General features: G+C 41.0%; 1 protein-coding gene and 1 pseudogene across 2 annotated transcripts; both read right to left on the minus strand.

Moving 5' to 3' along the window:
* Window positions 1-6,097: 6,097 nt before the first annotated feature.
* On the minus strand, window positions 6,098-6,640 carry LOC308500791 (large ribosomal subunit protein uL22-like; annotated as a pseudogene). The gene has a single exon. The product of its transcript is annotated as a large ribosomal subunit protein uL22-like (transcript).
* Window positions 6,641-40,801: 34,161 nt separating this feature from the next.
* On the minus strand, window positions 40,802-86,129 carry NEDD9 (neural precursor cell expressed, developmentally down-regulated 9). The gene is made up of 7 exons (XM_081055449.1): window positions 85,943-86,129; window positions 67,284-67,727; window positions 49,439-49,540; window positions 48,830-48,931; window positions 46,705-47,946; window positions 45,196-45,285; window positions 40,802-43,096 (listed from the first exon to the last, which is right to left on the minus strand). Exons 1-7 carry the CDS (start codon window positions 85,952-85,954, stop codon window positions 42,587-42,589), a joined length of 2,502 nt encoding a protein of 833 aa, XP_080911575.1. The 5' UTR covers window positions 85,955-86,129; the 3' UTR covers window positions 40,802-42,586.
* Window positions 86,130-144,179: the final 58,050 nt, after the last annotated feature.

Consider the following 144,179-nt stretch of genomic DNA (forward strand, 5'->3'; position numbering starts at 1 on the left):
TAGTATTTACCACCAGGACGACTGAGCGAGGAAACCGAACAACCCCAGAAAAAAGATTGAAGAATTCATTTGAAAACCAGTATGAGGTAGGAAACCATTCATTTCAGTCACCAGGGGGTGGGGTCAAGCTTTTTTTCTCTTCCTCCCTCAAATTAAAAAAAAAAGTCACTGAATTTCTTGAGGTGGCATTCATTAATAAACTTATATAGGTTTCAAGTGTACAGTTCTAAAATACATCAGCTGTACATTGCATTGTGTGTTCCACACCCGAAGTCAACTCTCTTTTCATCACCATGTGTTTGATTCCCGTTACCCTTTTCTACCTTCCCCTACCCCCATTTCCCTCAGGTAACCAGTAAACTGTTGATTGTGTCTATGAGTTTTGGTTTGTCTTGTTTGTTCATTTATTGCTGTCAGTTTTATATCCCACATATGACTGTAGTCATGTTTCTTGACGCTTCCATCTGACTTGTTTCGCCTAGCACAATTTTCTCAAGGTCCATCCAGGTTGTCAAAAATGGCAATATTTCAATTTTTCTTCTAGCTGAGTAGTATTCCGTTGTATCTACGTACCATATTTCCTGTATCCAAACATTAATGAAGGATACTTTGGTTATTTCCATGTCGTGGCCACTGTAAATAATGCTGCAATGAACATATGGGTACATATATCCTTATGAATCAATATTTTTAAATTTTTTGGGTAGATACCCAAAGCAGGGATTGCTGGGTCATATGTTAATTTTATTATGATTTTTTAAAGGAACCTCCATGCTGTTTTCCATAGTGGCTGTACCAATTTACATTTCCACCAGCAGTGTGTGAGGGTCCTTTTTTCTCCACAACATCTCCAACACTTACTTGTCTTTTTGATAATAGCCATTGGAGTAGGTATGACATTGTCCTGCTAGGCGACCTGCGGGGTCTCAGCTCCCGCTCCCCACATAAGAACTTAGGATATGGTGAGGCCAAAAAGGAACACCCATGGAGCCATAGATAGGGGAGTCACACCACTATATTCTCACTGGCGGCTGGGTTGGAGACACAGGAAGCAGGAGCCACACTATCCCCAACCTGCCGTCCACTTCTTTCTGCCAACTAACCTCACTTGCTAGGTGGAATCCGCTCTTGCTAACTCAGCCACCATCTTCTTGCTAGTCCCCATTTTCCTGCCAGCGTAGCCACAGCAGTTATACTAGTGACCAATGTCTCACTGGCTACATCTGACAGCCAACTAGCCACAGCTGATGGCCATCCAATCACAGTTGATGGCCATTTAATACCTGAGCTACCACCTTTCTATGTGAGGGCAAGAACCTGGAAACTGCACTCCTGGCTCTGTCCCACAGACATAGTATCTTATTGTGGTTTTGATTTGCATTTCCCTTATAGCTAGTGAAGTTGAACATCTTTTCATGTACCTGTTGACAGTGTCTGTAAAGGTCTGCCCAGTTTTTAATTGGATTGGTTCATTCATTCATTCATTCATTCATTCATGGAGGGCTTTGTTCACAGTGGCCTTTGTAGGGATTGAACCGACAACCTTGGTGCTACCAGCACCACGCTGTAACCAACTGAGCTAACCGGACACCCCAAAGTTTATTTTTTTTTTTGAGTATATGCATTCTTTATGTATTTTGGATGTTAACCCCTTACCAAACAGTTGTTTGAAAATATCTTCTCTCAGTTAGTTGCCTCTTTTATTGTTGATGGTTTCTTTTGCTATCAGAAGCTTTTTAGTTTGATAAGGTCCTATTCATTTATTTTTGCTTTTACTTCCCTTGGCTTTGAGGTCAGATTCATAAAATCTTCTCTAAGACCAAGGTTTATAAGTTTAGTATCTTTGTTTTCTTTTATGTATTATATTGTTTCAGGTCTTATATTTAGGTCGTTTGATCCATTTTGAGTTAATTTTTGTGTATGGTGACAAATAGCAGAGCCCAGAAATAAACCCACTTAGGTATATATATGGGCAACTAATTTTCAACACAGGATCTGAGAACATACAATGGAGAAAAGAAAGCGTCTTTTATAGATGGTGCTGGGAAAATTGGAAAGTCACATGCCCAGGGTCCGGTTTTGCCTTTTTCTCTAGCAGTGCTCAACTGCCAGGAATGTAGGATGGGAAAAGGGTGCTTGTGTCAGGATCAGGCTTTTTAAAGTAGCGGTGTCTAAAGGGCAAGGTCATTAGAGATAGCTGGAGAATGCCTCTGGGATTTGGGCCCCATTGCAAGAGAAGTCAGATTATCAAGGTACTGATAAAGTGGGGGGATGGGAATGGGTAGAGACCAAAGACTAAAGGAGTGTACCATTTGTATATAATGCATAGAAGGAAGTTTGAGGCTGGGACTAGGATTTTAGAGGTGAAGCAGTTCTGAGCAGTGGCACTAAATACAGTCATAGAGACGGGGAATGTGAGAACCGTGAGTCATTCTAGGTGTTGTGTGGACGGTCAGCAGGGCCACTATTCCATGATGGCTGGAGTTGGGATGGAGAAAATGACCATGACCCAGGGACCTGGTCAGGGAATTGGAAGACTGATCTCAAAGTTTGGGGAGTCTGGTGTGGTCCTTAAAATGAGGAAGGGGTTTCCTGAAAATGAAAGAGGAATCTTCTTGGGGAGCTGTGAGAATGTTTTCTCTTCCTCATGCCCTCAGCTCTACAGGCCACAAGGCAGTTTCTCAAGGAAGCTATTCTGAGCCCCCTCCCCCCTTTTCTAGGAAGTTCATTTGTTACATAGGACAGTCTTTTCCTTCAGTAGTGTGATCCCAGACAGCAGTCAAACATTTGTTGCTGGATTTATTTTTTAAATACCTTTATTCCCACTGTGTTGAATTAATAATTCAATGTAAGGTAGAATTTACATCAAAATAACATCCTCACGATAGCAAAGCAAGCTGTGTGTATTCAGTCTTTTAGTCAGAATCTGAGTCTGCCATCGGGACCTAGTTCTTGCCTTATGAGCGTCTGCTGAAAATGGTTACCATTTTCTTTAATCAACAAACATAAAGTGTATGTTAATGAGATACTTTTGTTGCAAGCCCCGAATTCTTTCTGTGTATTCTGTGTCCATTGCTCCATCCCTTCTGAAAAGGTGAAAAGATCCTGTCCCTTCCTGTGAGAAGAGCAGCTCTTGACCACAAGATGGCGACAGATTTCAAGAGTTAGCAGGTGAGTATGGTTTCCATTCCTGTCAGGATCCTTTAAAAGAGTTTGGATGGGTTTGGTAATTATGTAGCGTCCTGTTTCATGTCATAGGTATTTTACCTAACCCTCTTCACCCAAAGCAGCTAGGGTGAGCATATAAGTCGGTGGTGGAACTGGAACACTTTGAGAGTGAAGAGGAGGAGGGCGGATTATTCATCACTGGGCCTGGAAGACATGTAAATTGGGCTGTTCTGGCCACGAGGATGTTTCCCTCCGTGTAAAGCTGAGGTGAGCAGATGACAATATTTGTAGTCCCTGTATTTCCTACTGATGAGGGCTGAGAGAACAAAGAGCAGTCAAAGCATTTGAACTTCACCTCCCGGTATATGATTCCGGAAACTAGACAGTTTCAGAAAATGAATGATGAAAGGATGATTGCGCCAAAGGTCCACATGTCTACCTGTGGGAGTCAGGAATCCCGACCTGTGGTGAGATGTCACTGAAATAATAAGGCTTCGTGTTGAATGAGGCCTTCAATTTGCAAAATCCTGCTTTCGTATATTGGTTTTCACAAACCCCACAGCTTTGTGAGATGTAAGGAAGGCAAGGAAAATGTTATCCTTACTTTACAGGTAAAGACATTGGTTTAACGAGGTGCGGTACTTGGCTGTGGGCATAAGTGCCAAACCCCAGGCTTCTGCCTCATTCCTTCGAGATGGGAATCACATTTCTTTTTTACTTAAAGCATCCAAATCACCTTCTATCATTCAGCACAAAGGAAAATACATACATGTTGAAATCTAAGCACAAGATGAAGGCCTAACTGATATGAGCATACCCGTCAGGACAAGCTAATTGGGAAAGTCATAGTGTTTCTTTTCTTTTGTCTGCTCCTCACTCCCCTAATAGAGCGGCTGGCCCTGTGTCCTGTAGTGCTGGCTCTCCCTCAGTCCAAGGGGGACTCGACAGGTTTGGGCTCACTGGTTTGTAAACATGAGTTTCCGACAGGGAGAAGGACTTGCGAAAGGTTGGGACGGAAGGGCCATTTAGGGCAAGTGACTTGGGCCTGTGGGGAATGCAGTTGGATTCCCAAGGATTGAAAGCAGATACTTGCACCCTGCTGTCACCTAGCTCTGGCAGGTGGCAGGTCCCTGATCAGGGTGGCTTCAGATCAGGGATCTGAACACTGACTCCAGCTTTGGAAACAGCAGCCAGGTTTTCTGTGACCACATGGGGTGCAGGGAGTGATGTTATAAGTGGGTGTCAGGGTGGCCGAATGATAGGCATCTCACAGGCAGCCCTGATGGACCGAATAGCAAAGGCTTTTGCTAAGTTTTCTGCTTGTGTAGGACCCTTCAGGCACCTAGGGAGGGAGATGTGTTTGCCAATAATGACTACTTCTGAATCTCACCAACCCTGGTGAATAGACTCAGTATCACATGTGAGCCTTGCGCTTAGTGTTGTCAAGTGAATTCACACTCATTAATGACTTCATGTAAAAAGAAGCTCTCCGTGCTCCTCCCAGACCAAAGAAAGAAACACAGAAAGAAAGCCAAAGCCCTGGCCTTTCCTGCCTTCTTCCTGCTGGCCCCACACCTGGGGTCCCGGGGAGCTGAGCTCCTTGCTCTGCTGCTGCAAACCCCCATCACCTGGCCTGGTGATCTTCTGTGATCTTCTGTTCCCCCCCCAGAGGCCACCTCTACCCTGCAGCCTTCTCTGTACTCTGCCCTCCTGTGGCTGGGAGTTTACCTCTAGTGGAGTGCTTCCCATTTACCTGTCCTGCTAAATCAGTGCTCTCTGTCAGCAGGTGAGGTAGTCAGATGCTTGCTAAAGGCAGGTTTTGGGGGCCGTCCCTTTTCTCAGTCCACGGAATCAAAATCTAAGGGAGGTCAGAATAAATAATTGTATCTTTAACATGTTTTCTCTTGGGCTATTTTTTTGTTAACCTCTGTGCTGGGTTGAATAGTGTCTTTCCAAAATTCATGATCCCCTGAGTTGTAAATGAGACCTGATGTGAAAATAGGGTGTTTGCTGATGTAATCACGGTAGAATGAGGTCCCACTGAATCAGGTTGGGTCCTAATCCAGTGACTGGTGTCCTTGTAAGGGGAGGGAAATTCAGACTCAGAGACACAGAGGCAACGCTATGTGCAGGTGGCCACAGAGACTGGAGCAAGGCTTGTACAAGACGAAGAGCGCCAAGGATTGCCGGAACCACGAGAAGCTGGGGGAGAGGCCTGGAACACATTCTCCCTCAGAGTCTCCAAAAGCGCATCAAGCTGCCAACACCTTGATGTTGGGCTTCTGGCCTGCAGAGTTGTGAGAAAATACACTTCTGTTGTTTTAAGCCCCTCAATTTGGGGCACTTTGTGACTGTAGCAATAGGAAACTGCCTTGTGTTGTCTGAAGTTATCTTTATTTCCCCCTTAACTTCCACAGAAGGGTATACATTCTACGCAAATTATTTTAGTGTCAGAGTGCATCTATGTATATTTTTTTAGTGGTCCAGCGGATGATCTCCTTGGGGTGTCCCTACCTCTTGTGTTTTGGGGAAGCTGGTCCTGCCTCTCTCTGTAAAAGTGAAAAAACTGCCTGCTGTGCAGCTGTCCTGTGCTAGCATGTCACCCTGCGTGATGGTCGGTGTCCCCAAGGAGACTCCCCAGAGTCCCTTGCTGTGGCGCAGCAGTGGTAGCTACTGTGGTCTGACTCCTCAGGCAGCTCCGGCAAGGGCTCTAGGGTGGCGTCTCTGATGTTGTGGGGTAGCTGGTGCAAGCTGTGGGGGCAGCAGTGTCCTCAGCAAGCCAGCTCGGCAGCCTGACTGCTGCCTTGGTCCTGCCTGCACTACCCTTGAACTTGGGGCTACCCTTCCTGAGGTCCATGCGCTACTGATACTCTTTTTTAAAAAAACCCTTTTATTAGCATTTATTTGATGCTGACCCCACACCATAACTTTATTTCTTCAGTTTCTTCTGGGAGATCCTTTTCTTCTGCGCTGCCTCCTCTTCTGGTTTAGGACCAACCTGCTCTTTCTCAGTTGGCACCATGTCAACGTGGCAGGGGGAGCCCATGTGTGGGTTCATCCACCCACGAGCTCTGCAAGTTCTGCTCTGCATTGGGAGCTTTGTTCACTGGCTGTTCTCAGTGACCAGAGAGTCTGCATCTAAACTCTCAAGGTCAGTATTACTCTCTGCTTTTTTCAGGGTGTGTAGCAAAAACTCAGCACCCTTTCTCAGCACCCTTTTTGGGCCACTGACCCATCGTCTAGCCCCACTGTTTAGCCTGGGCACACCTCCCACCTCCACCATTGGAATGACAGAATGGCACACATTGCTTCTGTAACGTTTTGTCCTTCAGATACTTGGTTGCTTTTCGGATATGCATACCCTTGATGGATTGGGCAGTTTCAAGATTGTTCTTAAAGTGAACATGTAGATTTGAACCTCTTGATTTAGTGATTTTGTGGGGTTCTCTGGGTCAAGTGTATAGCGAACCATTTTCAGAGGTCACCTCAGTCCGCTTACTGGAAGAGCGAACTACTGATATTCTTTTCATTAAATATTTTTCCTGTTTGAATCAGCACTAGTTTCTGTTGCCAGTAACTAAAACCCTGATTGTCATGGGTGGGCGTTTTTCTTTCCTCCTTTCTTTCTTTCTTTTTTGTTTTAAACAAAGATACTTGTTGAATGAAATCTAAAGACAGACAGTAATGTTCTGTCCTCAATGCCAGGAGCTTAAGAGGCAATAAGTGTTACATCCTATCCAATTTCATCTTATTAGAGTTGAGGATTTTTGTTCCACCTTAATTTCAACTATGTTATTAATTATTCATCATCATCATCATTATACCATGATGCCAAAAAAGGGTATACAAGTGGACTCGTTAGTCAACATTGCTCAAGTGGTAGTTCACCATAATCAGAAATGTTTGGACGCTGATGGTAACCACTGTGAGCACCTCTTATAATTGCAGATGTCAAACATGACTTGTGTTCATCTTTTCCTATCAGTATATATTATTACAATTTTAATAGTTTTCCTTTCTTAAAATGTGTCTACATTGTAAGAAAACTACTCCCTGTGTAGTTTGAGGAGTTTATGCTTTTTACCAACATAATTACTGATTTCTTAGCTCTCCATTGTTTCTTGTTATTCAGTTCTTTCTTGTGGCTTCGATTTCCTTTTCTTCAAAGTCCATCCCTTAGTAGTTCTTTTGGTTAAGAACTTTTGGTATACTTTCAGTCTTTGAACATGTCTTTCTCTTACTTCCCCTCATGAGATGAGCTGGATATAGAATTTTTTAAAAAAATTTTTGGGGAACAATTGTTAATGAAATTACATAATTTCAGGTGTACAATTCTGTATTACATCATCTATAAATCCCATTGTGTGTTCACCACCCAGAGTCAGTTCTCCTTCCATCACCATATATTTGATCCCCCTTACCCTCATCTCCCTCCCCCTACCCCCCTTATCCTCTGGTAACCACTAAACTATTGTCTGTGTCTATGAGTTTTTGTTTCTCATTTGTTTGTCTTGTTTTTGGTTTATATACCACATATCAGTGAAATTCATAGGGTTCTCTGATTTTTCTGTCTGACTTACTTCGCTTAGCATTATACTCACAAGATCCATCCATGTTGTCACAAATGTTCCTATATCATCTTTCCTTGACACCGAATAGTATTCCATTGTGTATATATGCCACAACTTCTTTATCCATTCATCTATCGAAGGACATTTTGGTTGTTTCCATGTCTTGGCCACCGTAAACAAAGCTGCAATGAACATTGGAGCACACGTGTCTTTATGTATAAATGATTTCAAATTCTTTGGGTAGATACCCAGGAGAGGGATTACTGGGTCATATGGTAATTCTATTTGTAATTTTTTGAGGAACCTCCACACTGCCTTCCATAGCGGTTGCACCAGTCTGCATTCCCACCAACAGTGTATGAGGGTTCCTTTTTCTCCACAGCCTCTCCAACACTTGTTACTATTTGTCTTGTTGATGATAGCCATTCTGAGTGGGGTGAGGTGATATCTCATTGTGGTTTTTATTTGCATTTCTCTGATGATTAGTGATTTTGAGCATTTTTTCATATGTCTATTTGCCATTTGTAAGTCCTCTTTGGAGAAATGTCTCTTCAGGTCCTCTGCCCATTTTTCAATTGGGTTGTTTGTTTTTATGTTGTTGAGTTGCATGAGTTCCTTGTATATTTCGGATATTAGACCCTTATCAGAGGAACTGTTTGCAAAAATCTTCTCCCATTCAGTCGGTTGCCTCTTTATTTTGTCGATGGTTTCTTTTGCTGTGCAGAAACTTTTAAGTTTCATATAGTCCCATTTGTTTATTTTAGCTTTTACTTCCATTGCCTTTGGAGTTAAATTCATAAAATGCTCTTTGAACCCAAGGTCCATAAGTTTAGTACCTGTGTTTTCTTCTATGCAGTTTATTGCGTCAGGTCTTATGCTTAAGTCTTTGATCCATTTTGAATTAATTTTGGTACATGGTGACAGATAACAGTCCAGTTTCATTCTTTTGCACGTGGCTATCCAATTCTCCCAGCACCATTTATTGAAGAGGCTGTCTTTCCTCCATTGTATGTTTTTAGCTTCTTTGTCAAAAATTATCTGTCCATATTTATGTGGTTTTATTCTGGGTTCTCAATTCTATTCCATTGGTCTATGTGTCTGTTTTTCTGCCAATACCATGCTGTTTTGATTATTGTAGCCTTGTAGTAAAAGCTAAAGTCAGGCAGTGTGATACCTCCAGCATTGTTCTTTTTTCTTAAGATTGCTTTGGCTATTCGGGGTCTTTTGTGGTTCCAAACAAATCTGATGATTTTTTGTTCTATTTTTTTAAAAATGCCATTGGGATTTTGATGGGGATTGCATTAAATCTGTATATTGCTTTGGGTAATATGGCCATTTTAACTACGCTGATTCTTCCAATTCATGAGCATGGAATGTCTCTCCATTTCTTTGTGTCTTCTTCAATTTCTTTCAAAAATGTCGTATAGTTTTCAGCATATAAATTCTTCACATCCTTGGTTAAGTTTATTCCTAGGTATTTTATTCTTTTTGCTGCAATTGCAAAGGGAATTGTTTTTTGTATTTCTTTTTCTGAGATTTCATTGTTAGTATATAGGAATGCAATGGACTTTTGTACGTTGATTTTGTAGCCAGCAACTTTACTGTATTTGTTGATTGTTTCTAACAGCTTTTTGGTGGAGCCTTTAGGGTTTTCTATATATAGCATCATGTCATCTGCAAAGAGTGATAATTTAACTTCTTCATTCCCAATTTGGATGCCTTTTATTTCTTTCTCTTGCCTGATGGCTCTGGCAAGGACTTTCAACACTATGTTGAAAAGCAGAGGTGATAGAGGACAGCCCTGTCTTGTTCCTGAACGTAGAGCAAACGGCTTCAGTTTTTCACCGTTAATTATAAGATTAGCTGAGGGCTTGTCATATGTGGCCTTTATTATGTTAAGGTATTTTCCTTCTATACCTATTTTATTAAGTGTTTTAATCATAAATGGATGTTGTATCTTGTCAAATGCTTTTTCTGCATCAATTGATAGAATCATATGATTTTTGTCCTTTATTTTGTTTATGTGATGTATCACATTGATGGATTTGCGGATGTTGAACCATCCTTGTGCCCCAGGGATGAACCCCACTTGGTCATGATGAATAATCATTTTAATGCATTGTTGTATTCGATCTGCTAAAATTTTGTTTGGGATTTTTGCATCAGTATTCATCAGAGATATAGGTCTGTAGTTTTCTTTTTTTGTGTTGTCCTTACCAAGTTTTGGTATCAGGGTAGTGTTGGCCTCATAAAATGAGTTAGGGAGTACTGACTCTTCTTCAATTTTTTGGAAGAGTTTGAGCAGGATTGGTATTAGATCCTGTTTGAAGGTTTGGTAGAATTCACTAGTGAAGCCATCTGGTGCCGGACTTTTGCTTTTGGGAAGGTTTTGGATGACTGATTCAATTTCTTTACTGGTGATCGGTCTGTTTAGATTTTCCAGTTCTTCATGGTTCAGCCTTGGAAGGCTATATGCTTCTAAGAACTTGTCCATTTCTTTTAGGTTATTGAATTTGGTGGCATATAGTCCTTCATAGTATTCTTGCATGATCCTTTGTGTTTCTGTGGTGTCCGTGATAACTTCCCCTTTTTCATTTCTGATTTTGTTAGTGTCTTCTCTCTTCTTATCTTAGTGAGTCTAGCCAAGGGTTTGTCGATTTTATTAAGTTTTTCAAAGAACCAGCTCTTTGTCACATTAATTTTTTCTGTTGTCTTTTTGTTCTCTATTTCATTGAGCTCTGCTCTGATTTTTGTTATTTCCTTTCTTCTGCTGACCTTGGGTTTCACTTGTTCTTTTTTTTCTAGTTCTTTAAGGTGTAACATGAGGTTATTTATTGGGGATTTTTCTTGTTTCTTGAGATAGGCATGTAATGATATAAATTTCCCTCTTAAAATTGCTTTCGCTTCTTCCCAAGAATTTTGGTAGGATGTATTTTCATTGTCATTTGTTTCTATGTATCTTTTGATCTCTCCTCTAATTTCTTCTTTGACCCAGTCGTTATTTAAAAGTATGTTGTTTAATCTCCATGTATTAGTGTTTTTTCCTGCTTTCTTTTTGCAGCTGATATCCAATTTCAAAGCCTTGTGATCAGAGAATATGCTTGGTATGATTTCAATCTTCTTAAATTTGCTGAGGCTGATTTTATGTCCCAATATATGGTCTATCCTTGAGAATGTTCCATGTACACTTGAAAAGAATGTATAGTCTGATTTTTTAGGATGAAGTGCTCTATATATGTCAATGATGTCCATTTCATCTAATGTGTCATTTAGGGCTGCTATTTCGTTATTTATTTTCTGTTTGGATGATCTATCCGTAGCTGTCAATGATGTATTTAAGTCCCCTAGTATAATTGAGTTTTGGTCAATTTCTCCCTTTAGTTCTGTTAGTAGTTGCTTGGTATATTTTGGTGCTCCCTGATTGGGGGCATAAATATTGATGACTGTTATGTCTTCTTGTTGTATAGTCCCCTTTACCATTATGAAATGTCCATCTTTGTCTCTTGTTATCTTTTTCACCCTGAAGTCTGTTTCATCTGATATTATTATGGCTACACCTGATTTTTTCTGGGTACCATTTGCTTGGAGTGTCAATTTCCACCCTTTCACTTTGAGTCTATGCTTGTCCTTGTAGCTGAGATGTGTCTCTTGGAGACAGCATATGGTTGGGTTTAGTTTTGTGATCCAATCTGCCACTCTGTGCCTTTTTATTGGTGAGTCCAGTCCATTTACATTTAGGGTGATTATTGATACGTGAGGATTTCCTGTCATTCTATCTTTAGTTTTCTGGTAAGGCTGTGTCTCCATTGTTTCTTTGCCTTTTGTTGTTGTCTATTATTTCTGTGTGGTGGTATTCTATGATGTTTCCCTCTGTTTCTTCTTTTATTACAGTATATATTTCAGTTCTGGATTTCTTTTTGAGTGGTTACCCTTAAGATTATGTAAAAGAAAGTTTGATATTTAGAGTATTCCATTTTTTTCAGCACGCTTACTTTCTCCATTCCCATATTCCAGTTCAGGCCTTTACTCTCCCCGTTTTTATGTTTCGGTTGCCACAAATTGTCCCTGTTGATGGTGGTCGAATAGCCTCCTTTAGTATTTCTTGTAGTGCAGGTCGTGTATTAGAAAATTCTCTCAGCTTCTGTATCTCTGGAAAGGTCTTTATTCCTCCTTCATATCTAAAGGATATCTTTGCTGGATATATTATTCTTGGCTCATGATTTCTCTCTTTCAGTAGTTTGAATATTTGGTTCCACTCCCTCCTGGCTTGTAGAGTTTCTGCTGAAAAATCTGATGATAATCCAATGGGCTTTCCTTTCTAGGTTATCATCTTCTTTTCCCTGGCTGCCTTGAGTATTCTTTCTTTGGTGTTAATTTTAGACAGCCATTTTGATGACGTCTCTTCGATATAGAATTTTAAAGTGTAGTTAGTTTTCCTGAACACTTTGAAATTATTATTCCATTGGCTTCTGGCCTGTATTGTTGTTGATGAGAACTTACGAAAGTTATAAATTATCGTCCCTTTGTAAGTTATCTGTCCTTCCCTGCCCCCAACACACAGACTGGCTACTTTGCTGTCCTACAGTTTCACCACCATGTTTGCAGGGGTAGATTTATTTTATTAATGTTGCTTGAGAGTTGTGGTGCTTCTTATGTCTTCCTTATTTCTGGAAGCTTCTTAGCCATTTTCTTGAAATTTCACTTCTCCTTGATTCTCTCCTTTCCTGGGCCCCGAGTAGACTAACATTAGACCCTTCATATTTTTCAACTCTTGATGTGCCTGTGCTACTTTTTACAAGATTTGTTCATGTTTACCTTTTAGTTCATTAATTCTCTCCCGGTGGGTTTAATCCTTCAGTTGAATTCCATTTAATTTTTCATTTCCTTATCTGTTTCTATGCACACACACAATTACATATTTATATAAATACATAAATATAACTTTGTCAAACATACGTGTGTGAAAGATGTTTTCTTTCCCTTTTATCTTGGCTCTTAATTCCATCTTTCCACTCATATCATTCTTTCCCTGTCCTACGATGTTAACAACACGAGTAATTCTCCCATATTTTTGCCTTGATCATATCTCAAACTAACCCTTTACATATCAATATGTATAACATGCGGTTTAGCCATTATTTGCTTTAGAAAAGTAGGTTCATACACACGGTATATTACTCAAAGACACCTCATAGAATTCCTTCCAAATCAACTGATAAAGTGTTAATTCATTGCTCTTAAGACTTGCTTACTATTCCTTGGTGTGGACATATTCCAATTTATTCAAACATATTCTAACAATGGACTTTCATTTTGCTTGTCCCTACAAGCAATGTTCCAACAAACATTCTCATATAAATGGTTCTGTAGACTCAGTTTTTATTTCTATGGGATGGATCAAGAGTCAGCGAACTTTCCCTTAAAGGGCCTGATAGTTAAATATTTTAGGCTGGGTCGGTCATGTGGTCTTCAGTTATCTCTGCTGTTACCCTCAAGCAGCCATAGAAAAAAATTAAACAAATGAGTGTCGCTATGCTCCAATAAAACGTAACTTACAAATGGGCAGGATTTGGCTTGTAGGCCGTAGTTTGCCATCCTCATGATAGAGTATCAGAAGTGAGATATAATGTCTATTTTTCAGCTGGATTATGAAATACTACAATAATAGTAATAATAGTAATAACAATAATAACAATAAACTATGACATCCGACTTTTCTATGTGTTTGCGGTCCAAAGGAAGGCCTATCTACATTACCTTAGTGTGCTGTGTTGCTGGAAGGGATCCCTAATAATGGGTATTGATTTTGAACATTGGAAACCAAATGTAGCCCCTCTGGGCCCTGCATAAAATGGGCCTACCTCTCCATCATTCCCGGGGTTCTCTACGCCTTCAGGTGCCGTTTGAATACTGCCAATTCCCATTAAATCTCAGATTCATTTCCAAATATATTAGCCAACCGCCTGCCCATGGGAGTCACAATCTTCTGGATTGTTGCTTTTTAAACTGTACCGAAAGTATTTGGTTCAAATTCTTAAGTACTCTTAAACCTATGAGGCATGCTGTTGAGTGAAGTTAATGTGCATGAACGAAATTAGATTGTGAAACTTGGGAATAGAGTCCCATCAAAGTGTATGACCCAGTCAGACAATATGCGTCTCACAGCATATTGTATTTGGTAGGAAGATAAAGGAACAGCAAGCATTTTTGGTTAAATAATAAAACTACCTGTATTTATTTAAAACAAAAACAAGCTTTTAACTAAACAAACTGGGCGAACAGCAGAAACACATGTCACTGAGGAAAAGGCCAGGTGGCTGGGCGGGAGGAAGGCAAAGCTTTGATCTCAGCAGTGTGTCTGTCTATGGGCTCTGCAGCCAAAGGAGAGGGGGCTCTGGGCTTGGCAGACCCGCCAGCTGGGGTGGTGGGGTGACCTGGTGGTGTCAGTGACTCCTGCAGGGCGAGAGTAGAGGTCGCCAGGGTGAAAGAACTTGGGTTTGAGTCTCAGTAGCTCATGACAATACATTCTGGACTCTGAGGCCGCGAGGGAGGGTCCTCAGGCGCCGGGGGGTGCTGATCCACTCCCAGCTCTCCAGCTGAGGCCGTGGCAGTGGCCTGGGCTGGTGGTTTCCTTGCAGCAGGGTGCGCGGCAGACAGGAACAGCCTGCAGAAGGTGGCGAGCAGGCCCGGATTCAGCGACCCCTCGTCGGATGGCCCCTCGTCGGACAACACTCTTGTCAGAGGCCCAGGCCTGGGCACGACGGTAAGGCTCACTCCCTTTCTCCGGATAGGCTTGAAGGCAGATGGCCCGCGCCCCGGGCTCCGCCTCCTCCTCTTGGCGTCGGGGAGCTCCAAGGAGAGCGGCCCGAGGAACTTCCGTTTCCCTTTGTGGCACCCGCTGAGGGCCCTCAGCACGGTCTCCGTGGCACAGGGGTCTGGGCGCTGCGCGGCGGGTGGCCACGTGAACGCTGTCCCCCTGTCCTTGGAAGGGCTGATTCTGACCCTCACGGGGCTCTGGAGGCGTCTGCGCTGGGCGTGTTTCCAACACCACGTCTTCAACTGGCCTTGCAGACTGTTGGGAGAAAGCGCCCCCAGGAAGGCCCGGGCGCGCAGCCTTTGACGCAAGTGCCCCCAGTGGTCGTCGGGCAGCTTGGGCCCGTGGGTGCTGCTGTCGGCCCAGGGGTGCGATGTGCTGGGCGGGGGTCGGGTCCGGGCCGCGCGCCTCGGGTGGACGTGGCTGACTTGGCCTCCGTCGCAGACCGGCGGGCTGCGGGCTTGGCCGAAGGGCCGTGGGTTCTGGCGCGACCTGGCGGGAGGCCGCAGCTTGGCCTTGGCTCTGCTCAGGGAGCTGCCCATGACCGCGGGGCGGCGGGGTCGGGGCCTGGGAGGGGAGATTCGCTTCCACACTTGCCCACTGTTAGCGGATTCCAAGTGCGTGCGCAGGGCGAGGCTGACCTGTACCAGTGGCGCCCACGGAGGGCGCATGGAGGGCGAGCCCGCAGGCCCGCGTCTTATGAGCAGCGGGCCGGTGCCTGGCGCACACTGTGACGTCACCGGTGCCCTGTGCCCTCTGACCCCCGGAGCCTGCAGTTTCCCACAGCTGGTCCCAGGCACCTGGCCCTGGGCAGAGGGGCCTAGGAGCGCCTTGACTTCAAGTTTTAAGGAGAAAGCAGAGTAATACTGTCAGGTTCTGTGAGGTTCTGAGAGGTACCGAAATTTGACAAAACGGCACTCTCCGTGTTACTTTAACAATGAACATAATACACTTGCATTCTCTTTTAGGGAATAACCGAGTATTTACTTTAATTAAATAAAAAGGTAGCCTGTTTCATTGTCCAGAAGAATTGCTAATGTCACATTTTGCAATTTTGCTCTTAAGGAAATGATGAGAGCCATTCAGGATTTTGTTTTTGCACCAACAACGTTGATTTAATGTGAACTCTTCTATAATTTCAACCTTTATACGTTGATCTATAGGTCATCTGCAGTCTATACACGAGTGCCATTTCTTTCTTGTCCTGTCTACTGATAATCCACGTATACAGAGTAGAATGAGGCACATTTCCAGTTTATAGTTGGAAAGCAGGTAATTGCAAAAACAGTGTTCAAAGGCTTATGGTAAGTTGATTATAGCACTTCAGTTTGGAGGTCTGTTATTGGTTTAGCGCCAATATTGGAGTGAGAAAGGGACAGAAATAGTGGCCAATAAAGCAAGTGTTGAATCAAGAGTGGGCAACAAATTTGTCTGGATCTGAGGTGGAAAGCTGAAGGGGGCCACTAAAATGAACCTGATGAGGGAACACCAGAATGGCGCAAATGAAAACGATGGAAAGTGCCGGGACTTGCCAAGGCTGTGCAGCAACCTGAATCCACTCATCCACCACCGGTGGGAGTGTAAATTGGTACAGCCTCTTGGAAAACTGTTTGGTACTAAAGCTGAATGTAAACAACCCCTTAGCCCCAGCAATTCTACTCGTATGTGTATATCAACAGAAATTCATACGTGTGTTCAGCAAAAGACGTGCACTAGCGTGTTCATTGTAGCACTCTAGTAGACCCCAAATGGAAAGTTTTCAGATGCCCATCAACAGAAGAATGCATAAATAAACTGTGAAATGTTCACACAATGAACTCCTGATCATGGGCAATCTCTACAGGCTGCTTCTTAATGATCCAGGTGACAGACTAAAGACTGGCAAGGTAGTCAGGGACTCAGAGTAGGCCCAGTAGTCCAGATAGGATGGGCGTCATGATAGCAGGGTCAGATGACCCAAATTCCACAGGGGCGTCCTTATGCTTAACTGACAGCACAGTACCCACCAAGTTGTATACTCTTTATGATGTTGTGTAGAGGCTTGGTTCTGGGTTTTGCAAGTGCAGGTGTAGAGGCTTGCTGGGCCTCACTGGCATGGACCTCAGAATCTGGAACTTTTCCCACAGCAGTTGGCATGAAGAGGCTTGAAGAATGATCCTCAAACTATTCATTACACCATCTTTCGTTTTAAATCTTGATCAGTTTCCAAAGAACTTGCAGGAACCTAATAATCCGAATGTGTGTCTGTGCAGGAACCACTCCACTGGCTACCTCGATGAGAAGCTCATGCAGACCATCTTGGCTATTCCCCCTTGCACCTGGCTCCCAAGCATTTTCTTTAAGTCAAAAGCTAGAAGTATCTTATGCGTTTGAAACTTCTTTTCTTATTTCTTTATGTTTTTGCTTGTGTATGTGAGGAGAGTGACTCCCCTGAAAAAAACTACTTAGGCACCAGGTAAGAATTAAGGAATAGCTTAGCATTTTCTGAGGAAAGAATAACATTTTCTGTGCCATAAAGGTAAGCCTAGGAGCACTTAGATGATATATAAATTAGGTAAAATATTAAGGTGTGATTATAAAGTTGTGCTACTTTGGGGGGCATGTTATGGAAATATATTTTATTATTTTGATGACTTTCTAGTTATGAAAGTTTAGCTGTTATCTGTTTGTGAAGAAGTATCTATTTCTAAATGATAGTTCAGACATCTGGAAATCTTTTACACATTGAAAAATATAACTTCAAAAAGTCTGCTTTATTTCTTTTTTCTCTTTACTGATTTTTAAATTTATTTTAAACCTGTTGTCATCAAAGAGGAATGCTGCTTTTGGTAACAGAGGGCGAGGGATTCAGACCAACCCTGTTGCTAAAAATAAAGTTCAGGTAAAGCTGGATAAAATATAAAATTCAGTTTTAAAATCATCAAATAATGAGGTAGTGAGAAATTACTAGTCAAGATTTGGGAGAAGACAGAAATCAAGAGAGTAAGCCTAGTATTCGGGGCTACTCTTGTCCTGGGGAACACTTGCAGATCTTGAAAGGGAAACTGAAATATTGAGCTGCCTTTTGAGAAGCCCCTTGAGCCTAGCGAGAAAAAGCTATGATCCAGGGTCTGCCAAGATGGGGAGCCTGGGATACACCCCAACTTTGGTATTAGAACACTGAAGAGCTGCCCCATAAAACAAGGATGGACTAAAACAAAATGAACTCTCCTGTGAACTACAGCCTCTTTTCAAGACATTTGAAAGGCCTAGAAAAATCGAAAATTAGAATAGGATTAATTTGGATTGTTAATAGTGCCTCCATGATGACGGCATAAACAGCAAACATCCTCTCTGGAGCAAGGTGTGTCATCTTAGGCCTCTAATAATTTCTACAAATATTTTTACAAATACAAATGTATAGCATACAATGAAAAATTAGCATGGAAATACATTTTTTAACCTAATAAAGTGTGTGTGTGTGTGTGTGTGTATGTGTGTGTGTGTGTGTGTGTATCAGTCCAAAAGCTAGCTTCTTATTTGATTATCAAATGTCAAACACTTGAGGAGCCATTCTTCTCAAGACAGGAATAAGACAAGGATGCCTGCTACAATTATTTAACATTGCATGGGAATGTTCACTAATGCAATTAAACAAGAGAAAACAGAATCATAAGCATTGGAAAGAAAGGATGAGGCAAACTTCGTTGATAATATAATTGTATTTTTGGGAAAACCCAAAAGAATCAATGGAGAAGTACTACAGACCATAAGATAATAAAGTAGCGGGTCATCAACTTAACATACTAAAATCATTGGCATTCATATATCTAAACTATAAGCCTTTGAAGATATAATGGAATACCATATACAATATACTGTATGCAATAACACACTTAAAATACTTACACATAAACCTAATAAGAAATATGCAAAAATAAAAGAAAAACTATAAAACACTCTTAAAATATATAAAAATATATTTGAACAAATTGGAAAAAAGTACCATGTTCTTGAATAGGAAAATTCAACATTATAAAAATGCAATTTCTCCCAAAATTAGTTATAAATTTAACACAACTACAATAAAATTTTTCTCAAACTTTTCCGAGAACTAGACAACTTGATTGTAAAGTTTATATAGAAGAATAGACAACTGAGACTAGCCAGGAGATATTTAGAAAGAATACTTAATGCATGGTTAATTCTATTAGAATATAGTAAAACATTTAAAATCCTCTAAATTAAAGCACTGAGGTACTGGCTCAGGAAAAGTCTTATAGACTAATGGATCAGAATAGATGTCCAGAAATATACCTAAGGAAAATTTAGCATATGACAAAAGAGGCATTGAAACCTGAGGGGAACATTAAGTGATGTTGGGACAAATGGATAGCTATAAAGAAAAAGAAAGAAAAATAAAAACAGTCGACTTTTTTCTCACAATGTACTCCTGGAAAAATTACAAATGTATTAAAGATCTAAATGAAAACAACAAAAACAGAAAAACATACAACTACTAGAAAAAAACATGGATAAATCTTATTTTTATAACCCAAGAGTGGGAATTTCTAACTGAGGGTAAAAAAAAAAAAATTTAGACTCAATAAAAGAAGAAATTTGACAACATAGCAAAGAACAAAATAAATAAAATCACAAGATAATTACAAATTGGGAAAAATTCTGCAACTTATATCACAAAGTACTAATATACTTAGTGTAATAAGGATTTCCTAAAAATTGACAAGAAAAAAAATCCACAACCTGATTTTAAAAATAAGGAAAGTTATGAACAGAGAGTTCACAGAAAATGTGTGCTAATAGCTTTCATTCACAATGGGAGAAATACATGTTAGAACTCCTAAAATACTTTCTCCCACCTATCAGATTGAAAAACAATCTCCAAAGTGTGACAGTGTAAATGTTGGCAAGGCTATGTGAAAACAGGTACTTTATATGTCACCACTGCCGGTGGGGACACAAAATGGTACAATTTCTATGAAATGAAATTGGCAATATCTAGCAAAATGACAGGTGCTTCACTCTTTGATCCAGCAATCATACTTCTATTAGGATTTTATCTCAAATATTCAACTGCAAATATATGATGACAAATGCAGAAGGCTATTTACTGTGGCCTTATCTTTTTGTAGCAAAGGCTGGGAATACCTCAAATGTTTTTCAGGAGAGAACTAGTTAAATATAGTGTATCTATGAAGTGAACTGCTATGCAGTTGTAAAAAGACACAAAGAGACAGCTCCCATTTCCAGAAATGATGAAGTAGGTAGTAGAAAGCTGCTGCTTCCACTGAGAACAGAAAAAAAAATGGATACAATTAAAGTTGACATGTTCCAAGTTTTCAGAGAGCTACTGAGACAGCCTGGAGTCAAGATACTAGAGAGAAGTGAATCTCACTGAAGTGAGCCCAATATTCTGAAAGCTGCTTTTCTCCTCTTGGAATTTGGTGATCCTTGGCATTGAGAAAGATGCTGAGAAACTCAGGAGAGAGTGGTCACTAAGAGACAGAGCTCTCAGCAATCTCATAGGTCTGAGGATATCAAACTTGGAGTGTGGGGTTTCCAAAGCCAGGATTCAAGAAGCCAAAGTTCCAGAAAAAGGGAGGTGCAGAGAAGAGAGCCTGAGATTTGATGGTTTTCTCTTTGAAGTCATGAAAGTGAAAGGCTAAGAAGTTAAGAAAAGCACCTGGAAAGCAGAGTGGAATTTTTGGCAGTCTTATGTTGTGGAGATAAAATTTGGAAATCAGGAACTAAGTAGGAGGTAACACTTGTCGTAGGCTTTCAGTTGGGACCCTTAAGGGCAGGTGCATTAGGGTAGATGAAGCATTACTACAACTCAGCTTTGAGTCATCTTAGCCCTTTATTGTGTTACCATAAACTGTCCCTACTCTAACTGCCTGCCAGATCATAGAGTGACTCCTCTCTGGAGGAAATTAACTTCATTCAGAAACCCTACACTCTTTTAGACACAGTGATCAGCATTCATCCAAAATTAGTAAGATCCAAGAAAGAAGGCCAAGAGAAAAAATACAATAGAAATGTATTCACCGGTATCTCAGATTATTGCAGTTATCAGACACAGATTTAAAAAGAATGATAATTAATGTGATCAAGAAAATAAATGAAAAATAGGAGAATATTACTAGAAAACTGGAATTTACATTTTTAAAAAAGTAAGTAGAAATTCTAGATCTGAAAAATTTAGTAAACACAATTACAACTTAATAAATGGGGTTTAACAGCGAGTTGGATACAGCTGTAGAGGGAACTGGAGAGCTGGAGATAGGTCAGTAGAAAATACCTTGCCTGAAGCACAAAAAGAAAAAGGATGAAAAATACAGAAAAGAGTGTAAGAAACATGTGACATGGTCTATCATGTGAAACATTCTAACACGTAATTGAAGTTCATGAAGGGTGGTAAGAGGGAATGTGGCAGAAGCAACATTTGAAGATAAATTAACCAAGAATTTTCCAAAAGGGGTAAAAATTTTGAGTCACACAATAAGAAAATTATTAGGAAACCTAAATAGGATAAAGGTAACAAAAATTACATATCGGCACATGGTAATAAAATTGCTAAAAAAACAAAAACAGAGGAAATCGGAAATCGTAAAAGCAAGTAGAGAAAAAAGATACATTACTTTCAAAGAAGAAACTATGAGGCTGAAAGCTAACTTCTTAGCAGAAAACCAAATGATGGAATGACACCTTTAAAAGTCTGAAAGGAAATAACAGCCAGTTTAGAATTCTATACCTGGTGAAAATATCATTCTAAAGCAAAGGCTAAATAAAGATATTTCCAGAAAAACAAAAACTGAGTGTATATAGTACATATGTCACTGGTAGGTTTATATTAGAAGAAATATTAAATGAAGTTTTTAGAGTCTGTATCACAATTTTGGTTGTGGTTGCACAAATTTATACATGCATTAAGATTCATAGAACTATATGAGGTGTGATAAAAAATATGGTGAATGTTTAAATTAAAAAAAATGATTACGGTAAAAGACACACTATCATTAATCCCCCTCAAAATACTTTCCCTCACTTCAAACACACTTATCCCATCATTCATGCCACTTTCGGAAGCTGTTCTGGAAGTCCTTTTTTGTGAGTGTTCTTAGTTGTGCTGTCATGGCTGCCTCGATGTCCTGAATCAATTCAAAAGATTTATCTTTCATGGTCATTTTGACTTTGGGGAAGAGCCAGAAGTCACATGGTGCCAGATCCGGTGAATAAGGTGGATGAGGACACACCGTAATGTTTTTATTTAACAGGAATTGTTGTACCAGAAGTGATGTGTGACATGGAGCCTTTCCGCTGTGTCAACAAATACAGTGAATGCTGTTGCTGAGTGCCATCCAATGGAAAGGCAGGGATCTTCAATACAGGAAGCAATGAGTGGAACTTTAGTCACAGTGTGTGACAAGTTTCAACTTGTCAGTGTAGTCAGTCGGGTGTGAGCTATGGTTGAGAGAAGGTGGATTTTGAAGTGTGCTGTAAATCATCCTTCATCATGACAGAGCTCTGTGTCACACATCACTTCTGGTATACAGCACTTCTGTCAAATAAAAACATTACGGTGTGTCCTCATCCACCTTATTCATCTGCTGGATCTTAAACCATGCGACTTCTGGCTCTTCCCTGAAGTCAATGATTCAGGGCATCGAGGCAACCACTACAGCGCAACTAAAGATACTCATGAAAGAGGACTTCCAGAACTATTTCATAAAGTGGCAGGAACGATGAGGTAAGTGTGCTCGAAGTGAGGGAGAGTATTTTGAGGGGGATTAATGGCAATGTGTCTTTTACTGTAATTTTTTTTTGTTTAAACATTCACTACATTGTTTGATTACACCTTGTACACCAAATATATACAGTGCCAAAAAAATGTACCGTTTCCCCGAAAATAAGACCTAGCCAGACAATCAGCTCTAATGAATCTTTTGGAACAAAAATTAATATAAGATCTGGTCTTATTTTACTGTAATATAAGACATGGTCTTATATCATATCATATCATATCATATCATATCATATCATATCATATCATATCATATCATATCATACTGGGTCTTATATTAATTTTTGCTCCAAAGACGCATTAGAGCTAATTGTCCAGCTAGGTCTTATTTTTGGGGAAACAAGTTGTAAAAGTGGACACTTTGGTCACCATTGCTCAAGCAGTAGTTCATCATAATCAGAAGTGTCTGGATGCTGATGATAAGCACTTTGAGCACCTCTTATAATTGCAGAAGTCAAACGTAACTTGTAGTCATCTTTTGTTATCAGTATATATTGGGTATTACAATTTTAACACAGTTTTCCTTTCTTAAAATGTGTATACATTTTTTTTAGCACTGTGTGTGTGTATTTATATAAAAGAGGCACAAGAAAAATAGTCCCAGATGGAAATTTAGAAATTCAGGAAGAGATGAAGAACAATAGGAAAGATAAATATATGGGTAAATGTTAGTGAATATTGACTGATTACCGTTGGAGATTGCTGGGATATCAATCATTATTCTGGAAATAATCAAACATTTTTCCTTTCAAACTGCTTTTCCTTTCAAACTGCATTTTAGGGTAACAAAATAGTTGAGAGAAAAATATTCATTATGGAAGAATTACCACTAATAGAGACAGAAACAAAAGTCAAATTAGAAATCACCATATTGTTACCCTCATGAAATAATTTCTATAAGGAATTGAAAAAATTGTTCAGATTCACAAGAAAACCATCCTTGAAAAACAAAACAAAAATTAAGAATTCATTATAGCAGTTTAGATACAGCTGAAGAGAGAATTAGCAAACTTAATAGGTTGGAAGAATGAAGCATAGTGAGACAAAAAGATGAGAAGTACCTACCAGAGGGTAGGAGGCAAATATGATCAAATGGAAAGATCTGACATACATTTAATTGGTAACTCAGAAGGCAGGGATAGAGAGAGAAGGGCCATATAAATATTTTAAAAGATAATGGCTGGAAGGTCATATAGCTTAGGGGCTGAGGCTGCCATTTTGGATAAGCATGGGACTATATGTAAGTAAAAGAGTTGGATTTTCTAAGAAGGAATAATGAGTCAAATTTGGGATCATTTCTTGCTTCCAGAAAGACAGAGGCAGAGGCTTAAATACAGTAGCTGGCTATTTTGTGTCCTGGAATGTTTTCAGGTCCTACTTCTAGTCCCTCGTGATGTCCACCTATATTTCCTGATTCTTTGATTTCTGTAATCTTTATAATAAATTCCCCTTCACTTATGCTTTTTTTGTTTGTTTGTTTAAAGTGATTTAAAAAACTAACAATTTCTCTTTATCGCTGTATTACACTGGTTACACAAGTCATCCTTCTCTTGTTTTACCAGGGGTGTCCAAACTTTTTTCAATGTTTTTACCAAGGGCCATATGTGGCAAAATACACAAACAGCAGGGCCACTCACCCGAGGTGAAGTACATATTGCCTCATCTGGTTTATTTAAGTAAACTAAGTATATTTTTGGAATTTTCTGTGGGCCAATTAACAATGGATTGCAGGCCGCAGTTGGCCCGCGGGCCGCCGTCTGGACACCCCTGTTTTAGACCTTTGTGGAAATGACATTATTGTGTCATTAATATATATGCTGTTTGCTTTTGGTTTCATTGTATGGAAGCATCTTTCTATGTCAGTATATAAAGAGCTTTTGTATGTTAATGGATGTGAAATTTTATTGAATATCTTTTTTGGTATTTATAGAGATGGTCATGTGGATTTTTTTACTTTAACTTATTTTTGTGATGATTTACACTAACAGATTCACTGCTATTATACTAGCCTTACCTATCTGGACTAAACCTTACTCATCATTCTTTTAATGCACTGAGGTATATTATTCTTTTAGTTTACATATCTACACATTTAATTTACATTTTATTTAATTTACATATGTAATTTAATATCCTGTTTAGAATCTTAGTCTGTTTTAGACCACTGTTTTTTTTTTCTTGTTTTGATATCAAGATTATGCAATTTTTGTAAGATGAATTAGAAACTCTATCTTTTTTTATATTCTGTAATAGTTTAACTTATGTAAGAATTATTCATATCTTTCTCAGGGCTTCAATAGGACTTAAAATCCATATGAATCTATTATCTTATTTTTGTGGTAGTTCTTTGAAACTTTTCCTATTTTTCTCCCCTAGGGATTATTTTTCATGCAGTTTTTTCTCTCTTCTTGATTTTGCTCTGATGATTTAAAATTTCCAAGAAGTGTCCTATTCACCCAGATTTTTAAACACATTAACGTAGAGTTGTATATAGTAGTCTCTCCTCTATGCTATAATTACGTCTCCTTTCATTTCTAATTTTACAGATTCATGCTTTTCCCCCTTGCACACAGTTGCCAGGGATTTGTCTTTTTTGTTGGACTTTTAAAAACAAAAATCTTGACTTTACTTATCAAGTCTACTTTTTGTTTGTTTTCTAGTTCAATACTTTTTGCCTTTATCATTACTAATTCTTTTTATCTATTCATTTTAGTTTATTTTGGTCTTTTCCTTTATTTTTGAGTAAAAATTAGTTTAGTTCTTCCATCAATAGTTTAGTGGTTACCAGAGTGTGAGGAGGGAAAGGGATGGTAGATGAGGGTAAACAGGATCAAATATATGGAAGAAGAACTGACTCTGGGTGGTGAACACACAACATTATATATATTATAGGCTCTGGCCAAGGAGAGACTTGTATGCCACACCCGGGAGGCCATTGAGGCACCCCTGAAGGGTAGCATAATAACATTGGAATTGGAGGAAGGTCACCCAAATTCAGGATGGAGAATAGGTGGGAAAGAGAAAGGTGCGTGGAGGGATATCTGTTATATCCCTCCATATATATGATGTATTACAGAATTGTACACTTGAAACCTATGTAACTTTACTAACAATTGTCACCCCAATAAATTTTAATGAAAAAAAATAGTTTAGTTCCTTAGTTTCCAATTGCTTTTTTTTGGATATTGTTTTTTATTTAAATATGAATATGAAGGCAGACGCCTTCTCAAGAGAACTGAAAACATTGCTTCCAAATTCCAGCTATGACACTATATTAATTATGTTATCTTATTTAAGGAATCAATATGAGAGAAATTACATGAAAATATGAAGTTAAATCTGCAAGAAAGAAAAGAAGATTGCAGTTAGTCATGTAAATTAAAAAGATATCTTCCTATGAAAATATTAAGCAATGCGAATTACCATGTTTCTCTTCTGTTATTCCTACTTGAGCCTGGGATAATCCAAATTCCCATTTCCTAAAATGGCTAACTCAATAAGAGTATATTCTCTCAAGGAATATCTTTCTTTCAAAAACCTTACTCCACTTAACCAAACATTTTATTATTAATATTATTTGACAGCTCTCATTCCTTTTGGACCAACCAGTTCTCCAAGTTCCACCAACTTTGTTCAGAAATATTTAAAAAATTTTTTTATAGTGGGGAAAAGTGATTCATTTTCATTGAAGAGAGCATGTTCAGAATTTCCAAAATGAAATTTGAGCTTACACAAAGAAAGTTTCAGACAGAAAGGCTAATTTTTCATAAACTACTGAAAACAGGATGCAGAGTGGATGTCTGTCTGTGACCTTCGCATTTGTGGTTCCTGCAAGAGAACTGAGCAACCATTCTTGATTGTTCTGTGACTCAGTCTTCCTGCATGAATACTTACATAAAACAGAGGCACAGAGTGGGGCAATTCTTCACTAGTTTAAATTGTTTATCGTTTCTTTTGTGCCTATAATTTACAATTTAAGCATTCTTCTAAGTGCATTTGTTTATGTTACTCAAGCTTAACCCTTGGGCTTTTGAGAAATTCCTTTGTACTATTACACTATGAAATGTCTACTCAGCATGGAAAAGAAGGCGGTGAGGAGATAAAGACTGTGACCTTATGCTCTGAGAACATGTTCAGGGAACCCAGAATGTACTGTGGGAATTTGGGGAAAGAAATAATTCCTTCAAAAAAAAAAAACTGAATGAAGAGTGTGAAACAGGCGCTCCAGTACTGCACAGGATGAAAGAGCCTGGGCTTTGGACCAGACAGAGATGTGAGGTGATTCCTGAATGATGAAGAAGAATTAGACCAACGAAGAAATATGGTAATTGTGTGCCAGGAGGGAGAAATACCATAAGCAAAGTTAGGTGTATAATGGCTGATGTGTGAAGAGGGCCCTCCTGCATGGCTGAAGCAAGTGTGGGTAGGACTGGAGGCAGGGGGTGAGGCTCTGGCCAAGGAGAGACTTGTATGCCACACCCCGGAGGCCATTGAGGCATCCCTGAAGGGTAGCATAATAACACTGGAATTGGAGGAAGGTCACCCAAATTCAGGATGGGAAAGAGAAGAGTGCATGGAGGGATATCTGTTAGGAGGCCGTTGCAATATTCTAGCTGACAATGAAGGCAACGGACATTAAGGGAATAATTTGAAATGGACAGATTCTGTTATACTAGAGGCAAAATTCTACTACTCTTGGTCACTGGTAGGACATGGGTTTGTAGGAATAGAATGATTTTTGATATCTGGCTTCACCAACAGGGTGGATGGCAATGCCATTCACTGAGACAGACTATATCTACAGAGAGTGGTAATGTGCTGAAAGGTGTGAGAAAAGTGGAGAAGGCCTGAGACGGCCACATGGAAAATGAGTCAGAGAGCTGACCAGAGGCTTGGTAAGCAGTATTTGAGTCTAGCAAACGGTAGGGACCATGAGTGGCACAGTCTGCATGGTTATATGATTTCCCCCGCTGAATTTGTGAGAGAGACAGATACTGACTGAGGCCCAGGTTTGGTCAGACGTTCCTTAGACCAGAGCAGGGTGTACATGGATTCAGAAGTGTCCAGTCCTACCATAGCCAAGAGGTAGTAGTAACTCAACTGTCCATAGCCAGATGAAAGGATGAACAAAAAGTGGTGTATTCATATAATAGAGCATCATTCAGCCTTAAAATGGAAGGACATGCTGTGACACGCTACAACCTGGATGAATCTTGACATTATGCTAAGTGACATAAGCCAGTCAGAAAAGGACAAATACTGAATGATTCCACTCATGCTGTGTTTCCCCGAAAATAAGACCGGGTGTTATATTAATTTTTGCTCCAAATGACGCTGTAGGGCTTATATTCAGGGGATGTCATCCTGAAAAATCATGCGAGGGCGTATTTTTCAGTTAGGTCTTATTTTCAGGGAAACATGGTATGAGATACCTAAAGTGGTTAAATGAATAAAAACGCAGAAAGTAGAATGGTGGTTGCCAGGGTCTGGGAGGAGAGGAAATGGGGAGTTGTTGTTTAATGGTTGTAGAATTTCAGTATGGGAAGGTGAAAAAGTTCTGGAGATCTGTTATACAACAATGTGAATATATGTAACACTGCTGACTGGAATACTTAAAAATAGTAAGATGGTAAATTTTATGTTGTGTTTTTTTAACCATAATTTAGGAAAAAAGATATACTATAAGCAATGAAGATGCTTAGCTTGATTTACAATTAAAAATGGAAAAGACGTTTCCTCTGAGATAGCTAAGTGGGTTGTCCCATGCTTTCCTCTCACATTGTTCACTTTGGCTGCTCCTGGTACCAGCTCAGGCTAGTGTCTGCTCCTCTGACACGTGGTAAATGACCTTGGCCATGATGTAAGGATTCACACTGACCTGCAGTGTATCTGCTTTTTCCTTTTGTGTCCCCGCCATGGACTCAGATACGCAGGGCATCAGGGTCTGCTCTCCAGCCTGTGGTTGGTGAATGGCACAGACACTGACTCCTCTCATTACCCAGAGAACTCCTTAGCAAAGGCCACCTATATGGTTTATGGACACACCACCACATTGTATTAAGGGCTGAGAAAAGCTTAGCAGTGCATTAAGCTCTTTATAACTACGTTTTAAGATGAGCTAACCAGTGCAAGAAGGAAATAAGGAGAGAAACATAAGAAAGGGTGTTAGCCTGACATGCATGTTGTAAGGTCTGGTGCAAATAGAAGTGAACTTTGCCTTTGACTCGGAAAGTACTGGGGATCATAGCTGTGAGAAAACACTCATGGCTCCAAAGTCTACCATGTTCAAAAGACTCAGTCAGTAAATACTTGTTGGCCTACATCTTATTCCAGGCACTATTTAGCTCTGAGAACAAAACATTGGACAAGACAGAAAAGGTCTTTTTTCCCATGGGGTCACGTTTTAGGTGGAAGTAGGCAGAGAAAAAAGGCAAGAAGTGAAAGAGCTAGTGATAAAGGTTCTGAGAGGATTAAGTGAAGTGAATGTGCAGAAGGTGAGATGACATCTGACTGGGGGGTTAAAGCTGCTGAGCTCTAGGTGACAATAAAAAGCCTGATCTTGACCAGCCAGAGGGGAGCCTCGGGGAAGGGGGCCAGCTGCTGCAAAGGAATGACTGGCTTGTTTGAGAACAGAAAAGAGGCTCCTGTGGTTGGAACGTGGGAGGCGAGGGTACGCTGAGGTCAGAGGTCAGCACTGATTATAAAGGGCTTTAAAAGTCAAGGTCCCAGTCAAAGGGCAAAGAGGACTGGAGGGTAGTGAGCAGGCGGGTATTGTGATGTGATTTATGTTTTTCAAAGGCTGTCCTGGCTGCTATGTGGTAATTGCCTTGTAAATGGACCAGTGTGGAAACTGGAGGCCAGTTTCAGGGGCATTGGCTACTGTCTAGGAGAGAGATGACCGTAGCTTGGATTTGGTTGATGGGACTGTGTAAGATCCCTTAAGGAGAAAAGAAGAGGACATGTAACCAAGCCCTGCGGCCCTCCAACAACCAAAACAACTGTTCAGGAAAGCTTAGCTTTTGTAGGTCTGAGACCCACGAGAAATGTCCCAGACCTCACTACATTCTCTTCTCCCCCACTGCCACCTCCTTCTGCCCCTTCTGTGCAGCTTGTGTATTGGGTGCAGACCTGGGGCTTCTTGTGACGCAACAACTAAGGTGTCCTCAGCGTCCTCCGTGGCTGACATAAAACCCAAAAAAGCATCATGGCAGGGAACAGCAGCAGGTTCATTCTGTTGAAGCAGATTGTTCGGCAGATTCTGTTGAAGCAGATTGTTCTGTTGAAGATTAAAAGAAATCCAGCACTAGTGAATGAATACAAACCTCATGTGACTGACAGGGTTTGTCACTGAGGCAGGTCAAATTCCAATTTGATGGGCAAGTAATCAATGAAACAGAGGCACCTGCACAGTTGGAAATGAAGGATGAAAATACAAATGTGCTGCTTGACTCCAGAACTCACAGACAAACAGCATTCTCAGTTAGGAAAGGATAGTTTGAGTACACCACACCCTGGCTTGTACATATTGGTGTCTCCACTCTGTCGTTTCTCCCTCTCCCTTTTCTTTGTTGTACATAAAGTAACTAGCATATGTGACTAGGTTTATTATACTATTATCATTTTTTATTAAACGGTCATTGATAGATTCAAGTGACATCAAAAGGAAATGGAGTAGGAAAAAACTGTTTCTGTAAAACGACCCCTTCATGGTGTACTCATTCAACTTTGCTTTTATACGTCATTAAGTTATTTTGCTCTCACTGTTTGACAAACAATAACAGCAACAACAACATCCTTTGCATACTTTATTTCATTGGAGAATTCCAACGTATTTCATTTATCATTGTAAAACCTAGGACAATTTTATAATTTCATTGTTGTTTGTAGTCATTACCTGGAAGTAATCTGTTTTTAAGTCGGAATAAATTTCTCTAAAGGAAATGAATGCTAAATAGCTTTTCTTTCAAATCCACATCTTGTTATTTAAATGAATGTCTTGTTTAAAATAATTATATAGAAGTCCATCACTGCATCCATAGAACAGCCAGGCTATTTCTTACAGCATATCCATCAGGGCTGGACTGTGGTATCAAGTCAAAGAGTAACAGCAGTTCTCTGAGATAGGAGAGGCCAAGAGAGTGTGTTCTAGATGTACAGCTTGATGGTAGACTGGCTCCATCAGGACAAAGCTCAGCACAGGTAGAGGTATGGATGATGATGTCTCTGGGTAACCCAAAGTGAACATTTACCACCAGCTCCCTGCTGCAGTCACCTTGACCTGCTGCGTCGGTCGCACTGCCACCCACCTGGATGCTACAGGTGGTCACCTGCCTGGAACCTGGGGCACCAATCAGGAGGTTTCCTGAGGAGCCCTGCAGATCTGGGATGGTTGGAGATACTGGTCACTCAGGCCCTCCCAACATGAGGGCTTTCCTGGAAAGTCTTCAAGAGCTTTGCAGAAAAGTCTCTTAGGTGCCCCAACTCTGCTCTCTTCCAGGAGAAATTATAGAAGAGACCAAAAATGGGAAACCTTTACCTTTTCTTCGTCAGGTTTTTGGTGTAAGACATTCTCCTATAAAGTCTGAAAAAAAATTATAGCTGTGAGAAGACTTTCTGATTTTCTAGTTATTTTGCATCCTAAAACAAAGCTGGGCCATCTTGGATATTATCATGTTTACCTCCTTTATTTCTTGGAAACTCAATATGATATTCAAAGATATGTTCAGAAGAGTGATGAGCGCTTATCTTCTCTGTGTTTGTTTTAACTCAATATCTGATTGGTTATATATTTCACTACTTTTATCAAAAGCAAAATTATACGAGTAGATTAAGCTGCCCCACATTTCTAATCCTACTCAATGAACTATACTTGTTTGAGTGGTCACCAATAATTAACATATAGTTCATGCTAAATCTATGAAAATATTGACATATTAATTTAGTCAGTTAATGGATCTCAAAGGGAATTTTTAGGTTTGGGAAAGTTGTTTTGTGTGTTTGTTTTGTTTTTAATTTCAGAATTATAACAATTATTTACCAAACAGTTGTATGGTGCTAACTATATTCCAGAACCTGTTGTAAACTATGAATTTGTACCTTCAAGCCTTGTAACAAGCCTATGATACAGCGACTATTATTATCCCCATTTTACTAATGAGGAAGTCAAAGCTTGCAGAGAGTGAAATAGCTCAGGATAACACGGCTGAGAGGCAGCGATGACATTTAAACCTAGGTTCTATTACTGAGGACAACCTCTTACTTGTATAGGTAAGATTGAATTGTCGTTGTTGTTGTTTTTAAAACTTTTTGTTTGTAAATAATTTCAAATTTACAGGAAAGTTGTAAGAATGAGAATAGCACATTTTAATTTTATTGAAATTCACTTGTTAACATGTACAGAATTTGTTTTCTGAAACACCCATGCCTACCCTGTGGCCCTTTACCCTAGAATACTTCAGTGCATATTTGTTAGAAATAGGAATAGTCTCTCACAGTACCAGAGTCATCAAATTTAGCATTGATTAGATACTTCTATTTAATTTACTGTGTGTATTTCAGTGTTGACAATTGACCCAATAATAATGTCCTTTATTATTTCTTCCAGGATGGTATTCAAGCTAGGGCCAGGTGGTCTACTGAGTAGTTGTCAGCTCTCTTCTGCCTCCTTTAATCTGAAAACATTCCACAGTCTTCCTTTGTCTTGTATAACATTGATGCTTTTATGGAATGTTTTCCCCACCTTTAGAAAATAGAACAAGCATTCTTCGTTTTGTGTTTGTCTGATGTTTCATCATGATTAGGTAAGGAAATTCAATATGATATGGGTGATTCTGTGACCCTGTCTGGGCCTCACTTCTGGAGGCCCACGACATCTGTCTGCCCCACTGGTGGAGTTGATTTTGATCACCCCACTCCACTAAGGGGTTGTCTGATTTCTCCGCCATGTAATTACTATGTTTCCCTTGCAACTAATTAGCAGTCTGTGGGGAGACTGAAAGATGTTTGTCTGCCACTTGGAAGCACCAGTCACAGGGAGATGTGTGTGTGAGGGTGAAAGGAAGTTATTTTTCATCCATGGGAATGTGAGGAGAGTGGGAAATGTGCTCCCTCCATCTACAGCTGAAAAGTCTGCAAATATTTTAGTTACGAGGCTTAGAGATGTCAAAGGACATTTGTTAGGGCTTAGATGTTGCTCTGAGGGAGAGTATTTGGGGCTTGGATATTTCCAGGTACTGTTAAGTTTGCATCTATGAAATTTATAAAGTGGCCAAGAAGCCTGAAAGAACAAAGGAATGGGAGCCTAATTCTTAATGCTCTCTTTGTGGGTCAAATATGTTAAAACTTGTCCGAAACTGGATTTCAGCGAAGGATATTAGTTCCCTGTAGGGAGACTGACAGGAACAGAAATGGAAATCTGGGCTGTTCCACACCTAAGCCTGGGAGAAGCTGCAAGGAGAGATTGATTTGGGGTATGAGAAATAGCCAAGAGAAGAACTTGTGCCACCCCTATGGGCCCAATAGGACTGGCCCAGTCCATCTACCCTGGGAACATTTTGACTCTGCAGAAGGAGAAGCAAAGCCCTCCTTCTTTACACACCCGTGAACATCTGAGCTCTTACATGCTCAAAATATTTCACGTGAACACAGGCTAAAAAAGAGAGCACAGAGAATAATTTAGGTAGAAAAGACAGGATGAAGAGAAAAGTTAGAAGCCAGATAGTCAAGCCACAGGTTACTAAATAGTTACTAGCATTGGGCATCAAAATTGTCTCTGACCTTTTTAGTAGTAAAGGCAAAAAGGAAAAGATGATCAGTTAGTTAAAAAATCTCACTTCCATGACAAAAAGCTTATCAGTTACTCACAAGAAACACAACATTTCTTGATGCTTAAATATGAATATGTCTACCTATAATTTGCTTACTGGTAATGAGGCTTTTCTTCCATTAAGTCTTTTGTCAATTTTCTCTGTTATTGTTATTTTTACTTGTAGGTGCCAGGGTTGAAAGGTTTGTAAATGTTGTAATGTACTAACAATTTGAGTATCAAAATGGGGAAGTAACAAAAGTGTTGAGTTGTGTGGTGAGAGTACGTGGGGTGACATAACATCACAGATATCCAAAACCATGGATTCTTAATCCAGGGACAGAGGGTTTGGTCTAGTTACACCACCTTTGAAAGGGAGTGCACTGGAGCTGCGTCCACAGGGAACTATGAAACATGAAATCCAACCTCAGGAATTTGTAGGCAGAGAAATCAGTCATCCAACGTAACAAAATGGGCACTATAAAGTAAATGATGGAAAGTTACTTATATAAACGGAGAAATACAGCATTAACTTATTGGCACTCTAAATCCTGCACTTTGGAGAAATTTCAGTTTTTATTTATCTTTAAGGATCCTGCAAAGTCCTTTTGTTTTAAAGGGCTCTTCCAGTGTGGGATTGGTGGGTGGGCGGTGGGCGGAGGCGTCATTCATTTGTTGACTGCTCAGTTAGCCAGTTGTGCTACTTGTGTGAGCCAGGCTGAGATGGAAAAGATGAATGCCAAGATGCCCTAGATCTGAAATATACAATAGAATAGGGAAATGTGTAGGCAAAGAAATAATAGTACTGCTCCTTGTTTGTAGAATACCTAATAATTATTTTAAAAGCTTATATTCACAACATTGAGCAAGGTCTGCATTAGCATCTCCATTTCACAGGCAAGTTGGTGGCAGAATCTGTTTTAAAAACCAAATTGTCCTCCTAGGCCTTTTGTTTCCCCACCAGACTACAAGGGAGTGCTGTGTGAGGCTACCCTGAGGGCTCCTAAGTGAACTCTGCTTTAGGTTAGCAAAATGCTGGGCACTAAATGAAAAGCTTTGAAAACACCCTAGGAGGTGTCCAGATCAACACATTATTACCTGGAGTGAATGGGTGCTGGTCATTTGCACTGGCAGAGGACAAAAGACTCTTGGGGCAGGGGGAGGTTGCCCTTCCAATAAGGGCAGCTGCCTGGGAAGTGTAAACACATACAAATTCACTCCCCTTTGCAGCAATAGGACACAATAACTTTTTTCTAGAAAGCTTCCCTCCGTGGGACAGGCTCCTACAAGCACTCTTCTTAATGTTCCTTGCAGATCTTTTGTTCTCTTGCTTGTTGATTTTCCTTCTGCAAACAGGATTGAGGGACCCATTATTCAACTAAAACCTTGTTTTGTCAAATCTTAGGCCCTTTCTAGTGTTGATTGGATGTCTAGACAGGTAGGTGGAAATAATTGCCCAAGGGCAAGGACAATCTTAACTAAGTTATCCATTTACAATTGTACATCCTCCTGAAAATACACGCACACCAGTCCTTTATCTTGGTATTTCAACATTGCGCAAGACTCTGGAGTGTGCTGCTTCTCTTACCAATGTTTAAATGTCTCATTCACAACCATTGTCCTTAGAGACTTCAACTTCTTTACTGAGGATTTAAGTCACAAAGAGCCTAGGCAATTCTGAAAAACCCGTTATGCTCCCTGGGTCATAAAGGAGACTTGTAAACCACCATTATTGGATGTTAACAGCTGGAGGAGGGATAGATGGTGTCTTGTGTCTGATGTTATCCTAACTGCTGGGCAGACCAGAGAAAATTAGGGGAACGTTTCCATTTAATATCATTCTTTGCTGACTCTTGTCTCCCTGGAAAATTGTCCATGAGGAAACAAAAATAAGGTGCCCTTTCTGTTAACTCAGTTTTCTTAATTATAGTTGTTGGGAGATGGCTTAACTCATGTCGTGTGGTGTGGTTTTTTTCCTTCGTTCCCCCTCCTCCCAGCCCCCAAGCTGCAGAGGAATTTGTTTTAGAGACTGGCAATAGTTAAACTCTGAGATAAAAGTCAGCATGTTAAATTTTCTCTGTTGCCCTTTTTGAGATTTCTCCCCTACATATTGCCCTCTATTCATTAAGATCATTTCAAGGTTGTTTTTTTCTTTTCTCTTTGTTTCTTTTTTTTTCCACCACAAAATAAGCATGTGCCTACATGTTCAGGACTTGGGAGGAAGTAAGGTGAGCTTTCTTGGCCATCGTTGCTTGCTCCTGCTTGTTCCTGGCCCAGCCTGATGTTCAGTGCCAGGAAGGACTAAAGCATGGACTTAAGGGCTGGTTCTGTGGAGATTTCCAGAACTTTGGTGCGTCCCAGCTCAAAATGGATCTAAATCTATCCATATGCTCAAGCCAGAAACCCCCAACCCAGCTCTCTCTCCGCCAGGCACCATATCTAATTCCTTAACTGGTCTGTTGATTTCCCCTCCTATATTCCTAGAATCCATCCACTTTTCTCTCTCTCCTCCACCTTCCTGATAATCTCGGTTACCTTTGCCCTTTCTCCCTAACTGAGCTCTCAGGTTCACAGGGACCCTCCTTAGCATCTTCCACACTGCAGAGTGTTATTTTCAGAACAATGTATGTATTCGTATAATTATTGTCCCCTTTTCATGAAGGCTTCCTATGTATTATGTATTCCTCCTCTTAGATGAAGTCCCTGGGTAGGCCACAGAGTCTGTCTCTGCCTATATTTCTCTTCCCATCTATACGTGTGTTTTTTTCTTTCACTTTCTTGGTTCCCTTCTGAAAAGTACTTTTACTTTAAAACTCCTCATATAAGATTGATCATCCCAAAGCATTTCTACAAAAATAAATAAATAAATATCCTAGTCCAAAGGAGTTGATTATTTAGGGAAGTTCATCCAAATTAATCATCTGTTTGCTTTCTTTATTTTTATTTTAGGACATTCAGATGATGAGAAATGGATTGAGGAAACAATAAAGTATGTTCGTGTACTTCTGTATAGACTCAGGAGGAGGGTGGATACTAGAGGTCAAAACAGGTGCTGCCACTTAGCCTGTTGCTTCTAAAGAGCTGTTAAAGGTTAGAGGTATTGACTTTGATAAATGAGGTGAGACCAACGTCACTTCTGAGATGAGTTTCATTACCAGGCCTCATCTTATTGTGGAAGCTGGGAAATAAAGACTATTTGAACATCCTAGACCAGATTTTCATAAATGTTAAGAAAGAAAACAGATATAGGGTCAAAAAAGTTTTGGGAATCAGTGGACAAGACAATTGTCTTTATTGCAAGACTACTTAGAGCCTTTAACATGCTCATGAGTATTACGTCTCTCCAAGAGAGCCAAATACTGTGTGGTGTTTTCCAAAATTACAATACAACGACATGTCTACATATCAATTTGTTTCTCAAAATATCTTGAGAACTTCGAATATCAAAGAACATAAAATACTGCTTTAGAATCTACATCTCATGACATCATTATTTGTTTCAGACTTTTTTCTGTTACTGCGTCGGGTGTCTTTTTCGCTGCCTCTTCTCGCCGTCCTCCTTCTCTGCTCTTTCTTCCCCTTCCCTCCCCTTTTGCTGCCCCCTTTCTCCCTTCCTTGCTCCACTTTCTTTCTTTTATCCTTTCTTAGTACTCATTGTCTTCCTTTCTCTCTTTTGTCTCATCTTGCCCTATAGGCCTGCTTTTTCCCTTTCTCTTATTTGAAAGGATATGGTGTTTTGTCTAATGCTCACTTTCTTTAAGACAGCAAATATTTGGTATGTCCCGTCTGAGTTAAGCAATTCTCTGAAGGTGTGAAGTGCAAAGCCCAGTCCCTGCATGTTATATTCTAGCAAGGCCCTCATCACTCCCTGCTCCCCCTATGCCGTGCTCATTCCTGACTGCCAGCCTTTGTCAGGCTTTCCTCTGCCCTCTGTCCATCTAGATAGCCCTTACTTTGCCATCAATCTCTTGAACCCTGCCCTTTGCATGTGCCTGTTTCTAGCCATGCGAGATCACTTTGATTTCCTCACTCTCTACTCCTGAAGTCTTGGCCTGAAGCTTTCAGTTGGACATTTGTCTATAATCTGCCATAAATTGTTTAAAAGGCATGTGCACTTTTGGTCTCAAACAAAGAACTGCAGAGAGCAGGTCTTCCTTTTTTTCCTATTCTTTTGGTACCCAGCATGTTGCTGAGCAGGCAGAGACACTGGCTCCTCAGACTGGGACAGTGATTGCTTTATTGATGGGCAAGGTGGGTCTGCCTACTCTCACTGGCCAGGCAGGAAATGTCCAACGAATAAATGAATCCATGTTTTTCATGTCATCTGGTGAATGGCAATGTTTCTTTTGTCATAATTCCTCAAAAACTATGAAGAGAGTAGATGTGGTGTATGGGGAAACATCTAAAGCCCAGATGGATTTCTACTGAGTAGGGGAGTAGGAAACCATATTTATCTTCCCTTTGTGTCATGAACTAGGCCAGGATTGATTCTTTAGAAAGCTAAACTTTCTGATTGGAACTTTTCCTATGGACCCTCCATTGTTTCTGTGAATTGACTGATGATAATATAGACTTGAAAAAAAATAAAACTTTAGTTAGTTGGGAAAATGTTTTACATATTTTTAAAATCAAGTTTATTGAGGTATGACTTACATACAATAAAATGCATGCATTTTAAGTGTATATTAAGGTAATTTTGACAAATATATGCATTCACGTAACTACCCTAAGAATTAAGATACAGATACTGTATTGTCCAACATGGTGGCCACTAACCACATGTGGCTATTTAAATTAAAATGAACTCAGATTGACTAAAATTAAAACCAGTTCCTCGGTTGTGCTAGTCACATTTCAAATGCTGAATAGCAACATGTGACTATTATCTACTGTATTGGACAATGCAAATTATGAAACATTTCCATCATATATAGCACTGATATAAAACATAGGTATAACACTGAAATAAAACATATCCATCACACCAAAAAGTTCTTTTGTGCTATTTTCCAGAGAATTCCCAATTCCCATCCCTGACTTTAGGAAATCATTGATTTGATTTCTGTTACTGCAAATTAGATTTGTGTTTTCTAGAGCTTCATATATATGTATTCTTTATTTGCCTGGATTTTTCTCAGCAATGTTTCTAAGGTTGATCCGTTCATGCTGTTACATGTATAATTAGCTCACTCCTTTTCATTGCTGAATAGTATTCTATTATATGAATAGACTACAATTTATTCACTCACATGTTGATACCATTTGGGTTGTTTCGGTTTGAGACTATGATGAATAAAGCGGTTAATTTTTTATGTAGGCATATATTTTTATTTATCTTGAGTAAATACCTGTGACTGGAAATCCTGGGTTATATGGTAAGTATATATTTAACTTTACAAAAAATCGCCAAAGTATTTCCCAAAATGGTTGTACCATTTTACATTCCCACCATCAATGAAGGGAGTTCCAGTTGCTCCATCCTTACAAATTATTACTGATTTGTTTACTTGTTTTATTAATTGCTGAGCAAGGAATGTCTAAATCTCTACTTATAATTACAGATTTTCCATTTCTCCTTTCAATTATATTAGTTTTTGTTTCATGTATTTTAAATTTTGTAATATAGTATGTACATATTTAGGAGAGTTTTTTGTCTTATTTATGAGTTGATCCTTTTATCATGAAATGGCCCTCTTTGCCCCATTCTGAATTGTACTTTGTCTGATAATAATATAGCCACTCCAGCTTTTTATTTTAATTAGAATGTGCATAGTATATCTCTTTCTATCCCTTTGCTTTTAACTTATCTGCGTATTTTTATTTAAAATTAGAGTCTTTTAAATAGCATATAGTTTATTCTTGCTTTAAAAAAAAAATCCAGTTTGAGAGTCTGTAACTTTTAATTGGAGTATTTAGACCATTTCCTGTTTTAAAAAAATCCTAGTTGACAATGAATAAACTGTATGTATGTCAAGTATACAATTTGATAAATTTTGACATGCATATGCTTGTGAGGTCATCACTACAATCAAGATGATGGGCATTTACATCATTCCCAAAAGTTTCCCTGAGCTTTTTTATAATCTGTTCCTTCAACCAGTCCTCTTCCCAGGCAATCACTAATCTGCTTTCTGTCACTGTAGTTTGCATTTTCTAGAATTTTGCATGAATGGTGGACATACGGTGTGCATTCTTTTTGCCTAGCTTCTTTACACACTATAATGATTTTGAAATTCATTCATGTTATTTTTGTTTCAATTTTTTTTGGTTCCTTTTAATTTCTGTGTAGTATTCCATTGTGTGGATATACCACAATGGTTTTATATTCACAAAGATGGACACTTAGGTTGTTTCTAGTTTTCAGCTATTAAAAATAGAGCTGCTATAAACATTCTCATACAAATCTTGGTATGGACATGTACTTTTATTTCTCTTGGGTACATACCTAAGAGAGGAATTGCTAGGTCATACAGTAGGCATCGATTTAATTTTTTAAGGAACTGCCAATCAATTTTCCAAAGTGTTTGTACCATTTTATATTCTCACCAGCAGTGTATGAATGCTCCATTTGTACCCTTTTCTTATCAGCAGTTGGCATGTCTTGTCCTTTTAATTTTAGTGATACTATTTGGTGTGATTATATTTCATTTATTTATTGTTCATTTATGTCTTCTTTTGTGAAGTTTCTGTTTACATTTTTGCTCAGTTAAAAAAAAATAGTTGTCTTCTTATTCTGATACATTCCCTTGAGAGATGTACGTAGTGTAAATATTTTCTCCGTCTGTGACTTTTTGTTTTCTTAATGATCTCCTTAGAAGAGTAAAAGCTTTTAATTTTGGTGAAATCCAATTTGATTTTTTCTCTTGTGATTTGTTTTTGTGTTCTATTTAAGGCATCTTTGTCTACCTAAGATGACAAAGATTTTTCTCCTTTATTTTCTTCCAGAAGCATTAGAGACTTAAGTTTTACATTTAGGTATTTTATCCATTTGAGTTAATTTTTGTATGTAAGGTAAGCATTTTTTTTCCCCATGGAGAGATCTAGTTGTTCCATCATTTTTTTTCAAAAGACTTTTCATTCCACATTGAAGTGACTTGAAACTTTTGTTGAAAATCAGTTAATGTTTATAGATGTGGGCAAGTGATACAAGGTATATTCAATTATTTTATCTATAAATCTCAATAGAACACCTGAGTGAAAGAGTGGGCCAAGCATTAAAAATAATTTATGTGGTTATGAATCTCTTATTTTCACCAAATATAATTGTCTTTTAATTATTTAATTATGTCTATTCCAGAATGAATGGAACGATTCCCTTTAATTCTAAAACCACATAAATGGTAGTATCCATGTTATAGGAGAAATTGTCCTAGCCATTACTTAAATGTACAAGACTTCTGGTGAAGAGAAGGCCTTGTTCCAGATATTTGGGTTGGTAACGTTCACAGATTCTAGAATTTTCTTTAATGCAAATGTAATCTGAAGTGACACAGAATGAAAAAAAAAATTTCTCAATTTTCCTAAAAAATCCAGATCTATAGTATCAATAAAATAACTTTCTATATTAGGAGTGCCAAAATAAGCCTGTGTCTAATTCTGTGGTAAAAAGAACTATAGAAAAGAAAACCCAGTGGCTACGAAAACACAGATCTAAAAAATTTAATGATTTAAAATAGTCTCTACATACAAGATGGCAAAGAGAGTAATACAGACTCAACATTTTGGTCTTGAAAACATGAAAGGTCATCACTTAGCTTAGAACAAGTCTGTCATCTCCTAAGAAATACACATTTACAATGAAATCTACAAGGACACACTTTAAAACTTCTTCAAGTGTTGTTGATTTTCAGCAATCCCCTTCCTCCCCATACATTTATTTGTCATATAACCACTTTTAATCTTCTTCTGGCAGAGCAGGACTTTGAGAACTACAATAGCAGTTGTTTTAAAAAGCACCTTCTATGATAATTTTCACTGATATTTTTTATCATGCTGAGATCGTGCATTCTTTTCTTTAAATCATTTTCTGTTTCAGTGATTTGATTGTTTAAAATAAGCAAGCTGAACTCAGTCAAAGTATGTATTGCAAATAAAAATGTTTTTAAATAGGCTGGAATAAAACCATTAAAGAAGAAATGGACTGAAAGATTATAGATAACGTGCTTCTTAACTTGGTAATATGTGAATACATTTTCTCACCAGGTAGGAAGTGTTTTATTTGCCCCATAATGAATCTGATAGCTTGTGCTGTGCCTGTGCTTTGCCAACACCAGCAGGTGCGAGGGGACAGAACAGATGCTGTAATGAGTGGTGAGATGATGGTCGTCTGTATACACAGGGCTGTCAGCCAGACAGAGTTGTAAAGATTAGATAGGCTCGGTAGAACTGCTTTAAGTGTCAGGTCTGCCTATGCATGTTTTAAGGAAGCTGGTAGCTCTGAAGTTCAGGGGACCATGAAACTGGCCAGTTCCCCTCAGAAAATGGGGATAGTAGCACCTAAGTGAATGCGGAGAGTCAGAAAGGCCTCTACTTACAACTAGCAGGTGGAATCATCTTTCTTTGTGTGGATAATTATAGTCTGATGAATTCCTGCTGCAAATAATACGGTTTTTGCAAGTCTAAAAACATCATTTGGGAAAACTCATGGCCAAATCACTCAAAAATACAGACCACCAAATAGCTCTGGGAAACACATGCTCTCCTTTAATTGTGATGTCCTCTCGGTGTTGAAATAACCCAGTGTTGGCTGGGGACATGGCTTCTAGACACATGTGTCTCTTATCTCTCCAGCACCCAAAATATCAGAGCTTGGATTAGCATATGCTTTCTGAAACATTTTCTCTAAGAGGGCTTTCTCAACAAGAAGTGATATATTTTGCCATAATATGCCCAAGATAGTCAATGTTGGAAGGGGTTTCCGAACAAGGACAAATCATACCATGCCTCATTACTTGGGAGATGAACACTTGCAAATATACAATGCTTCCCAGACTTGGAAATGAAAGTCTCCGAATAAATCGCTAGTATATGTAGAGCAATATTACAGCCAGATGGTATGTATTCTTTAAAAAAAAAAGAAAAGAAAGAAAAGCAGCATTAGGAGGTGCTTGCTTACTAAGGTGCTTCTTAATTCATGTTTTTTAATGGAATGTATCAGACAAACATCAACAAACAAACATGAATATACAAGCACACACACGTGGATAAATTTGCGAATAGTTTATATCTTAGATGCTTACGTGTATATACATAAGAACCACACTGGAAAAAGAATTCCCCCTAGCTCCCTGAATTTCTGAATGTTGTCTAGCCCATAAAATGTTAAAATATTTCATTTTCATATAAAATATCTACAAAAATAGACACCATTTACAAAACCAGATAGTATTTCCAGTTTTTCACGCAGTCCCCCTTTCCTCTTTTTCTTCTCAGAACGTCGCCATCTCCAGCAAAGAGCGCTTGAATAACTGCGCGTTCCTGGACAGGTCTGTCACTTGGTGTACCATTTCTTGTAAGGCGGTAGTGCTGGGGTAATGCAGGGCAGCCATCTTCGTTGCCATAACTATAGTCTTGAGCTGTTCGCAGAGCTGGTTGCTAGAGTTCATCACTTTGTTGCGAATATCCTGGGCAGCAACCTGCCTTGTCAGTGTGTCTCCAATGAACACCAGTTTGTGTGCGCTTAGAATGACAAACTTGCTGTGGGCCACGAAAATCCGCGGGGGCTGGGCTGAGCTGACACAACTGAAGAGAGCGTCAATGGCATTGAGAAGGGAAATGTAATGGGTCTCACACTGGTCATAGTAGAAGCAAAGCAACTGCCTATCCTGAGCACCCACACTGCTGTTTGCGGTCGGGAGGTTCTGTGAGGGCTTCCACTTTGAGATGTCGTTCTCCACCGGCTTTGTAATTTCTTGTTCCAACAACTGGAACTGACTTAGCTGCAAGGAAGAAAGCAGATTTCATTAAGGGTACGGCAGCATGCTGTAATGGAAGTTAACCAGGGCTTGGAGTTAAAAGACAGGAATTTTAATCCCTCCTATGTGTCAGGTGCTTATTAGATGTGAGGACGTTGTCACGTTGCCTTGTTTTCCTAAATTGTGAAATGTAGAGGTTGAGAAAGATGATGCCTAAGGAATCCTCCTGCTGACTTTCTATCATGCTCTCAGGCTGAAAGGCAGCATCCAGCTTAAACCCAGCTCAGATTCCTACACCACCATGAAGGTTAAACGAGTTAATAGTTACAAAGTGCTTAGAATGGCGTTTGGCATGTTGTAGGTTCTATGTAAATGTGTATTAAATGTTGAGTGGTGGCAAGGGAAAACCAAATGTAGGGATCTCTTTGTCAAGTAAATTACTGACCGTTTGCTCCTTCTGGAGGAAAGCCTTGACTCTGCCCCTTTAAGATACTTAGATAAATAACAATCCGTGACTCTTTTCTATTTCTCTTACTCTTTCTGTCCAGATTTATGAGTTATGATCCAGCACTACGGGAAAGATTAATGCACCTAAATATATGTGTACTATAAAAGAACGTCCCTAAGGGAGTCTGAATGCTAACCCTGCATCATAACAGCTCCACAGAGCTGTTGAATGAAAAGGACATCACAGAGTAAGACTCATTGATTGTTAGCTTTCTTCCTTCTCTCCTCACCTTACATTAAATTGTAATAATAACCTTTAAGCTATTCCACCTAGTCTCTGGAGAGACTCTCTTTTGTAGGTAAGGACTATCTGTGACCTAAGTGTAGGGCTCAGTCAATCTTCCATCCCGAGGTAGGGCTGAGTCAGACCAGGGCTAACCTCACCCAGGGTCTTCCCCAAGAAATGCACAGTGAGCTTTATTTTTCTGCAGAGTCTGTTTTCTTCTTAGGAATTACTATGGTTTCAATAAGTTACCGAAAGCTCTGTAGTCTTGCTTGGCCAAATGCTAAAGCAAACAGAAACAGAGACAGGGCGATGGTTCAAGATATGTAGCTTCTGCTTTTGCAAATAAGGTCATAAATATATCATCTCATTATATAGAGGGCTGAGGGATTTTCTCATTTTATAGAGAAGTAACTGCAGTTCAGGGAGGTTAAATGACTTGCCTAAGGCCACACGGTTGGTTAGAAAGTACAGAGTAGAACTCTGGTTTCCGAAGTGTAGTGTGCCATTTCATGTCCCTACATGCCATTTTATTTCATCTTAAGAAAAGGCTTATAAACCCTCAATTCATTTCTCTTTATTTTTATGCCTTGTACTAACAATACCCATCATTATCTGCCCCACTCAAGCCCAACATTTGAATGAACTGCTCTGCCCAAAGCCCTTAGTGAATAGACTAGATATATTTTGAAAACATTCGATCCTGCCCTCCTGCCTTTATGGTGGACCAAGAAAGGCCAAGCCACAGGCTTATGATGTAGGGGAGAGATAGATAAGTAGGTAGCTAGGAATTGTTTAGGAATTTGATGAGCCACAGAAGGGGTTGACTATGAGCTGAAATGAAAAGCCATCTATAGAAAACGCTTTAAGTGGTCATTTATGGGTTCTATAAAGTTATAGCAGACCCAAATGAGTAGATAAGCAGAGGAAACTACCAGGAAATACAGGAGAAGGAAGCAGATTTAGAGAGAAGCAAAGGAGGTACAAGAAGAAGAAAGAATTTACAGTCCTAGTTCTCACTGGACATGGCTATATGTCTTCATTTTCTGTTCTTGAATTTCCCTCCTGTGGTCTTACTATATAACCTGTTTGCTTGGGCTAGCTTGAGTGGCTCTTGCTCCTGGAGATCAACAGCCTAAACCCAAACAGTTTTAATGTGTTAGATGTATAGGCTTAGCCCAGAAAAATTGCTGTTTGGATGTAATCCAGGTACACCAGCTGGATTACTAAAACCACAAACCTCTTTGTTCTTACACTCTATTATATGCCTTGGAGCTTATTTATACCAAAGTGTGCTGGAAGGATCAAAATCATGATCTTTTGAAGTTATACCTTTCTTATTAAGCAGGAAATCTTTTCAATACCAGGTGGCTTTTGTACTGATTGAACTTACCTGATGATGTTCCAGCTGCATCTTGTTCTGTTTGATGATGTTTTCTTTTTCCAACAGCTCTTTCTGTTGCCTCTCAAACTCCTCTTTACCCTATTATTTTTCAACATAAAGAAAACATTACATCACCACTATGATTCACTTATGCTAACAATTTCATTGACAAACGTGTAAATACTCTTTCATTTTCCATTGCCTTTGCAATTTCCTGCATGCCGAATTAGGCCCTGTGAATCCCGGACAGAGATGGCCTGCTTCTTGGCCAGACTCAGAGTCACTGTGTAGGTTAGGCTTGCAAACTAAAACCCCTTTCCACAGTGGGTGCCATACTCTCTGCTCCACTTAACCACTTTCGGAGAGCTATCCATGATCCCCTTCAAACCTCCTTAACCAGTACTGTTTCTCACGGTTCTTTCCTAATGGATTAATATGCAAACCTATACACCTATTAACTCAGGTCTAAATGTGGTCCACATTGCACTTCTAGTTTCTTCGAATCATCTACAACTCTACATCATATTAGTATTTCCCAATATGCAGAGTTGGACACCAGTCAGGTGACTGTTTAATGCCGCCATTGAGTCTCTCTCCCCATTTTTCCTGTGGCTCAGTGCTTCCTTCCCCAGTCTCTTGCTCTCAAGGAAACTGTAGTTAAATAGTTTTCAGGATAATCTGTGGCTCTTAGTCAAATGAAAAGAATGGAAGAATAAGACAGTAAGCTGAATTCTAAAGAATGAATCTTGGTAGAATGTTTTATGCCCCAAAGTGAAAGGGTAAGCTGTCAAGATTCCAGGTCAGCTTGTAGGAGGCCGACTATGACTGCCCATTTCCCAGGGTTAAGTTCTAGGTCAACTGGCAAATGCCCAGTGGCCTTCAAGGTAAGTCCGAGGTGGGTTAAGTTTTCTGCAAGTAATTACACACACGCACGCACGCCCGCACACACACACAGAGTAGAGCTGATGGGACCTGAGAAATTCTCTAGTACAGAGGCTTTCAATTTTTTTTCTCCTACCGTGTTTCCCTGAAAATAAGACCTAACTGGAAAATAAGCCCTAGCATGATTTATCAGGATGACATCCCCTGAACATAAGCCCTAATGCATCTTTTGGAGCAAAGATTAATATAAAACCCAGTCTTACTTTCAGGAAAACCCAGTAACAGTGAAACTCCCTCTTCCCACTTTTTAAATAAAGTATCCTGCTTGCCTGAGGCTTATCAGTGGTATCTAATACAACCCCGTGCTCTATTCATTTGGCAAATGAGGAAATTAAGGCCCAAAGAGGTTATATAAGTCAGTCGCACAATTAGTGTCAGAGAAAGGACTCAAGCCGAGGACTCTGGACGCTGAGGCCAGTGGTCTTTCTCCTGTACATTGCCTCCAATTAGAGAACCACTTGGATTACCATTAATCACGTTCTCTCCTCTGGTAGTCCAGCCTACCAGCTTTACAGATTCTTAGTCCTGGACTCCCTGAATGTGAATGTAGGTGCTTTATGAGTTTGGTTTCTTTACCTGTAGGTGAACATAGTCATAATCGTCCATCCAGCTCCTTTCAGAGCCATCACTGCTGCTACAGTCAGGAGGCTGGTCCTTGCCCAGGCTTGGGGGCAATGGCTTGTTGAGGGCTTGGACCTTGTGGTCCCCAGGATGCATCAGCTGCAGCTGGGATCCAGCGTGTGGGTACTCAGTGGAGTTCATGATGCTCTCGGGCCCATTCTTCACGTGCGAGCTGCTGGGGCCTGGTCTGAAGAGGGTCTCTGCATTGGTGTTGATGGTTGTGGTGAGCTGTTTCGCATCATCGGGCACCGTCTTTGCCACCATCACAAACCGATCCAGATCATCACACTTGTTTTGGGGCTTGTTGATGGCCAGGATATTCAGGGACCAGCTACACTCATTTAAGTCATGGCTGGTTTGGCTCAGAATCTGGTGGGAGTCTTCTACTCTTTGGAGCTCCCGCTTCATTTTGTTGTGGAGGGTGAGTTCTGGGAGGCAGGAAGCATTTGCGACGGCACCCTTTGCAAAATGGAGGTAGTCTCTCAGGAACAGCTCCACCTTCTCCACCGTGGTGTGTATCTCATTGATGTGTCGTTCCATATATCCATAACACCGCCAGTCCGTGGTGACCAGTGCCATTAGGCTGGAGACACCCATTTCCAGGGTCTGTTGGAGCCGATGCAGTCTCTCAATGGCTGTGTCTGGATCCAGTAAGAGTCTTTTGTCCTGAGATGGGGAAGCTGAGAGTGAAGATTCCTTCGAAGTGGTGGAAGATGTGGACATGTTACTCCTGGTGCTGCCTGTACTGGAGAAAGATAATCGGTTGATCCCATCTACCACATCCTGAGAGCCTTTGGTGTCCACTGGGTTGTGCAGAGGGACGTCGTAAACCCCGTCTCTTTCTTCAGGGTTTGCTTTTTCACTGCTTTCTGCTGGTGGTTCCAGAAACTGAACCCCTCGTGGCACATCGTAGGCATCATTCTGACTGCCTACCGCTGGTCCCAGATGTGAGGGTGGGTGTTTTAGGGAAATGCTTTGATGTCTTCGTGTCGCCAGTTCAGCAGTTCCTGAAGCATCACAGTTATATTTCATGTGAAGGTCCTTTCCCACTGGCTTGGTGCTGGTTGGGGGGATGTCATACACGCCATCGGGTCTGATGTCCGGCCTTCCAGCTTGTCTCATTGGAGGGGGGAAATCATACTCTTTTTCTCTGAGCCCTGCTTCATCTCGGCAAGCTGAGGGTGGAATGGCATATACCTGAAAAGTAAGTACAAACCAAAGCTAGTATTTGTTCAGTTGGCTCCCATGAACATACGGAAACAACAGTACATTAAAATAAAGGTCTGGATTTTCTGAAGGCCTGTGTGCTGGTTCCTTTTCTTTCATCCCCCACCCACTAATGGGAGGTATTTCCAAGGCTCTGCTCTGCCCCTACTTCCTTCATCCTTTGACAAGGGCATCCTTCCTCTGGGTTCAAAGCTGCCTGTTGTGTGAACCCTCCTGGCTGAGCTGCTCTCCCTGGGTCCTATCCCCACATTTCTGAGCACCTCCTGGGTATCCTTCCTCCTTAGATCCAGGCTGAGAGGCAGATTATACATTAACAGCAGACTAGATGTCAGAAGACCTAAGGTCTCTCCCTGGATTTACCAGCTGTGTGATGCTGAATGTTCTGAGACACACTTCTGTTATCTGTAAAATAAGGATATGTGCACTTCTTGTGCAGGCCTCCCCTTGAGAATAGCAGAGTAAATCAAATGCATTAATCCATATACATGGACTAAGCTGTAACATCATATATCTATATCTATATCTATCTATCTATCTATCTATCTATCTATCTATCTATCTATCTATCTATCTATCTATATGGTATATTAGTAGCTTGCCAAATTAAATGAATGATTTTGCCTCTTATTGACTTTCCTTATTTTTTTAAGTGGGGGCCCCTAAATAACTCCCTAGAGTGATCTTTAATTATTGCTTTTCCTTCCTCCCTCTCACCTTCCCTCCCATTCCTTTACTCTCTCACAAAGACTAGTTTTTTCCCTTTGGTTTGCCCTTGCTGTTTTATCCCAGTACACACACACACACACACACACACACACACACCTTTTTTGCTGCTCTGTAGGAGCTCACTTACCCCTTTAGTAGGAGGGATATCATATACCCCTTGAGGTTTTATCTCTCCCACTGGAATTGAAAACACAGAGCCTTTCACCGATGACGGAGGGATGTCATATACCTGAAGAGAAACACCTGAGTTAGCCGGAATAGAAATGTCTTATGTTTGTCATTTTTTCATGCTACTAAGCTTTTAATTATGGAGTTATTTACCAGTTTATGTATATACCCTTACTATTTGACAGCATTCTATGTAATATGGGGCTGATGAAATTTTTCATTTTAAGTTTCATATTCTTTGACTTAGATTGACTATAAAAATGATCTTCAGTGAAATATCTATATGTCTGTACTTTAAACTGTAGTTGAAATTATAGACTTCCTGAAAGAAAATGATTAAGTGATGAGTAACAAAAGCTTTGTCAGAGGAAAGCCTAGGATTTCCTGCTAAAGAAAATCCAGAAAACATACTTTAAATAATGTTGGCTAAAATGGCTCCTGGATAGACAACCTAAATCAAGCCTTATAAGAAATACACATAATTTGTAGTTTTCCTTCCCACTGTAGCTCTGAAGGAATGCCATGCTGAAGCACTCCTCTCCCCTGGTGACTGCGTCCTGGTACATACCCCGTGAGTGGTGTGTGAAGGAGGGATATCGTAGACGTCCTTTTGGTATCTGGATGGGTACTCGTACACATAGCCGTGGCCAGTCCTCACTGGGGTTATCACCTGTGGGCAAGAAGACACAGAGGGGTAAGATTCTAAGCCCGAGTCCTGAGTGAATTGCCTAGTCCCCTCATTAGACATGCCTCCCTCATCTCCCCCAGGAAGGAAGGAAGGAAGAAAGGAAGGAAGGAAGGAAGGAAGGAAGGAAGGAAGGAAGGAAGGAAGGAAGGAAGGAAGTGAGGGAGATAGGGAGGGAGGGAGGGAGGGAGGGAGGGAGGGAGGGAGGAGGGAGGGAGGGAGGGAGGGAGGGAGGGAGGGAGAGAGGGAGGGAGGAAGGAAGGAAGGAAGGAAGGAAAAAAGGAAGAAAGGGAGGAAGGAAGGAAGGGAGGAAGGAAGGAAGGAAGGAAGGAAGGAAGGAAGGAAGGAAGGAAGGAAGTGAGGGAGGTAGGGAGGGAGGGAGGAAGGAAGGAAGGAAGGAAGGAAGGAAGGAAGGAAGGAAGGAAAGTAGGAAGGAAGGAAGGAAGGAAAGAAGGAAGGAAAGAAGGACGAACCCCAAAGAAATAAGGAAGGGAGAAGAAGAAGGAGACAAGAGGACACCAGTTCACCAGATCAGGAAACTTTTAAATCCCTCTTGAATCCCAATGAAGAAGAAGATCTTGAAATATCTCTATCCCTTTTCCTCATGGTAACAAAATCATCTCGAAACTAGTCAGATAAAGTCTTAATTTCCAAACTGTATTTGAAGGGAGAATCATTTTTGAATTATGAATGCCCTAGACCATCCCTTGGAACATCAAAAGCACAGCATAACGAAAAAAAAAATTTTTAAGGCTCTGAAACTATTTGTAGAATGAATAATGCAAATAGAGTTCAGCCACTTAAAATTCCTCTCATACTTTCTCCAGGATGCCTCTTCATCTGACATTATTATGATTATAACTAAAATTCCATAGGTCACTAGAGTATTTTATGAAGCTAACGCTCACACAGGGCTGCCCTTAGAAGCCTCCAAGAGCTTTCAATTTAACTTAGGAAACAAATAAAATAACGAGTCTGGGAGCCTCCAGGAACAGAGTTCAAGTCTCTAATCATTTTCCCATTTCTACCAGGGAAGCAAACATTCCAGACAGTACCCACATCCAAGGGATGTCAGAAGTCAAATACACTCATCACAACGCTGGCATCTGGAACCAATGTCAATAAAACAATTCGCACCCGACAGGCTCATGTTTTCCTATCTACATACTTCATGGTGTCCTAAGCATGAGTAGAGAAATTATTTGAACTTAAACTCATTTTGAAATATATTTAATCTGCCAAGGGCTTCTAAATTACTAGGGTCTTGTTTCTGCCTAAGCCCTGCTCACAAATGACTAAGAACGCCCACCTCAGAATTGCCCAGGACATTGTTGAGAACAGATCTTGCAAATTCAGAAAAGTTGGTTGTTCCCTATGAGACTATCATCTTTTATCTTTTCTCTACTGTGAAATCTCTGGTGTCAGGCTGCCTACAACACGATGTGAAAACTGTTCATGTCTTATGTTGAAATGAGTGGAACTTGGCCAAATGCACCAATGTCGTTTTCCCTGAAGGCTCTAAAATGCGCGAGTTCAAGTTGATTTTAAATCCCTGGTGCTTGTGGCTGATTGTTTCTTGCAAAAAAGGTAAAAGAGATTAGTATGCAGTCACCACCCCATCAAATCTCTCCACTGCTTCCAGTTTAAAAAAGGAATCTGGACACTGTCCCAGCTGCCACCTAGACTCGGAGCTCACCCCACGCCCCCAGCGAAAACATCCCAGGTCTGGTGAATCTTCCAGCCCCAGGGCATGGGAGTGAGGGTGGTGCTGGCTTGGAGAAGACGGGGAAATGTCAGCTTGTTTCCCCTCCTGGGATTGGGGGTATTTAAGAAAGACGGTGATTTGGAGCAAACAGGATAGGGGTGTCCAAGGATAGGGAAATAAAAAAATAAATAAAATAAAATAAATAAATAAAAAAAAGGAATCTGTTGCTTTAAGGTTTGTTGGCATGGAGCATACAGAACAATTTTATCGAGTGGCCACTGTATTGTGCATGGCAAACCTTTCTTTTGAAAGCAGGATGTCCTTTGCTTAAGAAAAGCACACTGTGTTCCTAATGCCCTTATATATATATATTTGGTCACTATTATCCAGGAGATAAATGAATTATCTTCTCTTAGTCTATCTCATCAGCTCCTCTAATTATAGCTCTCTACTTTGGCTTTATAATAGAACCTGCTCACAACGCAGCTTTTGTTCATTCTAAAAGTTTCTAAGAGTGGATTTTATCCATGGTTGCCAAGTTAGCAATAATGTTAATGGAAAACCAAGGCTGGTTATGCTGCAGGCCAGCTGAATGGCTTCATCTTTAGTTTAAAAAGGGAGGGGAGCTGGGTGCTGTTGGAAAATAATCCTTGGTAAAATGTAAACATATGGCACGACCTCAGGAAGGCGGGGTCACGGACAAGGCCTTTTCCTTGCCTTTGTGGATCTTCACTGGCAGAGAGCATTAATGCTTCCCGGTATTTAACATCTCACTTCCTGACAAATGTCACAGAACCCAAACGGGCTCTTTCTTTCTCATTTAGAGGATGCCTGTGGTCATCTGGTTTTTAAAAACTTTGTGTTCCAAACCAGTCATTTTCCTTGTTTATGCATTAAAAGAAACAGATGGTGAAAACCACAAGGGGGAAAAGCCAACAAAATACAACCTCCCCCAATTCCAGCATTCCCGATGTTACCATCTAATTCACTTTGGTCCACAAATGGCATTTAAATGGGATCAGCGTTTTGCATCTGGTCAGAGACATTAGGGCATACAACAGTCCACTCTGTGATGCCTGCAGGAACATGGAGCTGGAAACCTACTTTTGGATACTCTCCTCCTCCATCCATTGCTTGGGTCACTTTCATGCCAATTGTGTGTTCTCTCCTCGGAGGAAAGTGCTGACTGTTCTGTACCTTACAAAGTATCCAGTTTTGTGGTTCATCAGGCCTTTTCTTCCGGCTTCACATAGTCACAAAACCCTTTCTACTCTCCCAGAATTACTGAACCTCAGCCTGCAAGGAACACCAAGGTCTAGCTCAGGGGATATAAATTTTGGAAGAATTCTCCTGGGCAATTGCATGGCAAAGCATTGATGGAATTGCTCCATAAAGGGCACTTTAAAACTTATTTTCTCAATGAAATCAAGTCAGGTTTCTCATTTCCTTTTCTCCTTCGTTTGTTTTTCTTTTCTGTACTCCTTTCATTCTGTCTATTTATTTATAGTTACAAAGGCTCAGCCTTAGAAATGACCAAATTGACCTCTTAGTTCATTAGTGTTGCCACAAAGGGGGCCAAATTGTAGGATTCCTGGGGCTCTATGACTGGCTGCTACTGCACATACTTTCCTGATTACCCTGGAAGAGGATCTGCCTTTTCCAAATGTGGGTTTTCTGTCCCAGAGAGGAATCTGACTTTAGCTGCTAGTACCATTCTTGTCAACTAACAGAGGAGTCTGAAGGTAGACCCTTGGAGAAGAGCTATGAAGCAGAGAAGGGCCAACTGTAGGCACTTAGACCAGGAACAGTCCATATAAGAAAGGTACAAGGCTGGGCCTTGGCAGGATAGGATCAAAAGTCCAGAGACTGGGGTGAGGTTAGGTCTCTAATTAATCGGCTTGCATAAAAACAAGCAAACAGACACGGCCTGTCCCGCCCCACACTTTGATGTGTTTGATTTATACCATTTTGAGTCTTAGATCCTGGGTAGCATGAGATGTTTTCAGAAATATTTTAAACACTTCCACATCTTATAATTTTGAGGGCTGTGCGTGCTGAAATTTTAAAGAAGAGTCTGCGTTTGGGGTAGCAGCCAGGGTTAGGGAACCCTGAAAACCAACCAGTGTGGGAGTCAGTTAGCTGGAAGAGAGGCCCTTGGGGTCTGTCGGGCATGCCTCCACATTTGGTTTGGCCAGGCTTGTACCTGGAGCCTGCCACTTAGGTGCCAGCAGGGCTGAGCAGGTAGGGCGAAGGGAGAAGCCAGCCGGGCTTCTGTGTAGGGCAGATAGAACTCACACACTATTGAAAGGAGGCAGCCATTCCTCAGTTCTAGCCAACTGCCATCCAGAAAAAACACACCCTGTGGCGCCAGATCTTTCAGTTTCAGGAGAAACCAGAAATGCGGATTTTCGTGTGATATCTGATTTTTAAAATTGGCTGAAGTATTTCAGCAGCATATTGGCCAAGCTAAACATGTCTCTGGCCCCCAGAGTTCCGGTCTTTGCCTTCATGTGTGGACTTCTGCCCTCTTCCGTCAACACTTTGAAAGCCTCCGAGGGCAGGCCCCGAGAGCTCTTCACAATTCTCTGCCTTGGCAAGACAAAACTACTCTGTTTTTTAATACAGGACCCACCTCACACCTCTGCACCTTCAGTTGTGCTGTGTCATTGTCCAGGGGGCTCTTCTTTTTCTCATCCTCAAATGTTATTCAATTTTCAAGGCTAAGCTGCGTGCCTCTCTCCCATGAAGCCTTTCCCACAGATGCAATATCTCCCTTGTTGGCCCTCCCTGAGCATGTTATCCATACATCTCTAATGGTACTTATCACTTGTAGTTTGACTATTCTAGTGCATCTCATCTCTTAGCATTGTGGAGACAGAGACCATTTCTTCTTCATTTGTATATAATAGCAGGGCCTAGCACATCGCCTTAAATACAGTAGGTCTTCGATAAACGTATTGACTGGATATATTAACAAACTAAAGGAAAACTCAAGGCTTTTCTTAAGCCAGATAATGTGGAACTGGGGAGGATACTAAACAAAGCCTGCTGATATAGGATAAGGTTGGTTTCCAAGTAAGTTAGCTCTAGTTTGAGTGGGATCCATGGGAGAAGGGGCAGAGCTGTCTCTCATCAGCCATGCAGGGTTAAGTGAGGGAGCCAAGAAAGCAGAGTGACTGTTAGATAAAGCTTAGAAATCAGAACCCACAGAAGAATTATCACCAGCACAACTATTTGATGCAAACCACTAATGGAATCCCAAGTAGGGCTGCTAGATGGTTTCCTTTTTCCCAGTCTACAGCCTGCATGTGACACCAACACCTGTGTTCTTCTCAGCCACAAGCTAGAAACATACAGGGGAATTTTGTAAAACGAAATCAAAACAAACTCTGCTTTTTACCTTAACATCAGAAGGAAAATACAGTAGAAAGGAACAGGCTTTCTCTAGTTCTGAGACCAAGTGACAGGCCCCAAGTGACATAGGAAGCTGTGTACCAGAGGCCAAGGCCACAGTGGGTCTTCAGCTCATTGAAAGAATTAGATCTGATGAGGGGAGTGATTGAGAACATCAGCTGGACTCAGGCAGAGCTGAATCTAAATTCTGGCTCTACTGCTTACTACCGTGTTTCCCTGAAAATAAGACCTAGCTGGACAATCAGCTCTAACGCATCTTTTGGATCAAAAATTAATTAATATAAGACCTGGTAGTATATTATATATTATATTATATTATATTATATTATATTATATTATATTATATTATATTATATTATATTAAAGTCTTGTAGTAAAGTAAGACCAGATCTTACATTAATTTTTGCTCCAAAAGACACATTAGCGCTGATTATCTGTCTAGGTCTTATTTTCGAGGAAACACAGTAGCTGTGAGAACATGACCAAGGTATTTGTCCATTCCAAGCCTGTTTCCTCATTAGTAAAATGGCAACAATAATACTTATAGGACATTATGAGTATTAAATGAGATCAAGTACATAAAGCACTCAGCACAGAATAAACCCTTAAGCCTCAGCTATTTTTATTTTATTCATTAAAATACAATGTCCAACACACATTCAAAGACAACCAGGAATGCAGGAGACAACAGAAACAAGACAAACAACAATTTATTCTTGTTTTCTTCCTAATATAATGAGGACGTTGTTTGTGTCTTAGTGGTCACAGATCTCAAGGCTGTTTACTTCAAAATGTTTCATGATTAAATTACGGGAGTAAACAAAATTGGATCTTTCTTAGATTTAAGTCAGATAGAAATTAATCTTCACAAATGCAGAAAGTGTTTCTAGTGAGGTCTATGAGGCAATGGGGATTTCACATCAAAGCAGTTAATGGCAAGAGACTTTGGCCCATGATAACTATCAGTAGATTTACTTAGGTTACTATTTTACTTTGGTCATATCAGTGTTGCCATTGTCACAATTATCACCATAACAGCCCAAGACACTCCAGTGAAAAACCCCAGGAGAAAACACGCTTTATAAGGCTTAGAGATAAAGATATTTATCCAAGAGAAAGATGGCGAGGTCCCAAACCCAGGACACTTTATTGAATTTCTCTTCAGAGGGGCCTTTTCAGTGGAAGGTCACAAGCTGCGTTTGTTAAGAGGATCTAACCAAGAAGTAGGACTCATACTCATCTACAGTGTCCAGAAGCACAATAATTTCTCACAAGACGACTTCTGCTCACATGGTATCACTTATACTGAGGTCTCAGCGAGTCTACTTGGGGGCTGCTTTCCTTGGGCATCCACTTCTCCTCCTTAAAGCAGACCTAGTGGGGGCCTGGCATTGGAGCATCGCAGCAGCAGAGGCCCTGAGGTTAGAAGAACTTCAGCCTCTCAACTACATGTGGCCGGTTTGGTGCAGCACTGAGGGAAGGGGGAAGGGAGCAGGCTGTGCCATTCATGTAGGCAGGCCCTCCTCATCCCCCAAGAGTTCTGCAAAAGCGGACTAATAGGGCCTCAGGCCCTGCCACGGTCTGTTGTGCTTTTTTCTGATGCCAGTCCTACCACCCATCTACTTATCACAACTTCTCATCTCTCTCCTCCAACACTCATCCCTGTTTTGACTCCTTCCCTCCTTCCACGCTAACCAGCAACCCCAAGGAAGAGCAAAGACAGTAAAAGGGAAGCAGAAACATTTTACTATTAGAAACAATTGGGTGTAGTGGATGAGAGACTCGGATGGGATGGGGAGCGTCAGCAGCATTGGTCCTAATCTAGTGTTTACCACTATTATTATTATTATTATTATTATTATTATTATTATTCATAGTTCTACATTTGATGGATGTGTGTACAAAAATGACAAAATCACAAAAACATCATTTTTTAATCATTTTAAGAAAATTTTAAAAAATAGTAAGAAATCCAACTTAGAAGTATAGGGAGGAGTGTTTTGTAACTGTTCTAGTTTCTGTGTCCCACGATTTAATTCTCTGGGTCTAAGTCTCCACAATCCAAAGCAACAATAGGAATGACTTGCAGTACACAATCCTTTGCTTGTGATATCTGGATAATGCCTTGATAATGGACCAATGGCGTTCACACATGAATCTAGCAGAGCATGAATGTGTGTAACCAGCTCCTGATGTTCTGTCCCAAGGTCTAGTGAAGAACTAGGCAACCCAGGTGGTGCTCAGGAAATATAATGAGCAATTGATGAGAAGTTAAAAAGTGCTATTATGCCACAATGATTACAGCACCGATTCATAACCTTGCCATTAACAGTACCTAAGATAGCCTGAATTCAAAGGTAGGCTTCACTGATTGGCAGTCATCTATTTGCATTTTTCTTGGCATATGTGGAAAGTAAAATTAGATCGCTTCCTGTCTATCTTTAACACCCCCCAACCCCCCTGTTTTACTTATAATTTTACTTATAATTTTACACTTTATTTTTATCTCTGGGTTTCATGCATTAACAGAGTCCTTAAATTTCTAAAAAGACCTGTTGAAAAGGACCATTTTACTTAAATGCCCTTAAAAAGCATTAACAGAGCCACCACAGTATTTATCAGGTCTTATAATAACCTCTTTGTCTTCAAGCCCATGAACTGTGTGACCTTTTCCCTTTAAAGAAAACCCTAGGAAAAGAAACATCACTATTATCACTGCCTGCCCATAAGAACTTGGACCCAATTTTCAGATACTGCAAAGTTATAGAAGTTTGTCTGTTTAAAATCCAAGATTACTAGTTGCTTTTCTATGACCAGAGGAAAAGCGACATGTTGCCTACACTGGATTTATTAATTCTCTGTAAATTCTCTCTGCCCAGCTTGGGTGTAGCAGTGAGCTCATTTATTTACTTGCATAGCAACATTATAATGAAAACTGGGTCTGACCCTAAAAAGCCACCCTCACGGCCATGTCCATAGCTAATCCTTTCTAATGCTTCTCTTGTGCTCATCAAGATTTCTCCCTTTCTGCTTTTGGGAAGTGATTTGCTTTCCTTCAAAGACATTTTGATGTCTAATTTTATGCTAGAACTAAGCCTTTTGCTAGTCACATCAAAATCACGGCCCATTTCTTTTTCCAAATGAGGAAAAAGTCACAACCGAAAGCTCAGAAGTGGAATGGGGCTCTTGGGTCACTTTCATTTGACACAGCATTGGGGCGGAGAACCACTCAATGGAAACACTGCCCCGATTGTTAAGGCCGGAGCAAGTCTCCCTGCTGCTTTCAGGAAGCTCTTTGTACAGTGAGTGCTAAAGCAATATTTAGTTATGGAGTGACCAAGCGCCAAAGAGCAGCTATAAGCATTTAATGTGAAAGAACATGATGGGAAATGATGTCTGGGTTCCGAAGTGGTTGAGGTCTTTCTCTCAACAAAGCTGAATAATACAGCCCATGACAGTTGGGTACTGCAAAGCCATTTATTTTTAATGTCCCATGGATCAGAATGTTCTTTGAATGAAAACTATAAAAAGATACAAACATTTTGGTTCTTTTGATGTCCAAATAAATTCAACAGGACACTAAGCAATAAATCTAGACTTTGAAATGGATTTTTGCGAGAAGCCTAGAGATTGCCCTAAAGGGAATGTGATTATGGAAAGGAGGCAGGAGATGAGAATTTCTGGACCCAAATGCCTATGATTATTGCTCCTTCCTTAAACAAGAGACCTCTTACAGCTTAACTGGGAGAAAAGACATGATGGCTGATGGAGCAAAGTGCTCACGTGGCAGTTCTGAACCCAGGGCTATGGCAGGATTGTCGCTTCAAGAGACACCAGACCCACCAAGGGCCTCTGCCAAGCAGTGAAGACTGCACAGAGGAAAATGGGCAGACAATAATGATCCAGGACGAAGTACTTTCTTAGCTCTTGGTAACAAAGGGATAAAAGTTCTCCTTAATACCCACTTCCAGTATGGGACCGGGTCTGCAAACTCTGATTCTCTCTGGCTCAGCATACCCCAACCCTCCCTTCCTGTGTTCCTGCCTGCTCCTTGCTTTCTGTTCACACTGTTCTATCTTCTAAAGGAGACTGTGGTTTCTAGATAAGAAAGTGGACTGGATCCTAAAGGAAGGGTAAGAAAGATTTGCCGAAACTTAAGGATCAACTGAAATTTCTAGCAATAGCTGAGTGTCTTTTATTTAAGAATCTTGAGGCCGGAACATTTCATTAAACTTTTCAAGTGACTCTGGGAAAGAATCAGATAAGGATATCTGGATCATAAAATTTTAGTGAAGACCATTAGAGATAATCCAGCCCTAGCCCTCATTTCACAGTTGAGGGAACTAAAGTTCAGAGAGGTTATTCAGCTCGTTAATGACAGAGAAGTGAACAAGAACCTTGGTTAGCTGGGTCCAGCAGTTCAGCAGCAGCTTTCTCCATGCCCTGTGGCCTGCCCTAGCAAGACACATTAACAATTTACTACTTTTCTAATTTCACAAATAAGTACTCCCAGAGAAAGTGACTTCCTTATTTGAGAAGCAAAATCTAAGATCTGGATATATTATTTTGGCAGTAGGGGGTGCGGGTGGGGGTTACTCCTTTCACTGGCAGGCCCATTCTGGGAGATTTAATTATGTCTGGTTAAATGAAGTTATCCATTTGAAGCAATTGGAAGTCATTTGAAAAGACTGCGTTTCCAATGCAGAGAAAGCCAACACAGCAATGTTCTCAGCCATGTCCCGCGGTCTTCATGACCTGCTCAGGAGTTCTGGGTCAGCCTGCCGTGAAACTGACCCCTGTAGCTGGGTGGTGGGCATTTCCACATTCCTTAACTCAGATTCCCTCGGCTGAGCCTACTCTAAGGATCTGAGGTGGGAGCCCGCTGGACTGACTTTAATTCTTCCTGGCCAACAGGATGCTTTTTTAAAAAAATTATTATTATCATTAGTTTCAGGTATACAAAACAATGTAATAGTTAGACATTTACACCCCTCACAAAGTGATAACCCCCGCCCCCAATCTACTAGCCCTCTGACATCGTATACAGCTGTTACAGTTCCACTGACTCTATTCCTTATGCTATACTCCACATGATAGTTGACATTCAGTATTATTTAGCTTCAGCTTCAGGTGTGCACTGCAGAAGTCAGGATGCTTTTTAGCTCCAAGGATTCTGGTGAGCAGGACTTGCTAATGAAGTGCCTAAATATGCCCACTTATTTTAGGGTTCGGCAACACCAACCATTAGCTGGGATGTAAAAATCATCAGCTTCAGAGTCAGACAGACACAGGCTCAAATATCAATCCTGCCTCTTACTAGAGGTATGTCCTTTAATAAGTTAACTTCTCAGACCTCAGATCCCTCCCCTGTAAAGTGAAGGTTGTAAGGAACAATTTATGAGGCTGTTGAGAGGATTAGATGAGATTATGTATATAACGTCCCTAACACAGAACCAAAGCACATTCAGGTCGCCCGCACTTTAGATGTGAAACAATCTTGAAAAATGAGAGAGTACCTTAATAACATGCTAAAAGCTACCCAGTCAGTGGGTGGTACATCTGGAAATGAGTAACTATTCTGATAAATAACTGGCTTCAGCACACTATGCTTTAAGAAAACCAAATATAAAAATTATTCAAATAAATCAGATGTGATTATGGTATCACTAAAGGATTTTTTGCTTCAAAAATTGATCTACTCTGGAGTCCCTTTAAAGAGAAGACTCCTTGGTACTCTTCAAATGTTACTGGCGTTACAAGTTGTAAGGAAGACACCCTATCCTCGGTGAGTCACACCTGTCCTGCTAAAACAGGAGCAGCACAGATCTCTAGAATTGTGCTTTGACAACTAGGCTTACGGCACAACTGTTTAGAACCCAGGGCATTTCGGATGGTATCTAGCTCTGCATTTTGTACCACGTACTCAAACAGGTCCACATTTAAAGATGTGTTCAACCAACATGAAGTTTGAAATCCAGTAAATACATGTATCCTTTTCTCTCCCTCACAAATTGCGCATTAACCGCTTAGCCACACATCACAGTATGCATAATATCTGACCTATTCACTTTGATTAAGCACAGTCACTTAGAATGAAATCATTGAAAAGGAAGGAAGATTACCTCTGTTCGCTTTGGTGTGGCTTTATAACAAGTTACTAATGCACCCTTAGAAATATGCAGTATCTCTGAGCTTTATAACAAATTGCAGCTGAGTTTGAAGACCTTGGCACGGAGCAAAAGAAAAGGACCTTTGTTCATGTTTAAGGAGGTATTGCAGTTTGCTCATTCCACTGGCGTGGGTGCCTTGACTGGAAAGAGATACTTCTCATTTTCAAAGTGAGCTCATCAAGTCCTGCCCTTGAATTGCTCAAGGGCCTCAAATTTTGTGTAAGGTTTAAAATTTGCCTTGACTCTTGAGGGTAGAGATTTTAGATGAAAGTTCACTTCTCTGCATAGCTCAAATATCCGTGTGTTGAGAAAATAAATTCATTTAAATTAGGGTGATTTTTTTAAATACAGAAATGCACAATTCTGGAACATGGTCACACTTCACTGAAATGACGAAACTAGAGGTACCCTCTGCCCTGTCAAACTGTTTTCTCCCTGCTGTTTTTCAGTGTGTGTGTGTGTGTGTGTGTGTATGTAGGAAGAGAACCAAAAAAATGTAAGGTGAAATCAGAGTTTATCTTCTCTGGGAGATTTCGTTTCCGCTAAATCTATTTTTACTTCTTGGTAGACAGATCATACAGCTAATTTACAGCAGTTAGTTGACTGGTAACTGAGAGTTGCTCTGGGCAACCAGATTTCACAATGCTTCAAATCCCAATAAGGGAAGTCCTCAGTTCTTAACCAATGGCTCTTTGTGTGTGTGTATGTGTGTGTGCATAAAATTCATGATGACTCACTGTCTAAGAAGGTACAAACATTGTAGTTAATCTATTTTTGGTTCTTATATTACCTTTCAGGAATGGGCCTAGAAGACTAGTCTAAAATTTTTGAATCATTTCCTGCCAACATATGCTTGTGCCCCATTTAGGTAGGTAGGAAATGATCTCTAAAGATGATGTAATGGGGTTGAGATAAAGCTTACCATTGGTTGAGTTTTCTGAGTACCATCCCTGAAGCAGCCCTTGCCCCAGCCTACCTAGCAACCACAGACATTCTAATGGCCAACCATTACAGTTCTAATGAGCCCACAAACTCCCCTGAGATTAAGTGAAATGTTCAACATATTTTGGGACCGTCAAGGAGGACACTGCTGGAGTACAGAAAGCAAGCTTCACTAAGGACATGAACATAGAAATTGTATGCATAGGAGTTCACAGGTAGAAGAGAGGACAAAAGGCATTCTGGGTAACTAATAGCACACACAACGGAAGCTCTGGTCGCCAGCACAAAAAGTATAGTCCTCCTTTGTCCGTGACTATAGGAGAGTTAACTTCTTGTCATCTAAACTGGGCAAAACGCATAAAAGTTAGGTTCTCAGGCGAGTTGAACTTTACATCACTCATGCTTCAGATGCAAATTTGTTATGTATAGATAGCTATGATTATAGAAAACAGATGGTGACATTTTCCAAGACCCTTGTGGGAGAAAATGACCGTGTATAATCTGACATATGTCATAACATATTGTAATGAGCTGGATGATGGGATTTGAACAGTGTGCGACAGAGGATGGGTGATAAGATCAAAACCACTTTTCAGTTTATTTAAAGGTCAACTCACATTAAATGCTTCATTTCTTGCTTCTGCCTTGTTCATTTGCTTGTTGGCTGTTATCTGTGTGCTGATGCTTTGCTGTGAGCTTCGTCTATAGCAGTAAAGAGACAGCCATGGCTCCTGCCTGCCCTAATGGAGTTTGTAATTTAGCCCATACTGATCTTCAGAAGGACTCAAGGCAAATCAAATTCCACCAGTTAGAATAAAAGCAACCTGTCCAATGAATAATCAGAGAAACACACATAATTCCCTGTGAAGATCAAGCTCAAAACTGACGAACTCAGGTGGCAGCAGTTTTACTGATCTTTGAAGAAAAGAAGTGAGGCTATCTTAGACATTGGTAGACCTTAGACTTTTGGATGTTTGGGGGCTCCAGTCCAAACTGTACTCCCATATCAAGCAGAAGTTTTGCTTTCAAAAAACTGAGAACACTTAAAAAAAATAATTCAACTTTTCAAATTATTGGACAATGAGTAACTATTTAATTTAGAAGTGCCTGTGAGTTTTTGGCAATCATGGGGCATATTTAGAAATCTTTGCAAACAGAAAAATCTAACCTACAAATTGTTTTATATGTAATGAAATAGTTATGAGCCTTAAATGCAATAATTAATGAGGTTGACACGATATAGTTTCCTACCCATTTGTCTAAGTGTTTATTAATTTCTATTTTGCAGTTTTTGTGTTTCATATTTTGGAGCCACATTTTTTTTATTCAGCACTCAGACTTCCTCATAGGCCCCAGTCATTCTGCTCACAATGCCTAATGGATAAACGCGGAGTGAGACAGACCCATGAAATTACTGTGTTTCCCCAAAAATAAGACAGGGTCTTATATTAATTTTTGCTCCAAAAGACAAATTAAGGCTTATGTTCAGGGGATGTCATCCTGAAAAATCATGCTAGGGCTTGTTTTCTGGTTAGGTCTTATTTCTGGGGAAACATGATAAGTACATATGTCAGTGTCTACTGTCTCCAGATAACTGTGCAATTTCTTTTCCACTTTGACAAATTCTTGTAGAACCAAAGAGAGAGCCACATGCTCAAAGGGAACAACCCATGTGCTATCAGTCAAGTATTTGCATATTTGGTGTATAGTGAGAAACACAAACGGGCTGATGCAGTTCAAAATAATATCTGAAAAAGGAAAGAAAAACAGGGCAAGAGGAACTAATATTTTTAAGCATGGTGCCAAGTCCTTTCTATATATTGTTTCATTTAATTCTTACAACAACCCTATGATTATTCCCATTGTACAGATGAAGCAACAAAGCCTAAAGATGTTTAGTAACTTGCCAGGAATAACAGCAATGAAGAAACAGAACCAGGAGTCGGCCTGACCACAAAGCCCATGCTCTTTTCACAACACTCATGCTGTCTTCTTGTTGCACGAAAGGGTAGGGATTATATAATTATCTCTCCCTAACTGTTGATTTAATGAGTGATGAATGTCTTTTAATGTGGATAGGATGCAGAAGGTGGGTAGGGGCTGGTGTTTCCCAGAGAGCAAAGCTGAAGTGATAGAAGATATAATGCACTGTCTTTATTTTTCCTCAGTGATTCATTAGTAGAAAAAAATTGTGGTGGATAAAATTTCCGAAGCCCACAGTCTGTTAATAACATCAAGGGAATCTTTAACTATGGAAAGTCCCTAGTCACAATCAGATTGGAACATATCCAACCACCTACATGGTTCCCTCACTGTGTTTCTCGGAGTGCGGTCCTAGACCACTTCCCCTAGAACTATCCAAGGAGTTTCCTAAAATGCAGATTCCTAGCCCCCAGGAGTAGATGCTGGGGAAAGGCCTGGGGAGCTGCAATTACACTCACCCTTTTCCCCCTCTCCAGGTGATTTCTATGTTCCCTAAAATTTTAAAACCATATTTTAGTGGTTCAGAACAAGATTCCACTGCCTCTTCTTTTTCTTCTTTAATAACTTTAGAGGACCACAGCTTAAACTACCAAGGATGTCTAGGTCTGGGTTCACTATCTTTTTATAGATGGGAAAGTAAAAGAGAACAATGTGGTACAGGGCTATTTAGCAAGGGCTGTTTAGCTACAATGAGAACCCTCCTACCCCCACCTGAAAACCTCACTGTACCTGGAGTAACTTCTGGGGTCTTGTCTTAAATCATTAGAATAATTCTCACACATTGAGAATATCCTGAGTGAGAAACTTACACTGAGGGACATGTTGACAGAAGTTTTTAAAGCAGCTGCTGTTACCTCCTGAAGGTTAAAATCACCTGTTAGTAACCAAGTCATCTCTACTAGGAAGGAAGGAAAGAAGGAAGGAAGGAAGGAAGGAAGGAAGGAAGGAAGGAAGGAAGGAAGGAAGGAAGGAAGGAAGGAAGGAAAGACAAAAGGAAGGAAGGAAGGAAAGAAAGGAAAGAAGAAAGGAAGACAAAGGGAGACAGAGAGAGAGAGAGAGAGAGAGAGAGAGAGAGAGAGAGAGAGAGAGAAGAGGAAGAAAGGAAGACAGGAAGAGGAAAGGAAGAGGGCAAACTTACTCCCTCACTCCCAAGGGGATGTAAGCTGATGGACCGGTGGATAGGATGGCGGTTGGCAGCCTAGAGAACCAGAGGTTCTAAGATGACTTTCAAGCTGAGGTCAGGGTATCCTGCAGAACACTTGGTGTTTGGCAGGGAAGAACCAGGAACATTCTCTCCTGCCCTTCCCATCCTTGCCATGTTATCACCTCAGACCCCACCACTCAAAGCAGCTCGGCGCTCCAGGCCTTATCTCCTCCTGACCTCTAGTACAGTCCGCGGGGTTTGTTTGCACCCCTTCGATGGGCTGGCAGAGGTTCTTTTCAGAAGTTGGTTTCCTCCTACAGGAATCACCCACCTTTTGCTATACATAAACTGTTCCACTGATTTTAGAATTTAAAACACAATCAGAAGATCCAAGTTCAAGAGCCCAAGGGTAACCCCAGCCCCCTAACATCAATCCAAGGGAAGGAGTGGTCAGTCTCCTCTAACAGGATGGAAAGTCACAGAGTGAATCTGCAGCGCAGTTACAGCAAATAAAATGGGAAGAAGTCTGAAGCTTTAGACTTTTCAGACTTGGAACTATAAAGGTTGAGTATAAAAAGGAAAACATGTCACCTTCCTGCCAAAATAAACTGTGATGAAAGTTTAGACCCCACCATCTTTCAGCCAAGCATTTCCTGTTCTGGCCTCCCCCATCTGCCTTGCACTAGCCCAGATGAAGAGAAAGCTATTTTTATGGTGCAAACAACCAGTACTAAGAATGAGAGAAGTTATTTATTTATAGTTACACCTTTCAACTGTTCTTTTCCCCCTCTCAAGACAGAGGCCTGGTTTGGCTTTCCTTTTGAATCCCAAAATCCCTGGGGAAAGAAAGACTTTGAAAGGTCATGGCGACAATCTATCGTCTGCAGAGATCATTGTCTTGGGCAACAAGTCAGAAAGCTGTTCGCCACTGCTTGAGGAATTCCTCCTAATGTACACACACTCAACTTAGGCAACACATATGCTCTTGAGAAGTGTTTTGTAAAAATACTTTATGTACAAAAGGTGATTTGGTCACATGTGTGGTTTTGTTATTTAAGAAATCTAACAGTAACCTCTCCCCCACCCCGCCCTTTTTTTCCAACAGAAGATTCCATTATCATGCAAATAGTTATTCCCTAATTGACATGGTTTTGTAACTTCATACTTTGTATTAGGTTTTCTTGCAGCGGGCCCCCGGTATATGCAGTGTTCTGAGTGAACAAGCTCTTGCTGGTATTGAACTGCCTCTGTCCTCTTGTAATTCAGGGGGCTTTTCTTATTTAGTTACATTTGTCCATTCTTAATACCAAACCTCACAGGACCATCTGCAGACTCTTGGAATTTTCCAGTAAACGAGAGAGAAAAGCCCTCCCCTGTGACACTACAGCAGCGGCATCGTGGTGTTGGCTATTACCCCTACATGCTCACTGACATTATTCCTCCCTGCACTCGACATTGCAGTGTTTGCTTATGTCCCCCCACTACAGTGTAAGCATCGTGAAGGCTTAGTTCACTCTTTAATTCACTGCTATATCACAGGCATCAAAAATATACTAGATCCTTAAAATCCATTCAATTAAAAAAATTTCTAAAAAAAAAAAAAATTTCTATTTATCCCAAATTGTTACAGCATTTGGAATTATATCGCGTGATGAAAAGGTCCTTCCCGTTTTTTAACAGGATGCCTTCCTCAATATCCTAGCTCCACTATTTTCACCCACTGGCTCAGGCATTATTAAAGGAATTACTTGAAGGATAAGAGGACGGCTCCTTTCTAAATACAAATATCTATGTGTTTTATATGAGTCAAACTGTAAGCTAGCCACTCTGCAGAACAAGTTGGTTGGCAGGGCCCACTCCCACCTTCCTTGTTTCCTCTACTTCTAGTGGGTTCTTTGTGTAGCCAGGCCAATGGGTCATGATTCAGCTTTTGGTGCAAGGAGGGTCCTTGTTGAATCATTGTGCTTGTACAAACTTTGGTGCCTTGAACCACTCAAGGAAGAAATAGAAAAGATTGGAAACTATTTGAGTGAAGAACCTAGGTCTAAAAGCAGATCTTTTAGAAAGATGAAGAGAAATGATCCAATGTGACCTGGAATGGCACAGGAACTTATAAGAGCTGTGTATCAACAGTAATTGGCACATGGTTAGGTGCTCAAGAAAGTTTTACTGACTAACGAATAGAAAAATGATGCAAAAATACTGCCCGAGCTAGGGTATTTAGGTATACTTACTTCTTGGAAGTGTCAAGTTCTTATTTTAGGAACATTTCTATTACTCTGCGTGCACTGGGAAAAAAAATAAGTAGTGTTCTAAGAGTCAACAAGCTCTTGCTGTATTGAACAAAAGTATAGTCAGTCACTCACTCACCTTTTTACTTAAGTGGGGACCATTAGCCCCCCCAATGCCTCTCTGTATGGATGGTACTTGATACACATCTTGTTCCTGGGTACCATGGCCAGTGGGTACTTGGTAAATTCCCTGATTTGGATAGGAAGGTGGCACTTGATAGACGGTGTCTCGAGGAGCACCCTGTGAGTTTGGCACTTGATAGAGCTTCTGTTGGCCAAAGGTCTGGTGCATCAATCCAGAAGTAGGCTGGTCCTGATTGGAGGAGGTCTCCTGCACGGGGCCAATCAGTAGCTTCACCCGGTTGCCTGGGACAATGCCTTGCCGACCATGTAAGGAGCAGAGCCACCATCCTTCCAGTCCTCCTGTGTTCTGCTCTATGACAGTCAGTATGTCTCCCTTGCGAAAGGCCAGTTCTTCAGCACACTCTGGAACATTGTCATACAAGGCTCTTGCCATAAGATTCTAGGAAGGAAAGAACAAAGGGAAATCATGTTAGAATATTAGCGCAGTCTCTTTAACACCTAAAGCCCATGCCCTTACGGAGAGGTATACCTCCTGGAAAGAAGAGAAGAATAAGTCTGAACGATAGCCTGTAAGGAGAAAAACAGATGGTGCAGACAAAAGACAGATACATACATGCTGTGTCTGCCACCAATGACGTCAGACTGCCTCCTTGGAAAAGCTCAGAACACCACAAGCAGTAGACGCTCTGCCAAGGAGCGCTTTAAAGACTCAGATGATGGTTTACTGTACAAAACAGTTTTCTTCCTTTCTTATAGCCAGCCTGAGGAACAGAATACTCCAAGATATTCAGATGTATACAACTGACATTGCTCAAGTTTTTCAAATATTGGAGGGAAAAGAGTCAAAGAACATTCCTACTAATAAACAGTACAAATGGCATTTATATTTGGTGTTAAAATGGAAACAAAAGGACACTTATATATGCCTGGTGGGGCTTAGAAATTCTTATTTTCAGTTGATCACAAGGTCCTTGTATACCAGGAGAATCTCCAAGCAAGCATTTTTTCCCATGATAATTAAACAGAGCAAAGTCGGGGAGTGGTTTATATCTCCAGATTTGCTGGCGAGGAGCTACAAAGAATTTATCACACAGAGGTAGATGCCATCTCTTTCTCCTTTGGTTTTTTATTCATACCTTCCTGAAGGGCCCTCCTCACCCTGCCGCTATTTCCTACTTCTTGAGTCTCGCCATTGACATCAGAAAGGCTGTGCCTTCCCCTTTCAGAGGCCCAAAACACTTTCTCTCTTTGTATGAAGGCCTGTCTGGCACATTCAGTACTAAGCAGACAGCCAAAGTAGGCATTCAGCAGAAAGTGGGCAGGCAGTATGTGCTGACATTCTTGGAAGCCTTTCAAAGGCTCCAAAGATTTCAGTTCTTGGCGTTCGTAGTGTTTTACAGCATGATGGCAGCCATCACCACATGCCGGCTCCTTCCCAGCACACAGACAAGTCAGGGAACATTGGAAATCCACCGCAAGCACTTGGAAAACTAAACGTGATCTCTCCAGTGCATCACTAAAATGTCTGGATGCACTAGAATGATGATCATTTGTGGGACAAAGGACGGCTGATTGGATGGATGTTAGTGGCTTTACAGAACAGTAGCATTGGAGGCTGCAGTTTGGACTTCTGTCCCCTGTTTTCTTCTCTAGAAAAGTGGACTTGTACTTTCGGCCTCATACTTCGCATTCCTTTATAACTGACACACATTAATCATCTCCCCCTGTACTGTGCCCTGTAACCACAGGTCTTACACTGTGTGCTGGTTCTCTGCTATGGAGTGGCTGTGCTATGTGAGGGATCTCCCCTCTGGTCAGTGGTTGGGAAGGGGTCCAGCTTTTACTCTGTGAACTAAATACCTCTTAGTGCACCCACTTAACCTAAGGAAAGGAGATAAAGCCATAGAGGTCAGTACCCAGGAGGCCTGGTGCTGCTCCTTAAGAATAAGGTTGAAATCCTTGTTCTCGAGAGTTTAGAGCTCTGGGAAGTCTATGACGTAGACAGGTGAGCAGTGAGGGAAGCCAAAAGGAAAATGAAGGGTTTGTGTTCTTGGTGAAGGCTTTACTTTGTATTTATATTCTAGGAAGTTTTGGTTTCCTTCTAATAATTAAAAGTTCACATACATAAAGACAAATCGTGTAGCATTCTACTCTGGCTTGAAGAACCAAATAAGGATGGTCATAATCCTAAAATCTCCTCTGTTTCCCTTCTTCCATCTTTTGGGTGCTCTGTAATTTAAAAGAAAAGTCACAGATTATAGGAGACGGGATTCTGGACTTTGTACCAAAATGAGTTGAAGGAAATTAATCCACCAGAGTGTACTGAGATTACGGAGCAGGGAGAGAGCTGACCCCTCTGGCCTTGGTCCCTTTTTCCAGGGCCCATTCAGCAACTGAGAATGGCTGGTAAAGAAGCCTCAACATGAGATCAGAAGTGATAAAGAGTAGGGGCCAGTTCTATGGGAACCGAGAGTTGCTAGCTGTGCAATGACATTGGCTTCAAAGAAAGGAAAGAAGAGAAACAGAAGACAGTAGAAAGGGAAAGGTCTACAGACACAATCAGCATAAATAAGTTGGAGGCTTTCAGAGTTGGGCCACTGCCATGAAATTCATGAAGCGCTGAAGTAGAGTACTGGTAGTAGTGCCTGATCAGAGGCCGAGAGAAACCCCTGCGTGAGACTTGTTCTGGATGTTCTTTGTGTCCCGTCCCAGGGACCTTCCACCACCTGGTAAGCAGCATACTAATGCTTCTCGATGTGCCTCAAGAGCTGCTTCTCTGGGAATACTTCAGAGCCCAGCGTCCTTGCTAATGGAGCCACCAGGGGTGAGTTCTGACTAGCTGTCCATGATTTCCCAGCAGTCCTCCCCACTGCCTACAGAGATCAGGATTTAGAAAGAGAGCGTGGCATGGCTGTTAGTGGCAGGCACCCGGGTGCTAGTGTGATACCTCATACACTGATAGATATTCTCAGCCTTGTGTGAACAGGACTATTATTTAATATGTGTGCAAGCTACAGAGAGCCAGTGTCTATACCCTGACACTCTCCCAAACAGAAGATTCCAGCTCCAGAGACCTTTAGAGACACCTGGACCTAAACTCCCTGTTTTACAGGTCTGAGGTGCGGGGCAGTTTATTATCTGCCCCAGGCCATACTGTTGGTGTCAGAGAGGGGAATAGAACAGTGGTCTCTTGGCTGGATTCTCTTTCCAGAACTCTAAGCCACCTTATCTCTTCTATACAATGTTCTCCTAATGGGGCTCAATTCCTTCAGTGAAGTCCTAAAGATGACCAATTCTTCTTGTCATGTCTATTGAATAAGTAGATTCTTGGGGTTTGATGTCCCAGATGAGCGACTTGGGCAGATTACTTCTCTGCTTTGTGCCTCAACTTCCTCATCTATAAAAACCTCATGGCTTTAAATGAGTTAATTCAAGTCAAGTACTTTGACATTGCCATACATTTCGGAAGTTATTATGACTAGTTACTTAATTTGTTGGATGGCACTTTGGCCTTAGGCTCCCTACCCTCTTTGCCTCCTCTGCTCTCAGTCAAGGGGTTGGTTCTAATCTAACGATGCTATTATACATATCTGATATTTCCCTTGCTCACAATTATATTTAGGAGAACTGTCTCTCAAAGCAATGTTTCTTTAAGTTAATAATGAGTTCTTGGCATTGCAATCTCTTGTCAAGTATCTGCCTACCAACAGTGATAATGAAACTATTGGTTGCATTCAAGAGACCTGAGACAGTGGATGAATCTCATTAGATTCCAGCAGAGTACAATCTGTGAAAAAGTGGGAGAAAACATGGGTAAGCAGCTTGACTTTTGGAAGTATTTGGTGTGTGAGGCAGGAGTTCAGTAAGACGGTAACAGTAAAATTAACTTCATCCGAAACACAAACCATCTTATTCGAAAGTGCACATGCAACTCATAAATAGGCAAATTAAGAGTTCATTCCTCTGGCTAGGAGAAGGTGGAGGAACCCTCCTCCTTCAGTGCAATGGTGTGACTCCTTAAGGCCACAAAGTCAGGAGTTGATTATCTGAATATCTTAGAAAAACCCAGGAGAGGCAGATCTACTCTTTCTCACTTCCACCCCCATATTTATCTCCATGGCAGGAAAGGTCAACACAGAAACAAATCAAGGAGAGATAAGAGAGCTATGTAATTCTATATCCAGTTGGATGGTTAGCCTCCAGAGACTGGCAGTTAGAAAAGCAGCTTGAGCTTGGCAAAGCACCAAAACAGTTGGGCACAGAACGTGAAAGCCAGAAGAACTTAAAACAATTTAATCAGGCTGGGATGGTCAGTTCAATTCTTTCACTTTACAAATGAGAAAACTGAGGCCCAAGAAGTTCATGATTTGGCAAAGTCACAGGACCGCGACAAGAATTCAGGCTTCCTGTCTCCAGCTCCAGAATTAGGACAGGATTTAATAAAGTCAAATACATGTGCTACAAAAGTTGTGGTTCCAATCAGGATTGGAAATTAGCCCTTAGGGTCATAAATCCTATTTGAGGGACACTAATTATAGCAGCCTCTAGCATGGATCCCCACCCCAATCTTTCTTGAAACTCTCTTCTGGCTTCCGAGATACCACTTCCTGCTTCACTCTCTTCTCTTGTTCTCATGACCCCTCACCTTCCTTCTCTTTCACAGGCTAAAAAATAAAACTAAAAAATTGGGGGGCTCATTTCTTAAGTGATCATGTTCCAAAGGGATCTCTACTTTGCACTTTTCTCTATATGCTTGTTCTCTACAGCAAGTCACATCCATGCCTATGGTATCTAAATACAGATAACACTCAGATCCATAGCTCCAGCCTAGATATTTCTTCTGTACTCCAATCCCACATTTCCAGTTGTCTATTGGGTATGTTTATCTTGAAATCCAGTGCAAAAACTCCTTCTCCTGCTTTATCTCTCTTAGTAGTATGCACACAGCTGCCCAAGACAGTAGCCTCAGAGGTTTTCAGACTCTCTTTACAACCTGAAACCCAATCAGTTTTCTGTTTACATCCTTCCTGCCATTCCTAGTTCAGGTACTCAGCAATGTTCTTTGGGGGAATACAGCAATTCCTTCCCAACTGGTTTTCCAGCATTTAACCTCTTCCCATCTTAAAACCCATCTTCCACATAACCAGAATGTTATCTTTCCAAAACCTATCTGATTGCTTCTCTTCCCAGCTTTCTGTAATAGTTTTTCTTACGGTATGATTTCTACTAGCTCATTCATTTTGGGAACTCTTTAAGTTCAGAGAGCTGTCTCTTTCCTTTGGCATTTTCAGAACTTTATTCCAGTGTCTGAAACAAAATACACACTTGTTAAATATTTGCTAACTTGAAATGGATTCTGGATTCTGATTTCCTGGTTCTCTATGGAGAGAGTGAAATTCTTTTCTAGAGAAATCAGCATGATATTTGGTCAAAATTTTCAGATGGACATGGGAAGATAAACCAATGGAACCAGAAAGATAAATGATGTGTGTAAGTCAGGCATGCCTCGTAGCTGGAGAACGTGGGAGACAGCCAGCAGGAAAGCGCCACCCCCCCCACTAAAACAGGATAATGACGTAGGTGGAGAGCCCAAATCTCATGTCCACAACCACTGAACAAACAGGAAGGCCAGGAGGAACTGACCATCCCAGCCTGATTAAATACAATGTTCTCTGTAAGAGCTTTCTCTCCCTTCTCACATCTGGCGGCAGGTGACTGAGCACCATTCATACTTTGCCAGGACTTTGGTTTCTGCTGTTCCTGGTTCCCAAGCTATGCCCGAGGAGTGGGAAGAAAACAGAATACAGAGCCAGAACAGTGGGTACAGAGAGCTCTAAGTCATATGACAACTCCCACATCATCCCCCACCCTTCCCTGCCTTTCCTTTCCCCCACTGCTATCAAAATGTCAAAAGCTTATTACTCCTAATTCCAGGGAAACTATCTGTTATTCCAAATATGGAGAGGTGTGACTTGTAATTTCCATGACCATTCATGCTGTTCTTTGGAGAGAAATGAGACACAATGGCTGGTGTGTCACCACACTAGGACTGATAGCATCATCAATGGCCCAACTTCCTCCTATTATTTTTACTTTATGCTATATTTATCACGTTGGAGCTCCTGCCACAGCCTCAGGGCTGCCACATTCTCGACAACATGGCTTTCACACACACACACACACACACACACACACACACACACACACACAGCACGTACACACACACACACAGACACACAGCGAAACAGATCGTGAGAAACAGACACAGTACAGAAGGAAATGGCCATTGTCAAGGAAATCAGTCCTGAAGGAAGCGGCTGCAGGATGAGCATCATCACTGTCAGTCTGAGGACACAGCGGAAGAGAAAGAAAGGCTTGTATGCTTTTGTGTCTCTGACAAAAATGAGTTTTAGGGGCCGGCCCTGTGGCTCAGGCTGTTGGAGCTCCATGCTCCTAACTCCGAAGGCTGCCGGTTCGATTCCCACATGGGCTAGTGGGCTCTGAACCACAGGTTGCTGGTTCAACTCCTCGAGTCCCACAAGGGATGGTGGGCTGTGCCCCCTGCAACTAGCAACGGCAACTGGACCTGAGCTGCGCCTTCCACAACTAAGACTGAAAGGACAACAACTTGACTTGGCAAAAAAAAAAAAAAAAAGTCCTGGAAGTACACACTGTTCCCCAATAAAAGTCCTGTTCCCCTTCCCCAATAAAATTTTTTAAAAAAATGAGTTTTAGTCTGACCATTTTGGCTACCTCCTACCATCACCTTTAGAAAACAGGGGGATGTGGGATTTCCCAAAAGAAGCACACGGCTGTCATCAGAATACATGGACATCTATAAGTGTCTGGATTCTGCTTCTTGGAATATTTGGTTTATACCTGGGTTCTTTCATTGGATGATGTGGAATATCAAATTTTCTGAGTTAGATCTTGAGATTGTTAAATTGTAGACACAGAATTTTCAAGTTCAGGAATTAGAAGATATGATACATAGCACATCCAAGTTTTTTCTCAACAATATTTGTCGATTGTGATCTGACTCACTTTACATTATGTGATCTGAACTAGTCACAGAAAGGCAGCAGCAGGCCCACTAGTCTCGTAGGCCCCACTAGTCCCGTGTCGTACTGCCAACCATCAGCGAGAAGCGCCCAACACGTGTCACCAAAGATTCCTCTGCCACCTAGACCACATTTCAGCCAACGATTTTCCTTTCTGGAAAGTGCTTCTAAACCCCTACGATAGTTACAAAGCTTATGTGAATATCTCAGACCTTCTGTGAGTGTTCATATCATTTACTCTACCACAATTCCTTAAATTTTCTTACATTTTCCAGCCTTGTGAACTTTAGCCATAGCATTCTCTTTGAGCATTTCTGAGTGGGAGATGCTTTAAGAAACGTCACATTAGACACTTGCCCTCTTAAAGATATTCTTTGACATGCAGCAGCCCCCATAGGCACCATCAGGACACCCTCTATGTGAGCTCCTGAAAGGCTTCCAAGTTTGGGAATCTTAATGTCGCTTCCATATTGACATATCCCTATTCAATGAGGGATCATTCAGAACCCAGCATTCTTTTGGTGGCTCATATGCCAAAATAATACCACTTCCGGAGAATTGGTGAGAAGATCTGATGCTCATTGCAATGTGGGTATTTGGATCTCAGGAAGAACTTCTATCTGACAGATTTGGTACCATGATATAGACAGCATAGCTGTGAGATTTAAAGTCTTTCTTCAAATGCTGTATTCCCTTCCTTTCCTGCACTAGAACTAATGCCAGCTATTGATTTAAGATTGATATAGGACAGAGACCTTCACATCTTGGTGTTTGTTTACCATGAAAGCAACAAAAGCCTGGAGCAAATCCCTTGTTTCATATTTTTAAAAAATTACAAATGAGTTGGTAAGTAGGAGTGCATGTATGAGTGTATGCATGTGACTTCACAGCCCACTTCTATTATTTCTTGGCCAGAAATTGATTGTTGACAGTATTTGAGAAAAAAAAAAAAAAAAAAAAAAAAGGTTTTTCCTCACAAGTCTGATCATCATACATAATACATGTGTCTTTAAGAGCTCAATTTCCCACTCTGCTGTGGTCTTTCAGATTGACCTAAGCAATTCCTAAGGGTCTTAAAGAAGGTAGAAGGACACCTAAATGTCTATGGGTATTGGAACCAGAAGTCTCCCATGGCTTGACCAGAACCAACTAGACTAGACTTTTAGATTAAGAAGAGGTCTTAAAGATCATTCTAACCCAATCTTCTTTTACAGCCCAGAGAGTCTCCTATTAGATTAGCAGCAGAGCCAGAAACAGCATCTGGTTCCCCTCTTAATCTAGGATTTTTTCCCACTGGACCAGGATGTACTTCCTGAGAACCTTCTCCATGTTAGAATTTAGTACTGTTGCTATTAAGCCTTGGAATTTATAAGCATTTCTCCCAGGTTGCCTGGTTTTGAGAGATTTAAGTATAGCATATTGGCAAAGGATCAAAAACATGGGGCAGGCACAAACTGTTTTTAAGGTTCTGTCCTTAGATAAATCTGATAGGCGCCATATAATGATGAAGGCCCGACACCCACTCACCCAAAAGATAGGTTTTATTAACAATAAAACAACCATCTGGATTTCAGCCAACATTGTAGTGTTGGCACCGGCTCACATCTGCCTGTCTAGACAAATCCCTCCAACATCCAGGTACTTGGGGGAAGTGAAATGAGAATTGTGATAAAGGAATAGGGACTCCAGTCCATTATATTACAGTATGGTCCCCCAAATGACAATTTCTCAAAAGTCAAAACACATAAGTTGTAACATCTAATAAAGTATTTGAAAGAAGGGGGAAGATCTTCCTATTTTTACATTCTCATATATCTTATCTTCTAGCACCAAGGCAGGCAGCAGCCCCCGAGGTATGACGTTATACCTAAATACAGTACGATGCAGGACCAATATCTAAATATAATGCCAGTATCAATACGTGTATATCCTGGAAACCTTCGCCTGTCTCCCAGCCAGAACCCAACTGATGTAACTTGGATTCTAGCCCTCTCTGGAACGCTTTTGGATGTCCCCAACCTAGGTTTGGTGCCTGATTGCTATTATCCCACTTAACTTGTGAGGTCCTCAAAGAGTTCTAAAAAGTGGATCCGTATACTTGGCTGAGGGGACGTATGCAATCATATGCTGTCACCATTGCAACTGCAGAGCTGTCTCAAGAAAAAACCTTTAGATGCTGCAGCTTCTCAGCTCGAAGGAGAGGAAAGATGGCAGGAGCAAATGGAATAAAAAATAAAAAAACAAACAAAAAATACCTCAAAATGAAATCATTCAATGGCTAGGTATATAGACAAGCTCCTACACGTACATATTACATACCAGTTTATGAGACTAAAATAGCTTTCTTTAAGGCCCGGCTCTAAATGCCTGTTCCATATTGAGTGTATCAGACTGTCTCTATGGCAACCTTAATTCTCTGCAGTCTGTCTTCCTCTGGCCTGATGGTTTTACATGTGACATGGGGGAGATCCCATGCTTCTTAGTGTTTTGTGGTACGTATTTGCTTGAACAAATTGGTGCTAAGCATAGAAGACGACATTTCCTTTTGGTTAGGACCTGTTACATTAAGCTCAACCTTGGTCATGATAAAATTATGGCAAACAATTATATAGTTGTATTTTTGCGCTTCTATCACATCAAACCAGTAAGGCAATTGTTTTTAGACAGAAGGAAATAGGGGAGATTTAGGCCAGCGATTCTTAACTAGGGGGAATTTTATCCTTCCAGGTGACATTTGGCAATGTTTGGAGACATTTTTGGTCGTGTGAGTGAGAAAGTGTGTGAGTGTGAATTTGTGTGTGTGTGTGTGTGTGTGTGTGTATTTTACTGGTAGCTGGTGGGTAGAGGCCAGGGATACTGCTAAACATCTTGGAATGCACAGGACAGCCCACAACATAGGCCTATCCAGCCCGAAATGTCAATAGTGCTGATATTGAGAAACCCTGAATAGAGGAACGGAAACTAAACTGAATTAACAGAGTCTAGTCTCAGTCCTCATATTAGAAGACTAATGACAATGAAATCACACCACCTTTTGTGACTCTGCTTAGCCATCCGCAAAATAGGGATAATGGACATGTTCTTTATAATAATATTATGAGGAGTCATGAAATTATATATGCGAAATGCTCTGACTTCTTCAGAAGAAAGTGTCTCTATAAAATCACAGCACAGTTATTACTGCACTATTATGAGCTATGAAATTGTGTCCTAAGGACTGTACTCCTCCCCTTCAAAAATAATTCCTCCAGGAAAAGAAAACAAAACAGAAATGATCTCATCATGATTACACCTGCCACACCAAAAAACAGACACAGTTCAGAGAAACTAAATTCTTTCCCTCCAGCAATGAAGTAAGCTGCGTCTGTAATTAAGATCTTAATAAGGGAGGCAGAAGGCTTGAGCAGACATTGCAGGCTACGAGGCAGAGCCACCGCCCGATTTCAAACAAGAACAATTGAAATACAATCCCCCTGCTGCTGAACGCTCTCCTGTGTTCTCTGCACAAGTCCACACTGCAAAATGGGTTTTCCTCCATTACTAAAGATGCCTATTTCTGCAAGAAACAAGAAAAGGATCGCCTTCTTATTTACAAGTAAATGTTATTTATAACTCTATATGAAAAATTTGCTTGCATCCACTTAAAAAAAAAATGCCTCTTAGATAATTTCCCGTCAAGAGGCTGACATAAGGGAAAAGGTATACCGCCTTCCACCACTGAATGATCTCTGGAGCAGCTCATGGGCTAACTATCCAGTGACCATGTGTTCCTTAACTTTTCAAGACAGTCCCAGTTTCAAATATCCCTCCCATTGTCAGACCATATGTCCCATTTTGGGGTTTGTGAACTATAGGTATATTTCCTTAAGTACAGAAATTACATATGTTTTAAACTTAAAAAAAGATAGGCATGTAAGTATGTATGTTGCTAATGAGTGTGCCTTGGGTGAAGTCAGGATTTGGGAGAAAAAAAGTCAGGTACTAATAAGAGTCTTTGATTCTGTCAACGGACATGTTCTCTAAATGACAAGATGATCTTTATGGGGAAATGAGATATATTTCAAAGTCATCTGGGCCTCTGTGAGACTGTCTAGAACTCTAGCTTCACAGTGAATGGGGTTATTCAGAGAAAGAATGCTGTTGGGCTAACTGTATTGCTATTGTTCTCTCCCCGTGCCCCGATCTAAGGGTTGCTCATCACACTTAGGTCTGAGTGAAAAAGATTGGAGAATCAAAAAACAACATGGACGTTCTATCCCAGAGGAGCACTCAAAGGAAAAGAGAACTTCAAAATGTTGCTGTGCCCACACTGTACTGAAGTCCTGCTGGTCCACTAACCCACTTCCTGCTAATCTCTAAGTCATCCTACAATTAGTAACACACACGCACACGTACACACACACACACACACACACACACACACACACCCAAAACCCAAAAAACTCATTGACAGATTACTAACATACACTGTTGTATACTAAAGCCTGGAGTGTCTGGAAGTCCACTTTACTGCCTTCCCAGTGTGCTGGCTTTGCTTATTATGGTTATTGGGGGTTAGGGCTGGAGGCATGGGGTATCCCAGCTCATTCTTTCAGTAAAGCACAGAGAAGACTACACAAGTTAGCCACATCTCCTGGGTGAAGTACTAAATTAAGGGCAATTGACTGACTACCACAAATTAATGAGGTTAAGGCTAATTCATATAAGAGATAGCACAGGGTTTCCACATAAATAAAAAAAAATCAGGAAAAATATTGATGGCACATTATCCTGTCTAAATACAGATTGCTTTAATAAATAGAAAGATCTGGTTCAGATCTTAACCTTATATGACTTTTGGGGCAACTTTCTATGGAGCTTCAAAATAACCCTCTGACCCCCGCCACACACTCACAAAGCGTAAAGGAAGGAATCAAACTTGAATTCCAAAGGAGCTATCAAACATTTTTGTGCAATGCTTGACTTATACATATTCACGGTTGCTCAATATTTATTTCTGGTAAGCATAAACATCAACATTGCACATAAGGAATGTTTTTGGTAATATCTTGTAACTATTACCATGACATACTAGAAATTTCAGGAGGAATTCTCATTTGCAGCATACACATCAAGATTAACAAAGAAATAAGACACCTCCAAATCGATGGACCCGGCCTTTGGATAAGGGCCTTGAACCACCTACTTCAACATTATTTAGCACCATTAATGGTTGGAGATGAGGGTGCGGGGAAAGGGATGTGCTCTTTTTAAAGAAGAACTGGCATTTAGTAGTCCATGGTGGGGCCCAGACATATATTGAAAACATTCCACTGGCAATTTTAATATCTCGCTGCCCACTTCCTACCTTAACTATGCAAAGTCACTGACACACGCTATCACTACTCACATTTTCTGGAGTGCCTATTCTATCTTCCTTAAAGCATAGGCCTCAATTCACCTAAATTACATTGACTACTAAAACTGTGGTCTAAAATAATCACTCTTTCCATGGAGGGTGGTAAAGGTCACCAACAAGGCCATTTATCTTGAAATGAAGATTCCTTAGGAAGACAGTCTTTTGCAGCTAGGCTGTCATGTTCCCGGGGCTGCAGAGTCCTCATTAACCAGTAAGAATTACCGCAGGGAGATGACTGGAATGTTCAAAGTAAATAAGACGGAGTGGGTATTGTGGACGAAGTATAGATGGAGGGGGTATTGTGGACGAAGCATAAACAGGTCTTTTTTGGGGGGAGGGGGGGTCTCCTTTCCATGCTCATAGTCTTTGTAATCATCCATTGCCTAGGAAACCGGCAGCTACTCTCTGGTGTTTTAAGTTGGAAATATAGTATTTCTTCCCAGTGGCCCTGTTTTGTTTATCTTGGCAAGGCGGCTTGATAATTAAGTCTATATGTTACTGCAGAGTAATGCCACGGTCCTAGTGGCTGGCATTTCAAACCAATTTGTCTAGGTTTCTTTCTGACCCTAAAGTGATCTAAAAATAGATAACCAAGACCTCTTACTTTACATCTACGTCACTCTAACGGACTGTGCTAGGATAAGGGATACAGTTTACACTGAACTCTGTACTCCACAACTTACTACCTTTGTATTTCACCTTTGATTTTATAAATTGATGACTTTTTCTTTTCTTTATGAATATATTTGCTTTGGGGAAACAATTCTAGTGAATGTTTCTTCTTAAATGTTTATCTATACAATGCTTGTATATCAATCTATATATCTGTGTATATATTATATATATCTTATAATGTGTCATGTAATAGCTGCTTTTTATATGCCTACTATGTGCTAGAAGCTGATGATTTTCATATCTTATATCCTTACAACTATCTGATAAGACAGGTATTTTATAAATCCTACTTTAATAAATGAAAAAATGAAGTAGCTTGCCCACTGTACTGTTAGAAAGTAACCTAAGTGGGATTTGAAACAAAACCCATGTTCTTTCTACTATGCCAAAAAGCATTAAGACTCTAATGGCTATTTTGTAAATATTTCATGTAACTCAACATTCAACTCAATATTTGTTCAGTACTTACCTTGAGCAAGGTCCTGTAATTTCAGTAATGTCAAATCTGATTAATAGTAGTGAAGGTACCAAGTTATTAATATATTAGCAAGTGGGCACATAGGTGTGCTGGTAATTCCCTATGTGTGGCATTTGCATTTCTACAATACATATCCGGGCCCATGGAATACTGAACACTATTTAACCATCTTAACCTAGTAACTGGGATTTTGACATAATCCTGTCACCAAGTCTTGAGTCCACACTATCCTTTCAACACTAATTGAGCACCTATTGTACAAGGAGAGCTGGAACCAACTGGCACTGACTACTTACTATATTCCAGGAGCCATGGAAAGTTCTTTACATTCCTATGTTATCTTGCTTAGGCCTTAGAACAAGCAGTTATTATCCCTATTTTCAGATAAGAAAATTGAGACTCAGAGAACTTAACTTGCCCAAGGTTATAGAACATTAAATCACAAGAAATAATAATGTCTTTCCCTAAAGTCTACACCATATCTTGTCTCTACTATAAGAATATACAAGACTAAGACCCTGCCACCTCAAGGCAGTAACAGATCTTAGACCATGTGTTTTATTCAATGACTTGCCTATCAATTTGCTTCTACATACAAATACAGCCCATACTTAATTTCTTTATTTCTTGTATTCAATGGTGCTTGCTTAAAACTGGAAAGCCCCAGTGGGCAACCTATGTAAGTTACAGGTATTATATAGATAGTGACTTGATTGACAGGAGTTAATAAGTAGTGCTAAAAGAGTATGGCAGAGCTGAAAAAGCCTATTGTAGGGATTATAGGACAGTCAAGGTACAAAGGTTTGGGCTTTTGATTGCTTCATGAAGTGGATGGTTGAGGAGACTTGACCTGTGGTAAGTGACAGACTAACCAGGTCACGTAGGCGCAAAGAGACAGGGGCAAATGAATGGGGAGCAGCATGAGACCAAGATTTCTCACAGCAGAGTCAAAAGAGAGGAGAGAGTTGGAGGTACAGGGTGTGCTTTGAGGGTGTTATGTCTGTGTGCATGGGGGAGGTAAGCCCTACAGAAGTCTGGAATTAGAGAAGCATCGGAGTGCTTGAATGAAAAACAGTGAGAGACAATGAGGTCATAAGGGCACAAAAAAAGAGGGGGAATTTGCAAAGGGGCTTGAAAAGAAGAAAGGAAGTTGGTTTTAGAAGTCTTGAGAGGGTGCAGACAGGAAGCCAGTGCTGAATTCTGAGAAGAGGACTGAAGTATATTACGGCAAGGAAAGGATGCCAAGCCAGCCTTGGTATGTTCCACACTGTGCAACATGCTAAATTTGGTGTGACCAGAACACCTTCAGCTCTACAAAGACTTTCATCTCTGTGTAGGTTAAGTCACTTAGCTCTAAAAATGGTTTCGATCAATTAATAAATGATATATAAACAAATCATTAAGATTTTTTTCAAAGCATCTTTTGGTGCTTGTAAATTTATAGATCTCACATAAGATTTATAAGGGGGAGCAGGAGTTCTAATTTGGATTGAGTACAACAAATCATCTAGAAGAGAATAAGGAATTTAAAACCAAAATGTCAAAGCAAGGAAAGAACTGGGAATCATTTCGGTCGTAAAAGACCATAAATCAAAGACCCTCAAGGATTTTTTTTTTCAAGCTAGTTTGAGAAAATAAAAATATTTTCAAAGTCTCCTCAAAAGCTTTTAATAGTAAACACTTTCTTGTGTCTCCCACCTATCTCACCCATATTCAACCAGAACACAAAAATCTGAATTTCAGAATGTAGTTTTCTGATTTGTATGATAAGTGCCATCTGTAATTTTTCTTCAGTCCAAGCATTTAAGAACGAATTTGTTGAACGGTAGATGAGACAAATAATTTAGAATTTTAATGGAGGCACATAGGGTTCAAAAATTTGGCAAAGCCACAGAAGCTGCTCAGCCATTAGAGATGAGACAGGCAGCGCCTGCAGCGCACCGACCAGGCTCTGCAGCCTGCGGAAAGTGGGCGGGGTCTTCGGCCTCTGCTCAAACACAGCTGTGCACTGGCCCTTCAATCACTCTCCTAGTACAGAGCAGCCGCAGTCGCCTCCAGACCCTCAGACGGGGAGCCTTCTCTGAACAAGCCACAGGCCCTTCCCCACATTTCAGAACGTACTCTGTATATTCAGAGGAGCTTGTGGAAAACTATTAACAAATGAAGCCCCCATACTTTACTATCACAGAAGCTCAGACTGAATCGTTTTAAGAGAAATGGAATATTAAGTACATATGAGATTGACTGCAGCCTTCCCATGAACAAATTTAAAAAAATACAATGAAATAAAAATAGACTAGATAGGTGCTAACCAAAAAAGTTTACCAAAGTAATAGCTTACATTCCACAGTTCTCAAGATTATTGCAAATACATAGTTGACTGACCTGGAGCTGTGTTTAAGTATAAAATGAATGGAGGTTCGGTTGTTCTTCAGTTATGATTCCTGAAGTAGTCAAACCAGATAATCTGGTTTAAAAAACCTTATAGTGGCTGGATTATAAATCTCTCAGTGAACATTATTAAGTCTGACTGTGCTAATTTATAGTGTATAGCACAACACAGTGTTTAAAAAATAATTCCTGACTCCAGGATTTTACAATCTAATAATTATCTGCTTTTACTACCTAAGTGGCTCAAATTAAACAACTGCAAAACACGCATTTCACTTTGCTTTGTAGTTACTGACTGAAAAAGAAACAACAAAAAAACAAATCCAAAAAAGACTCTATCCTGCAGGAATGCTTGGGATGATATAGAGACTTAAATTTCCCGGGTGAAGAAAATAAGCCACACAGGACACTTAGGGAGGTCACAGATGGTTCTTTCTTTTTCTTTACTAGTGGTTGAAAGTCACAATTTCTGCAACCAGATAGCCTTGGTTCAAATCCCAGCTCCACCAATTTTCAGCTACGTGGCTTTGGGTAAATTACTTAGCTTCTCTGTGCCATAATTTACACATTTGATCATGAATATAGTCATACCCACCTCATAGAGTTATTGGGAGAATTAAACATGACAATCCTGTATTGTCACAGGGAGTCTTAAGAAATGCTATTTATCACTCTACCTTTGTGTCATCTCTACTTAAATTTACAAAACGCTCTCCTTAAATAAAGTTGTCCATTACTAACAAGAGAGAAAATATGCTTTGTAAGAAAGAGAAAGTAGATTGCTTCAGCTATTGGTTTGTTTTGTAGTCACCACAAGGTGTCAATCTGTCACTTGGTCAGTCAAAGAAGTCAGTATTTTTGCTAGCAAAGGTGCCCACAGGCTAATAAAACCATGTATTTACCTCACTTGGCAGGGTTTTACCTCACTGGTAAGACCCAGCAGAGAAGCAGGTTTTCTCCATGAATGCCAGTCACAATTTACATCATCTGTTGCCATGATGTTTTCTTTCCATAAGAGTAAAACGAAACATGCTGAGGTCACTGAATAAAAGTGACTTTACGCTGTCACTTTTATTACTTTCTAGATTACAACATTCAATGTTAATTTCAGCCATTTGTACTTTCCAATAATAAATGCATGAACATATTTTTTTTCTTTTTTCTGCAAGTCAGCATTAGGGAGCAGAGGGGAAAAGACTCACTGCAGGCTAAGTATTAACTGGTCCCATCACTGCTCTAAATTAGGAAACTGTGGAAATACAGGGTGAACTACTTCAAGACAGAGAACTTTCCTGCCAGATAGAATGATTTGTTTCTGGTTGCATCTTTAAGTCAAATATTAAGAATCTTGAAGATTACCCAATCCTCTGATCTTTCCTACTGAGACAGATAATGGAAAGCTGATAGTAGAGTGATAGCTGATACCTGTGTCTTCAGATAGTTGTACCCTTTCCAAGAACTATAACTCATACTTTATAAATAAAGACTTTCAACATAGATTTAGAGCTTTGAGTAAGATTTATCACTCTTGAACAAAAAGATTTATCCCTGAGGTTAGCCAGTGGCTATTAGCCATAATCAAGTATTTACAACATCACATTAAAAAAGGATGGGTCAGAAGCTAGATAATTCAGAGAGAAAGCAAAGTAACTCCCAGTTAGCACAATCCCGAAGGTCAGACAGGTAATACTAACTGTCAATCCAAAAGTATAGCCACCTTGCCAAAATGCATTTTAATAATAGCACTTTTGTTTAAAATCACTAGGACTCCTGTCTATTCTAGAATAGCAGTGTTCATCCTCCAGAGGGGATGAATTCACACCCAATTCATTACAATCTGCTTCTGTACAGTGTCCCTGGAAGCTGCCTGCCTCCTCAATGGGGGCGACTTAAAATGGGATATGCTGAGCAAGTTATAATGCTTTTGCCAAGAATACACACACAAACAACGGTGCAAAACGCATGGGAAAATAATGCTGTCAAAGTGTTCCGGCACTCAGTAAGCTTCAGACCCCAAGTCCATTCAAACGCCAATAAAAGCATTTTTACGAAACGGCAAACACTCATTTCTTCTTACAACCAACATCATTTAAGGATATCAAAATTCTCCATCATCGGCTGTGTATAATAGTACCTGGGACTTTTAATTGCTCCCACCAAAAGTATAATACAAACTGCTTCCCAGACCAAATGCTTAAAGCAAAGGCTGAAAACTGTTTTAAGAGCCAGTCTGAGAAACTCAGCAGTTCTGATTCCTCTCTCATTACAGCTCCCCAGTTCCGATAGACGGTGGAGGCCAGGCCTCTGGAGCCTCCGAGATTTGAAAAAATGCGTGCTCCGCTTTAAGTTAGACACTCTGATCTGCGGTCGCTACACACTGGCTCTAAGACTAATTCCCCAAAACTTTCAGAGGAGATGGACCTGGGCGTGCTGTGAACTCCCAGAGTGGGTCTTAGAGACTGGGTCACTGCTTGCTTGCTTGTATGCCAACCTGACTGAGACCCATCTCAGAACTCTTTGGGGCACACGAGGGATCCCGGCAGAGGAGTTGTCACAGTGTGAAACTCTCTCTCTCTGTCTCTCTGTCTCTCTCTCTGTCTCTCTCTGTCTCTGTCTCTCTCTCAAATCGTATATAAAAGGCACTCTCTTACCTTATACTTCATCTTGGCAGCGGTGAATTGAGCCGTTTTCCTACACTAGTTAGACTGCATTGAGCGCTGGCGTATCTGCCCCTCCATCGAGTGTAGTGCTAAATGAAAGTGAGAACGGTCGGTCCGGGGCTGGGCTGGCTTGTCAGTTCCAGCCTTGAGCTCCCACACAGTTGTGCTGCAAAGCCTCTGAGCTCACTGTTTTGATTGAGGCGGGCCCATCACGGACTATATTTGCATACTTCCCCGCCATTGGCTAGTGGGCCAAGGTACTACGATGTCCCGCCCACTTAACTTCTGAAAACTGACAAAGAACTTGTAATGTGATCATTTCTTTTTACATTATCAGAAAAAGTGGAAAATAAAACAAAGTGGGGAACCGTTCCCAACCTTACTCCATCCCCCCCTTAAAACAAAACACCCAGGAAAAGGAGATAAATTCTTTTTAAGATTAACTTAAGTTTTAAAGAAATCGAATTCACAAAGCAGTCTGACAGTCCTGCTTCCTGTGACCTAGCAACTCCTTCATAAATCCATTTTATTTCAAAGCCATTCACCTCACAATCTCTACATGAAACGAACTCTGGGGAACAAAAGGTTTTCTGTCTCCGGGCCCCTTTTTACTAACTACCCCTGCTGATATCTCTCTCTCTCTCCTTCTCTCCTCCCTCCCTCCCCTTTTTTGTGGCTGTTTGCTTTTTTTGTTCTTTTCAGTGTTCAAAGTACTTGCAATGTCAGTCTGCAAGGAGCCAGAATACAATTCTCCCTCAGTGAAAAGGAACTCCCTAGCCCAGACACCAGGGTTTCCCTAGCCAGTTTCTCACATGGGCCTCCTAGAATTGAGTGCCAGCCACATTAAGCGACCTTCTCTGGCTTTGCGGAGGATAATGGTTAGTTAGATGTGACCCCTCAGATGGGGCTGGACAGTGGACGCCCTATACATCATCACTGTCCACGAAGTACTGTGTTCTTTGATGGCTGGTGTTTCTAGCTCCAGCTTTCAACACTGCAGTTTTTCCTTCTGAGCTCTCTCCTGAAGATGGCCCATTAACCCATCAACACTTATTATCCAGGGAACAACAAAAAAAGAAATGCCTACTCTTTGATGAGCTTGGTTAAAAAGTCCAGTCTCTCTTCAGTGAAGCACAGAACATTCGGTTCAGCTTCATGATTTCTGAAGAGAAAGAGATCACCCAGGAGAGGACAGAAATGGTCAGCTCCAGAAACTTTTCTGAAGCATAGATAGGTGAGGGGAAAATTCCTTTTTCACTGAGCCTCAGGATTCAGGCGTGGTGAGTACAGACAATAGCTGTCCCTGAGTAGGATGGACTCCAGCTAGACTGAACGACTTGGATGGAAAACTCAGCCCCGATTTTTTTCCTGACCAAGTTGGACCAGAATCAGGTTGATTTGACCCCGTCCCCATTCTCAGTGGATTAAAACTACTTTTATGATTTTAGCAAAAAGAACAAGAGAACAGCTCCCCTACAAAAGTGGTTTCCAGATCCAAAGCTCCCAGTTCAGCTCACAGTTTACTGTGGCTCCCATTCCCTGGACATGACCCTCAGGCGGTCATAATGAGGTTGACACACCGGTTCTGGTATCCGCTAGGCCTTGCTTTTCCTCATTTAGCCTTAGAGTGAAAATGAGCCTGAGTGATTCTGCAAGGTCTTTCTGAACACAAATTAAGCATGTAGCATATTGCACTGCAAGGCTCTTCCTAACAGTCGTTGGGTTGCAGGAAATTGGTTTTGGTGTCTGCCTGGGTTAGTCAAAGGCCTTTCCATCTGTAAGATGAGTATTGTGGCCTCTAGGAGATCGAGATAACATTCCTTTGGCTTCCTAAGCAGTAAAGCTGAATCCTCCTTCTGTTTTGTTTGATGAGTACTATTCAATAGTGAACACTATCTCACCCCATTTTAATGCTTTCAGTTTCCCAAAGCATGGGTTAGGGCTTTTTGTCATTTCATTCTCTACTTAGAAAGCTTAATTCACACCAGTGGCCCTTCTGCTTTCCTGTTTCTGTCCTGTAAGGCACTTAAAATCTACCTAAAGTTCATTTCAAGGTGGTTTGGGTCATTGTTAGTTATATAAAGTTATCTAAAGAAAAGCACAAGGGTTTTGGAGGCAGGTAAACCTGTGTTAGAATCTCAACAAATATCTTAACTTCCTAATTTTGGTGTCCTGAAGTGCAAAATAGAAAAAAAAAAAAACCCCACCAAAACTAATACCTACTTGCTAGGGTTAGAATGAGGAGTAAATGAGATAATGTGGATAGACGTTAATAATACTTGGCACATAGAAAGACCTTAATAAATAGTTGTTCATCGTTAATTATTATTTTAATATTAAATTTATGACATATTATTTTATTATATTATGTAACACTATTACTAAATATATAAATACTATCAATATTTAATTATTTAATTAATTAGAACTATCATCACCATTCGATTGTTATTGATAATTGTGGTAGGAATTCAGGTAATGGGGAAGAAATCCCCTCATCTATATTTCATCCTTTCTAATTTAACAAATATCAATTGAGCACCTACGAGGTGCCAGGTACTCTTCTAGGTGGGGAGACAACAGCAGCCCAGATAAGTTCTTACCCTCGTGTAGCTTTCAGTCTAGTGGGAGTGGAGGACGATAATTCAATGAATGTATAGTACAATCCTGGAGTAATGAATGCCATGAAGAAAAGTTAAGCAGGGAAAATTACTGGAGGAAGAGACCCGGATTGACTTATTTGAGAGCGACTGGTCAGGTAAGTCCCTCTAAGGAGATAATATTGAAGCAGAAATCCGAATAACGTGAGGGATCCACTCAAAGAGTGGGGGAGAGAACATTCTAGACAGAGGAAGTGACTGATGGATAGGGCTTGAGGAGGAATGAGCTTGGTGAGTTTAAGAACAGCAAGCAGTGCAGGTGCCCCACAGCGGGCACCCAGGGGAGGGATGGAGAGGGCAAGTTCAGAGAGGTAGATGGTAGCAGCTTGGATTTTCTCTTGAGTGAGACAGGAAGTCACTAGTGCGTTTTGAACATGGAATAATGTGATCTATTTCTCTTTGTTTTCATCTTTTGTTTAATCACTCAAGGACATCAGGCTATTGAGCTCTGGGTCTTAATGCAGTTTATTGAATTCAGGTAGTTATTACTTTACTGGTGTCATCTAGAATTTTTCCTTCAAAAACCTTTGGGGAAATACAAATTCTCACAACGCATAAACAGCTGTCTCCCCATCTATACCTGCGAATAGGAATGTAAAAATACTGTTTTAACTGGGCTGTATAAATGCTGTTGAATGATTTATGGAATCACCTTTGTACTGTCATGGGCTAATAAGGGCTTCCTCCCTATCCTCTGCCTCGCAGCATTCTTTCCTACTGATGGCCTTGCCACTTGCCTGCTTGTCTGCCAAGGGCTCTCTGTCTCTCCGGATGCTCTCTCATGCAGGCAGGCGCAAGGGAAATGGCATCAAATGCCATCTGAATGGTTTTCCAGCTGCCACTGGGTACTAGCATGAAGACAGCAAAAAATCAAGAGGATGTTCGAAGGAAGACATTCATTGTTCCATCCACAACTTGAGAAGAACCCATGTGGCTGCTGCCTAAGAATGAAGGGCAAAGTCAGAGCAAGTGAGGACAGAAAGCGACCTCGGCAGTCATCTAGTTGAGCCCGTCCTACAGAAGAAAGAGTTGCTTCTCTGAGGGTGGGCACCATGCACAGGGCTCCCCACCCACCCCCGTTTGGGTCAGGAACACAATCAGTGCTTTAGGTCAGTCTTCTGTATCTTGTCTTTCTTTGTAGTTTCTCTGCCTGACATCTCTCCCTGCTCCCACATCTCAGTAGCTGTTTAATTTCTAGAGTACAGAGCTGATTACATTACTACTATGTTTAAAAACCTCTAGGGACACTTCAATACCTTTAAAACAAAATCTGCACACTTTGGCATGGACTGTAATCTGAGCCCACCCTCCCTTTCTGGCCTCATTGCCCACCATCCTCTCACCCCACATTCCAGCTACATGGGATGTGGAGTGACTCACCAAATCCAAGGCAGGCTTGTGCCGTCCTGACTTTGCACAAATGGGTCCCTCTGCCGAGGATATCCTCCCTTCACGCCTCTGCTATCAACCAAGCCCCAAAACTGACTTTTGTGCTTTCTTGTCAACAACCCCCACCCTGCCCACCTCGCCTTTTAGAACTAATTCCTCCTTCACTTTACTATGCCAGCATTGTGCTTGGAATATGGCCTTATTATCAGGCTCTTCTACATTGTATCATCATGATTTGTGGATGTCTGTTTCCCCAGCTTCCAGGTGAGCTCCAGGAGGATGGGGTGCTATCTTGTCAACATTGTGTCCCCTGCAGGCTTATACCTTATAGGTGCTCAAATGCTTGTTGAATGAATAAGATGATAAATGCAACTTCAAAGAATGATATCTGGAGGTTCTGCCTGGTGCCCATGAAGGCAATGGGGAAAACTTGTGTGTGAGGGCAGGAGTGCAGGTTACGTTTACTAGAAGTGGAGCTAAGATGCACCTTTTCAGAACCAACTTGAGCCCTGTTGCCAGCTGAGGTTCTTGGAAGAGGTCAGTCTGAAAACTATGGCTTGTGGGCACCTTTTAAAAATATGCCTTATGGGCTAAGAATAGCTTTTACATTTTTAAATGGTTGGGGGCAAAAATCAAAAGATGAATAATATTTCATGAGATGTGAAAATTGTGTGAAATTCAAATTTCAGTGTCTATACATAAAGTTTTATTGGAACACACATGCCCATTTGTTTACACCTTGTCTTTTGAGCTGCAACGGTAGATTTGTGTGGGTTGCATCACAGGCAGTAAAGACTGCAAAGCTGAAAAAACGTATTATCTGGCCCTCCACAGACAAAGTTTGCCAACTCACACTCTAGAATAGTGTAAGATCTATCCATCCCTGAGTTCTGAGTAAAGTATAGATCCTTCCACATCCACAGAGAAGCAATCTAGAAATACCCATTCTAGGGCCATGTTTTACCATTTCTAATTTGATACCAGTTTTTTTAAAAAAGTCTACATATAACAAAGTTATTTCAAAAAATGATCTGTGGCAGCAACTTTTCAATTCTACAAGTCTCCAGGAAGCTCCCCCAAAAGGATGAGCCATTGAGAGTTTTCTTCTTCAACCCAATTGGCACCTGGCTCATTCAGCCTTCATTGAAACCCCCTGGTGCAAGGTCCTGCTAGATGTTCACAATCATTATTTCATTCAATATCCATTTACTATAACAATCCTATGAGGTATGTTGTAATATTCCAGTTTTACATGTAACAAAATGGAGACTGGCAGAGGTTCTACACTTGGCACAAAGTTACAGCAGGTGAATGGCAGGTCGGCTATGTGAATGCCAGCTTTCTGGCTCCTGAGTCTGTGCTTTATTATACTGCCCAGGGTTTCCTGTGGGGACCTTCGTTGTCTGAGTCGCCATTTGTCAGTTCAATAAGGTAACGTCTCCACCCTAGTGGGACTAAGCCTAACTGAGGAACAGATATTGTTCCCAAGTTGTGATTAGAGCATACAAATACACACACACACACACACACACGCACGCACACACGCACACACACCCCTCTTGCTCACTTGTACTTTCCAGTCTATATGTAGTGCCTCTTGCCTGCCCTCCTTTCGTCATTCTTACTTATATCCCATCGTTCCCCCAGGTTAAACTCCATCTCCTTCGTTAAACCTTTCCTAGAAAATCTCTCTGTTGATATTCCTCCTACCACCCTCTGTGTCTCTCATCACCTATGGTCATAATGCTTCCCAAATCTGACCTCCCTTAAAATAACAACTGGGAATGCTGGGACTTTTCCCCTTTAAGTTGGATTCAGTAGGCCTGGTGTGAGGCCTTGTAATCTACATGTTAGAAAAGATCCTGAGTCTGTATACAGTTTTATGTGTGTAGCGTATCATTTAGTGCTTAGGTATTACCTTGCACTGTTTCATCTGTGAGAGCTTCTTCTCCACAATGAGATCTTAAGTAACTTGCAGAAGGGGGTCCTATCTTTTCTTCAGTTGTATCCCCCTCTGCACCTATGTGGGTAACTGAATCTCATCTTCTGTCTTCTCAAAGCCCTATGTCTTGTCCATGCACTCAAACTTCATTGATGTCAAAATGGAACACATGTCACTTTCAGCAGGCAGGGGAAAGAACACCTCTCACTCTAGGCAATAACCAGCTCTCTTTTATCTGTTGAGCTGGTCAAGATCTTGGAATGAATGAAAATCTATTATTAGAGGCAAGCTCCAAGAACAACCTCTAATGCTTGCTTCTGCATGTGCTGTGGAATGAAGCTTTCATTCATTTTCCGTCCACTAATATTTTGGGACAACAGACCTCATGAAGGCCACCCAACCCCAACCCTCCCGTCCCCACTTTTAACAATAGTGTAACAACGTCCTATGAATAAACTCTGTTTTCTGAAAGAGTGGTTAAAGGCATTGTTTTAAAATATTTGTTGCTCCAGATGGAGGGTGGTGTCTACTAAAAAGGCTTATCGACTCATGATTCTTGAATTATATCTAATTTGGTTCCTTCCTGACTGATTTCTTATTTTCACTCAATGATGAGCCACCTGGGGTGGGGTGGGGTATGGCTCTAAACAGCAGAGATTAGAAATGATCCTCTAGATTTTTGTTTCCTGCATGACATGGTGGATTTTCACACTGTGAAGAATTTACAAGGTCTCACGGCCTCTTTTTACTCAGCCAACTTTATAAGTGTGTCACGGTTATACTTTATGAGTGTGTTACTGTCCTTTAAAAAACCCACCACGCTCCTTCCCCAATTCCTTTTCCCATTGCCTTCTTCCATCTCACACTCTTTGAGGTGGCTTTTAATCTTCCTGAGCGTGAAGTACTAAAATTGAGTGTCCTCAGTCCTTGATTAACCATGAAAGAAGGCACATAATACGGTGTCACGAACATGCTACTAAGATCCTAACAGCTTCCTGTAAATGGAGAGATTGTGGGCAATACCTTGACGTGATTTTTGAAAAACTGTGTAAATGTGAAGTTTTTGATGTTATGTATATATAATAGTGTTATTGTAACTTTGGAATACTTAATTACTACATTTTCCCCCAAAGAACTAAACAACATAACAGAATAAATTATATGTTAAGTCAATTCACTCAACTCTGGTGAAATGTGACAAGCAATTTTGAGGCGCCATTTTAGCATTTTCTTTATATGAAGGATTTGGGGGAGTTCATTTATGGGTGAAATTATATGAAAAATTAGAAACACATAATAAAGGCTTGGGTTTATTTATCTTCAGAAATGTGCAAAGGTTTAAATTTCTACTATTTACATGTATCCAGCTGGGCCAAGGAATGAAGTTTAGTGGAACAAAAGGAGTTTAATAGTAAACTTATGCAGACTGCCTGGCAAAGGCTCTCTCCTATTTTCTCTAGCCATGAGGTGTTCTGTTATTGCATGCTTTAGTTTGTCCAAATAAACAATTTGTTATATGAAACTGCCGTAGAAATCTCTTCTGCTGGTAGAAACTTTAGACTGCGGAGTTTTGCAAAGGTCAAGGTGATCTGCCAGGACCAAATAAACAGGAATTCCATGACGAGATGGAGAACGGCCTTGTACTCTTTCTGAAGACACTGCCCTACACAATAATAGTGCTACATAATATGTATTAAATGAGAAAGGACAGAGGCAGCATGCTTCCTTCTTGCTAACTTTTGTTCTTTCATATATTTTTAAATTTGAAATGTCTTCCTGACCCCTCCTGGCATACATATTATCACTGTATATGTGCTGTGACATAATAACATGACCTAATATGCTGTAGAACTTTACAGCCTCCCCTACCCCTCCCTACTCTCCATTTTGGTACCGTCTATGTGGAGTAAGCTGAGAAGCTTATGGACTGTGTGCCCTACGTTCCTGGATGGTGCTGGATGTTCTGTTTCCAACCTACTACTGAGCTTTACCATTCTCCAGATACATTGGCCACTAAAAGCCACCCTCCACATAGAGTATCCTGTACTCTAGGGTGGAGGTGGGGTGGGAAAGAATGGGGTAACATAGGGGTGGATGTTTTAAACACCAAAATACCACTTTCCTGGAGGCACTGGGTAAACCATTTCTTTGGGGTTTGAAGATAGATTTTCCCTCCTGGGGCCCTAAACAAGCCTAGCTGACCCAATTCTCCAAGAAAGCCTGCCTCTTGTCCCTTACTGCTCTCATCAGCTGAGGCCAGTGAGTGTCCAGCAGGCCCTGTCCCAGGGCATGTGGCCAGTATGGCCAGCCCAGGCAGCCGCCAGCTGGCGCTGAGGAGCGAGTAAAAGGAATCTGAGTAATGCAGAGCCTGGGGTGGGGTGGGGGGTGGGGGTGGGGGGGGTGTCAGGATGAGAGGAATGTGGTATGGGGACACAACACACCGGGCCCTGTAAAACTCCACTTTTGAAGAGTTTGATTCATTTTAGAAAGCAAACAAAGTGCTCCAGCTATCAGCGATCTTATTTTGTCTGCTAGAGGAATGTCTTTCCAGCGTGGGCCGGAGCCTGGTGCTGGTGGAGACACCAGCGTCCGCCCTTCACTGGCCGTGGGGAGTGTGGACAGTGCATTCCTTTCTGCCCACTGAAATTGAGAAATAAAGAGCGGCTCCCTTCTTTATAAGAAAAACCAAAGGGGAGCCCTGCTAATGAGCGTGCACCAGACTTTAAGACGCACTCGCTCACACCACTGAGGTTTACAGATGTTAAGTAGAAGTTCCTTTAATTTGCTTAAGTGCTGGCACCCCATGATTTCAGACTAGAGGGTGTAGACAAAGAGGTGTTGTAAGGGTTTTCTTGAAACTCATTGCTTGCAGTTCTCATGACTCATGTTCTAACCAGCCCTTGGGGACTTCTGGTCTTCGGAAGGGTTGGGGAGTTAGAAGAAGAAGCAAGGCTTGTGCCCTTCCTGCTCTTAGAAGATAGGGGCCACACATTCCCCAGTGTTCCGTTTGGCCATCTAAAAATCGCTTTATATCCCCAAAAGCCATCTCCTGTGCATTTCTGAGCACCAGGGAGGAAAAAAAAAATTTTCCTTCTCACGCAGACAGCTCTTTGGCTTTTATTCTCCCCTCCCAGGCCCACTCTGGGGCTCAGCTCCCCCACTCTCCCTTCTCGCATTTGCACCCCTAATCTTTCCCATCCTGTTCTCTACAAGTATTCAAGTCTGCCTTATCCTAGATACAGATCCACAGTTCCTTGTTCAAAAACCTGGAGGCCAGACGAGTTGTGGAATTCAGAATATTTCAGATTTTAGAAACAGATTTAGCATCCAAATCACACACTACACAACTCCCAGTGGGACCCGAGCCAGCGTCTTATACGTGAACTCACTCAGATTTGGGCAGTTGGATATACCAATAGTTGTACCAAGCCGGGTAAGTGAAGAAGGTGCATCACCTTCTGCCACATCAGGTCAGGCTTTGCTACCAAATGAGTTATGAAAGAACTCTAGATTTTATACTTTCTAACTGCATCTGAGTGAACATGGCCCACCGATGTACTCTGGAGTCCTTCCCGACCTTTCCTTTGCCACCTCTCTTTCCCTCAACATGAAACCAAACCTTCTCTCTTCACTTGACACAACCAGAGGCCGAACAGAATCCTGGCCTCCCACTCAGATCTCGGCTCTGCCACTGCCATCCACTCCATGGACCACCATGCCTGCCAGCCATTCTCAATTTCTCCACTGTGAAGTACCAGTGTTTTCCCTCCCTCATGTATCACGAAGCAGCAGTGTTATAAAACACAGGTTTTCCCCACTATCCAACAGCAGAGTATTCCTGTGAAACCTTTGGTAACTGAAATGGCATAAAGTGAAGAAACAATTACCTTAGGACACGTCTTTCTAATGGATGCACAAAATAAATGGAGATAAAGCCCAGATGCCTGCAGACACAATTCAAAGCTCTGAGTGTGTTCCCCAGGGAAGGAGCGGGGCAATGCCACTCTCGCTGATCACGGTGCACACTGCCTCTGTAACAGCTCCGCCAAAACACACTCTGAATGCTATTTTTGCCTTTTCTCTTTATGCATAAAAGCAAAAAGCTCTTCAGATTCCTTTTGGTTAGGGAAAACAGGTGTTAAAGCAGGTGCTTTGCATGCTGCAAAGTGGCAGCATACAAACTTTCAAAAAGCACGGGATACCTGTACTTAAAATTAACTAGAAAATGGAATACAAAATGAGAAATACAACCCTTGTGTGTTATTATTATTGAGTTCAACTTATAGAAAACGAGCCTTGCCTAATTGCTGTCACTCTCTGTTTTGCTCTCATGGTGGCCAGTGCAGGGTGTGGCCTGGTGCCGGGCTGCAGGTCCCTTTTTGGGGAGCACAACTTCAAAACCTCGCCCTCCAGTGCAGAAGCAGTGGGGGTTCTCCTCCATCCTTCACGCCCCCTGGCTCCTGACATTCTCCTCCACCACCTGTCTCGAATTGGGCTCCTCCTTCGGCTCCCACAGCAGCCAGGTCTTCTCCTCTTCTACTTCTCTCACCAATATTTCTCAGTCTTCTTTTCAGGCAGGCTTTCCCCAACGTTCCATCTGCAGCCCTTTCCTTCTGTATTTTTCTCCATTATCTATCTTATTCTCTCTAATGACTTCTACGCTCATTTCTTTCTTTCTCTCTCTCTTTCCTTCCTTCCTTCCTTCCTTCCTTCCTTCCTTCCTTCCTTCCTTCCTTCCTTCCTTCCTTCCTTCCTTTCTTTCTTAAATTGGGGAACAGTGTGTTTTTCCATGACCCATCAGCTCCATGTCAAGTCGTTGTCTTCAATCTAGTTGTGGAGGGCACAGCTCACTGGCCCATGTGGGCATCAAACCAGTGACCTTGGTATTATGAACACTGCACTCTAACCACTGAACAAACCGGCCGCCCACTCACCAGTGGCTCAGCTCCAAGTTCAAGCCATTGTTTCTCACTGGCCCATGTGGGAATTGAACCAGCGACCTGGGTGTTATGAGCACTGCGCTCCAACCACTGAGCCAACCAGCCTCCCCTACGCTCATTTCTGTCTGAATGGCCATCTCATCTCCTGACCTGTGTTTTGATTTTCAAACTCTCAGTTTCTACTGCACCAAAATAGTCTAGAGGCTATTCATAAACTCCTTATTCACATATGGTGATGGTTTATTTTATAGGTCAACTCTGCTAAGCCACTATACCCAACTATTTGGTCAAATGCTAGTATACTAGTGTGCCACTGTGAATATATATTTTTTGTCTGAGAACATTTAAATCAGTAAACTTTGAGTAGAGCAGATTACCCTCCATCATGTGGATGAGCCTCATCTAATCAGTTGAAGACTTTAAGAGAAAAATGACTGATGTCCACCTAGGAAGAAGAAATTCTGTTCCGCACGGCCTTTGGACTTGAGCTTCAACATCACCTCTTCCCTAGGTTTCTAGCCCACCAGCCTGCCCTGCAGATTTTGGACTTTTTGGCTTCCACTGTCATGTGAGCCAATTCCTTAAAATCTGTCTCTCTCTCTCTCTCTCTCTCTCTCTCTCTCTCTCTCTCTCTCTCTCTCTCTCACACACACACACACACACACACACACACACACACACACACGCACAAACGCCCTAATGGCCTATTTTTCTGTTTCTCTGGAGAACCCTGGATAACACACATATAAACTTCTCAATAAAAAAGTATCTGTTTCTAACTATTCTATTTCTATTGATGATGCTATCATTGACCCAGTTATCTAGAATCAAGTTTAGATTGTTTTGTGTGTCTTTTCCTCCTACTTCCCATATCTAAGCAGCCATGTCAATTCTATACCCTCAATATTTATGGCACAAATATCCTACTTTCCATTTATCTACTAATGGAGATCCCCAACCACCAGTCAGGTCTCATCTGTCATTCCAAACAGGACAAGAATGTATCCCCTTGTGAACAGCGATGGAACCAAGAAATCGGCATGTAACTCAGAGAGAGTCAATCTGAGACCTTTGAGATTTTTTAAATGAAGCTTGGGAGACAGAGGAACTTTTTTCTTTGGATCATAAACTACACATAGTAGCTGACAATGAACATCTTTTCCTCATTGTAGAGCATGTCTATAGCAAGAAAGAATGAGTCTACATGCAAAAAGAAGCAAAGCTGTTTGGAGTGGAGGAACGGAGAGAAATCTAATCTTGTCTGTGCCTTCATGGATCCAGCAATGCCTGAAGTCTACTCTTAGACAACCCAATTCATAAGGCAAGAAACTTGCCTTTTTGACTAACCTGGTTGGAGTTGAGCTTCTTTCACTTGCAACTACAGTGTCCTGACTAACCCTCTGCCAGGAAGTATTCTGCTAAGGGGCAAAGACCATGCTTTATTAATTTATACCCCCTGTAGCACCGCATGTAGGATCTGTTCAGTTGACATATTGGACTGAACTTCCTGGTTGTCCTTAAGGTACCAGCGACATTGTAAAATTGTGTATGAGAGGAGAGGGAGAAATGACAGAAAGGGGCATTTTCTGTGGCTCCTGTGACAGCAGAAATAGAACAGAGACTTACGCACTAGGAAAATTCTAGCATGGTGGTAGTTGGGAGCACGGTGACTCAAATGCAAAGCAGATATACCCTTTTGTTTTAAATTCATTGATTTAAATACACATATTTAACAATGAAAGGAAAGCAAGACATACTTTTACTATTAATGTGAGGTAGCAGTGTTTTGTCTATTAATGTGGGGTAGCAGTGTTTTGTCTACCTGTAGATCCGTATAAATATTTATATTACATTTCCTTGCCAATTAACTTGTACTTGTTAATTGCTGCTGAGATTTCATTCATCTGTCTGCCAATTCTTACTAATTGCCCAATAGAATGCTAGGCACCCTGGGAGTTACAGAGATGAATGACACCCAGATGTGGCCCTCACTTCTTAAATACCTATAAAGATGCCAGCCAAGGGGACTTCATGAAGATAAACTTGGGTAGAAAAAAAAAATCACACCGTAAAGTTATGTAAGTTTCTATTTTAAAATCATCTGGTTCTAATTTACTAAATTTAATGCTTTAGAGTCATTGCCAAAGTGCTACATTTGATTTATGGAAATACTTTAGCACATTTTTTCCATCGCACTTTTGTATGATATATTTACCGCCCTTTTGTTACGGTTAGAAAGATTATGGACCTTAAAAAAGTCCTCTTTATGAGCTTCCTGATATTTTATTATAAAATGCCATAAGATGGAATAAGAAGTCTAGTAAACGATCGTATTCACTTAGAAGCATTCCACGTGGATTAGTTTTTTGTGTATATATGTATTCATTTCATATATATATATATTTATATATACATACATATATATATATATATTTAACAGAGAGGTTCACCTGGAAAATACAAGTTTAAAAACTTTCACTTTATGCCAAAGCACTTCTTTTCAGAGCTGACAAGTTTTTTGGGGGCTGGGGGTTTAAATAGCCTCCACACCATGCTACACTGCTAACAAAATAATAATGTTAATACCAAAAGATAAAAGAATGCCATACACCCAGACTTTCATCACCCCAGAGGGAGTTACAAGATATTCCAGGAAAATGAGATATCAGACTACGGACGTAAGTCGATCTGTGTTGGTGGCTCAGGGCCTAAGTACCCACCAGCAAGGCAGTGGCACAGTTGGCCTCAGGTTGAGGGAGATGCCAGGCTGTTCTTACTTTGTCCATTCTCCCTGACATGCTCACCCACTCGTGTCCCATTTCCACTGAAGAGGCACAGGTAGGTGTACCCCAAGTCCCAGGAATGAATGGCCTCTGTTTGGCTTCTGGGCTTTGGGCTCGACCACCTTCTTTGGCATGACAGTTTGGTGACTACCCATGACGTTTTACGGAAACATCAAGAACTTGTGCCAACTTTTTCACTGAAGCCTCTGAGATGTGCTGTGGTTTAGCCAACAAAACCTGCCCTGGATTTTCAAAGTGGTGTTTAAAGTCTGCTTGTGTATTCATTTTGTTCCCACTCACCCTGGGTTTTTTGAGCTTACAAAAAAAAAAACAAAAAGAGAGAGAGATTTTTCATTTCACACCCAGATAAAATAAGATGGCTGCCTAGGAATTCTCCCACTGCCTTGCAGCATTGTATTTGTTTAAAACAAAGAAACCTCATTTCTCTCCAACAGAGTTTAGACAATTCTTGTAAGTGAAAAATTGCAAAGGCCAGCCCAGTCAAAATGTTTTCTTTCCAACAGTCTATCTTCATGTCAGGTGATACAATGTAGGATACAGGTGTTCACACGCATCAGAACAAATGGGGAGTGATGGTCTGACATGGCTCAAGGCCTCACTTAACGTCCTGCAGCTTCCCCCATCAAGACAAGGCCTGATCATCAAGAAACTGTCTAATATTGCTCTCCTCTGTCCAGCCATGATTTGTTCTCCCAATTCCTTTGCCCTGGACTGGAGTTCTCTCATCTCCCTTTGAAAACACTATAATGAAAAGTGAAATTAAAAAGACAACAACAACAAAGTCAAGAGAACACTGTGATCTCTCCCTCCTTGATTCTTCTTTGGAATGTCTCCCACTTCACTTCCTCAAGTTCATCCATTCCTCCCTGATCCTCAACTCAAGTTTCACCTTCTTCTTGAAATGTTCTCCAGTTTCTATTGGTGCGTCTTTTTCCGGAATCCATGCCACGCTCACAGTCCATTATCATCTAGTCTAACACTGGCATGATGGCATCGTTGCATATCACTTGTGGGTCTCTAATTATGCCTTGTTTGGTGGCAAATGCCTCATGTTTGTATAGGGTTTCCAGGTGGGAATTCCCGTCGGTTCTCGGGAATTTTTCGCTTTTCTGTTCCCAAATCCCAAGAAAAGTTGGTTGGGAAATCAGGAAACTTGGCTTATTGAACCCAGTTGGTTGGTAGTATCAGCTGTCACTTTGTGGAAACGATTCATCGTGGAGAACAGAAAACAGTTTGTATCTCGGGATTCGGGAATGGGAAAACGAAAAAAATTCCTGAAGAACCGGCGGGGATTCCTGCCTGGAAAACCTATGTTTGTATAATAGTTGACCTTGGAAGGGGGCGATCCCCTATTTGATCCAGACAATAGTAATTTATTTTTATTGGCATACAATTCACATGCATATAATTCACTGTTTTAAAGTGTACTATTCAGTGGTTTTTAATATATTCACAGAGTTGTACCACCTTCATCACTACCTAATTCCAGAACTTTTTCATCATGTCACCTATAAAATTCCATGCCCATCAGCATTCACTGTCTATTCCTACTTCCCCACTCCTATCCCCAAACCCCTGCAACCACAGCCATCAATCTAATTTCTGTCGGGCAATAGCAAGTTATAACTGACTTCATGCATTTTGTTTCCAGCACAATTCCAAAAGCTGACACAAACATGAGACTGGCCATTAAAATTTTTGTATGCATTTTAAAGAATTGCTTTGGTTGTATGAATACATGTATACCTTTAATACTCTAGGGAATGTGGATTGATAACATCAAAAAATGGTAAATATAGAAAAGGAAAGCAAAAGTTGGAAGGAGTGTTGGTTTAAGTGAACTGGGGAGTGAAGGCTTTAGAAAAAGAGGAGATATAAGTTCTCATCACAGAGACAGGGAGATTATTCTCTTTGTATTTACCACGTAGAGAGAGGTCTTATCATGTGCCAGATATAGGTAATTTCTATAACAAACAGATAGGAGTTAGTCATCCTACTAGAGATGAGGAATCTGATGTTCAGAAAGGTGAATGCCTTGCCCAGGATCACACAGCAAGGGTTTAAACCAACGTTTGTCTGGCTTTTAATACCCTTCTTATTTCCTTTGAACACTGTGGTTCTATAGTGCCCCCAAAAAGTATCCTGGAGAGGAAATTATTATTCTATGGAAAACAGCCAGAAAAGAGAGACTGGTATAAACATGTCCCTTGATAAGCCTTGATAAGAAAGGCCTTGGCTATTCTGTTCGGCGCTCAGGTGGGATTCTGGTCTCTGTGGCTCCCGCGGAAGCCATCAGAGCCTCTGGCCTGTCACATCCCCAAGGCCCATCTCATCCAGAAGCAGTCTCATCCAGCTGCTAAGGCCAACTCTCTGGTCGGCAGTAAGCCTCCGGAATGCTAGAGCTACTCTGACCTTCTCCAGCTCTGGCAACTTACTTGATGGGAGACAGAGGCCCCACCTTGCCCCTGGGTGGCCCTGTTACTTGCACATGGCTCTTACTGATGATTTGGTCTATGAGGACTCACCTAAGTGTCTTTGCAGTCTCTTGCCAGCTACCTGCTGTCTCCTCTATCTGATCATTAAACAGTGATGATCCCTAGGGCTCTGCCCTTCTCTCTTTTGTTTTCTCTCCCTGGGCAATGCAACTCACTGGCAATGCTTCCATAGTTACAGATCAACATACCAGTGACTCCCCCGACCCCCAGATTTCATCTCTGTAAGGGTTCATTTTATATGTCGACTTAGCTGGGCCATTGTGCCAGATATTTGGTTAAACATTATTCTGGGTGTTTCTGTGAAGGTGTTTGGATGAAATTTACATTTAAATTGATAGATTTTGAGTAAAGCAGCTTGACCCCCATTTCTGGGTGGGCCTCATCCAATCAGCTGAAGAAGGCCTGAGGAGAACAGAAGTCTGACCTTTCCTGAGCAAGAGGAAATTCTGAAGACTTCCTTTGGACTTCATCTGCAACATCAAATTTTTCTGATTCATCAGCAAATTGCCTTTGAACTTGAACTTGACTCCAACTCTTTTGTAAATCTTCAGACTGCTGGCCTCCCTCATCAGATTTTGGCCTTGCCAATCCTCTACAAACATATGAGTCAATTCCTTAAAATAAACATTTCTCTGTATATACACACATTCTATTGTTTCTGTTTCTCTGGAGAACCCTGACTAGTACGACCCTGAGATCTATACCCTTGTGTATACCTGGCTACTGAACATCCTTTCTGGGATGTTCCCAGTCACTTTAAATTATGACCCCTGCCCCCAGCCCTCAGGACTCACTCATCCTCCAGAGTTCTTCCCCAAAGTAGCTCCACTTCTAGCTCTCGTAGCAAGCTGACATCTCCCTTACACAGCTTACAATCAATCACTAGACCTCTTGCTTGTGTTTCCCACACATCTTTCCAAGTATCTACATCCCTCTGTACTCACTGTCCCTGGCCAGACAGCTTAGGCCACTGCCAGTGCTCCCTACATTATCCAACAGCTTCCCTGAGTCTCTGCATTCACTTAGGCCTCCAATGCATTCTCTTCACTGGAGCCAGAAAGACTTTTTAAAGAGGCAAATCTGACTATGCTACTTTTATGCTTAAAAGGCTTCATCCGATTTTTCTCAAGAAAAGTAACAAAATAAAATAAACCAAAACAGAAATCCCTATGTGGCCTATAATAATGCTTCTCCGACTCTCCTATGCACACCAGTCTCCTGGGCCTCTTGTGAAAACACAGTTCTGGTTCTGTAGTCTAGGTGGAGCTTGAGAGTCTGCATGTCCAAAAAGCTCCTCAGGGATGATGGAGCTGCTGGTCTATAGGCTGCTTGTAGAGTGTCAATAGCTTAGAAGACCCAGCATGACTGGGTTTCTGCCTGTGTCTCTGGTTTCCTCTTTTGTGACTCCCTTTGAAGGCGGAACTGCAGCTATTGGTCTTCTTTCAGTTCTTCAAGGGGGATATGCTGCCTCTCAACTCAGGGCTGAGAACACTCAACCTCTTGACTCTTGCTCAGTGTTCAGGATTCATCTGAAACACCCCTCCGCTTATTGGGTTGGAGCTCCTTGTTATACATCACCATTGCACACCACCTTTCTCATAAAGTTCATCACACTTCTTGTTTCTTGTGCAAAGTCAAGCTTTCTTATGAGGTGACAGGCGCATGAGGGCAGGAACCATGTCTCCCTTGTTTACTGACTCATTATGGGTGCAGCTTAGGCTGAAGTGCTGGGCACCTAGAACTGCATCCCCTCATTTAAATTTAATTACCCAATAGGTCAGTCTGTTCACACAACAATCATTTATTGAGTACTATAAGGTTAGGTTTGACTGTGAGTGACAGAAAAACCCTAAAAGGACAGGCTTAACCAAGGTAGAAGTTAGTTTTCTTCTCACTTATTACAAGTCTGGAGCAAAGCAGTCTAGGGCTGGTTGAGGGCTTCATGACGTCTGCAGACACCCAGGTTCCTCCTATCTCATGCGTTCCCCTCCTCAACAAAAGTTCCAAGACTGCTCAAACTGTAGTCATCACATTTGTATTCAGTCAGCAGGAAGAAAGAGGGGGAGAAAAGAAAAAAGTTCCTCCTCCCTGGAAGGTACACATGGACTTTCTGCTCACATCCCCTTAGCCAGACCTTGGTTACATGGCCACAACTAGTTGCAAGGGAAGATGGGAAATTTAGTTTTAATTCTGGGTGGTCATTCCATGACTAAAGAAGAGGAGAAAGGATATTAGAGAAAGACTATTAGTGTCAGCCACAAGTACCTACTGTGTAAATATGTATAGCAGATGCTCGATAACTACTTGCTAAATGTGTACATGTCAGGCTGTATCTGGCTGTCAGGCTAGCCCTCTGCTCATGGCAGATAGTTATATCGGGCCAGAAGATTATAGATTGCATTCCCACTCCCAATGCCCCGCCTCCCCGCCCCGGGTTATGCTCTGTCTGCTGGCATGGGCTTCCTCCCAGCTCCTGCCACTGGGTCTGCCCTCCTGATGCACAGTGTGGTGGGTGTAGGGGTCATGGTGAATGGGCCCCCAGAGACTCCAGCTAGGACCAGGTCATTGCCAGGTTTCTCCAACCCACAGAAGTGCCTGGACCACGACTGGATGAGTGGTCCCATCAAAAGAGATGTACAAATGGATGCTTGTGGCCAAAGCATAGCCAAACATCCAACTAGCTTGTGATTCAGAGAGAAGAAGGGAGGGAAACAGGGAAACACTGGGACGAGGGGAGGAAAGAGCCCCTGCTGGTCTTTATCCCAACTGGCCATTGTCCATGCAGGTCAGAGATGGTGTAAAGTCATAAAATTTTGTGAAAGGTTGGCCCTGGATGAGAGTTAGAGCCCCATGATATGCATTGTAGCCAAAGCCTAAATTTGATTTGACACACCATGAAAATGAGACAATTGTGTGCAGCCTTGCTGGAATCCCTGTAGGTCACCCTCCATTAGTTTCCTTCTCAAGGTGGCATGCAACATCTCTCATTTTCCTCAGCATCATAAACGCTAAGGAAAACATCCTTGGGTGTCCTTAGCACTCTGAGGAAAGAAGCTGTGAAGTTCCCAGAACTACACCTCTGAATCTACTAAAGAGGTTTCTGCTGCCATTCCTGCGACCACGGAGTGCTCGGGTACCCGTCCTCTCCAAAAGCTGACATTCCTTCTGTCAGGATCCCTCCTCCCCAGGTCCTGAGAGAGACCGGTTCACTGAGATCAGCGACAGTTTTGAGTTTGATACTAATTGTACGCTTGGAATAAGCATGTTGGGGGAAGCATTGTGACTTCAGCTCTGAGATTCCAGAAGTAGGCACAGCCGCCACCCTACTCTGAGCTCTGAAGTGCCCTTAAAGTGTAACATCCCATGATGCTTCAAAAGTTCTCATTTACAAATCAATTTAACAAGGCCCTAGGCTGAACCCCTTGTTAACAACATTAAAATCGTACTTCTGACTAGATTGGGGAATAAAACTACAGAACTGCAAAGTTCCTACTACCTTTTAACTCTTATCTCTAACTGCCAGTCAGTGTGCCATATTTTAATTTATCTAGGCACTGTGTCTTGATTTTCCACCTGTGGAAAGGTCTCGGAATTTTGATGCTATAAGGAGACTTAAAGGAGACAATGGGTTTTGTGATAAGTGGTTGTTTATTTTGGGTTTTAAAGGAACATAACCTATGCAATCCTATAAAAAATAAAGCCCTATAGAAACTGGTTGGTGGTTATGTCATTCTCACAACCGTAACTCTTTCAACACGGGAAACTTAATTCAAAATTAACAAATGTAGTCAGCCCCATCCTAACATTTCAGGGAAGATAAAGGTTTTAGGGACCAATAAAAGTATTTGTTGTTATGGTTGTGATTCTTATGTTTAAATCACCTTTCTCAGTCTTTTGCTCTCTATAAATGGGTTATCTATGATGGGGACACTTCAGAAACTTTAGTGTCAAACAGACAGGGATATGGGAGTCCAGGATAGTTTAGTGAGGAGCTCAAATCCATATTGTAGAGGAAAATAACAACCTTCCTTGTGGAGAGGTCATGTCCAGAAGCACCTTCAACTCATGGTTTTCTCTCTCCCCTCTGAGGTGGGTGGGACTCACGCTAGGGCCCAGTTTGGGAAGTGAAAAAGCTGAGGCCTGCTCAATTTCTGTAGAAGGAATCTGCTAGGCAGCAGAACCTGTTCACCTCTGACTCCAGGTTTTGCCATTCTAGTCAGTTCCCTCCCACTCGCCAGGTTTGTTTCCAGTGACCCATGAAAGTTGCAAGCCTTAGAGACAGGCATTCATCCACTTTAGGGATTTAGGAATGGTGCTACAGGGGGGAAATAAAGCAAAACTGAGAATAGGCATGACTTCACTGAAGAATATGGTCCTTTTGCGGGTGTTTCTACAAAAAAATAACCCTTCGTACTCTAGGTACCCCCAGAATCTTTGACTAATTTTTCTTTGGATCAATTCTAAGGGCATGTTTGCTGTGGACCCTGTGCTGTTTCATGCCTCAGCATGAGTGAGTGTGTGTGTGTGTGTGTGTGTGTGTGTGTGTGTGTATGTGTACATACATGCGCATGCATTTCTTTGTATGTATATATGTGTGTGTCAGGAGGTTAAAGGCAAAATTCTCCTCTTACTTCCTGCATTTATTTCACATAAATGCCCCTACCACATGCTTCCACTCTGCCCATGGTTTGAGGCTGTATTATTTGATTCTGGTCAATCACAGATTGTATTTTGCTCTTCCCATGACGTAGAGTCTAATCTGCTATCCCGGCGTTGAAGCACTATCTCTGCTAAATTTTCAGTGAGATCTGTCCTGGGGTTTTTCGCAGAAGCCATGGAAGCCTCTCTAGAGACAACTGGTATTCTCATTTCCTACCAGCCTGAGCATGTCATGAACTTTCCGGCTCACTGGCAGCTGAGAATACAGATGAATGCAAAAATCAAAAAAGGGCTTTGGAGGCTCTAAGACGGTGCTGATCAAGTGAAGGAACAGTAGGTGCCTATTGAAATATCCCAAGCAGCTCTCGTGTTCCTACCTCGTGGTAAATCATTTATCTCTGCCTATTTGGAATGCCTCAGCAAAACCTGTGCTGATATGATTCTCTGTGGGTCTGAGTGGGACCTTTCCTTTCTTTAAAGAGAGTAAAACATATCAACACACACACAGTCACACTCTACCCCCAACCCCAACACACACACACAATCACAGATATGTACTAAAACGTAATTCATGGAAAATAGGCGTTAAAGACCCTGGAAGTTGTGGTTGACCTTTTCCCAGGCCTTCTGGAAGCACCCCCTTCCATGCTCAAAGAAACACAATAGAGATCAGAAAGGAGCTGCTAGGAAATCGACATCTTAGTTTCATGTCACTTACACTGTTTGATATGTACAGCCTTCCTCACATGCAGAGCATTATTATCACAATATGCAAAGTTGGAAATGAACAATATTGGAGAGAAAAAATTCCTAGCTCAGTATAGTTTTGTTTTCCCAGAACAAGCTCTGTCTCTCAAATACATGGCTTGGTTTTGAGTGTAAATTCATTTTGTACCCCCAAGGTCGACATATCCTTAAACAACTAAAATAAAAGTGAGAGAGAGATAGAAATGATAGAAACATACCCCTTCTACCCCCAATTTTAACACAGAAGTCGTTCTTTTGAAAAACTGGGCTTGAGCTTGATGTTTTTAATGCTTACTGATGGTCGCCTAGTAACAAAATATTATCTTCTGGGGAAACAGTAGGGACACAGGAATGTTTAAGTTTGTTTAAATGATCTAAGATTCTTGCAAAACAAGCAAGTCCCAAGGAAATCAGGACATGTTCTTTCAAGAACATCTAGAGAAGGATCACTTTATGGTCAAAAGAAAATGCATAGGTTAGAGTCCTTATAGGTTTCCATTTACTTTCTCATCGAGGCAATGTCTTCTTTTGGTTTTGCCACATTCACGATTGTGTGCCGTCACCTAACTCACAAAAACTTGTCAAATCAAACTGAGTTTTATTTTTTGTTAATAACAACAAAAAAGTCTCACCTTGCAGGATTGTAAGGGAGGAGAAGATACAATGAAGTAAAAGCCTCCCCAGATGTAGGAATCGGGACTTCTCCATCAAGGTTGCAGGAAGTAAGTGTATATGTAGCAGTTGGTGTTTCTGAAGGGAAAATTTCTTCACTTTTATTTCCTCCTCCTTGAAAAGTCATAGGTCTCCAGGAAAATTGCTGGAGACTATATGCTTTTTCATTTTTCTGTACAACCCTATACCCACAAACTCACTCACATTTGATTGTGGATTAAATCCTAAATTTTCATGTTAACTTATTTAAAATGTTCCCAATTGGTTTCTACTTTTCTATTTTTTTTAAATGTAAACCTTTATGTATGGGAAACTATAGTACTGTTTTGGAATTTAACTCTAAATCTTCTGTGGGAACAGAATAAAAACTATCACCCAAGTCTGTTTCTGCTTCCTGAACCCAAGAAGCAGCAACATAAGTATGCTTTTAGTGCATATGTGATTGCAACATCAACATACAAAGAATAAAAATGATCCAGGACCTGCTCTTTCAGACGATGATGATTCATACAATGATATGACAGCCATATAGATCAATGGGTAAGCATTGAGAAAGAATGACATTTATCTGATCATTTTGTAGTGGTATTCATTTGTTGTGGGTTGTCATTTGGAGCCACCAGCTAATATCACAGCATCTTCAACCATATGTTACAAGCATATGGTTAAGTTTGTTAGGTAAAATACAGAATGACCAGTTACATTTGAATTGCAGATAAACTATGAACACTTTTTTTTTTTTTGATAAGTATATCCCATGACATATTTGGGACATACTTATACAAGAAAACATTTGTTGTTTATCTGAAATTCAAATTTAACCGGCAGTCTTATATTTTTATTTGCTAAACCTGACAACCTTACATGAAGAGAAATAGTATTACTGCCATGACAGCCATCTGGAACAAGAGGAGAATCCCATCAGGCCCCAACGATGATAGCAACTTTCTGCTAATTAGGACACACTCACAACCTACCTACCTTCTCTCTCCCCACGGAGAGAGTACCTCTTACCATCTCCATCTTACATCCTCTCTTATAAGCTCAAGTAGGTGGAATATCCCTGGTATTAGTGCTGTCTTAGAGTTGCTAATTGAGAGTATTCCCATCACCTGAGATTTAACGAGTGGCATTTCACTTTAATGAATATTTATTAAGCACATGTTTTGTAAAACCGTATGCTAATCTGAATGTCTTTTCTTAAGGAGTTTAGAGACCAAAAATGAAGACTAACATGTCTACAACTGATGCTAATTCAAGGCAACATGTGAAAAGATATAAATAAAGTACAAGATCACAGAGAGAGGTAAATAAATTCTGTGAGGAGTGGGAGATAGTAGAAGAGGTCATGGAGGAAAGAATGGGTGAATTGGGCTTGGCAGTGAAGGAAGATTCTCAGTGGGTAAAGATGCAAGTCAACAACTTCCCATGCTGAGAGGATGGAACCACCAAAGAGAAATAGGAATGTGTGGCCAGAGAGGGTCTTTCTTCCATCCCAGGGGAGAATGATTCATTTATTTGTTGATTTAGTAGATATTTATTGAACACCAATGCATACATTAATGTAAATTTGCAACTGTGGAAAGAGCTATGAAGAAGAGATACAAGCTACCATAAGGGTCATGTATGAGGAATGACCTAGTGAGGGACAATGTCTGTGTGAGACAGGCAGTGATTGAGCTGAGCTCTGAAGGGAGAAAAGAATTAACCAAATAGCAAAGGGTGGTGATGGCCTGGGAGGAAGAGGATATAAGGCAGATGACACATGTACAAAAACCCTATGGCAGAAGGGAGCAGGAGACATTCAAGGAACTAAAAGAAATCCAGTGTGTTTGGAGCACAGAGAGTATGGAGGGATATGGAGGGTAGTGGTTGGATCCATGTAAATCCTTTGGGATATGTTAAGGCGTCCTATATTGATCTCCAGAGCACTATGGGGCCACTCTTTGTATTGAGGGAGGAGTGTAACTTAATTAGCTTTGAGTGTGGAAGGATCACTCTGGCTGCATTGGTGAGAAGAGATTGAAGGGAAACCAAGCAGTGAGGAGACTTGTTAGGAGGCTACTTCAGTAAGTAGGGCAGGATTTGAGGGAAACCCGTATTCTCAAGACCTTTGATGATTTTTTTTTTTTTTTTTTTTTTGCTACATGTTCAGAAGGATCCAGGAATAGCACCACTACTCCTTCAATCAGCACACCCACAGGGCATCTGGGTCTCGATGGATCAGCAAAGTGAGAAGAATTTCACAAGGTACTATGTGTGGTTATTGCTGGAGGGTGGTAGGATACCGGGTATCGTAAATGAACAGTAGCAGTTTGACAGAGTTTCAGGGAGATATTTCAGGCCTCAGAGTGGTAAGGGAATGCAGGGTAACAAGCCAACTGGCTTGGCTTTTCAGAACCACCTTTCCATTTTCAGATACCTGACAAGGCAGAGCCCTTACTGCTCGAGCTGGAGTCTACCTATGGAGGCCTTCGGGGCACTAGCATTTTTCTTCTCCCATTGGTTAATCTTCTGTCCAGTGTACCTGTGGCAGGAGGGCAGAATGGTTCTACAACTCGGCAAACTCTTGGAACCTCGTTAGCCCACTCCAAAACTACAGGGGCGCCTCTGCTTTTGTTGGCTGTACTCACCAAACAATTACCAAGATGCATAGGTGGCATGTCTTTCACAGTAGTTTTTGATATTCCATTCTTGTATTAGATACTTGTCACAAACCCTGTAGGTTCAAAAGAGTCCTTGCAGTAGCCTTTCAGTATTAATGAGTGTGAATTTATGTAGGTGACCTTCTATGTTGGGCACACTCAGAGCAGCTCCCAAGTGGATGGCATGTTTGCTGACTGATCCACTTTTGTGCATCTTCCAACTTCATTGCAGGCCAAATCTCCCTTTGAGGAGCACTGGTCAACCTCTGAGTGTGTCGGACATGTGCTCAGGAATGCCAGGAAACAAGGCAAAATTTATAAGTATAATGGGTCATGTTGGCTATCAGACCCTTGGAAAAATGCAAAGTACGGCCAGTGGACTCCTGGTTCCAGACCAATACATTTTTTGGGGGCCATCAACCACATGGAACTTATTAATGATGGTTAATAGATCCTTCAAATAGTAGAGCCCAGGGTTTCTCAACTTTCTCTGCTGTGGGTGCTGTTCTTAGCATTATAAGATGCTTAACAGCATCCCCAGCCTCTACACATTAAATGTCAGTAGTACCTCCTGTCCCCAGTGGTGACAACCAGAAAGGTCTCTAGACCTTGGCAAATATCCCGAGAGAGCAAACTGCTCTGGTTTAGAACCCCTGGTGTACTCTACACTCCTCATTTATCTAATGGGAAAATTGGGATCTGAAGTGGGAAGGATGCTTCCTGAGGGCCCACGATCCATGGAAATAACCTTGGAAGTCATCCTCAGTAACCCAATTCTTGTCTGGGCCAGTCGCTAATAGTATTTTTCTGAACTTTGCTTCTTTCTGTCAATGTCCCCACTCTAGACACTGTTCCTTACCCCCTCCCTTTTGTTCTAATTTTATTCTTTCTTGGGTCTTCTTGCCCCTGAGTTCTGCCTCACTAAGAGACTTGCAAAGTAGAATTCCAGTACGGCAGAAGCGCTGATCTTAGGCAAAACTCTAAACAGGATGAGAACTGATGCTTTTCATTTCTGCCTTCCCAGCAGCCCCCAGAGTGCCAGGCACAATGTAGACACTGTGTGTGTGTGTGTGTGTGTGTGTATAGTAACTGAGTCACATAAAAGTTTATCTTTCTTATTCCTTATCTCCTATTCTAGTGATTAGTCCCTTGCTCATGGGCAAGTGTCCTTATGTCCATCTGTTACTTTTAAAACTGATTCACACCAATATATAAACAACTGATAACAACTGCAAATTTTCTACAGAGTGAGCGTATCCTGAAAGAGGAAAAGGCCAGACCGAAGGGCCTCTGTTATAGCAGTGGAACTAGTTGCACTCTTGTAGCACATAACTATGGACCCTTTTTTTTTTTTTGACCTTTTTCTAAATGAATCATCTAAAACCAAAGTGCCAAGTAAAGGTAGATCAAATCAAGTGTCATCACAGCATCCTACAGCATGCACAACAGCCAATTTCCTGGTGTAACTATGTTTTTAAGGGACTCAGAGCATTAAGCTCTGGAATGCTCTGAGGATGGCATGTGCCTATCGGGGAGGCTCAGAGGCTTAACCAGGCCACCAAAATGCTGCTTGCGCATCAGCCATTTTCTTCCAAGGAGAAGAATATTGTGAGAGCTGGGCCCCTCAGATGAGCTCTGTTGCAAAAGGTGTGAATGCTATTCTCCGAACTTAGCTTATAGCAAGCCTCTCTTAATGATATAATGTGTTTGCCATCAAGAATTCGAAGGGAAGTGGTTTGTGGGTTTAAAGCATTTTTCACATTAAATTCTGTGTCAATCGGTTATTGGTCTGAGAAGCGTTTTTGCTATTTGATTTGCTTTGGAAGCCAGTTCACCATCTGCTTTCATTCCCTGGAATGTGTACTACAGGTTGTAGGTTTTGAACCACCTGAGTCCATGCGAGTTGTGACATCCCACTGGTGACTGCCACACTTCCCTTCTAGAGTGAGTGTGAAGCTGAGAGAAGTCATTGAACTCTCCTAAGGGGCAATGTCTGTTCAAGTTGGAAGACACAAAGTCAGACATTTTTCAGGCCTGATTGTGCCTCAAAGCAAGGTAAAGCTGGCGAACGTCTGGAGGAAAGGTTATTTATTACTTCATAGGTTTCTGGCATTGCAGATGTTATTTTTGTCGTAAGAGGAGCTGGAAGAGCTGCAATATGAAACCAGAAAACGCACACCTCATTTCTCTCTGTTGGCACTCGGTGCTGCTGGTGTTTTTCTTGGAGATCCAGTGGAGTCTCTTTGTGCAGGATTGAGAGGGACCTGGAAAAAGACCCAGCTCTGAGCAGTTCATGTGAAGGAGCTGGACGTGGCTTCTAGGTCAGAAGCAAAATGTGCTTGGCCTTTGTGCTACATCAGGTGGGTGTCCCTTCCTCTCCTGGCTCCGTGACCCCAGGCAAGCTGAGGAGGCTTACACCATAAGACCCTCTGGCAGCATGAAGCTTCCTCCCACTGCCTTTGCTCTGATAGCCCTACGGGAGTGTTGTTTCTGCCAGTGAAGGTATTCCTGGAGGGCACGCTCTACCTGGAATCTGGAGACTCAGAAACATTATCCCCTCCCCCTCCCAGTTAACCTAAGTTTAAAGACCTTTTACTTCCAAAGACTGACTTGGAAGACAGGCAGAAATGGTGAATCCCAAGGTTTTAAAAAGGCAAATCATTTTTCAGATTCCTGTAAATTAAGTGTCTGATCATATAATTAAAAACAGCAGGATCCTATGAAAGTTTGATGTAATAGGGTAGACTGTGAAGATGAGTTTCAGTCCTGTCCCCCATAACCAGTATTACAAAGAGGGGCTTCATGAACAATTTTGTGAGTATGTGTGATAATTTAATCTTAGAGCTCTAGGCACGCGGTATTATTAGCAAAATCGACTGTTTATACAATGGAGTTTTGATGCTCTTCTTCAAAGCAAAAAAAAAAAAAAAGACACCCTACAAAAACAATACACAGACACGAATGTTCTAAAACATGTTCCCTTACCCTTTCTGGAGTTAGAAAAACAAGTCGTGTCATTAGGAATAATCAGCATAATTTCTGATTCTCCAAATGACAGAGATAAATATTGTTTTAAGATAGACTGATCAAATAGCCATTTTTACATCTAGGATAAGGACATTAAAAACGATGCCACTAAGATCATACCTTATGAGAGATCAGTTCAGATGATTGCCTACATGGTATGGTATTAGGTAAGGTTTCCAGGTGGGAATTCCTGCCCTTTCTCAGGAATTTTGTTGCTTTCCCATTCCCGAATCCCAAGAAAAGTTGGTCAAGGAATCGGGAAAATCGGCTCCTTGAACCCAGTAATACCCACGATGGGTGGGAAATAAATGTACTACTTACAATGTATCTCTTAGACATTTTTCCTATTTATCGCTAGGGTTTCCGGGCAGGAATTCCCACCTGTTCTCCGGACTTTTTTTCGCTTTTCCATTCCCGAATCCTGAGAAAAGTTGGTCGGGAAATTGGGAAAATCGGCTCCTTGAACCCAGGTGGTTCGCAGTATCGGCCGTCACTTTGTGGAAACGATTCATCATGAAGAACAGAAAACAGTTTGTATCTCGGGACTCGGAACAGGAAAGTGAAAAAAGTTCCTGAAAATGGGCAGGAATTCCCGCTTGGAAACCCTAGTATTAGGAGTACAGTGATTGTCCCTTTAAAACAAACACACATGCGGGCAACCAAACAACAAGACATCCCCATAGAAACAAGACTTCTTCCCCATCTGCTTGCCTCTGTGTCAGAAACTGTATCCTAGGAACTCGTTCATTTGGTGTATGGCACATAGCTTTTCCTTTCAAGTACAGCTAATCCTATAAAGAGGAGTTAAATCACTGTTAGTCACTTACATTATAGTCCTATTTAGTTCTTTACGTTCCGCCAAGCCTAGCATAGTCATCCATGTATAGAGAAGAGTTTAAAAATACATGTTGGTGGGTTGATAGTATAAAAACAGTAGAGGGTGTACATGCAGAAGCTCCCAAAAGAACTTCTCCCTCCTCATAAATCTCTGTCCTGTGATGGAAATACTTGGGAAGACAGTCAACTGAGGAGGTTAAAAACAGGGACTTTAGACAGACACGGCCACTTAAAAGTTGTGTGCCTTTGGGTGAATTATATAATCATTCAAAGTTTCTATTTGCCCATCTGTAAAACAAAGTCAATAATATTTATTTCATAACGTTGTTGCAAGATTGAAAGAGATGTTGAATACAAAGCCACATAGTAAATGTTCCATACATGAAGATTAGAAAGATGACGATAAAGAAGATGATGATTCTTCACCCCACTCACTGTCACCCCAGTTGTAGCACTAAGTAAAAGACTCACATTAACTGACTTAGAAGTGGTAGAAGTTTAGCAACAGGATTCTGGGCCTCTAGGAGTAGGGGCAATTTTGAAGAGGAAGGATATATAGAAAGTTTGCCAGTCAGAGAAGACAAACTATTTCTCAGTTTTTGTGGGGGAGGGGTCTTCTTCACACCTACTATCAAACTTTCTTAGTGCTGTAGGATATGTGGGGTGTGTGTGTGTGTGTGTGTATGTGTGTGTGTGTGTGTTGCAAAAGAATTCTTCCTGGAGTTGGTACTCTATAATTTCTAAAATTTGTACTTGGTTGGCTCACTGCAGGGACAAAGCATGAAATGTTATGAGTTATTTTTTAATTACTAGAAAAACTAAGCCACTTTGAAAAGTAAGCTCAGATGTGGTATGAAGTTTGTTGTGGCTACTAGCAGTTTACTTTTTGGCAAGATATGAGATGGCTGAGCAACCCAGAATCTTAAAGCAGTAATGATTAGTGATGGTAATGACAATGAGAAAATAAATCACATTTGTGTGGATCTTTTCAGTTTACCTAGCATTGTCATATTCAGTGTCTTGGTTTATATAATAATTCTGGAGTATAAGGTAAATAGAGGAAGTTATTATTTCCACTTGATAGATGGGAAAACTGAGACCTTGAGAGGTTTAATAACTTTCTCAATGAAACCACAGAGCCAGGATTAAAACCTTGGTCTTTGGATTTTTAATTTACACTAGATATTAGTAATTGGGGTAAAACAATAAAACTTAATAAAATAATTGTTATTCTCCCATATTTATCTTGATTTTCATTAGCTTATTTATTTTTCAATTTATTCATTCATTTATTCATGCACCAAATATTGAGCCCTTTTTATTTGCTGTATGTCATTAGAAATACAAAAATAAATATGTCACAACCATAGCCCTTAAGTCGCAGTAAAACTGTTCCCTATTTTTTATAAATTATACCTAGTTTATATTTAATTTTTTTCTAATTAAAACTGAAACACACCACCTGGCAAGTATGACTACCTTTATGGGAAAAACCAGGGAGATTATATGAACACGGGTCCCAGAAAATCCAGGATGTATGATATATGGTGGTTGTTGATAATTTATACCTCATTTTTACCCCATTTTCTCTGCTTTCCCTTATTTGTGTTCCACTAAAATTCCCAAACAGGCAAAGTCTGGGCAGTGAAAGATCACATTGGCCCAGTGGTGAAGCTTACAGACCACCACACAATCATCACTACAATGTGTTAGATTCTTGTCTTACCCTGAGGATGTCAAATTTAGAATTCATCTCCTTGGAAGACATCGCCATCTTAACCACCTCCCAAATTCCTCAACTTTATCTGACTTTGAAGCATTTCTTTTAAAGAAATAAACAAATCAAAACCTTTACGTATTCTGGAATATTCCCCCGACGTGGAAATCTGGTGCCAAAACGTGTGCCCAAACCAGATTTGTGAAGGGTTGTGGTTTAACGAGGCTCACTGCCTTGCAGCCCTCTGGCTCAGAGTCTGTTTGCTGTGAGGTGATGGAGCAGAAACCCCGGCTCTTAGATGGCCAGGGAAGCACAAGAGGAAATTAACAAGAGACTTCCAAAAAGAGAGCACTAAAGAGGCTTTGCTTTAAAATTTACTTTTTCTGTACCTTGAAAAATTCTGGCAGCTGTATTGGTGACAGATTTGTGGCAACATTCTTTTGGCCTAGGTGAATGTTTGCTTTCTTTCCCTCCCAGATTGTGCAATCAAGAGCATATGGGTCTTGATTCCCTCCCTGCCCTAAGGTGAAAACACAAAACTTACCCTTCAGAGTGTGTAGAAGGAAAACATAGACTTTGTTCACGTCCCAGATTCTCTGCTTGAAGCAAGTTTAGGAATTTATATGTGGTTGGAATGGGGAATTATGACTATTCTGGAACTTGAATACCACTCCATATTTCCAATTTGGCTTCAATTGTTATCCCAGGATTGGGTTCTTAGAGAAAAGCATTTCCATCCACATAGTCCAGAAAACCAAAATAGAAAACTCTGAGTTAAACACAATATCGATTTGTCAAAAGAATAAAAAAAGTTAAAGCCCAGCAAATTGTGGAAAGTAGGTTTGTGGAGGAGCAAGGAGAGATGTTTCTGGACTTCACATAGATGCGGTTTTGTAAATCGTGACATCTGTTTTATGTAAAGGTCACAAATAAAATCAAGTGACATTTTAACATACAGAATGATACATTAAAGTGTAAACTCTGGGCCAAATTCTCACCCAGTAAAATTAGATGGAAATGGTCCTATAGAAAATGAGTTATTTCATTTTTCCCATAGTACGTCTGATGGTGAAAATGTAGGACAACCAATGTTTTACCAGGAAATCTAAAGGAAATGAACAAGAAATCCTTGGCTAATTTTTAATTCTCATGATTTCATGATGTGCATAGTAATTGCATCTTTGGTTTTTGTATTTCAAAGTTATTAAACATATGCTCAATTGGTGAGTATGTATTCCAGGTAAACCATTGTTTAAATGTTTAAAATCACTTAAATCAGATAACCAGGTAGGATTTGGTAGCTTTTTGGGGGGGGAAGGGAGGATTCTGATTAAATGTAAAATAATTCAAAGAATTTCAAGAGTCTGGTCTGCATGATTAATAGTCTGCAGTAGATATTAGAAATCCAGACAGACTAAAGGCAAAATGCCTTCCCCTCGTAGACAGACTGTATTTTAACCTCCAAGGACTCTGTGTATTTAGTCACTCTCTCAATTCAACTGCCTTTGCCAGCCAGGCCTCATTGGATTAGAGCATAGTGGAAAAATCCCCTCCCAGGAGTGATTATATCAAATTCCCCGAGTGTTTAATCTGTCTGGCACATGGAAGGCCCTCTTGAGCTGTAGAAAGTGCACAGCAGAGAAAGCCGCCTTGGGCTGGTGTGTTTGTGCTTTGAAAGTGAAAGCAGTTTATTATTTTCTCCTCCCCAACTCACATTCCTGGCTTTCGACATCAAGAGGTCATTGTTTCGTTGGAATGGAAGAGTGTAAGTTAAGGTCACACATGGATAGGTGTCATTTTTGTCTGAGACATTTACAAGGAGCTGTACCCTCTCTTGGTAGATGGAGCCCTGTCAATTTCACAAAAAGAAAGTTCATTAGCCCTAACCAAAATTTTAATTTGTGGTTCCTTAAGCTTATATCCTTGCAAATCTTAGTCAGGATGGAAAACATTCACTCATCATAACCATGTAGATCATCTCCTAGTCTTCCTGGATTCAGGTTCAGACCTTACATTAACTCCTCTATGACTCAGTTTCCTCATTTTTAAAAGAGACAATAATAGTACTTCCCACCTAGAGGTATTGTAAAGATTGAACAAGACCACATATGCAAACCATTTAAAGCAGTGCCGTATACATGGGAAACACTCAGTTAACATTTATTATTATTATTATTAAATTCTACATCCTGATCCTTAATTTGTTTTGGTATTCCCTTATGCATCCTTTTCTTCCTGAGTCCTGGAGCCTGTTAACAGCATTCTCAGTACATTCCATTCATCCACAAACATTTACTGAATACCTCTGTGTGTAGGGTACTCTGTTTTGAGAGACTTTCTGACACAATCTAAAAGGCTAACTATTCATACAGTCTGGACTTTTCATGTGCTAAGATGTGTATGGTAGAATAAAAATGCAGTCAAGACTGGGGGGTGGGGGGAGAGTAGGTAAGAGTAAACTAGGTGCCACTTGAAGAAAGTGGAGATGTATCTGCTTTGAGGGGCCAGTACTTAATCGATACCAGAATGTCAGTATGGAAGCATGGAATAATTAATCCTCGGTTAATTCATATATATGTTTTTGGAATGAGTGGGGTGAGAGTAACTAGTTACTCAATTGCAGATCCTGAGTAAGGATGTTAAGCAGAAAGAAGACTGGGAAAGAGAAATGGTGGCTTATTCAGAGAAAGGGGAGGAAGCGATGGCTCTCCTAGACCCAATGGGAAGAGAATGGCAAGAAGAGAGAGCCGCCACTGGATTTCCCTGGATGTGGAAGAAGGGCAGTGGGAGAGGAAGGAGGACATGTTCCTGCTGTCATTCTGAGAGGTCAGCAGGTGGCTGTGTGCCTGGCACAGGGTAGGGAGGCTAGAGGAGACTCTCACCAGAGCTAGTAGGCCGCCTTCCTGTTCTGAAGGGCAGCAATGGCCTTCGGGGGATCTGAGAAGGCTGAGATGTGGCCTCAGTAAGTGAAGCCCGTACGAGGAGAAACCAGGGAACTGTGTGGTGCCACACGCCCCAGTACCTAGTGTCGGCTCAGAGGTCACTACAGTGGGCACCAGCTGTCAAGCCCAACAGTGATCATAGAGTGGCATGTAGAAAGCTTGAGGGCAAGAAAGGGTCACCCAAGAGTTGATCTCCAGCCAAGCTGTCTTTTGAGCAAGAAAGCAGCAGGCCAATATCATGAAGGATTCAAAAATTCAAGAAAGACAGCATCTATGGATCCTTTCTGCAAATAAAAACTGTGTCTTGAAAACCAATCTATCCAAAAAAACAAAAAAAGAGTCAAAATAAAGAATTCAGGAACTGAGAGGCTGTAGATTCATTTAAAATAGAACTGAGACCAAACAACTGTAGGAAGTAAGGCAAAAGAAGAGAACTTAAAGGTCACATGTAAATATTATAATTAATCAAATTGGAGTTGGGAGGAACGGGTAGGAAAAAAAATGTGTTAACTAACTTCCTCATCTTTCCCCTTACACTGTCAGTAGACACCATTTAGTGTCGAAAGAGACAGTTTTAAAATAACAATAACTTCAGCTCCTAAAATTTTCCATAAATATTTTCTTCACTTAAGGGAGTTCTTTAAGAGGCAATATCTCTAGTGGTGAAGAAACATTACTCTGAAATTCATCAATCTTTTAGGTTGCAGTTTCTTTCTCATCTGGAAATTAAATTCTTTTAATTTAAAACTGCATGAGTATTTGGGGCGGGGGAGAAGGGTTACCACTTTGTGAGGGTATAGTCTAACTATTACGTTGCTTTGTACACCTGAAACTAATAAAAAAAAGAAAGAAAGAAATCTGGGGAGGCAATAGAATATTGATTACTACTAAAAAAAACACACAAAAAGACCTGCGTGAGTATAATCTCTTTTTGTAAAGGTCTATATGGAATCATGGTATAATTAATTCTGAGTTATTTTACAGAAAAACTTCCGTATATCTTTCAGGTTTATACCTGTATATGTATATGGAAAGATGTCTGGAGGAATGCTCACCAAATAATGGTTCTTCCTGAGTGGTGAGATTTTGGCTAATTTTTAAATGTTATTTTGTTAAAAAAAAAAAAAAATCTCTATTACCTGAATTTTATGTGAGTATTTGCTGGGCTTTAACTTATTTTTATTCTTTCAACAAATCTATACTTAGAGTTTTCAATTTTAGTTTTCCAGGATGTGTGGATGAAAACACTTTTCTCTAAGTATGAATTGAATCAATTAATGTATTGTCCTCATAACTAGTAATATTGGTGGGAAAGTTGTTTAAATAAGCTGGTCATCTTTTTACAGAACAGAGGCAATTCTTTTGGAGGGCTTGGGAGTGAGGAGTTGGGGAGAGCTGTCATTGGTGTGAATAAAATGTGCTTATTAAATAATGCCCTAAACCAGTGGTTCTCAACTGGGGGTAATTTTTCACTCCCTTCCCTTCCAGGGGACATATGGCTATGTCTCCGGACACTTCTGTTTGTCACAACTGGGGTTGGGGGTGTGCTACTGGTATCTAGTGGGTGGGGTCCAAGGACGTTGCTAAACATATTAAATATACAGGACAACCCCCACAACAAAGAACTATCTGGCCCAAAACGTTAATAGTGCCAGTTTTGAGAAATCCTGCCCTAAAGTCTTGGAAGAAAACCCATTATGGAGACAATGAATTCACTCACAAGGATGAGCCTAGGGGCAGAAGATCCTATTTTGAATATGGAAGCTCTGTAAGAAGCTCAGTTTATTCTTTCTGGCTACAAGGGTTTTTAGTCAAGTACATTTATTAAAAACAAAGTTTCTGCTTTTTATTGGTCTTTAATTCGTTTTCAACTGTAGCATCAATTTGTTTGTCACGGAGGGCTGAGAAAGTGTAGTTCATTATCGGTGGTGTAAGTGTAACCAAGGGCAGATGTAGTTTCAGTGGTACCGTTAGTGACCACTTTAACTGCGCTGGTCTCTGACCTCAATCCATTCTGGCTGAGCAAGCCCCGCCAGGCTATTTGAAGTCTCTGTGAAACCAGCTGATGGTGTGTATCGGTTGCATTAAGCAGGAAGTTAATGCACGAAGACTGGACCTGTCTTGGTAATGAGCATGTAGGAAATGAACAATTCTCTCTTCGTTCACCGTAAGAACCTTCCATTGCTGTGAATCAGGAGCAAAACATCAGTAGATGGGAGCTGGGATGGTTTCAGCCAAGTAGAGATTTTGCTCTCAGCCCAACAGTTTTTATAGCACCCATGCCAAAGAGAATCTGCACATGCTGTAATTACCTGTCTGGTTTATGATTACAAACTGCCTTCATATGAAATCCCAGCATCATAGGCTGCTGCTTTCAGCAGCTCTTTCTGAAGTCAGTACGTATTACTTGATGTCAATTATTTCATTTCAGCCACAGTCATTTCTCTCTGGCAGTGCTTCCTGCAAATGTGTCTTTTAAAGAAAACTAAACCTGGAAATGGCTTGTGACATACCGTCTGACTTGATCATGCCAGGAACAAATGGCTCTTGTGCTTATTAGATGCCAGATGAACTCATGGTCTGAAGCTTTGATAAGGTCAGAAGTCTGCAAAAATAAAAAGCTACCACTTCCTCTGCTGTAGTGATGTATGTCCCAGTATCTTTTTGTAATGCCTTAAGACTTGTACCTTGACTTAAATCTATTGGATAGAGCTTAAGAAATGCAGATGAGGCTTTATAGTGATATAGAATCCTTTGGTTCTGGAGAGCAAGCTAGGCCTACAGGCCTAGTAGAGAGAGGCATTGCCTTCAGCTAAATATGCTGATTGCTGCATATATTATCAATTTACCACAGAGATCCCAGGGGGCAAGAGTGTAGGGGTGTGTAATTCATTAGATGTAACACTAATGAGTTAGTAAAAAAGAGAAAAACATGAAGCTATTATCTGCTGAGATATGTATCTTGTCTGGGGAGGGGGAATCTCCTTTATTCAATTTTCCATAAACGAATTATATCTCAATATTACATATAAGGCTTACAATAAAGTTTATTTCTAAGCATATGTCATACAAATAGATTAGATTTAAGTAGAGAAATGGAAAAAGGGACCAAACTGACTCTGAAGCTTTGCCCTACAGAAGTCAGTGCCTTAGATCACAGCAGTCAGGTCTCAGCTTTGCAGGCTCTTTAACTGGACATTACCAGTTCATCCTGAGTTTGTCAGGCTTATAAGACAGACCCTTCCTGACCTACTCAAAAGAGATTACTGCAGTGACAGCCAGAAAGGGCATTTAGAGTGAGAAATATTACTGCTGAGTAAGTCAGAACACTGACGTTATCATGGATTCCATTCGAGCTGTAAGTACATCAAATCCATCCATTGGCTAAATGATGTTTCGCATACCTGCACTTCTGGTTCATGGACGTAGGTAGCTGCGTTTATCTTAAACCAGGATTGTATTTGTGGGGTTTTTTAAATTACAATTTTTTCACAATCAAAAGGTCCTTATAGTATATTTTGATTAGCCTTCAGTTTTCTCCCTTATACGATAGCCCCCCCACACCCCAACCCCCACCCCACCCTTAGCCACTGTTTTGCTTTCCACAGTTTCCGTTACCCATGGTCAATTGCAGTCCACAAATATTAAATGAAAAAATCCCAGAAATAAACAATTTACAAGTTTTAAGTTGCACACCGTTCTGAGTAAAGGGACGAAATCTTGTGCTGTCCTGCTCCTTCCTCCTCGAGATGTGAAGCCTTGCTTTAGTCCAGTGTCTTCACACTATACAGGCTCCCTGCCCGTTAGTCACTTAGCATTATTCTCAGTCATCAAATCAACTGTCCTGGTATTACAGTGCTTGTGTTCTGGCAACTTTAATTTACTTAATAATGTCCCCAAGGTACAAGAATAGCGATGCTGGCAATTTGAAAATGCCAAAGGGAAGCCTTAAAGTGCTTCCTTTAAGTGAAAAGGTGAACATTTTTTGACTTAGTAAGAAAAAAATTATATGCTGCGGTTGCTAAGATAAGGTAAGAACAAATCTTCGATCTGTGCCACTATGAAAGAGAAAGAAATTCATGTTTGTACGTTTGCTTGTTTCTGCTGAGAGAGACCACATTCACATAATTTTTATTACAGTATACTGTTACAGTTATTCTATTTTATTTTTAGTTATTGTTGTTAATCTCTTACTCTGCCTAATTTATACATTAAACTTTACCATAGGTATGGATGTATAGGAAAAAACATGGTATATATAGGGTTTGGTACTATTCATGGTTTCAGGCATCCACTGGGGGCCTTGAAACGTATCCCCCCAAGTATAAGGGGGACTACTGTATTTTGGCATTCCTACACTACTTTTTGGGCACTCAATTTAGAGATTAACTGACCTGCACGTTTCAGGCTATTATTGCATGATGATGATATCTGCTAGCTGGCTGTGGAATTTTAGTGTTGTCATCTTTGTGCACCAATATTTGTGCAATTATTTGACATTTTTTTCAGTTTCAAACTTACTCTTTATAAAAAGAAGTGGAAAATAAAGTGATAAACGAAATGTTGAAGCTAGTAACTGGAAACATAGATCTCATTAACCTAACGTGATCGAGTCTTTAGAAAACATGGCAAATCTCTGGTTTTCAATAGAATTCATGGAGCATAATCCTGTTGTTATATTCCCTTGTCATAAAAAAAAATGAAATTAAAGGACGTGAATGAAATGCTGAAAATAGTGTCAGCTATTGTGCTAAAAGGATTTTATCATAAACTTTAGCTCCTTGGGAACAATCTGTTCTTATAAGACCCAAGCCTGATGTTGGGAATGTTTCATACAATTTTTAGAAACAAATTATATTACATGTGAACAAATCTTAGAGCTTTCTTAGATTAAAAAAAAAAGGAAATCCTCCTTCCCTGAAAATTTTCCTCATACTTGAAAAGCTTAGAAACCACTGGGATAGCATCCTCTAGTCATATTTCAAAGAAGAAACTTAAGACAAATTTTTAGAGTATCCTTTCCCTGAAAACAGCTTACTCCCCACCCTCCACTAGTGGACATGGACAATTCTTCAGCTCTCTTTAGTTACATTATGTGTAGTCTACATGGCTTTTGCATACTAACCTTTCCCCGTGTAAGCTGCAATGTAACTGCAAATAATTGCAAAATGATACTTCCTTGACCAGACTTAAATATTTCCTAAGTCTCCCTCTGCACACATTTACAAACCACCTCAGCGATGGTTATTGCTGATCATGGATAAATCCATGCATTTTGTGTTGACTTTCTAAGGGATTATCTTTCCTGATTTTATCCTTAATGTGGATTCTATATCACTATCCTTTATGATCTGACTAGTCATCCAGGAAATGTTAGTTTAATACTAAAGTTGTAAAGCATTTATACTATTCAGAACAGTAGGTATTTTCTATTACCAATAATAAAAATTTCAGTTATCATTAATTATATATCATTAATTATAATTATCATTAATTATGTTACATTTAAATGTTTGAGAATCATTCTCACAGTCAGGCCTTTGTATCTCGGTACAAAGAAATTGGGGGAGAAGGTAGAACGGTGCTCTCATCCCCTCCATCAGTCCTGATGTTTGTACTGGGCAAATGCACCTGCCCTGGGATCAGGCATCACACACTCACCCCCATTCTCGTTTCTCTCCAGGCAACTGGGGAAAAAGGCAATCTTACAGGACGTCTTTGAACTATGTTTGTGATTCTCTGAAGAACATAGAAATAAACATACTTTGGAGTACTGTATATATTGATCTTATATATCAATCTAATTTAACTTTCAAGTGCAAATCTTATTTTTCCAATTTTCTAATTATTCCTGGGCACCTTTCAGGAGCTCCCAATACTCAAGACATGAGCCAATATGCTAATTTACTAATTTGCGATGTGTTCGTTTCTTCTCAGTGGCTTGTCTATTGTTTGTGGCACCCCCTTTTCAGAGCAGGAAATGTGGGTGGCAGAAGCAGATATTAAGACTATGTATAGAATTAAGGCAAATGGACTCAAAGGAAGGCTTGGAGAGCTATTTGGCCCAAGCCTTTGAAAAATTTGATGAAAAACTCCTGAGCTGATAATATGCCTTTTTAATGCAAAAGTGCCTGGAATAATTCAGTTCAGAAGGCCCTGTGAAGAAGGTTTATCAGTCTTAGAGATACAGAAAAAAAGGACAATCAGAAGAGTGATCACATGGATGGTGCCCAACTGAAGCACTATCTAGGGGGAAAGACCCACGCTGGGGACTTTGGAACTTTTTCATTTCTAAAGAAATCCATAATGTGGAAAAGGTGCTGAGAACAGCGATTGGACTCTATATTTGCCATTGCTGGCAAAATAATTCTTATTGTCAGATGGATGCCTCCAGCTGTTTTAACTTAATTTCATTAACGCCCTACTGGTTTAAGCCTCTTGTTCTGATTCCAGGGGCACTGAGTTCCCTTCTGATCGTGACTGGGCTTTCCCCATAATTTTTTTAGGTAGAGATCACATGAAATGCCAAACATTCTGTTTCTTATGACAATAGTTTCTCGAGGTGAACCAATAAAGTGGTCCTGGTTGTGACAGGGCTCCCCATCTAGCCTGAGTACGGGCAGAGCATCATACCCACATGGTTGTTTACTTAGTCCACTGTATTTTGAATGAACTAGGCATTCTAGATGATACCCGAAGCACATCTGCATTTCGATTGATGTCATCCCTGGACATAGATAAGAGCAAGTTTCTGGAGTTTCAAAGCAGAGCACCAGCTCCGAGAAGAACTTCTAACCTTCTAGAACTACTAACCTATGGAATATTGCCCATCCTGGCTCCACTTGACTTTGCCACCTAGTCTTTCTCATCTGATTTCTATAGGCGTGCATTGATCTCTTTTCATTTGGTTAATCTGAGTAAGTTCCTAAAAGTCTGATTTTTTTCTGGAACGAGGATAAAATTTATTTATTTAATTTTGACTTCTAGGAGCATATCCTAAAATGTGGTGGTTCCTGCTGGGAGCAGGAGGTGAGTGGCTTGACTGCTGGCTGCTCTCCCTTCATTAGGCAGCTCTATTGCCTTGACCTCTAGCTGAAACATGTGGCAAACAAAAAAATGAGTAAACATTTTCTAAGAAACACATAACAATAGAAGCAATTGCTATTTTGTTTGCTGAAACGTGGTAGAAAATTAAAATAGATCTTCAATTAATTTACCTTGAATTATTCTCTGATTTATAAACTATCCATCCAGTAGCAATTTTAATTTTGGGTGTCTGTCAATCAAGGTAAACAATAGAGTCAATATACTTATAAAGTTATTCTATTGCAAACACAAGAGGAATAAAAGCAGATGTATAAAATGAGATTGAGTTAAACTTCTTGGCTTTTAATGATAATAAAAAATTTTCCAGTATTTCTAAATTTATATTTATTTCAACTGACTAAAATGGGGGCACTATATTATATTTTGTGTCCTTAACCTAGTTTCAGAGATATTTAAATGTTCTTAAAATTAGTGTGGATGAAAAAGGGAGCACTGTAATAAATCTAACTGAATGAATGTAACCTCTCACAGGGTGATCTGTTCATAAAATTCTAACTGGGCAGATCCTGGTGGATCACACATCAGGCCTATAACTTCCCTACTGAAAGGTTATCTTTACCTTACATTAGCCTTGTCTACGATTTTTGTGCCTCTAGCTTAACACATCTTTGAAATGCCTCTTTTGCAGACTCCTCTAAAGTGTAACCATCCTCAAAAAAGCACATAATTTTGTTATCTATTCTGTAATTCAATCACAGAGATTTCCCTGCCTTGCCTCCTTCTGGATTTATGTAATATTCCTTACATTCCCTCCTTAATTCCAAACATATGAAAGAAGCTTCACACTGTCATTCTGGGAAGCATTTTTCTCAGTCTGTTGAGATCTTGCTTCCTGGTGAGTTGTCCAATTGGCTCAATAAACTCTCATAAAATTTTTCTACATGTTTGGATGTTTTTGCATCAACATTAGGAAGAGAAAATTTGCTTGTATGTGAGAGGTGCGGTAAAGCTGAAACTTGACATTAAAATTTGTGAACATAGAAGAAAACCCAAAATTCCTGCAAAAGTAGTGTTCTCTTTTAGCTTTAAAATATTTAATGCAAGCCAAAGCATCTGAATTTAACTGTAATTCGGTAAACCTAACCCACTCACTATAAACTGAGTATCTGTTGAAGTTTTGGGTGAGGGGAGAAAGTAAGTGATGGCATTGTAGTATAGACCTTCTGATCTCTAAATAACCTTCGATAGAACCTCTGCTCCTACTGTTCTGTCTTTTACTTTATCTGGTTAGGTCATGGGCATTCTTCTTGCTGCTGGGAACAACCTGAACAATTCATTTCTGACCTTCTCTGATGTCTTAAGCTATTTAGATACCTGGCGAGAACTTTGGGAAGAGGATTGAGAGAATCATAGCGGTCACATTTGTTTTTCTCTGTTTTTATCCCTAGGAATACATTCAGATTATGATGGCAAAATGGATCACTTATTCATTGGTTGTACCATGTTAATTGCTGAGATAATGCTGGACTTTTCCCCCAGGATTTTCCTGAAAATACCGCTTTATTTCCTCTGATTTAAACTTAGAGTTAGTCACAAAAGAAACCCAATAAATACTCCCTTATTGGTAAACAAAGAGAAAATACTCCCCTGAGGCTCTTTCTAGCATTCTGTCAACTTTAATTAACAAGCAAAGCTTCAGTGTTCACTACCCTTAGGTTACAAAATGCTAAGTGGTTATTAACTGCTCTTACAGGGAGCTATAATTACAGTCAGAGTGCAGAGTATGTGGCTTCTCCCTCTCTTCACACTGTTCTAATTTAAAACGTGTCTTCACACTGTTCTAATGTAAAAATTCTACAGTGATCTCCAGCCCCCGGTGTTTCCTCCCCTCCCAGGAATAATGGCAACACTTATCTACCTAAAATAAACAAGCAGTCACTTTCAGAACAGCTGGAGACCTTGAACAGTCTTGGCTACAGCTTATCAGCCTCCAGTGATGCTTGTTGTGAAGCCAGGAAACTCTTGCACACTTAACGTATCCGGAATAGCAACGTCCATCCCAAGCAGTGTCACACCTGCACTCATGAGCTGGAAGGGTCCTAGTAACTCAATGAGGCGAAGTCATCTGACTGGTAAGGTGATTGCAAGGGTGACTTCACTCTTGATATGATTATCCTCATGATTCATTTTGCACACAGGAAACACTAGTCTATGTGTACCTGTGAACTGAGCATGTCAAGAAACCAACAGATGAGGGTAAATGGGCTCAAATATATGGTGATGGAAGGAGAACTGACCCTGGGTGGTGAACACACAATATAGATGGTGTATTACAGAATGGTACACTTGAAACCTATGTAATTTTACTAACCATTGTCACCCCAATAAATTTTAATGATAGTAATAATAATAATAATAATAATAATAATAATAATAAAAGAGTCCATCAACTCCATACCTGCATCTTTGCATTTTGTTGTCACTCTTAACCGATAAGGTATGATGGTTTTCTCTGCTGAATTTCCCAGTGAAACTCAGGAGATACTGAAAGAAATGGATTTGGAGGAGTCCCAAAAGTACACCGCCAACTTAGCAATTTTCTAAAATCTTAGGAGTAGAAAAGTGTCCCCTGAAGCCTGTTTGAACTTTGATGCTTACAGTCATTGAGGGGATCCAGTGGAGGCTAGCGCAGGACTGAAGCGTTATAAAAGCGTATATACGCATAGAAAGAGTTGAAGAATTTGGTCTCAAAAGGACATTTAGGTTTTGCTTGGAAAACAGTTCAAAAAAATTGTCAAGGACAATTAGCTCCATAGTGTTTTGTGATTTAATTGGAGCCCATGTCTAAATTCCATCATTAGAAAGTGTCACTAGCATAGTCAGCTTCATCTCTTGGCTTGACTTGAGCAAATGCAAATGAAGAAGGAACTGATCCAACTTAAGCGGACGGAGCCCTTCAGCATCCCTACGCCACCCCACACACAGCACTTTTCTCTCACCAGTCATCAGAATCACTTCCATGCACGTCAGGTTCTCTAGATGGGCTGAGTAATTTTCCAGGAAACAGCCCTAGTTTGAACGATGTGTTAAGAATCACTCCAGATGTTTTATAGGCCATGGGATATTGATTCTGCCTCCAGTTGCATGAACAATACCTAGAGTTACTTGGGTCTTGAGAATGCATACTCAAAACCTCAACTAAATGAAGTCATACTGAGTCACTGGCAGGACACACTGGCAGCAGGACAGGCTTGATGATGGTGGGGACTGTGTGAAAGGCAGTGCCAAGAGAACAGATAAGTGCAGTCACAGGGCATTCACCCCTGCTTTAGTGGCCCTGTGTCATGCACATCACGATTCAGGTTGCCCTTGCTGTAAGGAAACTCAATCTTTGGTGCAATCATTTTATGGAAACTAAATTAGAGGGGGATTATTCATTTACAAATTATTTTTTCATTTAACCCGAGTCTTCAATAGCACCTCTGCACTAGGAGTTATAATAATATTTTAAATTTCAAGTTAAACACACATTTTCAAGACTATGTCTATTACACAGTCACCTAAAGAAAGGTACGTAGGTAGGTCATCGCATGGGTGTTTAATTCACAATATCATAACCTTGGACATTCCTTTTCATAAACCTTTACTTTGCCTACCCCTAAGAAACCATCTCCTTAACTGAGTTAAATTAGGCAACAGTTAAGCAATAGAGCTGTCTTTTCTTCAGACCCCAGCACAAAGCCAATAGTGCGTCTGACAATCTGTCAGTAACGAAGACTGGAAAACAAGGGCCGCTGTGTGACAAATCTATCAGCTCAGTAGGCCCCATCACGATGGGAGTCAGCATTTTGGCATAAACAGGCCCATGGTTTCAGGACCAAGGGAGATGTGATTAATCAAACTGGGAGGAAGAGAAATGAAAATGAAGCAGACAATTATGAAGACCAGATAAGAAAATCAACAATCCAATATCTGTATGGATAAACCGTGCTCCCCTTTGCACACGTGCTCCCCTTTGCACACGTGCTCCCCTTGCGGAATGTGCAATGAAGTGTGACTGGGGTGAAGCCAGAAATAAAGAAATAGTGCTTTCAACTGCACTTCCCAGGCATAGCTTTTTTCTCTTTAACTTAGAGACCCCTCTATAGCCTCTCCTCCTTGGGCTCGACTCCTAGATCCTACACGTCCAGGGTTTGTGGCAGCCAAGGCCAGTGAGGGAGAGGCAAGGACCTGAGCAACCTACGGTGAGGGAGGGAGGAAGGAAATACACCTTCTGCTGTTATTGAAAACTGGAATTTTCCCAGTTAGTGACCTGGAAGTATCCCCCAGGATGATGGTGTTCTCCCATTTTTGCCCAGTGCTCACACATCCTACCTTCTTTTAAAATGTTGCAGACTAAGGCAGGCAGACTAAGAAGCAAATCTAAATCAACCTGCATTCCATTGTGCTGTAGCATGAAACCTTAAAAGTAGGAGGTGATCGTTTTGTTTTGTTTTCATTCAGAAAGCAATCATAGCTTTTGTCAAGTGCTGAATGTTAATATGACACCTTGCTCCAGTCTCACCTTCCTTCCACTAGGCTTTGGCAGGTGGGAGAAGCCGCAGCTTGTGACTGATGAAGAGAGATTTGAGGGTGGAGAGAATGACTAGATCTGGTTTGTTCTGTGTGAATAATGAGCAACCTGTGAGAAGGAAGTGGAAGGAAGAAGGAAAGTCCAGTGGAAGGAAGCAGAAGGGGAGAGTCCTTTGATTTGACATGTTAGCTGTTCACTTGGCTGTCCTTTGATATGACAGCTGCCTTCTGCGGTTGGGTCTCCTAAGATGTGCTTGAGGAATGATCTCAATACGAGAACCAGCTGGAGACATGTTTTAAGGGAAGGGATGCTTCTTGTTGTTCATTGTGATTTTACAATACATGAGCCTGATTTGCAGAGCAGCGGCACAAAGTCACCCCTATAATATTGTCATACTCAAGCTACGTGCATGTTTATCGTTTCCTCACCAACAACAGCCGGAGAAAATGGCTAAGTGAGATTGGGGAGGAGAGAAGGAAGATGGAGGGGAATCACAACATCGGAACAGACAACCTACAACTTCCTTGATGAAGGAAGCTCTAGATCCAGTCACATGTAATTGGTGTCAAAGTGTCATGACTCTGCGTTTTTCCTTCCAGACCCAGAAGAAGTAAGGGTGCATGTAAAGCAGGACTAGGAAAATGAAGCAGATGAAACCAAAGACTTTTACCTTGATTTCTTAATGTCCTAGGGTATATTTACCCGGCTCCACACTGGGCTCTTTATTTTGCAGGTGCAATCTTTTCACTGCTTAGAATGAACTTCTATTGGCCCTTCTCTTGAGGGGAAACTGCCCCCCAAGAAGTTCAAGAGCTCAGATTGCATCCACTCACTATGAAGAGCCAGAGCCAGCTATGCTACCAAATCATTCTGCAACCTGGGAAAGACCCACACTGCCTGGACATGTCTTTCTGTCCCGCCAAAGGCTGCTAAAGCAAGAAAAATGAATCTGTGCAGGATTCTGAACTCTTAGGAATAGGTCAACCAAGTAGAGTTCTACACAATTGCTGTTTCTCAATAGTTTGTCTTTGCTTGTGCCATCGCCTCAGCTTGCAATGCCTTTTCTCTCACCCCTCACCCACCTACCCCAATTTCCTCTACCATCTAAATTCCTCTTTTTTTCTCTACTATTCAGCTGTGGTATTGCCTCCTCCCAGAAGCTTTCCCTGAAATCCTCAAGCAAGTCTCTCCCACTGACTCTCCTCTTTGGATTCCAAGTATCTCTTTGGGTTTGTCAGTCCAAATGGACTGAAAATCCTTTGGAGACAAGGGCAATGTTCTTTTCATCTTTGTGTCTCCAAAACCAATCACTCTGATAGGCGCTCAGCTAATGAATAAATGAATACCATTTATTTACATCTGTAGCTACTTCACTAAACTGATGATGTAATAAGGGCAAAGTTTGTATTCATCTGTTGGTCTGTTAGTCCCAGAGCTGCCACTGGACACTGGGCCCAAGCCAGGTGTCTCACAACATACATACAATATTCAGAAGGAGAGACAGAGCATTGGAAGGTGGAAAGATCACTGTAACCTCAGTTTCACTGTTAGAAAGCTAAGTGTTGGGTCCCACTCATAATATGTCAGTTGTGTCCCCTTCGGGTGAATGGTAAGATACATGTTCGTGTCATATATGTTGTATTGCTCAGTATTGGACTTTGCCATTTCTTTGCTAGTGACACATGGGGACAAATTGTGTGTGAAGGGTACGTTCTTGGGGGATATATTGTTTTCTAAAGTAGTGTCCACCCTGAAAAAAAAAGAAAAATGAAAATATAAAGCATACACTTCAACTTACCCAAGCGGGGAGTAATATTACATAATTTCTCTTTTAAAACATTTTCATCTAAAGACACACTTGTGTGTCTTTAGATACTGACAAATGAATCCTTAGTAAATTTGTGAATGTGTCATGAATGCAAAACGTCAAACACACTAGGTTTGGAAGTGGGAGACATTTCTCAGCCACCAAAATTATGCATGTGGAAACAGAGATGAATTAAGAAATATTGTCAAAATCCCACCAATACCAGTTGAAATGGAAATGAGCTGGCTAGAAAATTAGTCCTGATGAGGGGAAATGCCTGCAATACATTCTTAAATGCGATTCAACTTCTTAAAATGCAATTCAACTGTTGTTACTTATACACCACTGACTTGGCATTCATCCTTTGCTAGCCTGCATTATTGGGGTGGGGGTGGGGTGTCCTCTTTCTTCATCTAAAATGTAAGCTCCTTCAGGGCAAGTGCTTGTTAAATCCCTAGGGCCTGTGTGTTGAGTGAGTACTCCTTGCTTCTGCGACTGGTGCATTTAACCTGCTCTGAACCCGCATCAGAGATTAAAATCCTGCCAACTCAGATCTCACCGGGCCTTTGTAAATTTCAATTCCCAATTCTCTCTGGGGGCTTTGGTACCAACATTATGGTGCTTTTGCTTCAGGCTGCCTAAGTACTGGGAGGGGAACAAGAGAGGTTTCATCTTTTTTTACTTAGAAGAGCCCAATAGTAACAGTTGCCAGGCTTCCAAAGGGGAACAGAGCCAAATAATGGCCATTATAGCACCATGTGTATGTGATGGAAAGCATGAATTCCAAAAGGAACTTGGAATGAACATAACAGAGTAATAAAGATGAATAGTTCAATTAAATCTGGTAAAGGAATATCTAGTCGTAAGATCTGGAAAAAACTAGATGATGTAAATGGAGATAGGGTCATGGCAGGGTCTCCAGTGCAACCAAGCGTGTGTATCAGCACAGTATGAAAAGTTCCAGACGCACCCAGGCATGAATCTTAAAGTTAATAATTTCCATTTGCAATATGACATGGTGGCAAAAGGTGGAGAGGAAACTATCGCACGGCATGGACGTCTATTGGGAAAAGCACCTGTCAACCTGAGCCCTGTGTCTTACTCCTTACACTTAGAATGGAAGCTCTTGGAAGATAGGGGCTTCTGCTTCTACTTCTGTCACTCAGTACTTGATAGGTAATGAGGCTCCAAGGACAATTTTGTAGGACAAATGTAAACACAGCCAAGAATGGCTACTTAAGTAGAAAGTGGGAGGTTGGAAGATTGCAGACTTTTTGGACAAAAGGTCAACATTCATGAGTGAGAAGGAGGTGGTGTTTGGGGGTGGGCAAGTGACGGAGGAAAAAATTCCAAAGTATGTTGCAAGTCAGGCTCAGGAATGTGTTCCAATTAGCAAAGGAAGAGAGCTACCGTGTTTCCCTGAAAGTAAGACCTAACCGGAAAATAAGCCCTGGCATGATTTTTCAGGATGACAGCCTCTGAACATAAGCCCTAATGCATCTTTTGGAGCACAACTTAATATAAGACCCTGTCTTATTTTGGGGGAAACACAGTAGGAACCCTGTGTTCTCATGCCCATGGGTAGGGATGGAAAAGAGGGAGGTGAGCAAGTGAGAAAAGGACTCAGACAGGAATATAAACCAGTCCCTAGGGACAAAGGGCTTTGAACTAAGCCCTGAAATACCCAACGAGCACATGACAGTTTTTTAAATTGGACTTTTGCCCACAGCAATGTTGAACCATCTCAGTTTGTTCCATCTTTCTTCCAGAATGAGGGGCCACTGTCCTGATTCTACAGCTATGCTGTGTCAGGTTCACCCATCCCAGGGCAACAGGGACTTTCTCTGGTGACTTCCAGCTCAAGTGATAATTGATTAATAGCCAACTGCTAGATCCGCCCCCATTCACTTCCCCAGCATTCAGATTAATTCTCCCCTTTTTTTTTCGTGCTTAAATGTGCCCCCAGAGGCTGGCCTCTCGGAGTTCAGAAAGAGGGAGAGGTTGGGGTGTTTTTTCCCGGCTCACTCCCTGCTTCTTTGCTCCTCTTTGCCAGTCGCTGTGTCTCTCCACGGCCTCAGTTTTCACTGGGGTTCTTCCCCTTCCCGCTTAGGCTAGTACTAGCTTCCCACTGTTGGCAGGATCTGGGTGCTGAACACCCCTGGTTTATCCCTTTAGCCCTGCCCACACCTCTGTCTTCACCTTGACCATCTGAAGTAAATTTTGTTTTTTGCCGGGATCCCGAACTAATAACCTTGACTTTGTGCCAGCATGCACAAACCCATTTAATCCTTCCAACACTTTATCGATGAGGCTGGGGCACAGAAAAGTTCAGACACTCGCCCAAGGTCACACAGTAAGTGGCAGAGTCAAGGTTTGAACCTAGGCAGTTCAGCTCTAGCCTTTGAGCCCTTAACCACTGATCCATCCTACCTCTCTCCTAGCTCACATCACTTTCTGGAGCACAGCTAAGAATGAGAAAGTAGACCCAAAGAACTCTAAAATACATGCCAAAAAGGTTTATATACCAAAGCTTATTCATAGGAAAACCTCTCCGCTCATAATTAACTCTTATTTTATGCTTCATTCCAATAGGATAGGATATCAGATTTTCTATTCCAGTGGTTCTCAGCCTTGTCTGCACAACAGAATCACAGAAAACAGAGTTTTAAATTGTCCCTATGCCAGACCATGCCCCAGATTAGTGAAATCAGTACTCTGGAAATGGGACACAGGCATGGATAATTTTTTAAACTTCCAGGAGATTTCAGCTTGCTGCCAAAAATTAAGAACCACTGTCCTAGCCCACAGCAGCAGCTACTAGTAGAAGGCAATAATTATGGTGGACCGGCCAGGTGATATATCGGCTAATATACTACTTAGAACAGCCGACAGCTACAGAAAGGGAGAATAAGAGGTGCTATACGAAGTTTGTGCAAGACCCCCTTCCCACGCACCCCCTTCCCCCCAAAAAAGGCATGATCTGGGTTCACTTAACACCTGGGCAAATTGCTCTTGGGTCTGAAGAGAGCTTATTATTCTTTTACTATTATGTAATAGTAATTGTCCTGAGCCTCTTTCAAAGATAGAATTATGGTCAACATACTTTATTTACTGAAACAAAGGAAATATGCACCTTTTAGAAAATTTTCACCCCCAAAGACTACATCGTTAAGGTTGTTAGATAGGTAAACTTCAGGTATCTGGAAGAGTCACTTAAAATACGACACTTCTTACTGATCTGTGGATGCCACATAAATAAGGAATTGCCATATGAGACCAATGTTGGTCAAAATACTCCCACCTGCTGATCTTTAGCAGACGCTACATTCACCGGCTCTTGAGTTACGGTCACAGTTGACATTTAAACAGTTTTTAGTCCTAAAGTGGGTGACTGGACAGACACCAATATTCACCAGGCCTTGGTGAAAACAGGGTGGTACCAGCGGCTGGTTCTCTTGGAAATTGTCCCAGCACAAGGAAAACGCAGGCTCCGGGTATCTGAACATCAGACATGGTCTCCTGTTGTTATGGTTGGTCCTTCCTTTTGGACTGGGGCTGGAATATTCCAACAATCTGTGCCTGACAGCAGACCAAACAACTTTTATTCCTTTCTTATGTTTTCGTGACTGCTCTTCTTGTTTACATGCTTGCCTGCAGAAAGCTGATGTTGGGATGTGATGATAGCTCGTGGGCTGCTAAGTGGCTGGCACGGGTCCACTGCAGCCCGGTCTCACTTCTCTCCCCCCCACCCGTATCTCAGATGTTGGGGTTCTGACCAAGGAGAACTTCAACAACAGCCATTCCAAATGTAAGCCAAGAGCCCCTCTTCTCCTCTCACCCGCCTCAGCCCTGCAATTCTGCTCCTCCCCTCCCTTCTCTCAAAGGGCCCCAGTGCTGGTTTTTATTAGCACCCTGAAAACAAAGATTTCAGCCCAGGTACACAGGAGGGTCTTCAGGGAGTATTCCTGGGGAAGGTCGTCCAGCAACAGCCTTGCTCAGACTCCGTTCCTGCTGTTTCGCCTCCTTACTATTGACATTGGGGCAGTTTCATTCTTTGTTGTGGGGCCGACCTGCGCCCTGTAGGATGTTTAGCAGCACCCACTAGATGCCAGGAGCATGCAGACCCTCCCTCACATTGTGACAATGTAAAATGTCTCAAGACATACCCAATGTCTTCTGGGGGGGCAAAATCACTGTGCTAAGGGAAACACATGTAGACACACTAACCTTCAATCTCCATTGGACACTGGGGTCAAGGACTAAACTAGTCTCAATGACTTTAGCCCCAGCACTTGGCTTTGAGATGTGTAGGCTATTGCCCTCTACTTATAGTGTCGTCCTGGGGATCAGCTGTTAGGTCTGTTTTGTATGGACCCCTTGGGTTTTCTGAGAACTTTGCAGCAGTCAGAGTTGTCCCCAGGTGAAATGAGTAGCCTCGGGAGTGGCTGGTGTCCCCTTATGAGGCAGGCTGGATATATTCTATGTGCTCTTCCAGAACTATCTCTACCTTTCTCTCCTCTGCTCTGGGCCCCAGAGTCTCATCTGTAGGGACTCCATTGATGGGCTCCCTTGCCTTCTGGCTTTTAGCTGAAGGAATTGAGGGGGTGAAGTCAAGGATTTATTCCCCAGGTTCCTCATCACGCAAGGCCACTGTGGGCTCACCGTGCACCTCGACAGAGGCTCACTGTGCCCCTTCAGCACGCTCTGCCTCTGTGGGCCCAGGTGTGAGAGGGAGGCTTAGCTGTTGCTATTAGCCTGGCAGCTGCATTGCCCTGTGGTCTCGCTACGCTCCGCCCTCACTCATAGCAGCAAGTCCTCTGAATTCCTGTTAAATTAGGATAATTTGAATATGTCATATATTTCTTGCTGGGACCTTGTCTAACACACAAAGTCATGGGGATTTTCTATTGAGGATACCTAATTTTTAAGGTGTCTTCTGACCCCAGATTCTGTGACACTATGGAAGGCAGAAGTGAGCATTTTAATAGTTGCTCAAACACTGTTGTGAAGAGAAAAAAACTCATCTTGGCGGCGAGATAACGCAGTGTATCCATAACCTCCTATGTTTGCATCACTGCTGTGGAGGAAAGGGCACCTTTAGAGTGCCAAACACTTAGGTGGCAGACAGTATTGGCTATTCAAACAAGAACCACCCTTCAATCCTTCTCTTTCTCTCTCACAGAACCCTGACTCTTTGCACTCTCCTCCAAATGGCTATGTCCTTTAAGAGACTATTCCTCAGCCCCAAGGTGTGAATATTGATTTAGGTCTCTCTCCCTGCTAGGATTAGTTTAGGCAAGGCTGTGTGACACATTCCAGTTTAGTTCAAAGGGAGTTCTGCAGGGGGTTACTGGTAAAGGTCCGTCACTCTTAAAAAGAGATATAATAAGAGGCTGTTCCCTTTATCCCGTCTGTGGATCCTGTGAGAGAATAGGACATGCAGAGCTGCAGCCGCTGTCGTGCCGTTATGGGAATAGCAGAGCCCAAAGATGAAGTCCTTGGTGACATCTCTGAACTAATGAATTAACCAAACTCAGAACTACTCTACTTCCAGAATTATATTATATAACATGATAAACATGCTTATTGTTCAAGCTACTTTTGGTTGAGATTTCTGGGGCTTGGTCTGCAGCTCAAAGGCCCTCCATATATTGTGCCAGGTGTTCATCTCATTTAATCCAGTAATACATTGTAGAGATTAAAAATGCCATCTTAACCTCTCAACAGCTTTTGCTCACTTCCCTCCTTGAAACACTTTTCAAATGTGGCTGCCATGTTCCCATGCTCTCCAGATTTTTCCTCTGCCCCATTGACTATTCCACCTCTTTTCCTGGATCTTTCTCTTCTTGTGGGAACTTTTCTTATTTCCAGCAATAGTCACCACATGGGTGACCTCACCCAGTGCCATAAATTTCATGCAGACCCAATGACTCCAAATGTAAGTCTCTGGCCCTGACTGGTGCTCTGCAGTCCAGCCCTACATACACAACGGCCTATCTGGCCTGCCACTTGGATATCTAGTGGACAACCCAACTTAACATGTCTGAAACAAGCCCTCAGTGTGCCCCCTCAAAGCTTCTCCTTCAGGTTTCTAGATCTCAGTAAACGGCATCTCTCTTTTGCTCAGGCCAAAATATTGGAGTCAACTTTTACTCCTTTCTTATTCCATGGCGTGGAACCCATACCCTATATCTAATCGTTCCACATATCTCCAAACATTTATTCCTTTCTTCTTGCACTACCATAGGCCTCATCTAAGCCACAAATCTCTCTCTCTCTTGTACTATAGCAACAGTTTGGAGCTATAGTGTCTGTCTGCTTTCCCTCTAGCGACTCTACGGTCTGTCCTCAGCACATCTGCCTGAGTCATCTTTGCAAAATAAGGCAGATCTTGTCACTCCCCTGCTCAAAACCCTCCAGAGGTTTCCTGTCTCATTTAGAAAACACTCAGAAGTCATTAAGCTGGTCTCCAATGCCTATATGATCTGGCCCCTACATGCCCTCTGACTATCTCTTTCTTGGAATCACATGGGCCTCTTTTATTTTCCTCAAACATGTTGAACACCCTTTTACCTTATGACCTTCGTCCTGACCACTCCCTGTGTCTGGAATGTTCTTTACTAGTGAGCCTCACGTCATATCACTCACTTTCTTCAGATCTCTATTGAACTGGCACTGCCTCAGGAAGAACTTCCTTTAACACTCTATCTAAACTAGCATTCCTTTTAATTCTCTGTCTATTTACTCTATTTTGTTTTTAGTCTTATAATTCACCACTCCTTGATAATCTAGTACATATGTCTTTATTTGCTTATTATCTATCTGTCTGACTTGAATATAAGCGTTGTGGGAGTAGGGATTTTGTTTTGTCCAGAGCTGTGTCTCCAGAATTTAAAACAACACCTGGCCATGATAGTGGTAGGAAATATTTACCGAATGAATGAATGACTCAGATGCCATCATCCCCTTATTGTGTAGCAGAGACTTTAAGCAGAATCTTAGGTTACGGAGGAAGAATAAAGGCATCTAGGATTAGAATCCTAAACTTTACTTCCTGGTCCGGGACTCTTTCTATTATTTCATACTGTCAACTACACACATAAGTTAATTATTATTTTTCCTTCAAAGGTAATTTGTGTTTTTATAAGGAACAAAGTCATCAAGTACAGAAATGGGTTTCCAATTAGGCAGTCTGTGTCAAGCCAGGAGGGAAATTGTGTGTGTGTGTGTGTGTGTGTGTGTGTGTGTGTGTGTGTGTGTGTATACAGAAGTACAGGATAGTGCTGGTGGGTGATGAGAGCTGCACAGAGCCTTCTGGGATTTGGAAATCATATCATACCCTAAAACAAGTCTAGTATGTACAAAAGGTGACCTGAACATTTCTTTACGCTATAGCAAAGGCCAGGGGTAGAGTAGATGCATCTCCATGAGGGAGTAAGCTTTCTAAGATTTTCAGGAGCAATGACAGAAAACAATTAATACAATCTCTTCCAGATTGTGAATTTCCCAAGATCACTTGGCTATGAGTGGTGGAGGCTGGATTGGAACATGGTGATCTGACCTACAGCCTGTGCTATAGTAAACTGCATACTTATGCTTTCTCATTTAATGCTCACAAGTCTAGGAACTAAGTACTATTTTCCCCTCTTTATAGTCCCTGCATTGCATTGCTGTAATACAGCACAAGGGCTTAAGTCTCTGGTGCCTGTATCTTGTCAGTCTTGAAGAAATTGGTCATTCTACCTCATGGTCTGTGAATGAGAAATGTTTATAGTTATCTGTACACTGAAAACTGTAAAACACTGCTGAGAAAATTAAAGAGGACTTAAATAAGTGGAGAGATATAATGCGTTCATGGATCAGAACATCCAATATTGGTGAAGAGTCAATTCTCTCTAAATTGATTTATAGATACAGCATCACCTCAATCAAAATCTCAGTAGGTATTTGTGATAGACATTGACAAACTGATTCTAAACTTCATCTGGAAACACAAAGGATCTAGAGTAGCAAAAACAGAACAAACAAATAAGCAAAATCACTGATAAAAGAAGAACACCACTGGAGGACTAAGGCTGCCTGACTTCAAGACATTATAAAGCTACACTAATCAAGACAGTGTGCTGTTGGATTGAAGACAAATAGATCGGTGGAACAGAAATAGGCCTATGTGCATATATAAACAACAGCGCAAAGAAAATTTAGTGGAAAAACACAGTCCTTCCAACAAATGGTGTTAGTACAAGTGGATATCCATGTCGAAAACAATAAACTTCCATAAATCCATACCTTCCCTCATATAAGTAGTAACTCAAAACAGTTTGGAGATAAACATAAAACCGAAAACTATAAAGCTTCTGGGAGAAAATAATTTGACCTTGGGGTAGGCAAAGATTTCTTCAATATCACACCAAAAGCATAATTCATGAAAAAACAAATTAATAAATAGGACTTCATCAAAGTTAAAAACATCTGTTCTTCCAAACATACTGTTAATAAAATAGGAAGACAAGTCAGAGACCAGAAGAAAATGTTTTACAACATATCTGACAAAATAATTGCATCCAGAATAGGTAAAAAAGTCTGAAATCTCAATAATAAGAAAACAACCCAATTTACGAAATAGGAAAAATATATGAAAAGACATCTTATTAAAAAAGACATACTAATGAAAAACAAGCATGTGAAAAGATTCTCAACATTATTAGTCATTAGGGAAATGCAAAATAAAACCACAATAAAATACCACTTATACATGTTATTTTAAATTGATTTATAGATTCTGTATCATCCCAACGAAAATCTCAATAGGCTTTTTTCAGTGGTGTGTAGAAATTGACAAACTTGGTCTAAACTTCATATGGAAACGCAAAGGATCTAGTGTAGCAAAAACAAAACAAACCAGCAAAAATACTGATAAAAGATGAACAGAGTTGGAGGACTCATGCTACCTGACTTCAAGGAATTATTAGAATTAAAAGAAAAATATGATCATACCAAGTGTTGGCAAGGATGTGGAAAAACTGGAACTCTTATATACTGCTGATGGGAATATAAAATGGTATAACCACTTTGGTACACAGTTTGTCAGTTCCTTAGAAAGTTAGGCATACACCTACCTTATGACTTAGTCATCTATTCCTAGGTATTTACCCAAGAAAAAAGAAACCACATATCCATAGAAAGACTTATACAAATGTTCATAGAGTTTTATTTCTAAATGCGCCAAACTGGGAATAACCCAAGTATCTATCAACAGGTAAAATGGATAAACAAACTGTGGTACATCTACACAATAAATTCTACTCAGCAACAGTGAAAATGAATAAACTTTTGATAACCACCACAACATAGATGAAAACCAAAATAATTATGCTGAGTAAAAGAAGCTGGAAAACAAACAAAAATGTGTGTACTATGTCACTTAAATAAATTTCTAGGAGTTGAAACAAATGTCTAATGGCGGAAAAAGCAAATAAATGGTTTCCTGGGGATGGGAGTAGGAAGAGTCAGAAGATGGGATTATAAAGGGCATTAGGAAACTTTTACAGGTGATGATTATGTCCATTATCTTGATTGTGGTGATGGTTTTACAGGTCAACATTATCAAAACTCACACTTTAAATATGTATTGTTTATTGTATGTCAATTATACCTCAATAAAGCTGTTTTTAAAAACCCAAATAGTTAACATCAATGGACATGGGTTCATACATATGTGACAAGCTGGCATGAGGGTATAGAGTATATAAATCCTTCTCCCTAGACACACAGGGAAAAAGATACACCCATGTAACACACTAATCAAAAAATCTTGCAGAGACTAGGGATAATGCCCTTGAGTTTTAGGCCATATTCTTCCCTTCATCTCTGCCTTCTGTGTACTGTCGTGTATTCCTGAGATCCTATAGTAGGGCCTTCTAACTTTCTTTTCACTTCAACAGGTTTTGTGTGAAATCGAATGCTTCAAGTGCACAAGATTCCAGACAGAGCGGTGGTGTGGAGAGTGGAGAAGGGACAGGGGTAAGATGCTGACCTATCATCCAGCAAATGAGAGAGGTGCCACTTAACCTTTCAGCTGCTGGAAGCTGCACTGTGTAATGAGCTGTCACTGTATTTATCACCTAATGATTACTGCAACTGGATAAGGTGTGAAAAAACCTGGAAAACATTACCCTGTCGACGACACTGGTGTCTTTGATGAAGTTGTCTATGGCGGGGTCCCAGATACAATTGAAAATCAGCACGTAGCCTGTTAAATGCTGTAGGTTCTTTCCAACCCTTCATTCTGCAGACGGCTTCTGGCTTACAATATGGCAATTGTTTTGTCAGATCACTAAAGGCAGTCATATTGTTAGAACATCCTGATCTTGACTTTATGTATGGTTCAGTCAAAATTACATGTGGCTGGTTCAGCTGTAGTTCAAGAAGAGCACAGAGTGAAGCCTGCGCTGTTGCTGGGTAACATTACTGCCTGCCCAGGTGCACCTCATAAGGTGGTATTTAACTTGAAGAATATACCATGGTCTAAGGTCTGTTAGTTTCATAAAAGTGATTTTGTTGGCATGCTCAATGTGGAACCAGCTCACAGCATCAATATAATTATAGTAATTTAAAATAATACAACTGGCAAGTAGACCAGAAAGCTTTGAGGCAGCTCTGTCAATAGGCTTAGTACCTGAAGAGCCAAATTATCACAAGGTTGCTTGGTGTCTACAGAATCAGTACAAAGGTTTTTACTTGATCTTAGAATGTTACTGTCAATGGCTTGAGGCACTGTTGTCCACAAAGGGATAGTCTTGCCAATGGATTCATGATGCTTGGTGAATAATGCCAAGACTATCTTCCTTAGGTCTTCCAGGTCGATGGGCTCTGGCATCCAGAGGGCCTCTGTGACCGTCTGACTTTTTCTAAATCTTCTGTGGCTAACAAGTCCTGTTCACTTAGCCTTCATCCAAACAGACACAATGCAGCCACTTCATTTTCTTCTCACCAACTTCCAATCACATGTACATCTTCCTCGTTACTGGACCCTCGGATCAATGGGACTGAAAGTTGATAGGCTCCCACAGACTTCTTTCTATTTTATATCCAGATAGATGATTTCTTGGCTTACTTCGACAACTGACTAATTATATACATTCTGGTTTACTAGTTTGCTTGCATTTTGTGTGCATTTTACTAGTTTAACTCTGAGAGCTACCTTACTTCCAAGTTCTTTGGAGATACCTAACTGGCCTACCTCCATCCCTCCTGTTCTCTATTCTGACCATTGATTTGAGCCCAAGCTTTGCCATAAACTAACCTGTGAGTCAGCAAACCATT

The sequence above is a fragment of the Rhinolophus hipposideros genome (genome assembly GCF_964194185.1).
Source record: "Rhinolophus hipposideros genome assembly, chromosome: 8".
Classification (NCBI taxonomy): Eukaryota; Metazoa; Chordata; class Mammalia; order Chiroptera; family Rhinolophidae; genus Rhinolophus; species Rhinolophus hipposideros.

Bases quoted from the DNA above. Each gene is read 5' to 3' on its own strand.
- NEDD9 (XM_081055449.1), bottom strand. The intron at 48,932-49,438 runs GTATGTACCAGG...GTTTCTCTTCAG, and splicing joins CTTCACACACCACTCACGGG to GTATATGACATCCCTCCGTC. The intron at 47,947-48,829 runs GTAAGTGAGCTC...CTTACTTTTCAG, and splicing joins ATATCCCTCCTACTAAAGGG to GTATATGCCATTCCACCCTC.